Source organism: Episyrphus balteatus, chromosome 3, assembly GCF_945859705.1.
Source record: "Episyrphus balteatus chromosome 3, idEpiBalt1.1, whole genome shotgun sequence".
NCBI lineage: Eukaryota > Metazoa > Arthropoda > Insecta > Diptera > Syrphidae > Episyrphus > Episyrphus balteatus.
The window spans coordinates 75,450,680-75,558,584 of NC_079136.1; the positions used below are offsets into that span (position 1 = coordinate 75,450,680).

At 32.4% G+C, this 107,905-nt stretch overlaps 2 protein-coding genes and 1 long non-coding RNA gene across 6 annotated transcripts; all 3 read left to right on the forward strand.

The window, feature by feature from the left end:
- Nucleotides 1-7,352: 7,352 nt before the first annotated feature.
- LOC129917220 (protein doublesex-like) lies at nt 7,353-88,334 on the forward strand. 3 transcript variants are annotated; one of them, XR_008772612.1, is made up of 5 exons: nt 7,353-10,044; nt 41,725-41,868; nt 46,207-46,780; nt 46,845-46,872; nt 87,564-88,334. XR_008772612.1 is itself a non-coding variant. In XM_055997622.1 (4 exons), exons 1-3 carry the CDS (start codon nt 9,447-9,449, stop codon nt 85,698-85,700), a joined length of 978 nt encoding a protein of 325 aa, XP_055853597.1. In that variant the 5' UTR covers nt 7,354-9,446; the 3' UTR covers nt 85,701-85,726; nt 87,564-88,334. The 3 variants fall into 3 exon arrangements, 1 of the variants encoding a protein (XP_055853597.1); XR_008772611.1 differs by having other exon boundaries at nt 46,207-46,872; XM_055997622.1 differs by lacking the exons at nt 46,207-46,780; nt 46,845-46,872 and adding an exon at nt 85,465-85,726 and having other exon boundaries at nt 7,354-10,044.
- On the forward strand, nt 22,218-35,119 carry LOC129917221 (uncharacterized). 2 transcript variants are annotated; one of them, XR_008772614.1, is made up of 5 exons: nt 22,218-23,669; nt 23,731-24,143; nt 32,300-32,468; nt 34,842-34,936; nt 35,006-35,119. It is a non-coding gene; the product is annotated as an uncharacterized LOC129917221 (long non-coding RNA). The 2 variants fall into 2 exon arrangements; XR_008772613.1 differs by having other exon boundaries at nt 23,376-24,143.
- A 17,404-nt stretch (nt 88,335-105,738) lies between the features above and the next one.
- On the forward strand, nt 105,739-106,967 carry LOC129915089 (uncharacterized). Its single transcript, XM_055994550.1, has 3 exons — nt 105,739-105,756; nt 105,813-105,993; nt 106,060-106,967. Exons 1-3 carry the CDS (start codon nt 105,739-105,741, stop codon nt 106,965-106,967), a joined length of 1,107 nt encoding a protein of 368 aa, XP_055850525.1.
- Nucleotides 106,968-107,905: the final 938 nt, after the last annotated feature.

Sequence of the window (107,905 nt, forward strand, 5' to 3'; positions counted from 1 at the left end):
TTAAAAAATGACCCACGTGGGGCATTTCAAAATGACCCACGTGGGGCATTTCAAAATGACCCACATAGGGCATTACAAAATGACCCACGTGGAGCATTACAAAATGACCCACGTGGGGCATTACAAAATGACCCTCGTGGGGCATTACAAAATGACCCATGTCGGGCATTTCAAAATGACCCACATGGGGCATTTCAAAATGACCCACATAGGGCATTACAAAATGACCCACGTGGGGCATTTCAAAATGACCCACATGGGATATTACAAAATGACATACGTGGGGCATTTCAAAATGACATACGTGGGGCATTTCAAAAAGACCCACATAGGGCATCACAAAATGACCCACGTGGGGCATTTCAAAATGGCCCACGTTTGTCATTTTGTAATGCCTCATGTGGGTCATTTTGAAATGCCCCACGTGGGTCATTTTGTAATGCCCTATGTGGGTCATTTTGAAATGCCCCACGTGGGTCATTTTGAAATGCCCCACGTGGGTCATTTTTTAATGCCCCACGTGGGTCATTTTTTAATGCCCCATGTGGGTCATTTTGAAATGCCCCACGTGGGTCATTTTGTAATGCCCCATGTGGGTCATTTTGAAATGCCTCATATGGGTCATTTTGAATTGCTCCACGTGGGTCATTTTGTAATGCCCTATGTGGATCATTTTGAAATGCCTCACGTGGATCATTTTGTAATGCCCCATGTGAGTCATTTTGAAATGCCCCACGTGGGTCATTTCTAATTGCCCCACGTGGGTTATTTCTAAATGCCCCGCGTGGGACAATTTGAAATGCCCACGCGTACATAGACAGATTCACGAAATTCACCATTCCTCGAACTCGCACACATAGATAGATGCACGCCCATAAACAAAAAATACCAAAATTGGAAACTTTCGTACGTCTTTCCCCCCAAAACCCTTTTGTGTACAGTGTTGTCTGAATATATGTGAAAGCCACCACGTTGGTAAATGACGTTAACACGCACACATTTATAGATTCACGACATTCACCACACATCGGACACGAACACAACAATAGGTTCACGACATTCACCACACCTCGCAGCTTGTAGGCAAACGTCAGTTGACCGCCGAGTTTCCAGTCTTGGTATTTTTTGTTTATGGTTCATACCTTAAGAAAACTGTTTTACAGTTATATAAACACAAAACACTAGATATTGCTACTTGTTGATCCTTTAACATTTCTTTTAAAAAAGTAAACAAATACCCCAACAATGTAAAACAATTGTTTTTTTAATAATACCTTTCGAAATTTAATTGGAAATGTAAGTGATTTTATTCTTTTGTGCCAAAAGCTGAATGTGCCATAATCCATTATTTAATTTTTTTAATAAATTGTTTTTTACTAGCTCTATACGGAATTTTGTCCGATTTCATACAAATCGGAGAGTCTTTCACCCCTATTAGTACAGGTAAAATAAGCATTTAAAAAATAAAATATTGTCACACTCATGAAACTTTGGTAAAAAGTTTGCTTTTTTTTTAAATTTAGGTGAAAGGAAAAGACAGTAGTAATTGGTCCCAAAAAGCCAATGATTCGTGTAAAACGTCTAAGAACTTAAGTATAAAGCCTAGTACGCTGCTGAAGCGAAACGAAAAATTTTGAAGTCTACCAACGGGTATTATAGCAAAATAAAAATTAGGAAAATGCAAATAAAAAAATTCAAGAATAAACATCAAAAAATAAGTTTAAAAGCAAAAACAAGATTTCGTAAACGAAATTTTGTATGGAAAATTTCGTTCCACATCAGCAACATACGAGGCTTAAACGTTTAATTTGTCATCAAAACCAAAAATAAAATGAATCATTGGCTTTTTGGGACCAATTACAGATTTTTACTGTCTCTTCGAAAAAAAACACCCTTTCACCAAAATTTTGTTTATGAAAACTGTTTATTCGTACTTTCTATCCCAAATTCAATATTTTTACCAAATTTTATTAGGGTGACCCATCATTTTTGTTTTCACTAAAAAAAAAACCCTTTTAACCATGACATCTTTCAAGACACTTTAGATTATTGTTTCTTATCTTAAAAGTAATATAATTGCTGAATTTCAATAGGGTACCACTAATATTACTCTAGTATTACACACTTTTTCAAATATACCCATATTTTCTCTACACCTAAAAAAAAACACCCTTTCGCATGAAAACAATTTATAGATTCTCTTATTCTTAATTCCCATGGGAAAGAGAACATATATGAATTTCGTAAGGGTACCTTTTATACCATTGATTTAAAAAAAAAAAACACCCTCTAACCTAAAATATTTGTATAGACTGTTTGGGTTCTTGGTTTCTGTTATAAATGAAACATTTTTACCAATTTTCATTAGTGTAACAATTTTTTCCCAGTTTTTCTGTTACTAATTCCGAATTCCATCATTTCTTAAAAAAAAAAACACCCTTTCACTCAAGATAATTTTGTACACTTTATAGATTTTTAATTCTTATACCAACCAAAACTTTTTCACCAAGTTTTAAAATTTAATAAAATATAAGTCAGCTGTTATGATACCTTTCTCACACATAACTCAATCCATCAAAAAAACAACCTTTCACCAAAAACATTTTTAAGATCTTTTTGAATCCTTTGTCCCTGCTTTATCTAAAACCTTCATCCCGAATTTCATCAGTGTAGCATGTTTTTCACAAGGGTTTCGGACGTTTCGGTTATGTTTTACCTGTTGAGGTAAAAAAACAATCACCCTTGTTTTTAATCGGCAATAACTTTTCTTAGAGCAATGGTATTGTTTTATGTCTTAAAAACATTTCTGATATGATTATATATTCCACAAACAATATTGTTCACTATATTTTTGACCTTCATCACCTCCCTCTTACCCTTACACCCAACTTTTTTGTATAGACTTTTTATCCTTGATTCTTATCCCAAAAGCAAACTTTTTGCCAAGTTTCATGAGTGAAACAATTTATTTTTATTTGTTGATTTTATGTACTATCTTACCTTAACTATATTGCGATTGCCAACTATCAATTGGTACGTATTGAAATTTAGTATATTTAGATCTAATTTGTTTCTAAATCATTTTCTATAATGTTTATCAATTCTAGATGGTAAGCATTAATAGAAATTATCAAAACATTAAATTAAGTTACAACACATCGAATTTCAGTGTTTACAATCATCAATTGATAGTTGACAATAGCAATAAAGGTGCACACCTCGAAGCAAGATTCGTATGAAATCGAAGAATTTTCTACTCTGACAGATACCTCGTGAGGGCCGAATATCTCACTTAAAAAGTGTACGTCCGATACCAACTTTTTTAGTTATTGCAGTTTTCTTGAAAATGGGAATAACGATTTCGATTAAACTTGGTATACAATAACGCTGCTACCACAATCAATAACCGCTAACTTAAGACAAAATGATATGAATGGTCTTATGATGCTTTTTTTATTAAACAAAAAAATAACAAAAAATTCGTTACTCAAAGGTTAAAAAAACAACATCTGGAAACAAATTGAGCTGCAAAACAAGTATGAAACTTGATCTTTTATTAAGATGCTTTTTTAGCAAAAAAAAATCAAAATCGTTTTTTTAATAATTTTTTGAAAAAAAAAACAACAAAAAATCAACATCTAAAACTAAAAAATAAAAAAAATTCAATGTCCCGTTTTAATTTTGTTTTAAAACCCAAAAATTGTGTTTTTCAAAATTTTATTTCTGATTTATATTAAAAATCAGAATTGAAAATAAAAAGGTTCTATGGCAAGTACGGTTAAAATTAAAAAACTTTTCATCTTACTAAAAATTATTAAAACAATTTAATACATATACAAAAGTTAAACTTAAACCTGCAAAATTGTGAAAAAAAAAAATGCACGACTAGGTCGCACGTACTTGCTCTTATGCTCTATAAGTTGCTTATTTAAACTCCGTAAAAAAATAATTTTAATTTAATTTTATCAATAATCTTATAAGAAATGTAAAAAAAGTTGAATTTAAAATTACGAAAACACCTTTTTAAATTATTTTAATCTCGAAATGAAGTATGCCATATGATTTTTTATATAACAAAATATTTTTGGAATTTTTTTTTTGAAAATTGTTGGAGCCGTTTTTTGAAAAAATAATTTTTGTATACAAATTTTCGAAAGTTGTATAAAAAAAATTATTGGTATGCCATTTTCAAGAAATTATTTTTCCACCTATTCAAACTAAATTTCAAGTAAATTCATTGATCCATTTTGAAAAAGTGGTTTTTCAAAAAAATTGGAATGTTAAAAAAAAATCAAAATTTACATTTTTGAAAATTTTTCTAAATTTTTAAATAAGGCTTTTAAAACGCGTTTGCACAAGTGTTGAAAGCAGTTTATTGATTTACGAGAAATTCAGAAATCAAGAAAACGGTTTTATGGCAGGTACCGTTAATAACGGTCCAAAAATTATTTTTTCTAAATCGAAGTTAGCACCTTATGTACCACAGTACATGTATTTTTTTTTAATCAAAATCGTTAGACAGGTTTTTGAAAAAAAAAACAACCTTTCTTTTTCGTCATATGGCAAGTACTATTATTTTTGGTGCTAAAAATAAAATTTTTGTTTCGCTCCTAGGAAATCTTATAAAACTCATAACTACAAAGTTTGAAGAAAATCGCTCCAGTAGTTTAGGATGTACATCAAGATAAAATCAGACAGAGACGGAACTGCGGGACCCGATTTTTTCGCATTCTCTATCATCGTAATGTCATGTCTGATTGTTATCTCGAGTTTCTTTTACGAATCCTAGACTTGCCCTATAGTACCCGTATCGCAAGTTAATATTAATTGAAACAAAAATGTTTAATTTGGATTTTCAAAATATTAAAATTGAGTTTGAAAACTTATTTTTCAAAATATAAAAAAAAATAATTTATTAAAAAAAAATAAATATTGGATTTTTGGCTTCAAAAAAATTTATAGGTACCACGATATTTTGAGTATTACCATTTTTTTAACCAACTCCAAAAAGGTTCTAAATTTGTTTATATTTTTTTTTTTTAATGTTTTCTTATGTACTTCAAAAGTTTCGGCTGTGTGAACCGATTTTTGTATTTGAGAGCAGGCTTCCTACGGTTTTTTAATTTTTTTTTTTAGAAAATTGACCATCCCACCTTAATGATTACAAATAGAACTCACTCTCATTTATAATGTTTTTCTTGTATTGACATAAAATGTAACCTTTTTTTTTTTGTATCTTTTATACAAATTGATCTCGACTAAGTTCCGTAGCTTTGGCTTGAAAAATCGCATAATCTTCAATAGTATACCAAACCATCAGAAATTTGACGCTCTGCACCTTGCAAAATTTAAGTATTTTTCATAGGGAAATATTGTCCTCACAAAAAAAAATATGAACAAAAAAAGATACCTATCAATATTATTTACAAGCTATAACTTTGATCAAATTAAATTACTTATTTGGTCAGACCAACATTTGGGACATTTCCCCCATTGATCAAAGCACTGAAACGTCAAATATCAATATTTTCGAATAATTATTCCAGTAAAGTAGTACTTCATTTATTTCTTTCTCAATGGTCAGACCAACATTTGGAACAGCTCCCCATTGATCGATTCGAGTTTGCCACAATGGCGCACTGATTTTTTCCCAATATTTGGGACATTTCCCTATTGAACAAAGCACAAAAACGTCAAATATCAATATTTTCGAATAATTATTTCAGTAAAGTAGTACTTTATTTAAAACGTTCTCGATGAAATTAAAAAAAGTTTATAATTTTCCCAAAATCAATTTATTTAAGTTTTTGTAAAAAAAAGTCCGTTTTTCCTTTGTTTCCTATTTTCGGCCATCTATTGTCCATCTTCGGACATCCGTAAAGCTTAAATAAATTTAATGTTTTTTTATTTTAATTTATGTTTTTTTAAGAATTTAAAAATAATTTTGAACATGAATATTGATAAGTAATAACATCAAATGATTCAAAAATGTATTTATTTTTTTTTTTTATTTTTTAAACTTGTATCAATAAAAGGGGACCGAATATAGGAAACCCTTGAATTTCAAAGCTTATTTTTTTACTATCTTCGGCCCCGTCAAAATTAACAAAATTCACTTTTTTTCATATTTAAAAACTATTTAAATTGAAGTATAATATATTAGTGGAGTAAAACAAAAATTTCATTGTATTTTTCTGTAACACTTTGGAAAGTAACACCTTCAAACTTTCTATTTAAATGTTCAACTTTGAAAAAAAAATAAGCTAAATTTTTTTTCAAAAACTTCTACAAAAAAAGTTTTCGAAAATGAAATACATTCTTTTTAATTTTTTTTTTATAAACTGTAATACATATTACCATTTTTACTTGCTCTATAGGGCAAGTATTGGTTTCGTGCCGAAAAAAAAAATTGAGGTTTTAATCAAAACCAGCATTACGATGATGGAGAATTCCGAAAAAGTGGGTCCCGCAATTCCGTCCGTTCGTCTGTGCGTCTGTGCGTCCATCTGTACACATTTCCACAGCCTAAACGGGTGGACGGATTTTCTTCAAATTTGGTACAGATGATTTTTATGGAATTCTGAAAGTTGATTTTTTTTTGTTTTTTTTTATATCTCGTTTAGAACGTATACTTCCCATACAAAAAAATACGATATTGCGAATTTCTCGAAAACGGCTCTAACGATTTTGATTAAACTTTGTATACGTAATATTTAAAGCAGTGGCAATAAAACTACATTATTATTTTCAAAAACGTCAAATAACAAAAAAAATTTTTCATTTAAAAAAATTTTACCCTAAATGTCGGCTCTTCCCCAATATCAATTTTTTTTTAAATTTAGAGCCAGCTTTTAAAATCTATAAGTAGACTAACATAAAAGTGCTTTGAACTGCAAGAGCAAGTACGTGCGACCCCAGTCGTGCATTTTATTTTTTCTGAATTCAAATAACAATAAATATGGCCACACATTTTGAAAAATAAATCCATACCACAAAGTTTTTGAAAAGACATGTTAAAATTTTTTTAATAATTATTTTTTTTTTTCAAAATTTTGAGTTTGAGGACCAGTTCCTACAAAACACTTCATTCAATTTACTTAATTTTAATTTTAAAAATAGGAATAAGTTTCTAGTTGTGTTGAAATATTTTTTCTTGTATATTTGAATCCAATTTGTGACAAAATTGCATCTATCGGTTAAGCGATGGAAGATTGTCTCCCATATATTTTTTTTCCTAGGCAATCTTTTGGCATAAATTAATTTATGAAATTTAAAAAAAATTTGTTCACAAAAATCTTCAATTTTTTTTTTTAAAACCGGAGTTGTTCGGCCGGGTTCCCTAATATTGCTATGTTCTTAGCTTAGTTACTCCACTATATAAAAATATATAAATAAGAAATCCTGCGATAGCAGGATTCGGCAGTAAAATTATACAAAAACCTTACCCGACTGGATCACGGCACAAATTTACTTTTTTTTTACAGAAGACTGACTTACAAGAATAACAAGGACATTTTAACTTTAAGAGAGAAATGTTAGGGAACAGCATTATTGAATTTTGAATAAAGAAAAACTAAACTACGAAATCACTAGTTATAACGATTTTTCCGAAAGGTCACTGGACACTGGCCCTTCCTTCAGATTTGAAAAAATCAGACTTTCTATATTTCGTTCCACGAAAAACTTGTATCTTTGCTGTACCTACTAATTTTAATTTTTCATTTAAATATATACCTTATTGGATATAAAATAAATATATTTTTAAAATATCAGTAACACGTGTTATTGAAGCAGGCATTTTTGAAGTGAAGCTGTTTTAAAGAATTCAGCGAAGTAAAAAGACGATTTCGATGAATTCAAAAGAAAGGAAGAAAAAGATCTACTCCAAAGAGGTAAAGTTGATTGGCACAACAGCCTTAATAAATACAGGTTTTTAATGTTATCGATACCTACCTATTTCCAAAACAAACCAATACATATCTAAAAAAAATTATATTGAATTCAATTTGTATGAACAGCTTTTTGATTTTCTTGAACAAGAATCTTCAATTACTCTAGTCAAAGGTAATTCTTTTGCCTAAAAAACATGTTTACCCATTCAAATGCGTCATATTCTTATTAGACTAATAGGAATATCACTATATTAATAAGAACCTATTGGATACTATCCCCCTAAAATAATCCACTGCGACAGCACTGGTTCGCCAAAATGGGGAGAGAGAATATGGCATTAGCAAAAGAAACATCACAACAATTTCACACAACGATGGCGAAAATAACGTCAACATCACGGATTCGCTACATTCTACATTTAAAACATAGAGGTGGTGGATTCGTGTATTCGTAATTGTATCGTGGTGCAAGTCGGTTCGTTGGCAGAGGTTCCAATATTATACACTTTATACTTTACTTTTAACTTTACCTATATCCGTGACGTTTGGCCGCTGTTAAATTGCGCTCATTCGATTTCTTTTCCACATTGATGTTCGTGTTTCTTATAAAATTTCTGCACTATGCAACTGCACCGTAAAAATTCTCGTTTTTCCTTTCTCTGTGCGGAAGAGCTAGTAGAGCAGAGTGCTTTGCTTCTTTTTTAATTGTGTATTAAATTCAAAAATAATTTTATAGTTCATTTTTTGCAAGTGCAATTGAATAAATATAGAAGGGAATATAAATAAATAATTTATAAAAAAAAAACCAGTGAATTTTAAGTATGTTTTTCTCTGAGAGAGTAGTTTCATTTTGAAAAAAATTTGTATGTGCTTTTTGAGAAATTTGAAAAAAAAGAGTCTGAACGATTTTCGCTAAGAAAATCATTTTGAAATTTCAAATAGCTTACCTACTATAAAAAATATCAACCAGTGTCATAAAAAAAAAAGTTTTGTTTAATTTTTTTAAATGCATTTTAAGTACTTTTCGGACGACGACGATTTTGTTGGGAGAATTTAACGCATACATGATATTATTGTTGTTATCTAAAAATTTGTGCAATGAAAGCTTTTATAAGCAAAGAGAGCTTGTATGAATTCAGTAGATAGCATCGTTTGAGTAAATTTTTTTTTTTTATATATTTATTATTAACACGGCGGAGAAAATAAATGCACACATTAAAAAAAAAACAACAAAAAAGCACACGATAACTGAGAGAAACATGTGCGATCTAGTCTCTTATCGTTAAACTACTCTATTCTATAGGCATTTTTATATTAGCAATATACTTGCCTCTGCTGGATTTGTTGTTCGTTTTCGTTTCGTTTTTGCCGATCAATATGTATGTGTGTGTAAATTTAAAGAAAAATCTTGAACGATATTTTAACAAATTTTAGATACCACAACTTACCTATACACTTATCTTCTTAATACTTGCTAAAATATAAAATATACTTTTTTTTATTTGTATATCTTTTTTGGATGGTTTATAATTTAACTGAGCTGACATAAAAAAAATGTCAGATTCAGACTTTATTGATACGAAAGCAGATATTTGTGGTGGAGCATCAAGCTCAAGTGGAAGTTCATTGTCACCGCGAACTCCTCCAAATTGTGCTCGTTGCAAGAATCATGGCTTGAAAATAACATTAAAGGGACACAAGCGATATTGCAAATATCGATGTTGTAATTGTGAAAAATGTCGTTTAACATCGGATCGCCAAAAAATAATGGCATTACAAACTTCATGGCGTCGGGCTCAAGCACAGGATGAAGCTAGAGCATTATTAATGGGTGAGGTACCGCCTACTGCACCCGTGACTTCGTTTCTACATCATCATCATCATCTTCATCATCATCATAGCAGCAGCAGTAGTAGTCACAGTCACACAACAAAAATTATAACCACAGCAGCAGATGAATATAGTAGTAGTAAAGATCATCATCCAGAACCTGCTTCTGCTGCTGCTGCTGCTGGTCCTGCAATACAACAAACATCGTTAGAAGGATCATGTGATTCTTCATCATCACCTTCGTCAACTTCAGGTGTAGCATCCTCGCCATTAGCTAGAAAGCTAACACCTATCCACCCAAATGGTGCTCATATGCCGTTCGGTAAGTTTTTTTTTTTTTTTTTTTTTGTTTTGATTAGTGTTAATAGTCTGCAATTTTTGTAATCTTTGTATTTAATCAGTAAATAAAAATGGAAAATGGGTAAGAATTTGTGGGGAATATATATTTTTTTGTAATCTGTGAAATCAAGTTTAATTGAATTTATTTTTTTTAATTTATCGTTGTTTTATTCGGTCCACATTCAATCAGATTGATGTTAATTTGTAAAAATGTAAATAACTAAGGTACATAGTTTTGATTTTTGTCAATTAAAAAAAAAAAAAAAAACAATGTGGCATTTATTTTTATTATTGTGTACCTACATACTTTGAAGTGATTGATGTCAATCGATTGAAAGTGTAAGGAACGTATTATACGTTTTTTTAAGATCAGAAATAGGTTTGCCAAGTATACCTTAACGAGAACATAAGCTATGTTTTTGTTTTTATTTGTGTGGATCTGGATCAGGATCAATTTAATGTAATTTAAATTATAATGTAGGTTCATTATTATAAACATAGCAATGTTTATGTGTTAACTCAGTATTTACAATGAGTAAACAACAAACGATTACTCTAATTTTTATTAAATAATAATCGATTGTTGCCGCTGGGAAATTTGAAAAGTTCGCAAAAAATCGGATTACAGCGAAAAAAAGTTGCATTTAAAAAAAAATCGAACTCGAGATAACAATTTTACATGACATCACGATGATGGAGAAAGGAGAATGCCAGAAAATTGAAAAAACAAAATGCAATTCTGTCCGTCAGTCTGTCTGTTTGTACCTCGAGCTACGGCCTTAACTACTGGAGCGATTTGCTTTAAACGTGATAGTAAATAGTTTTGGATAATTCCCTAGAGGACAAATTGAAATTTTTTTTTCAGGACCAAAACTAACGGTAACAAAACGCTTTTTTTATGAATTTCTCGTAAATGACAGAGCCGATTTCAGCCAAAATTTTTATACAGAAACGTTAAATATTTTTGTTGTTTAGTTTTCAAAAAAAAAACACATTTTTTGGATTTTTTCAAAATTTTGTTTTGAAAAATCAATTTTTTGAAAACGGGTTGATGAATTTTATCGAAATTTCGCTTTTATGTGTGGAATAATGTTTTCTTAAAAATCGCATATTAATTTTTTTTGAAAAATATTAGAACATTTTTATATATGTATACAAAATAATTGTTTTTAAAAACGACTCTATATTGGAGTAACTAAAGCTCAAGAATTGGCAATATTAGGGAACCCGGTCGAACAACTTAGATTTTGATGATCTTTTTGTTCAAATGCCGGTAATTTAAAATACTTTAAAGTCTATAGGTTAAAAATTGCCGTGTTGCCGTTTTGATTTTTTAAATTTAATTAAAGATTTTTGTGAACAAAAACAAATTTTTTTCAAAAGTTTTTCTTAAATTTCATAAATTTATTGATGCCAAAAGATTGTCTAAGAAATTCAAGGAAAAAAATATATGGGAGTGAGGGACAATCTGCCATCGTTCAAGCGATAGATGCAATTTTCTTCTTAGTTGACTTCAAACACAAAAAAAAAAAATATTTGAACACAACGGCAACTCCTACAATACTCAAAAATACATTTTTAAAAAGCTAAAAGCTTAGTCACATTTGTAAAATTAAAATTAAGTAAATTGCATGAAGGGCTTTTGAAAGAAACTTTTTTAAAATGCATTTATTTTCAAATTTTTTTTGGCCACATTTATTATGATTTGAAATTATAAAAGGAAATGTCAATATGTATTACGGTTTAGAAATAAATTAAAAAGTATTTCATTTTCGAAGAACTTTTTTTTATGGAAGTTTTGAAAAAAATTTAACTTATTTTTTTTTAAAGTTCAACATTTAAATTTGAAGTTATTTTTTATTCATTCAATAGCCCTTATTGTTAAAAGTTAAATAGCAAAAGTTTAAAGTTCTTATTTGCCAAAGTCTTTAACATTATAACATTTTTTAAAATAAATTCATATTTTATTAGAAAAAGTTTGGAAAAAAGTCATTTTAACTTTTTTTTATAACATTTTTGTTTTTTTAATTCTGAGTTTGAAGACCATTTTTTCAAAAACTCTTGATTAAATTTAGTGGATTAAAATTTAGGAGATAAGAATGAGCTTCTGGCTTTTTAAAAATGTATTTTAATATTGTAGGTGTTACCGTTGTTTTCAAAATATTGTTTTTGTGTTTGAAGTCAGATTATGAGAAAATTGCATTTATCGCTTAAACAATGGAAGATTGTCCCTCACTCCCTCAAATTTTTTTTCCTTAAATTATACCTAGAGAACCTTTTGCTATTATATGTTTTATGGAATTTAAGCAAAAAAAAAATGGTTTTGTTAAAAAAAAATTTATTTTAATTTTAAAAAACAATACAAAAATATCGACAATTTTTAATCTATAGACTTTAAAGTATTTTTAATTACCTATGTACGTTTGAAAAAAAAAAAATCATCAAAATCAGAGCTGTTCGGCCGGGTTACCTAATAATTTGCTTTAGTTACTCTACTACTAAAGATTTTCGAATTTTTTTTCCAAACATTTTGTTTAATAAAAGAAATCCAATGGCATGCTTGGTTTTGTGTAAAAGCGGTTGTGTGTTTAAAAATAAAAAAAATTAAAATTATTGGACTGTCTTGGAATTTGAAAAAAATCGTTCAACAGTTTTACACTGTGGGCTTCTGACTATATACATACATACATACATTACTTATGGCTGTCTTAGGGCTCAGTTATACCTATCCATCACTATTATAAGCACTTTAAGCTTATATTGAAAACATATTTCTAATGATTTTTTCAAAAACAATCAATGCATTTGATGTTGAATTTTATTCACACATTATTTTATAAATTGTATTGATGAAATTTCATTTTTTCTGAACAACTGACGGTCAAATCCATTTCGTTTTACTTACCGCCATCCTAGTTTCGTTTACTGTTCCGGTTTATAATTACTGATGCAATCAACAGAAAAAAAATAGCTTGAGGCGCGAATGTCAAATAACCATTTCATTTAATGAGCTATATTTACTGTGCTAAAAACGCTCACTGATCTCTATTCATAGAGATCAGTATTATAGAGATTAGTCTTAACGCTGATCAGTAAAACATTTCAGATTCCTGATGTTTCAATTTTGAATGATGAATTTCACTTATAGCTATAAATGAGCCCGAAGCCAGTACAAAATGTCGGAAGTACTTTTAGAAAAGTCCGACCACGCCCACTTTTCTTATATACAAATTTTTTTCGGTAACGACCTTAAAGATTTCGATGAAATTTTCAGGGTTTCTTTCTCTAGGCGAGTAAAATATTTTGGAAGTACATAAATGTTTGTTCTTTTAGCCACGAGCAAATAAAAATTAGTTAATAGATCTTTCATTAATGTTTGTTATGGTCGAGTTTCAAAACTTTTAAATTAAAGATAATTAGCCATATCGTTTCAAGTGAACAAGTTTCCATCCGAAAAAAATAGAATTTCGCTATTCCCCTAACCGGGCGTATTTTGAAAATTTTTCCAGTAATATGCGAGGTATTCGAAAACTCTTTTCTCACTAAAATTTTTGTGGCAATCACGAAACTAGTTTAGCGGTAAATGTAAATTCCCTTCGCGTGAAACTCATAATATCTTTTAAAATTTCGGGCGAACAAAATTATTTCGGGTGAAAAAATTTCTGCTTAAAACTCAGGATAAGGCTGAATATTCGTGTTGATGTAGAGTAGCGGTATTTCGCAAAATATGACCTTAAGTTGAGCAACGGTATATATTGCCATTGAACACAATGGATGTGAAATGTCTGTATTCCTTTCAAAAGTGAAAGAATTTTTTTGTAAGGACCAAAACAAACGGTACCTGTGCCATATGACCAAAATGGAAAAAATTGTTTTTCTCAATAACTGCTCTAACGATTTTGATTTTTAAAAAATACATGTAATGCGGCAAAGAAAGTCATTCTTTTGAAATAAAAAAATGTTTTTTTAAAACCATTTTATTAACGGTACTTGACATGGAACCGTTTTCTTAATGTCTGCTTTTCTCCTAATACGTCCATGATTGTATGTATGTATATAAAAAAAAATAAAATAAATACAAATAATTTTTTGGAAAAAAAGTTTTAAAATAAAATTGGTATGCCATTTTGTAGAAATCGCTAATCAACTTCTAAAACAAAAATTTCAAAAAAATCAAATTCAGTTCGGTTTTCGAAAATTTGATTCTTCAAAAAAAAATTTCAAAATTATTTTGAAAAATCAAAAAATTAATTTTTTCAAAATTTTTTTTTGGCTTTCGAGTATATTGAAATTAAATACATAAATGCTTTTTTACAAAAAAAAAATCGTTGAAATCGAATAAGTAGCTTCGGAGAAAATAAAAAAATACGGTTTTATGGCAGGTACCAATAATAATGATTTTCAAAAAAAAGTTTTTTTTCATCAAATGATAGACCTTGTCTTAAAACTTGCATTTAATTTTTTTAACAAAATTGTTAGAGATTTTTGGGCCAAAAAAATTAATTCCAAAAACCAATCTGGAGAATCGCCAACTACATACCAAGTTTCATATTAATCGGCCCATCCGTTTGGACTGTAGTTAATAAAAATATAAATTTAACTTTTAAAAATGTTTGCCCATATTTGTTTTATGTTGAATTCAAATCCTATGTATTACACTTTATAAAAAATTATAAAGTATTCCATTTTCAAAAAACTTTTTTTAAAGAAGTTTTTGAAAAAAATTTTAACTTGTTTTTTTCTCAAGTTTATTTTTTTTTTTGGTTCAATAGTTTTTATTGTTGAAAGTCAAATACAACAAGTTTGAATGTTTAATTTGTCAAAGTTTAAGAGAAACTCAAATATTTCGATACAAAAATTCCTTTTAATTCAAGAAAATTCAATGGAAATGAAGTATTTTTTTTTTAATTAAAAAAAATTTTTTTTTTGTAACTTTAATTCATACGACCTTATCTCCTTCTGAATTCAATTAACAATAAATATGACCAGGCATTTTTGAAAGATAAATTGTAATTTTATTACGAAAAATTTTTAAAATAAGATGGAATTTTTTTTAATTAATTTTTTTTTTTTTCAAAGTTCCGAGTTTGATGACCATTTTTTTTTCAAAAACACTTCATTGAATTAACTTGATTTAAGTTTAACAGATAGATATTAATTTCTGATTTTCAAGAAATGTATATTTAAATATTGTAGGTGTTGCCGTAGTATTCAAATATTGGTTTTATGTTTGAGGTCAATTTGTGAAAAAATCGCTACTATCGCTTAAACGATGGAAACAAAATTTTTGTCCCATATAATTTTTTTTTCTTTAATAATCTTGAAAATCTTTTGATATCATTTAATTTATAAAGTTCAAACAAAGTTTTTAAAAAAGTAATCGTTTTAGTTAAAAAAAAAAAAAAACAGAACGGCAATAGCGGTTTAGGTATTGTTTACTACCTACATTTAAAATTAAAAAAAGAGATCATCAAAATCCGATCTGTGCGCCCGGTTTGCTTAAGTTACTCCACTATAATAATCCTTTGTTGTTGATGTGGCAAAAATGTACAAGTTAAGAAAAAAATGTCTGTAAATCAGAAAAATCGAATTTTTTGTTTAGCCTTAGTGATAATTTGTTGTTTCATACTGAGCTTAGTACTGTAATACCACAAAAACACGTTTATTGTTGCAAATTACTGTACATAGCTAAACTTTACTTGATTGGTGTATTTATATTTAGAGTAGAATTCATAGTCGTAACTCGTAACTGAAGTCAACATTTTCCTATGGTGAACATTTGATTTTCCGTTTGGACGCGAAGAAAACCAAAACGTGCCTTTAGTTTTAGCTTATGAGCAATCACACAGGAAATTCTTCTAAGACGTGTGCTCGAGAAAATTTTTTACTTGAGCGAAGACAATTAATTCCACCCTTAAAGTAATAAAAATTAACATTTTGTTTCGCTTTGAGATTGATTATTTTGTTATTTATTTTTCAACAAATATTAAACAGACTGACAAAGCTGTAGATTGTAGTAATGTCAAAATTTTAAAGTGCAGACATTTTATGATAGTGCTAGAAGTGCATCCTGTAGTATGTCTATGTAGTAGATGTAAAACTAACTCTGTTAGAGCGTATTTCCTTCTTATAGATACATTACATAGGGAATTATTATTCTAGGTATGCTTTACACTTTTAATTTTTTCGATACCACAGGCTACATCAGATTTATTCATTGAAGCCAAAATATTAGTATTAAATAGAGTATTTCGAACAACAACATTGTCTCATGTTCATGGAATATACTTATGATATACATGTGTTCATTTATTGCTGAAGGGGGTTGGTAAAAGTGATTACCTTGAAATGCGGGTGGTTTTGTTATTATTTAATAATTCGTTTGCAATATTATATTTTGATTCAAAAATAAACTAAGAAAGAAATTAAAATTAGTTATTTTTGCATGGAAAATAAAATTTGTATTGCAAATAAAAATATTTTGAATTGAAAAAAAAAAATGTATTACAAATAAAAAATTTTCTGCATTGAAAAAAAAAAAAAAAATACAATGCAAAGTGAGTGCATTAAATATTTTTTTTTAAATATTTGTCGAATTTCTTACAATTTTGTAAATTTGACCATACATTAGCTATTTCAACTATAATATTGAACGTAGTGTATAATCAAATAGCCAAAATTGTAAGAAATTCGACGAATATTAAGAAAAAAACATTTAATGCACACAATTAGCATACAATTTTTTTTTTCAATGCAGAAAGTTTTTATTTGCAATCAAAATTTTTATTCCAATGCAAATATTTTTCAGTTGCAATAACATTTTTTCTAATGCGAAATTTTTGTATTTGCAATAAATTCTTTTTTAATGCAATTTTTTTTTCAGTTGCAATAAATTTTTTTTTAATGAAAAAAAAAATGAATCTGCAATTTTTTTTTAATTTGTAAAAGATAGGTTAGGTTAGGTTATATGGGCTGACAGTTGATTTTGTTACCGTCACACTTAGATCAATGTAGATCCCTTGTGATACCCTGAAGTATTGTAACTTCATGAAAAAGTGTTAACCTATGAATGCTATGGTTGTTCAAGCCATTTAGAGGACTTGACAAATTTCAGTAGGCTATTGCCTGAGAGTTCCGATAGTTCTTCTAATTCATTAAAGAAGTAACTTCCTAAGAATTTTTTCCTAGTACGACAGAGTGCTGGGCAGTGACAGAGGAAGTGAACAGTGTTTTCCTGTTCGTCCTCATTACCGCAGCCTCTGCATAGATCAACCGTACTAAGCCCCATTTTCTTTTTGTGGTATCCTAGTAGGTTATGACCCGTTAAGACGCCTATTAGGGATCTTAAGGAAGGCTTACTAAGTAGTAAGATCTTATTTGATTTTTTCTTGTCGAAGTTCGGCCATAGTTTCCTGGTGTGACCGCAGGTTTCTAGGAGGTTCAATCTATCATTGGTTTGTTGAGAAATCTTGTTGAAATCTGTGAGAGAGGAATCAAGAACTGAGCCCTCCCTTGCAAGCTCATCCGCTTTTTCGTTGCCGAACACATCACTGTGGCCGGAAACCCAGCAGAGTCTTACATTATGCTGCATACCAAGAACTCTAAGTTCTTCGCGACATCAAGAAACAAGCTTTGACTTGATTAAGGTGGCAGAAATCGCTTTTATTGCCGCTTGGCTATCAATGAAAAAGGTGATGTCAGCAGGTGATATCGCCATCATGGATATTTGTTTAGCAGCATTTTTCACTGCCAATATCTCGGCTTGGAAGACACTGCTGTGATCGGGGAGCCTGAAGGAACTGGCAAAGTTAAGGTTTTCTGAGTAAAAACCTGCACCAACCCCAGTGTTCATTTTCGAACCATCAGTAAAGATGGCGATAGTCGACTCATTTGAGAAAGGTACACTGTTTTCCCAATCTTGTCTGTTAGGGAAACTGACATTAAAAGACTTGTTGAAGTCTAAGTAAGGGGTCATGTAATCTGTACTTACGTTGTTGCCAACGTAGTTAGAAAGGATCGTAGTATGGCCTTTTTGACTAGTATTCCAAATGTTGGTTTGACTGAGTCGTAGGGCGCTGTTTGCTGCTAATTCTTGTACAAATAGATCTAAGGGAGTGAGATTAAGGATTGCTTCCAGACCTGCGGTTGGAGTGGACCTCATCACCCCCGTAGTGCTAATGCATGCTGCTCTTTGTACTTTGGTTAGGGTCTTCAAGTTCGTGGATTTCTCCAGAGCTTGCCACCAGACTAAGCTGCCATAAGTCAGAATGGGTCTGACAATGGCGATATACATCCACATGATTATTTTGGGATTTGGTCCCCAGTTTCTGCCAAGAATTCTATTACATGAGTAAAGTGCAAACGTGGCTTTCTTATATCTTTCTTGAATGTTTGGACCCCAGTTAAGTTTCTTATCCAAGATCACTCCTAGATATTTCGCTTTATCCGAAATCTTAAGTGGGGTGCCATCAATTTTTGGTACTGCAAAAGGAGGAATTTTCCTTCTGTTTGTGAAAAGTACCAGTTCTGTTTTAAGTTGGTTTACTTTAAGACCGCATCTCCTGGTCCAGTTACTGACCATGGATAATGCGCTTTCTAATTGTTCGCTTACAGTGGTTAGGTATTTACCTGTCGCTAGAAGAGCTAGATCGTCTGCGTAGGCTATAACCTTGACACCGCTGTTATTCAGTTTGATGAAAATCTCATTCATCACCAAAATCCAAAGAAGAGGTGATAGAATGCCGCCTTGTGGGGTTCCTCTAGATGCGTACATTTTTATATGTGACCCACCTAATTCACTATTTATTTGTCTGTTTTTCAACATGCACACGATCCATTTTATGACCGTGTCTTCTATTTTAAGATCAGTGAGTGCTTTTTCAATTGCACTGTTATGAACATTATTGAATGCTCCTTCTATGTCTAGAAATGCTGCGAGGGTATATTCTTTAACCACAAGTGACTTTTCTATTGTTCTGACTGCACAGTGTAAAGCTGTCTCTACACTTCTACCTTTTGTGTATGCATGCTAAAAGGGTGATATAGTCTCCGGTCTTAAATAACTGCGGATATGTATATCGATTAACCTTTCAAGTGTCTTGAGTGTAAAAGAAGTTAGACTGATAGGTCTGAAATCTTTGGGTTCTGTGTAACTGGATTTACCAGCTTTTGGTATAAAGACAACTTTGACTTCACGCCATGTTTTAGGGACATATCCCATTTGTAGGCTATTTTGGAATATTGTGATCAGGTATGGAATAATGAATTCACTACTTTTTTGCAGCATCAAGGGGAAGACGCCATCTAGGCCTGGAGATTTATAAGGAGAGAAGGAGTTGATGGCCCAGATCAACTTTTCTTTCGTAATAATTTCTCTAGGAATTTCACATATTGAGTGCAAAGAGTTTGTAGAATCATTTTCTAATTCAGAGTTACAACCTGGGAAATGGGCTTCCACCAGGAGTTTTAGACTGTCTTGACAGGATTCTGTCCATCGATTATCAGGCCCTTTTAGGGACCCTATAGAAGTATTCGTTTTGGAGAGTATTCTCCTTAGTCTCGCCGAATGGTTAGTACATTCGATAGTGCTACAGAAGTTTCTCCAAGAGCTACGTTTGGCTCGTTGAGTTTCTGTCTTGAACTTTCTCTGACTGGTTTTGTAAAAGAAAACAAATGCATTAAAAAAAAATTATTTTTTACAACCCTGCGCAGAAGATCAATAAAAGATCCATTCACGAATTTCATAAAAATCCGCATATTAATTTAGGTACACATTTAATATTTAGTTTGTTCCTAAATTTTGCAATAAAGATTGGAAGAACACTAAGAGCGGAATTCAGAGTCGTAACTCAAGTAAAAATTTTACTCAAGTGAACATTTGCTCTTGCCCACTTCAGATACTGGCTACGTTAAGAAAACCTAAGGGTTTCTTTACTGTAGCTTATGAAGAATTCCAACTATTGAAATTTTGAAGTAATTGCTTGGGCAAACACTCACAAAATTCATCTCAGACTTGTACCTACTTGAGAAAAAATTTTACTTCAGTAACGACTCTGAATTCCGCTCTAAAAGTGAGTTCCTCAGTGACTTGAGTTGAGTGTACTGCAAAAACTGTCTGGTATATTTTTCTAAGAAGGCTTCTTTTCTACTTTAAGTTTTCCAGTGCTCTAAAACATTTGTAGTAACCGATAAAAAAATTAGCATCTGAAAAACTTAATTTCTGATGATAGTGCATCCAAAAAACTAGAATCTCTTTAATTTTCTGGTAATACAGGTAGCAGCGCAGTTGCAATAAAAAAACAGTTCTAAGAAAAATATTTGTATTTACTACATGCGACATAAAATCTTATTATATTTTGTTCACTCTGCTCTCTTCCGACATAGAAATGATAGATGTGTGTGTGTACCTATGTCATTATGTATATTTAATAGTGAAATTGTTAATATAACGAGCCCTTCCCGCCAAATTATCGTAAGCCACATGACGCTTACGATGTTTTTGTTTACAGAAAAATCCTTATATTCTTTTGTTTTAAGACTTATTGGACACAATTTTGATGTGATTGCTGATGATTACATCATCTTAGTGTTGAAAAAATACAATTAAATGTTGCCCATAATTCAAAATTTAATTTGGCGTTTACGATTTTATCTGGCGGGAAGGGGTCGATATTTTGGATATTTTTCTCAAAATACTTTTTTCTCAAAATACTTTTTTCCATTCTGGTGATAACATCTAACATCGTTTTCCTTCACGCAACTGAGATTACCCTTTAAGTACTTATTTTTTTAACTTTTGAACGTTTTGTGCCTTTTAACACGATTCTTTTTGTGATACGACTGACTCATTTAAATGCAAATGGGTATTTAAAAATTATTAACATTTATTGTTGTATCCTGATCAGAATCTAAAAAATTAAACAGAATAATCATTTTTATTAAAAAACAAAACCGACTTCCATGGTTTTTTAATACTTCCTATGGTCACAACTGAACGAAATTGAAATGGGACCACATCGCACCAGCTTTGACTAGTTATGACGTAACAAACATAAAAAAAAAAATCCTTTTTGGAAGTCGGTAAAAAGCAAATTCCTGTTTAAAATTTATAATTAGTTTTTCTCGATCTTAGCTTTGTGTTGTATCTGGGCTAAGAGCCTTTGATAAATTACTATCATTACTTTTATTTTCCATTACATTTTCTGTATAAGTTTGTCTTAAAGTCTGTCAGTTTGTTAGTCTGTCAGTCTGTCAGTCTGTCAGTCTGTCAGTCTGTCAGTCTGTCAGTCTGTCAGTCTGTCAGTCTGTCAGTCTGTCAGTCTGTCAGTCTGTCAGTCTGTCAGTCTGTCAGTCTGTCAGTCTGTCAGTCTGTCAGTCTGTCAGTCTGTCAATCTGTCAATCTGTCAATCTGTCAATCTGTCAGTCTGGCTGTCTCTCAGTTTGTCGGTCTGTCAGTCTGTTTGAAAATTTTATCTTAATAAAACAAATCAAATTGCTCAAATTCAACATTAGCTAAATTTGTATATACATTTTTTTAAAGTGTGAGTTACTTGAACTCTTAGAGTAAGATTACGCAATCCAGCCTTGCCTGAAAAGCTCTAGATTATTCACCAAACTAATTTCTTGTGTGTACCCTTTATATTTTCCTTTAAAATATAATATAATTTTGCCATGTGAAAGCTTATAGCAACAAATAAAATCCATCAAAACCTTTGTTTTTTCAACAGATAGCTATTAAAAAAAATAAGTATTAAGACCAGGATCGGTGGGAGTTTTTTCCATTTGTATGAAATAAAAAACCTTTAGACCAGTGTTTCAGACTTTTTAGTTCCACCCAAACCTTGAAAAAATCCTCAAATCCACCTTCCGTTGCATGCCTAAAATACTTTAACACATCTTAATTGTTTAAACAATTTAATGTTTGTTATTTGGAAAATATTCGACGAGAATTATTAAATCCAATAAGTCTGTTCCACACTATTGGTGGACTTAGAAGTAAAATTCTCTCAGAAGAAAAAAACTGCATGGGGTTTTCCATTGTTAATTTGATTTGATTTTATTGAGCACGTTAAAATCCTAACGTTACAGGAAATTATAAATATAAACAACTATAATAATAAAAATAATATTATATATATAAAAAAAAGATAATGGGGTTTTCCAAGGTTAAATCAATTTATTTTTGATCTAATGTCGAATTCCTTTCAATTTTTTGAATCGCCGCAAAAAAATCGAATTTTTTGTGTTAAAAAAGAACATGAAAACAGAGCGAATTCTTTTTGCGATTGTATGTGTGTCATTTGACAACAATTTTTACACGAACGGCAAGCTGAAACCAAAACAATTTCTGCAAAATAAAACCAGAGATTCCTTTGATCAATAATTTTGTTGATTTTCTTGGGTAATATAAATTTATTTTAATCAGAATCAAACGGAAATTGCAGTTATTATTAAGATCTGAGTGAAGATGAAGTAGAAGGTTATTATTTTGGCCGTATGCTGTGGTTTTACGAGAAGAAGTCACAGTAATTTGACTTTTTCACAAGAACTATACCAGAAAAAAATATATTTTGATCGCACATTGTTCTTTTTTATTTATTTCATATTTTTCCGCAATAAAAATACGATATTCAATTAAAATGTACTCTTTATTTGAAGTTGGTGTTCTCAAATAAACAAACAACACGAAGAAAACTTTCAGCTTTACGTTTGAGAAATGTCAAATGTTCCAAGCGTGTGTGCAAATCCTTGTGAACCTCTCAAAAAAGAAGAATTAAAAAAAAATTCGAATTCTGCTTCGTTTGAGGCGAATTTTTTTTCTATGGAACATGATTTTCAGAAAAAATTCGCATCGAGATCGTCGAAAATTCGATTTTTCAATTGAAAAGAATTCAACATGAGTCTGTCGTCTATTTTTGCATTCCATGGAGCAAAATAAATTGATTTATTTTTGATTTAAGATCAAATCTGCAGATAAACCCCTTTTTGCACTATCACTTATACAACTTCCAGCTGCAGTTTCATAGAAACAAGTTTTTCTTTTAGTTTTTAATTTATTTTGGTCGAAAAGAGTTTCCTTTTATCTATGCTATTAAACAAATAAATTTAGAATTTGCTTTTATTTATGCTAGTAAACAAATAAATTTTACAAAAATGGAAGCATTTTTAAACGAATTGGAAGATTCATAATGAAATGGAATTCATTTCTAGGAGCTCTTTTTTTTTAAATATTTACGTTTTCCACATTTTGGGGGTAATTTCGTACTAATCTTAAAGCTATGGTTATTTTACCTGTTTGTTAGCTTTTTATAGAAAAATTTTTTTGTCGAACCTAATGCATTTGGGTTCAGTAAGCCTAAAAATCATACTGGTTGCTTTCTAGGAACTCTAGTTTTTTAGATATTTTCATTTTTCATATAAATCATTCTCTACGCCTGTTATCACTGTTTTCTTCAAGGAAATGAGCCATATTTGTCGTTACACGCACACAATTACCAAACAAAATTACTCTCATTTATGTTCCTTCACTCCAAAAAAAGGTGTAAATCCGGAGTAGACTCCCAAGTGGAGTGAAAGAAAACGGCATATGTGAAAAAAATATAACTGAAGGTAAGTTCGGGAATTAAAAAAAAAAAAAACATAAATTAAATAACAATCATTTTTGTTTAAGGCTACATTTACATTTCTCACAAAATTTTAATTTTTTTTAAACAAATTTGTTTGTTGAGTTTAGTTTATTTCGCCATATCTTGTTACGAGTGAGTATAAAACTAAATCAACGTGGGAGTCGTATCCTTGCCTAGGCACCGTCTCTAAATTTGTTCAGATAAGTTTTTATAAATTGAATATTTATATTGGACTTGATATTTTGTGGCTTTTTTTTTCTTTTTATATTTTCAGCTAACTCTGATGTATTTCTTTGCAATTGAAAACACCAAAAGATTACACCATCGCGAAATCCGACTTCACATATAGAAGTAACGGACGAAAATTCCTTGCAAAATAACGATGAAACGTTTGTCCTATTCTGGCAACGATGAAACACTTCTTGTCCTATTGCTTCAACTGGCTTCGACGAAAATTGTAAGTTTTTTTAAGCTTTTATGTGCTTTATTTTAAATTATTTGATTGTTCTTTTCGGCGTTTCGTGTGCCTTTATTAAATATTGTTTTGTTCTTCGGAAATCATAACTCTCATATCGATATCTATTTGAAACAGGGATTATTTTTTATGGCAAATTAATATTACCAATAGCTTAAAAAAAAACTATTTCGAGAATTTACAAAATCAAATGAAAACAAATATGTCAAATGCATCGATATAAAAAAGCGTCTGAAAGTGTGAAGCTATAAGTCTAGCTAAAAATCGAGACTTCAAATATTTGATCGGATAAAAAATTATCACTTTTTGCAAATAAAATGTCAGATACCAGTATTTTTCCTACGGATCAAAAATAATAATTGATTAATGGTGGCAAATGGAAATCGACATTGAATTACTTAACATTTTTTTGGTTTAAGCGCTGGAAGTTGCTGGCCTTGGGGGAATATAAAACTATTCATACATGATTTAAAGATCAATGATTTTAGACTTCCTACCAAAATGCCGAAAATTTTTCAAATTTAATTTTTAATTTTCTATTTTGAATGAGCTTAACACCTATTGTAATTTATCATTTTCATTACATTACATACTACCTTTCCTCCTAAAATACTCTACGTACGACGATATCGTGGGCACAAAGCCAAAACCACGAATCTTCTAAATTGTAGTTTTGAGAAAAACGGCTTCAAAGTTTTGGAAACACATGCAATCTTATGGAAACTCATGCAACAAAAATTGATATTTTAGACTTCTAGGCAACAGATGGAGGATTATGATCGACGCAGTGAATAGAGATTCGCGGTTTTGGCGTTGTGCCGACGATATACTACTAGTTGTATCACTACTTTCTGTACTACGAGTACCTTTCCTTATAAGTAGTGTACCTAAAAGTAAGACTTGAATCATCAACTATATTCTACCAAAAATGGGTGACGTAGATAATAATGTAAAATACACATAGTAATATAAGTAAAACAGTTATTATCGACAAAAAATCAGTCTAGTGGTCGACTTTTGAACGAGTGCGAGTCAAGTCACGTTCAGTATAATACTTACCATAAAGCTTTCCCCACCAGTGGTAAGGGGTCTTATTGAAACTAACCGTGGCCGGATTCATCCGTTGATTTGCCAAGTTTGCCTGTTTATATTCCGGATTCGTCCATCAATTTACGAATTCGTCGTTCGATTTGCCGGTCCGCCTATTAATTTTCCAGATTCTTCCGTTGATTTGCCAAACTCGTCTGTTGATTTGTCGACGGGACGGTCGATTTGCCGGATTTCGCCCGTTGATTTTCCGGATTCGTCCGTCGATTTTCTCCAGCCAACTCGGTCAGTGGGTACGAAAACTCGACGGGCTGGTGTGTCGGTGTTCATTCGCTGACCCAACATCTTAACGGCTGAATATTCAGCTTACTAACCAGGTCGATGTCGCTGTAAAGCCCGTTTAGTTTGTGTTTGTATCTTGCCCTCCACTCTACGCCGAAGCACACTGGACCAAACATAACTCCAAAAATCTTTCTTTCAAAGCAAAACCAGAAGATTTTCGTCCGCTCTTGTCAATGTTTATGCCATCGCCCCATACAGCACGACTGGAATGATTAAGTTCTTGTATAGGGCTTCCTTGGTTACTTGAGAGAGCTTAAAATCGAAGCTAAACTAATTTAAATTTTTTTTACCCAAACCCATATTTTATTCATGTATTTGTAATAAATTGTATAGACGTATTACAATTACAATATACAAACATGCGGGTTAGTAGTAAGGGCCCAGTTATAGCTATCATTGTAATCAATCCGGGAAAACGTTTGAATGGATATTTGACTGTGTTTCCTTTTGATTAGAAATGCAAATTATGTATGTGTTGATCGATTTGAACACACGGTGGGCAGGAAGCATCGATAGGTTACACAAAAATGTCGACAAAAACTGCAAGTTGGGTTGTATTTGTTGATAATTATACGTGCAAAATCCGTTGGAATTGAAATCCTAGCTGCTCCTTTTCAAAAGTTATTCATATTTTTGCATTTCTAATCGGGACGATTTAGAATAAAAATCTTGGGGAGAGTACGATAACTTAGGCGACAAGAATTAATAACGGTATTTTGTAGAGGAGTTTAATACAATCATTTTTTACTATGGGAAGGGGGGTCCATCTCCCCCCGTTTAGGCGGGAGGGGCAATTTTCTAAAATATCACGTTAAATACAAAAAATATTATATAATAATATAATTAAAAAACAATGGCAACACAGTTATAAATGATACCTTTCTCAAAATCCAAAATTGTACACTTGACTCTTATTTTTAAATAAAATTATTGCAATTAATTGTTCTCGAAATAATCAACTTCAAAGTCAAAATTTGTGAAAAAAGTTGAAAAAAAAACACATTTTAGGATTTCAATTCCAACGGATTTTGCACGTATAATTATCAACAAATACAACCCAACTTGCAGTTTTTGTCGACATTTTTGTGAAACCTATCGATGCTTCCTGCCCACCGTGAACAACCTTCCAAAAAAATTCCAATGGGTTAGAATGATGAAAGCCAATGATAGCTATAACTGGCCCCTAACTGTTGTAAAAGTTGTTCAAAAGTAACTGCTGAGGCCATCATTAGGAAAAGGAAGTATTTTAAAGTATGGCAAATAGGATGAGAAGTGTTTCATAAAAAAGAGCTATCGGCCCTAGCGAGGTATTCCGTCGGAGCGGATTTTTTCCGATTTTCTACGAATCGGAGACTTTTTGCTTCGAGGTATTTCTCCGATCCGCTGATCGGAGATTTTCTCCGACAAATTTCAACGCATGCCATTTCATGCGATGAAGTACTTCTAATGGTTGTATTCTTGACAGATACAAATCATTTTTTTTCCGAAGCCCTCCGACAAGTTTTTGTTGCAGAATAAATACTTAAAATGTAAGTAATAAAGAAAACAAAGTATTTTAGTAAAATTTATTTATTTGTTATGGATTTTTGTGTTTAGGCAAAACGAAAAAACATAAGTATAAACAAAAAGATCACCAAAAATTGTGGATAAATTGGGAATTGAATTGGACCACGACAAAGGGATGTTGGTGAATGGAAAAAAGGATGTTCTTGACTATACATAAGTCCAACATAAAATAAAAGGGTGTAATTTACCGTACATTGACATTTTTACTTATGAGAAACTATGCAATGAAACTCTCTATATAGTTATATGACAATTTAAATGTATTTAGGTGTTTTTATATAAAAATATCGAAAGATATACCAACTTATCGATATATCGGTATATTTTGCACATCACTATTAAAATCTTGAATCTGACGCATGTCAAATTATTGCGATGCGGTGCGCCGTAGAATTTGTCTAGTATTTTTTCCGATGAAAGATACCTCGAATGCAATTTGAACCTCCGACGGAGTATGCGTTGCGGAAAATCTCCGCTCCGATGGAATACCTCGCTAGGGCAGTATATGTGCAAAATTGAGTACATCACTGCTTCCGCAAACTTATTTTTTTTTTTAATTGTTAAAGTTTTTTTTTAATTAGTTAAAAAATTCTATAGTTTTAATATAATAATGTTTTTGTCTTGATATTAAACATAATAAGAAAACTAAATTATTAGCCTTATTTTTATTTTTTTTAATTACGTGCTCATTTTTGCTCCACTTACTTACACACTTAGGGAACGGCCACGTATTGAGCGGAGAATCCTGAGCGGCAATTTCGAGTGACGAGGTGGCAATACACTGAGCGGCAATTTCTAAAACCCTAAAAATGTCAAAAATTCGATGAGTATTCGACTCACACGCTGGAGATCATCGAATCCTATCTGGTTCGAATCCTATCGGTACCAATTTTTATTTGTAGGTTCTATAGGGCAAGTTTGGGATTCGGAAGGATCATTACGATGGTGGAGAATGCCAAAAAAGTGGGTCCGGCAATTCTGTTTGTCTGTATGTACCTCGAGCACATTTTGTATGGGAAGTGACTGTTGATAAGGGGCTTCAAGAGAAGTACATACTAAAATTTCAGGCAATTTCACCGAGGGCCACTTCCCATTCAAAATGTGCGGGTCCTTTTCTGTCAAGTGAGGATTTTTAAAAAACTTTAAAAATTATTTTTGGATAAAATTCTAACCTAAAATAAATGAAAAAAAAGTTAAAAAATTGAGGATTTTATTTTTTTTTTATTAAATCAAGGGGCATTTCGTGTACGAAGCCGGTTCGTCCAAACTTTTTACTAAAAAAATAAATCAGAAGTAAAATCATTTGATAATATGTAATTTTTAATTTTTGTTGTCAAGAAACGATTGAAATGTACCCTTTCAAAAACTAGCACTTTTTCTATATTTTTGACATTTTTAGTTGAAAGCAAGTTTTTAAAATTCGATAAACTCGTAATAAACGGTTAGTTTTAATGGTCGATTTCTCGAAGGATTTTTAAACATTTAACTAGCTTTTAAACCCTAAAGCGGGTTTTTTTATTTCACCAAAGACTTTTAAATTAAAGAAGCTTTTAAATACCCTTATAAACTAAATGTCTATTTTTGGCTCATTAAATTTTAAAAGTGTCATTGAAATGTCATCAGCTGATGCTTTTGTTTTGTAACATTTTTTCGATTTTACATCTAATGTTTTTAATAATATTTCAATGGTTTGCGTACGATGAAGAGAAGCACAGTTATTTGACGTGAAGTATATTCCAGGTTATATGAATCCTCTGATGATGTTGCTGAAAAAAAATAATGTTCCGATTTTTTAAAAGCATCTGTGTTGTTGAGTTTGTTTGGCCATCCCTTCTCTTATTTTTGTTAGTATTCATTTTTGAAAAAAAGAAATAGAAACCCACTTTGCTAAAAATATTTTCTTATTTTTGTTTTGTTTTTTTTTTATTTTGCATTTTTTCATTTCTTCTCACATATTTCACTTATAAAAAGAAAAAACCAATTTATTTTTCCAGGGATGTGAGGGAAACTCAATTTTAACAAAAAATTCCCTAAAATTTACCTTTTACAGTTTGGTGAAACCAAAAAAAAAAAATTTAAAAAGGTTCTTGATAAAAGTGCTTTTAGTGTTTGTTTATGAAATTGGACATTAGACTTTTTAAGTAAACAGACTTCGAGGGATTAATTTAATGTAATGTAAATGGTGCATATTATAAATGTTTATAAAAACCAGTTAAAGATGATAATTTTTGGTACAATTTGAGCGTAACCAGAGCTCTGTAGGTACAAAGCTTCTTAAAATGAATCACTCCAAAAGTTGAATAATTTCCTCACAAAGTAGTTTTGGTAAGATTATATGGGACTTGGGCCAAAGGCCCAAGTGTCAAATCAAACCTGAAGGCTTCTGCATATAAATTGTGAATTTTTTTTTGAAAATCGTATCAGTGGTTATAGAGATATTGCCGTGTTAAGTTCATATTAAGAATGCATTTTCCAGGAGAAGCATACGACCTATGTTTGATTATTTGAGCTTAACTTTTTTCATAAATTGTTTAGAATTTGTTTACAAACGTGAAAACTGACGTTTGGAATAACAAAATGTATTTAACTTGTTTTGCAAGCACACATTTTTGTATCGCTTTGTAAAATATACATGAAAAATACAAGAAAAACACGAAAGCGAAAAATATGACAACTTTAAATTTTTGTTGTGTCTGCTGTTTTCGGAACATTCAATATACAGTGCTGCCAAAATTTCAGGTTAAGCCCGGAGGCTTTTTTTTGTCCAGTTAAGACCAAAACGGCTCTAGCGATTTTGATTAAAATTTTTGTGTGTAGTACTGTAGTACGCATTAAAGCCAACTTAAAATTTTTTTGTACCGTTATTAACGGTACCTGCCATAGAAAAGTTTTGTTGATTTATGAATTTCTCATAAACAACCTAGCCGATTTCAACCAGTATTTTTATGATAACACGTTAAGGTAATCGTTATATAAAAATTTTTGGATTTAAAAAAAATTTCATTTTTTTTTTTGAAAAATCAATTTTTTGGTAAATACTATCAAAATTTTGTTTGCTGGCTCTAACGATACAAGAAATCAAATGGCAGGTTTTGTGTATAAGATCATTTAAAACTGTGTTAAATTATTTATTAAAATAGATTTTATTTTTTTTTACATTATGTACTTATGAAATCGCACTAGTATTACAAGACTAACTCGAAATTTATTTTGCTTGAGGTGACATCATATTTTACAAAATAACTTTATATTTATATATTTAATATTTTAAATAATTGGGGAATAGTTAATTGCATTATTTTTGTAAAGGAACTTGATAAAAAAATTATTTTTATATAATTTGGAACATTTTGTAAATATATAACAACACCTAAACCAAAGTTTCCAAAAAGTGCCATGACCTGTTCTCGAAAATTTGATTTTTCAAAAAAAAAAAAAATTACAACTTTATTTCAAAAATCCAAAAATGTATTTCTTCATAATTTTATTTTTGATTTATATATAAATTGAAATATTTGTTTATGAGAAATTCAGAATAAAAAAAAAAAAATATTAAAAAAAAATTGTTTTTAACGGTTTCAAAATTCTGGTTTTTTTTTCATGAAAATTCTGTATTTCAAAATTCTGCCAGCATTTTTTTGAAAAAAAAAATTCTGCCAATTCTTTTCTTTTTGTCATAGCATATGCGTTTACTTAACAAAAATACACCTCATTAATGTAATTTAAGTTTGGTACTTTTCTAACTGCCTAGAAAACTTTTATAAGTCAAATCTATATATACCGTTGAAAATTAATTAGAAACGGTGAAGAATATTCCTTTCCTTTTTAAATTTCTGAATATTAACTTTTATTTGATCAATTAAAAAAATATCAATTATCATTTTTCGAGGATATTTATCATTAGATATAGACATTTTTTCATTATTTTAAAATTTATTGATTTATCAAAACAAAAAAAAAATTTCAAAAAGTGACATAGTACCTACTCGTAAGTAAGTGATCTTAAGTAATTTGATAAGCGCGCGTTTTTTAACATTTTCCAAACCCTTTAATGAATTATGAAAAGCATAATTTTGAAAAACAGAATTTTAAAAAGCAGAATTTTAAAAGCAGATTGCTGAAAAGCAGAATATTGAAAGCAGAATTTTGGTTCCGCAGAATTTTGACCCCAACCTGTTTTTAAACCTTTTGTTTCTTTTGGTGGTATTTTCTTGTTGTCAATTGATTGCAACGACCAACGATTGTGAATGGATATTTTCATTCGACATTTCAAATTCAGTAGGGATGGATTTTTCATAGAAATACTTATCTACCAGGAATCTTAAATTGATAGAATATTTAATAAATACCATTTTTTTACAACCATAATACCAAGACTTTCAATAGTACTGTTTATTATTCACAATAGTTATCATATTCCCAGATTTATCAAAAATATTCATGATTGACAAACCAGTCCATTAAAATTGTTGATGTATGATTAATATGTTGATAATTGACAACCATAATAAAGCCCTTAATACCTTTTCATAAATTTTATGTATTTGTGAGGATATTCTAAATATTTTATTAAGCCCTTGAGTTCAGGGTTTAAAGGGTATATTGCTTTTTCCGCAGAAAATAAATAAAAATAAATTATTACCGGTGTTCATACGTTTCATATAACCTGAATTTTCTGCTTTCTGACCAGGTGGGTGTTGCTGTAAAGCCCGTATGTTTACTGACAGTTCACTTCGTTCTTACGATAATGACAATGTCATCTGCATAAGCCAGAACCGACTTTTGAAAAATTATGCCATTGGTGTTGACTTCTTATTTGCGCACAATTGCTTCAAGCACGATGTTAACAAGGTTTAATGATAGCGCATCGCCTTGTCGTAAACCTTTCTCGACACCAAAGACTTCGGTGATGTTCTGGCCTTGACAGAGCAGCTAGAATCTCCATCGCACGAGTGTCATAGTATAATTAAATTATACTTGTTTGTAACTCCAAAATTTCTTTCAAATTATTTTTTCCACTTTTTGCTAGTTGTATTGTACCCTATCATCAAAATAAAATTGTTATTCAGCTTCTTCAAAATAATTGTTTTTACGATATGCTTTAAATGTTTTGATTCCTTCACATACGCCTGCAATTTTGTACCTACTAATAACTGATTTTTTGTTTGTTTCCATTATTTTAGTACGAGCCTATTCATATTTCATTTTTTGATCGTGGGAAAACTGGAAATATGAAATGGATAATTGCCAGGCTTGAAGAATTTGAATGGATTCGTTTGTGGTTTGACAATTCTTCAATGGCTCTACCCCTGAGATGTTTTTCCATGGTGTTGGCTACAGAGTACCAGTGAGGTAAGTTCTTGGCTCTTTTAAATATTATTTTTGGTTGACAAAAGCCCGAACTGTTTTTGCCTTAACAGTCGTCTAAAAGGCATAATTTTTTAATTTTACACAAGGAGAATTTTTATTTAATTTCACTTTTTAAAAGATTCTGACAAAATCGTTAAGGGATGAAATTCTCTCAAAACATATACATATACAGCTCTATTCTGCTATTCGATTCACTTGAATCGAAATATTTCATGGCTTTATTACGTCAAACTGGCTTTGTAAAGTATCTTACTTTGGAAATCAAAGCGTTGTGTCCGTCTGTGTTCGCAAAGAAAAAAATTGGTTAAATTTAATTGTATCCTATATTTATAGACTTCTTATTTTAGACTTTCACGTAAATCGAATACCAGAATAGGGCCGATAGTAGAAAATAAGCGAACGCTCTAAAAAATACTGTCTGCCACTTTTTGTTTCATTTTCTAAACAACCGTTTTGATTATAGCTGGATCTGGATCAATATGGATGCAGATTTATATATTCCTTTCTTTTTCACTCATGTTTGTTAATTATCCATCTTCATATTTTAATGCTCCATCTCACACAAAAGCTATCTATATACTCATAAAAATAGGAACTAATTTTTGGTTCAATGAAAATGATCCCAATAGAAAACAGGATATGTTGTTTTTTGTTTGTTTTTCATGTTAAATTGATCCTAATCCAAATCTACATGAATAATAAAACACGTCTTATATTCATGTTTTTTCTTGTTCTATAGGGCAAGTATTGATTTTTTGTAAAAAAAAATGTCCCGGTTTTAATCAGAGACTAAAAATGGTTATCGTAATACCGTCCATCGCGTCTGTCTACTATCTGTTCCATTTTCTAGAACGGATTTTCTTCAAATACATGATTTTAATGGAATTTTGAGAGTTTTTTTTATGTAGGTCAGAAAGCTTAGAAATTATAGCTCCCATACAAAGTTTTTAAGTTATCGCAGTTTTTCGAAAACGATTCAAACGATTTTGATAAAACGTGTGCAATTTAATAATAGAACAAGTACGATAACTTTGGAGCCGAGAATTGATAAGGATTTCTTGTAGAGGGGTTCAATACAAACACTTTTTACTGTGGGGTCGTGGTGGGAGGGGAAATATCGAATTATTAACTTTAATTTTTATATCAATTTATTTCAATCAATTTTATTGTTTTTGACTGTTTTCAGTACGAAATTGGCTGATAAAGTAAACTGCTTCAATTGATTCTTCCTTATCACACACCACTGAAAATTATGTGTTCCTATCTTCTTATTTTTGAGAAAATGAAAAATAGAAAAAATACTTTTTTATTAGGCCCGCTCCAACACCAAGAAATTTAGTTTTTTGAAAACTATCCATGTGCATATTTTGAAATAAGGCCCTTTGCATGTATGGATATAAATCTTATGAGCGCCGCACAATTTATGCGTATAACATCCCTTTTCTGGTGAGTTAAAATTAAATGGAAATAAAAACAATTAATAGCCCCAATGCGGGCCATGCAAAGTACTTTTAAACTAAAAAGCTTGCCACTGGCGCCTGTCGGCGACTCTACATACCCTAAGTGGAACAACGACATTAGGTGAGGCAGACATAAGACCCAAGAAGGGATTTAAAATCCTGAGAACCCACGAAGTGGGCCAGGCAAGGCCTTTTTCTGTTATACACACCCTAAACGTGCCCAGAATTTGCTTGAGCGAAACAGAAGATAAGAAAAGGGAGTCAAAGTCTGGAAAACTGAGTTAGGACTTATTACCTTTGCGGACTTCGTTCGTGGAGACTTGTTTGATGGTGGCCCTGTTAATGTCAAAGTTATTGAAAACAGCCAAAAAAATAAAAATCGGATAAAAAGTAGTTTTTCTATTTTTCAATTTTTCAAAAACTAGAAGGCATAGAAAATCGTCGATAGAAAGCAAAAAGTCCTTAAAAAATCCTATGGAATTAGAACAGTTTTAATTTCCGCAGGCTGTTATCTGGTTTTCAATTTTTGATAAAGAATTAATTGAGGTCCATAGTTACTTTATCAGTCAATATTTTTTTTAAATCTACAAAATTGACTGTTTTTTTTACTTTTTTTCCAAAATCGATAATTTCGAAAACTATTGATTGAAAAACTTGATTTAAATATTAGAATTAAATTTAAAGTTCTGGTTTTTGAAAAAGCTATCATTTGTATTGCCATTGCTTTAAAATATTTTTTTGTTTTTGATTTTAAGTACATAATTGTTTTAGATGTTTTTTTAGAAAAATGATTTTCTGAACTGCAATAGAAAACCAGAAAAACTTTAAAATTCTTTCCAACAAATTAAAATCAATTTTAAATCAAACTAAATTAAAAAAATTAATTAACTTTCAGTCAGCTTTCATAAACTATCAATGAAATGAGGAAGAATCTATTTTATATGATTGAAGGCCGAAGAATGATCCACACACAAAAAAATTTAAATAGTGGTATGTATCTGAAACTACTTTTCAAATTATTAAACTAATTTCAATTACCTTAATTGTTTTTTTTTTTAGGCCACCAAGAGACGGTTTTCCATTTGGTTCCTTGAGTTATAAATCAAATGAATTGGAAGGCCATCGAGATCGGGAACGATCAACGAGCACTCAGCAAACTTCATCCCCACACTTGGGCTAATTTTTCTCCAGCTTCGTGAATACCTGAACCGTTATTAATTGAGCTTCATTATCCCTGTGGCCACGCCCATGCTTAGCTCATCAATCGTCCGGATAAACATGCAGAATCTACCAAATAATATTTAATTTAACCAAATTAAAATAAAATTAAAAAAAATATAAAAACAACTAGATTATTTTTAAAACACTTGAAATGTCGCACATAAATCTGAATTTCGCAAGTTTGCAAAAATGGACTCAAATTATATTTAAAGGTTGACACTCCTCTCAACTCCTCTCATTTTTGGCATATGTTAGTGCAAAACACGAGTCTTCGAAGATCGGGTTTTTCGTTTTAAAATCATCTTGTTGGTAATAAAACATGCAAAAATAGAGAAAGGTCATTTATTTCTGCGAATAGTACAATAGTGTTTTGCACAATGGAACACACTATAACTAAAAAGCTGTTTGGGTTCTAGAAGATCATGGCTGTAATGCTCGTAACCAAAATATTTCGTGAACCAATGAGTCAAACAATTTTAAAAAATCGATTTTTAGGAAAATTTTTAACAAAAAAATTTCTTCTTCTTGAAAAAGATTTTCGAAATAAAATGAAGAAGTTGGTATGTCATTTGATTTCTTGGAATTCAAGAAATTTTAGAACAAAAAATTTGTATAAAGCGGTTTTTTTTAAATAACGTTTTTATAAAACAATTTTCTAACATTTTTCAAAAAAAAAGTTGGTATGCCATTTATAAATAATAATAGTCAACTCTTTAAAAATAAAAAAACAAAAATGTTTTTTTTGAAAATTTTCAAAAATTTTATACTACAGTTTGTTTAACGTTTTGTATAAAAACTTTCGTTGAAATAAACGTTTTCGTTTAAGAGAAATTATGATCAACATTTTTTTAAAACTAAATAGCTGTCTACGACCAACGACAGATCCAATTTTTGGTTTTTCGCAAATCGACTTTTTACTACAAAGCTTGAAAACAAGCGCTGAGGTAGTTTAGGCTGTAGCTCGAGGTATATACAAACAGGATTGTGGGGCCCAATTTTTTGACATTCTCCATCATCGCCTGATCGTTCTTTGATTTTTTCGAATCCTTAACTTGTTAAAAAGTTAAAATTTGTGTGAAAAGTTACCAACAAAAGGTAAAAAAAATAGTAAAATTTGAAAATCCATATTTCATCCAACTTAGGTCGTATTCGTTTTTTTTTTTTCTTAAGAAATTTTATCGATAGAAAATAAAATTTTTACAAAAATTTTCTTGAGTAATTTATACTTGCGATATAGGTGTTTATAAAGGTATGCATTTGGACAAAAAAATTGAGATAACAATCAAACATGACATTACGATGATAGAGAATCCCCGCGTTCAACGTTGGCCACCTGAACTTAAGATCTGAATTTTCAGAGGCTCTGGTTGGTCAGATGTCATACAAAGTTAGGTGGCATTTAGTTACGTTTTTTTAGTTACGATTTTCAAGTGGAAATTTTTATCTAAAAAATTCAGATGGGTGTGTTTGTGTTGGTGAAGTTGGTAAACGTACCAAATGTGCTACACATTTAAGTGTTGATTAAACCTCTGTTGGCACACGGGTGCGAATTTGGCAGGACAAAAATGAAAAGTGGTCACAAAAAAGTGTCTTTAAAAGGGTGAAAATACATTTTTTTGAATTGTGAATACAGTATTCGAATTCCTCGGAAAGTTCTACATCAATTTCATATGATTCTCCATAAATTAGTGAGACCGAAAAAAGTTCTATCGCCATGAAAAAGTATAAACCAAATTCGCAAAAAAGAGGTGTGCTTACAGAGGGTTAAGAGTAGCTACAAAATGGAATACCAATTTCATTTTAAATATTTTTTTTTTTTCAAAAAAAAACTCTTTACTAAAAATTAGTTTTTTAAAAAAACGACTGAATATTTTAAAAATATTTGTTCCAAAAATGCATCTCAATTTCTACATAAAAAGTCTAAAAAAAATCTTGAACTCGGCAAGTTCGTGCGGCCCAGTCGTGCATTTTACCTTTTTTTTTAATTCGGCTTGCTTTTCAATTTTATAGGCAAAAACCGCAAAAAAAATCAAAAAGAGTAGAAATTGCTTATGTATACGAAAATGGTCGTATCTTTATAACTTATGCATATTTCTAGAAAATTGTTTTGCTTTTTTAGTGCCTGGCTGCAGTGATTTTCCAATCGCCTAACCAGTGAGGTTGTATGCAAGAGGTGATGGTTCCTGTTTTTGACGTTGTCCCTAGAAATGGTCCTAGCAGGATTTTTTTTTACAAAATTTTCCTTTAAAATCAAATACAAAAAATGCTTGACTCATTCGATTTAAACTTCTGAGGTAACCGAGAAAAGTTGTTCTAGTATTTTGTGATTATTATATTCAACATTTAATTGTAAGTTCTTCTGCTCAGATTGGTCATTTATTACTGAAGATAAAGCCTGAATATGTATACTAAGTACGCTTAAAAAAAACACACAAAAACTTAAAAAAAAATCATATCAGCCACGAGTTTTAAGAGCCCGACAGTATGAAGTTTTTTCTGTGAAATTTGAAAATATTTAGTTGGGCTCTTTTTTCCGTCTTCTGTAGTTGACAAGTGTATGCTTAAAAAATGCTTTTACATTATTTATAATCCTTGAATTTATTTTCTAGCCATAAGGGAATATAACATTATATATTCTTGCAACTTGCATCAAGAGTTGCCGTTTCTAAATAGTAATTTGCTATTGGAAAAACTTAAAAAGTCAGTATAATTTGTTAAAAATTCTTGTCCACTTTTTCATGGAATTACCCATCAGATATTTTCATATGCCGAATAAGATCAGCTGCTGTTCCACCCAACACTGGTTTTAGATAGTGTAATTCTTGAGTTGAAGATAAATTCGATTTAATGTCGAAAAACATATCGCGAAAGTATGGCCAGATTGTAATCGAAGGCAATCTAATTTTCTTCGTATCTCTAGCAGAAGATGCTAGATTTTTAAAAATGGCACTTCTAATTCGAAGATTAATCTTACGGACTAGATAAACTGCAGCTCTAGAAACTAGGTCAATTGGCTGATACAAGAGAAGAGAAGAGAAGAGAAAGAACAACAGAATAACATATAACCAGCTTTATTGTGAATTACAACTATCAATCGATAGTTGATAACACTGGTCAACAAAATTAAATTTTTTTTTGTTAAGAAACCAAGGTACACTTTTCTATAGGATTTTGGTGTGCTCGAATCTGAAGTTAAAAATATTCTATCATCACGTTGTTGAGATAATCCTGTTAGAAAATCGAAAATGCCACTTACCAGTTTTCGAGGTTATTTCTTAGCGTTTGGTTATTTGTTATAAATAAATTTGTAACGGTTTGTAAAAGAACAATCTTGTCTTGTCTTTCTAAATCCGATGAAATCTTTTAAATATCTTTTTTCTTCTTTGAGGAATCTAAAGTTGAAATCAACGTGTTTGGTATATGGTATATCTCATGTTTATTTGCTTTTAATAGAAAATCTCGTTCTCTCTTCTTTGCCAATCGCTTTCAAATTTTGACACAACGTTTCATTTACATTCCTGTAAGTTCTTATATTGTTTTTAACAAGAAAAAAGTTATATTTTTCTCACTAGTAATTATTTAGTATAACTATCTGACACGGTCACGCTTTGATGTATCTCACCGCGATTCACCACCTTCGCAAATATAAAAACTTGTGAGATTCTAAATGGAACGTTGTGTCAAAATTTGAAAGCGATATACCAAACACGTTGATTTCAACTTAGGATTTCTCGAAGAAGAAAAGAGATATTTAAGAGACTTAAACAGATTTAGAAAGACCAGATTTAGTTCTTTTAGAAACCGTTACAAATTTATGTAAAACAAATAATCAAAAGCTAAGAAATAATCTCGAAAACTGGTAAAAAGCGGCATTTTCAATTTTCTAACGAGATTATCTCAAAAACGTGATGTGATAGAATTATTCTGACTTCGGATTCGAGCTCAGCACCCAAAAAACCTATAGAAAAGCATATCTTGGTGTCTGTAACAAAAACCTTGTTGACCAGTGTAATTACTGAAATTTATAGGAAAACAGATGACTTCAGTTAAGCTGGCGATTTAGAAACATTTAGAGCCGACTCTTGGGTTCGAACCCACGATGTTGGCTCTGCAGTCAAGTATCTATTCCTCTGTGCCATTAACTATTGTCTAGTTTCTAGAACATTTCTTAGACCACAAAATTTATGTCGGATTGAACTCTTAATTTTGTTTTTACCACATGCAGAAACCAGCTTGTTCGCGAATTTTAGAAAAATAAAAAAATACCAATATCATCGGTGATTGATTCTTCTTTTTAGAAGAAAAACCAAACAGCAAAATAAAAAAGCACTTTGATGCTGTGTACGCTGACTCTTGATATAACGAGTTTCAACGTCGTCACACATCGTCGTCACTAAAAAGTGACTCCCGACCAGTTACTCAGAAAATGGCTACCACGGAGTATAAAGTGTCAAAAATCCACGAAATCGTTTTGCCAGATTGCCGATTGAAGGTGCGCGAGATAGTTGATACACTAGGCATATTAAATGATCGCCTCCGTCGTATCTTCCATGAAATTTTAGACATTAGAAAGCTGTCAGCGCGTTGGGTACCGCGTTTGCTCCGTCCGGACACTAAGCGCAACCGCAACTTCAAAGCAAAGTTTTAAGTTGTTTAAACGTATCTATCTACTGATAGACACCAGAGACCAGGGAATAGCCTTATCCGGCAAAAGTCTCCAAGGAAGGCGAGTAAATATTTAAACTCTGTTAAATTTTTGACACTATTGAGGTGAATAAAAAATTTCCAGCTGTTAAAAATGTAAATTTTTTTGGCAGATGGTTTTGTTTTGTTTTTTATTCAAAAGCAGTGTCATGGCAGAAAAGAGCAGAGAAAAATATTAAACAATAAGCCATACAGCTGAAAATTTTTGTATTCACCTCAATAGTGTCAAAAATTTAACAGAGGTTAATTATTTAACCCAATCACACGGACGTTCCGTCCGATGTGGGCTCAAGTGTAAACTGATGGGTATTCTTTGAAGTACGAGTATTACGCTTGACTAGCCTAAGGGGATGAATGCAGCAAGCTATTAAATTCGAATTTTTTTTAAATACTTATAAAATAAAGACAGACATGATAATAAATAAATAAATAAAATAAATAGATACATTCCAGCGGTGCTCAAAAAATGGGATTGTATCTGTAATGGGCCCATAACCTATCATTTTGAAAGCTCTATTTTGGATTCTGTCCAAGTGCTCAAGTGGGTCTAAGAAGTACCTGTCTATATATGGGAATTTTACTCAAGCTTTACACGAATGAAAATGAATGCTTTATAAATTGTAACTAAATGAAAAGGGGTGAAAAATAGTTAACAATTTACCTAACAATTTCGCAGAATTTTTGGCGTCATCGAATTTGTGCTCATTCCACCTAGAATCGAAAACTGTTTAGACTTGAATCCATCCAATACAACTTGAATGGAAAGATTCGAAATGTAATTTCTAATCCAACGAAGATGAGATTCATCAATACTGAATGCAAGCATTTTTGATAAGAGAGCTTGATGCAAAACTCTATCAAATGCTTTTGAAATGTTAATTCTAATAAACTTAATTTCTCCGAAACGATGTACAGCTTCGTTCCACTGATCGGTGAGATAAACGATCAAATCACCAGGTGTGTTCTTCAAGATACTTCTTTAGCTGGAAATTAATCAGCTTTTCATGACCTTGCAAAGAAAGGACGTGAGTGCTATCGGACGATAGTTAAAGGGTGAGGAAGATTTGCCTGAACAGGCTGTACAAATGCTGTTTTCCATCCACGAACGGAACGAGACCAGTAGAGTAGGACAGATGAAAAAGCTTACGCAGTGGTTTTGCCATCGTGGAAGATCACCTCTTCAAAACCTTGTTAGGGATACTTACCCGACCAGCGGATTGGTGTATGTCAAGATCTTTAAGGACTCTTGCCACTCCACGAAAAAAGATGGGTTCTATACAGGTATTAGGGGGAGTTTACTCTATAAGATGGACGGAATATTTAATAAATAGGGCCGTTTCTACCGTTTTTTTTTTATCAATAAGCGTGTCGTTTGAGCGAGCTAGAAAGTGAGTCTTTTTCTGTCGCAAACGTTTCTCCCGGGCAATGTTTTTTTAATTTTCTTAGATGTTTTTGGATGTTTCGAGTGAATTTGAGTAGATTGAAAAAATTTCTAAAAGCTTTCTTGTGCGGTCGCTCAAATAAGGTAGTAAATATATATGTACATTAGTGTTATTTATTGCTAATATATAGGATATTGGATACCATTTGTTCGATGGGGGTAATTTCAAACTTATTTAAAAAATTTTTCTTATCTCATGCGTGTTTAAAGTTTTACTCAAAAAATTAAAAAAAAAATGTGGTATAAATAGCCATGTGTTAGGCAGTGTAATCAATTGAACTTTATTATTTGAATATGAGCTAATTTTAGTACTTAGACTTAAAATAAATATAAATATTAAATATCATACAACAACATGTTACAAATACCTCGTAAGGTCTAATGGTTTTTTTAAATATTCTTTTAATTTTAGGTCAAAGCGCAGAAGTTTTTTTGGAATATTGCCAAAAACTTTTAGAAAAATTTCGGTATCCTTGGGAAATGATGCCACTTATGTATGTGATACTCAAAGATGCAAAGGCTGATATAGAAGAAGCTTCCAGGCGAATAGACGAAGGTAAATAATATAAAAAGTAATTTTTTTTAAGGAAGAACTATAATAGTCGAAAGTGGTTGAAAGCTTATGCCCAAGAAGAGATCGAAGAGTGTTCAACTCGTCTATATAGAGATAATTTTTTGGACTATCTCTGAATGCGGGAAAAATTCAATGCCTCTCGAAATGCGATAAATGTTTTTGGATCTGTAAGTGTGTCTTTAATATTTTTTATAGTGTGGAATGTTATAAAAGTGTGGCTATAAACTGCTTGCTAACAAGCGGGGAACTTTCGACTGTTATAGTTCTATACTTTAAAAGCTTGAACACAATGGAATGTAGCTGAAGCTAAGAAAACTCGTTGAATGTGAAACCGCCATCAAAATCGCTCACATTACAACCAATAACTTCTAAATTTGAAGTTTTGTATGGAAATCAGGAGATTTTCCTATAAACAAACAAAGATCCTGCTCCGCTTTTGTAAAAAATTTGAAGATATGGTGCATAGAAGATAACGGTAAGAATTGCCAGACTGATGTTTTCGACTTACCAATCAAATGTCAAGATGGCATTTCCAAAAAGTGCCCCAGCTCCCAGACTAGACGAAATAGCAAAGCTGTGTAATATTCGCACCGGACTGAAAATTGTTATAAACCTTTGACTCGTCACTAAAATCAGATATGCAAAAAGCTTGTCTGCGTTTAATGTTATTCTAGCATAAATTAAAAAAATATTGGGTTTTTGTATAAAACTCTTTAGCGGTAAAAGTTATCAAAAGTTTAAGTAGGGTTTAAAGATTACATGACCCTCTCCAAAAGAGAGATAAATTTTTAATGGAACATATTCCTATTAAATATTAAAATGCGCGACAAAATTGCTCTTAGGTTTTCAAGTTGCTAAAATTTTCAAAAAAATTTCATATAGAAATTTATAAAATGTATATTAGAAAAACATACAATTCTTTTTTCAAAAGAAAAAAAGCAAATCAAATTAAGATGTACCTATTTTTATTAAAAATGTTCGCTTTTTTTTAAACTAATTTTTAATAGGTAAATAATTTTAAATCAAAAAAATAAATAAAATTTGTTTGCCATTTTGTAGAAATTACTGGTCAACACCTCAAACCAAAATCTCAAAAAAATTCAATGTCCAATGCTTGAAATTTAAAAAAAAAAAAAATTAAAATAAAAATTTTTAAAAAATCAAAAAACCCTTTTTTTTTTTAAAATTTTATTTCTGGTTTATATTAAAATTATATAAAAAATTTCGTTGAAATTGTATTAGCAGTTTGGCAGAAAAAGAGGCAGATTAAAAAAATACAGATCTATGGCAGGTACCGTAAATATTGATTTTCGAAAAAGAATTTTCATTAAAAGATAAATCTTCTTTAAAAACTAACATTTCAGTTTTTCAATGAAAAATTAGAAAATAACTATTTTTGGTATATTACGCGTGGATTTCATTTATTTTTAAATATATTGAAAAGAAAATACAAACACTTAATTTAAATTAAAAATCTCTATTTAAGATGATATAGTCCAGTAGAAAAAACACAATATAAAACTAAATTGCTAAAAGTCCAGAAACTCTGTGTAAAATATTTTATATTTTCCCTTTGCAGTAATTTCACACAATACATTCATATCGTCATTTTTGATGACGATTCAATTGGATCGTTATCGATCTTTGTTTAAATGGATTTTTTATAGTCAAGAATTTATGCTTGGTGTATTTTAATTACTATTTTTGGTTTTGGAAGTTGATCTTCGCTTACAATGGCTTTTATATTTAGGCAATATATGATGCTTGGTATGGTTTTATAACCATTTCTATTAAAACATTATTCTTTGTTTAGATTTGGTATATTTGTATGGTGAAATAGTTCTTTGTATGTATATACTTAGGCAAAAATGCTTGGTATGGTTTAAATATCATTTGAGTCGGGAAGTTATTCAATACCTCGTGTAGATTTTGTGGTTCTCCAATAAATGGTTCCTCGAGTTTTTGATATTATTCCAATCTGATGTTCTTTTTTCCAATTTTTTTTTAACAACTATTGATTGTTTAAAACATAAAATGCACGACTGGGTCGCACGAACTTGCTCTTAGAGTTCAAGTTGCTTAAATTTTTAAGACTTTGTACTTGCAATATATGTAGGAACTATATATCAAGTTATGCATGCGTAAAAAAAAAGTTGAGATAACATTTTTGCATGACATTACGATGATAGAGATTGGCAAAAAAGCAAAAAAGTTGGTCCCGATCCGAAGATATTTTAAAAGAATTCTCAAACGGTATCCGGTTTTTAAACAAACATAAACTTCTTCAAGTGTCTATGGATGGGCCAAATGTCAATTTGACATTTTTGAAAAAAAAAAAAAACTCAAGTGAGACCATGCAGTTGCAACTCGTTGATATTATGTCGAATTCCTTTCAATTTTTTGAATCGCCTCAAAAAAATCGAATTTTTGGTGTTAAAAAGGAACATGAAAACTGACCGAATTCTTTTTGCGATTGTATGTGTGTCATTTGACAACAATTTTTACACGAACGTCAAGCTGAAACTAAAACAATTTCTGCAAAATAAAACCAGAGATTCCTTTGGTCAATAATTTTGTTTATTTTCTTCGGTAATATAGATTTATTTTAATCAGAATCAAAGGGAAATTGCAGTTATTATTAAGATCTGAGTGAAGATGAAGTAGAAGGTTATTATTTTGGCCGTATGCTGTGGTTTTACAGAGAAAAATTTTTCTGACGATAATTACGAGAAGAAAAGTTACAGTAATTTGACTTTTTCACAAGAACTATGCCAGGAAAAAATATATTTTGATCGCACATTGTTTTTTTTTTTATTTATTTCATATTTTTCCGCAATAAAAATACGATATTTAATTAAAATTTTCTCTTTATTTGAAGTTGGTGTTCTCAAATAAACAAACAACACGAAGAAAACTTTCAGCTTGACGTTTGAGAAATGTCAAATGTTCCAAGTGTGTGTGCAAATCCGTGTAAATCTCTCAAAAAAGAAGGATTAAAAAAAATTCGAATTCTGCTTCGTTTGAGGCGATTTTTTTTTCTATGGAACATGATTTTCAGAAAAAATTCGCTTCGAGATCGCCGAAAATTCGATTTTTCAATTGAAAGGAATTCGACATTAGGGTGTATTCCATGGTCATGTTGTTCATGGAGCAATGAAGAGTGGAGTGGAGTGGAGTCTTTTTTGGGAACACTTCATATTTTCTTAAGACAAGTTTATCACGTTTTCAAAGACACTCCTGCAAGGAGAAGTTTGTTTACATCCAAAACGGGGTGTACTAAATTTCCTTTAAAATATTGCTGGGTTGCAAAACAAAAAATGTGTTTGGCGAGAGGTCAGGGAAAATTTTGAAATTCGTCGGGAAGTCAAAAAATTTTTTTTTATTTATTATGAAAATATTTTACAAAACCAAATTTTTACTTGCGTTTTGGAGATTCCCTAGGGGTGGGGGGGTGTGTTAGTTGAATTTTTTTTTTGCAACAAAACTAACGGTACCTATCTGCCATATGACCAACATGAAAAAGGTTGTTTTTCTCAAAAATGGCTCTAAAAATTTTGATTTTATAATAAAAGTACTGTGGCGAATTAGCTCCTACTTTTGAAATAAAGAAAATATTTGTTGCACTGTTACTAAAGGTACCTGCCATTGCAACATCTTGTTGAGTTCTGAATTCATAGTAAACCATTTAACCGATTTCAATTACATTTTTTGCACAAAAACGTTAAAGTAATTTTAATTTAGAAATTGAGAAGAATTTTCAAAATTACCAATTTTGGATTTTTTTAAATATCTCAAAATTTTTGTTTTTAAAAATCAATTTTTTTTTTGAATGGACGAACGAATTTTCTTAAAATTTTTTTTGAGTATGCGAAAAAATATTTTTGTCAAAACGACATACCTACAAAAGGTTTGAAAAATGTTTGAAAATGCAAATAAAAAATTATTTTTTTAAGAACGGATAAGAATGTTTAAAAAAAATTCCAAAACCGATGCGAATGATTTCTCAGGTCCGACATAGGGGGGAACAGTCAACAGCGCACTTGTCTCAAAATTTTTGTTGAAAAAACTTGCACATTGTAACTTTTAATACATGCATGGGATTGATGTAGACTGATTTTAGTGACAAATCAAGCCACTGTACCAATTTTCAGCCTGGTGCAATTTTTTTCTACGAAGAACACTTTTTTGAATGGATCAATAACCACAACTACTGCCAACGGACCTCTCAACTTTAACTGCGCTACAAACTACAGCTTCAGCTTCACCATTGTGATTTAGCAGTTAAGATTTTAAAAAAACTCAAAGTGTCAATTAATATAGGTCAACTTGTAGTCAACAATTACTCCCGGCAACATAATTTAAATATATATGATGGGGGAGAGTTGCGTGGCACAACTCGTCAATGTGGATGATAATTTATGTAAAGAACTTTTGTTTTACAAGTATATTATAAGCAATAGTAAACGTTTGGTTGTGTCGTCAATCAATATAGTTACTAAGTAGATAACATCAACATGCTTATTTTTTTTTTATAATTATTCAATTTTTTGTGTCTAGCTAAATTGCAGGCTAAGTAATCATATAGAAATTTATAGTTTTTAATAATATTCTTTGAATTTCTTATATACCTAAAAAATTCGTAGCAAAAAATTCAAGGCTATTTTTATGAGCCTAAAATACAAATAAGGAGCTATTCGACTTTTTAATATTTTAAACTTCAATCAACAACCAATAAACAACCAATCAACTCAAACCGACAAAAATTCATATCAACTTCAACATAAAATATTCTTGTGCAGTTTCTTCAATCAACATATCTTCAATATCTTCATACAACATGGATTTCGAATGGATAACTTAATTTAATTCAATACAATTTTTGCAATATATAAAAGTATTAAATTTAAAATGATATTTAAAAATGTTTTAATAATTTGATGAAATGCTTTTTTAACAAGAAACATTCAACTAACTAAACAGTAATCGGTAAGTTTCAAATAATTATTTGAATTTTATAAAATATATAATAATTATTATAATTATACATCTTCCATCTTGTCTGTGGAAACAAAAAAAATTAAACAATTTATTGGAGTCAATTCAGCAAATAACTTTAGGCTTCTTTACCTCCGGAACCTGTGGTCCAATTTTATTGATTTGTTTTTTTTTTTTTACACTATAATTATTACTATTATTATTTTAAGCTTTATTACTTAAAACAAAATCATATAAATGTATATTAGGGTGTGTCAAAGTGTTCAACCATGGAATTTTCAAGTGTAATAGCTTTAAAAAGTTGCATTGCTCATCAAAATTGAATTCTGTGTGTACAATTTTCATTTTTATTAATATCTTTGACTCGCTCAAAAGATAGCAAGAAATCCAAGAAATTTTGATTTTTAGAGAGTTTTGAAATGTAAGTTGTTGTACAACAAAAAAAAATATATTAAATATTTTAAGGTTTAAAAAAATAATTCCAAGAAAAACTTTTCAGCTTATATTTTTTTTTAAATTGAACACTTAATAAAGAAGCTATGAAATAATAAATGAAGGAAAAAAAAATAATTTTTTGTATATCGTTTTTTTTAGCAAAAAAATTCAAAAAAAAAAAAACTAACGGAATCACTTACAATATCATGAAAATCATGATTTATATCTTTTTGTAAAGCCAAACAAATTTTCTGTATTTTATCTTGAAAATCAAGTTATTTCACGACCAAGTTTTGGAGATTTGGAGAGAATTTTTCAAAATTCTTTTTTTTAGACAAGGGGTACCCCTTGGATAATTTTGGAAAATCTTAAAAACATAAATTTGTAATTTTTTAAGCAGAATTCATAGGCCTGTTCACTGTGATCTCATATCTGCAAACCAAAACTGGTTTCGGCACTTTGATCCGAAAACATCTATCAAGGAGGGAAAAATTATTTCGATTGCAAATAACCCAGCAACCCGAACTCCTAAAAACTTTTGGTTTTCAGTTATGAATAGAGTCTTAAGAGTCCTTTCTTTTAATGTCTTATTCGATAGATTTGGAGAAAATTGTTTAAAATTCTTTTTTTTTAGACAAGGGGTACCCATTGGCTAATTTTGGAAAATCTTATAAAATACATTTCTAGTTTTTATAGCGGAATGCATAGGCCTGTTTACTGTGATCTCATATCTGCAAACCAAAACTGGTTTCGTCACTTTGATCCGAAAACATCTATGAAGGAGGAAAAAATTATTTCGATTGCAAATAATCCAGCAACCCGAACTCCTACAAACTTTTGGTTTTCAGTTATGAATAGATCCTAAAGAGTCGTTTCTTTTGATGTCTCATTCGATGGATTTGGATAAAATTTTTGAAAATTCGATTTTTTTAGACAAGGGGTACCCCTTGGATAATTTTGGAAAATCTTAAAACAATAAATTTCTAGTTTTTATAGCGGAATGCATAGGCCTGTTTACTGTGATCTCATATCTGCAAACCAAAACTGGTTTCGACACTGTGATCTGTAAACATCTATGAGGAAGGGAAAAATTATTTCGATTGCAAATAACCCAGCAACCCGAACTCCTAAAAACTTTTGGTTTTCAGTTATGAATAGATCCTTAAGAGTCGTTTCTTTTGATGTCTCATTCGATGGATTTGGATAAAATTTTTTGAAATTTCTTTTTTTTTAGAAACGGGGTAGGTACCCCTTGGATAATTTTGGAAAATCTTAAAAATATAAATTTCTAGTTTTTATAGCGGAATGCATAGGCCTGTTCACTGTGATCTCATATCTGCAAACCAAAACTGGTTTCGTCACTTTGATCCGAAAACATCTATGAAGGAGGAAAAAATTATTTCGATTGCAAATAATCCAGCAACCCGAACTCCTACAAACTTTTGGTTTTCAGTTATGAATAGATCCTTAAGAGTCGTTTCTTTTGATGTCTCATTCGATGGATTTGGATAAAATTTTTGAAATTTCTTTTTTTTTAGACAAGGGGTACTTGGATAATTTTGGAAAATCTAAAAAAATAAATTTCTAGTTTTTTTTTAGCGGCATGCATAGGCCTGTTCACTGTGATCTCATATCTGCAAACCAAAACTGGTGTCGTCACTTTGATCCGAAAACATCTATGAAGGAGGAAAAAATTATCTCGATTGCAAATAATCCAGCAACCCGAACTCCTACAAACTTTTGGTTTTCAGTTATGAATAGATCCTTAAGAGTCGTTTCTTTTGATGTCTCATTCGATGGATTTGGATAAAATTTTTTAAAATTTTTTTTTTTTAGAAACGGGGTAGGTACCCCTTGGATAATTTTGGAAAATCTTAAAAATATAAATTTCTAGTTTTTATAGCGGAATGCATAGGCCTGTTCACTGTGATCTCATATCTGCAAACCAAAACTGGTTTCGTCACTTTGATCCGAAAACATCTATGAAGGAGGAAAAAATTATTTCGATTGCAAATAATCCAGCAACCCGAACTCCTACAAACTTTTGGTTTTCAGTTATGAATAGATCCTTAAGAGTCGTTTCTTTTGATGTCTCATTCGATGGATTTGGATAAAATTTTTGAAAATTCCCTTTTTTTTAGACAAGGGGTACCCCTTGGATAATTTTGGAAAATCTTAAAACAATAAGTTTCTAGTTTTAATAGCGGAATGCATAGGCCCGTTCACTGTGATCTCATATCTGCAAACCAAAACTGGTGTCGTCACTTTGATCCCAAAACATCTATGAAGGAGGGAAAAATTATTTCGATTCAAATAATACAGCAACGCTAACTCCTAAAAACTTTTGGTTTTCAGTTATGAATAGATCCTAAAGAGTTGTTTCTTTTGATGTCTCATTCGATGGATTTGGATACAATTTTTGAAAATTCCCTTTTTTTAGACAAGGGGTACCCCTTGGATAATTTTGGAAAATCTTAAAAAATAAATTTCTAGTTTTTTTTTTTAACGGCATGAATAGGCCTGTTCACTGTGATCTCATATCTGCAAACCAAAACTGGTTTCGTCACTTTGATCCGAAAACATCTATCAAGGAGGAAAAAATTATTTCGATTGCAAATAATCCAGCAACCCGAACTCCTACAAACTTCTGGTTTTCAGTTATGAATAGAGTTTTAAGTGGCGTTTCTTTAGATGTTGTTTTAGCGCAAGCCTGAAAACCGGCCCTAAATGAAACCCTAAATGAAACACAACTGATTTTTTAACGTGGAAAAGCCTTAGCAAAAACCACGGTTTATTCTTTCCACTTTTCATAACTCTTTCTTTATACAAAACTTTCCAATTATAAATAACAATTCTTTCCGAGTTGATAATTCTTTTGATTAAAACAATTTAAACAATTCCTTCGATTTAAACAATTAAAACAATTCTTTCGATTTACAATTTAAACAATTCCTTCGACTTAAACAATTAAAACAATTCTCTCGATTCCTTCGCTCCTTTTCGTATTAATCTTTCCGAGTCCGCGACAAGACCAAAGACAAAAAGGTTTCTCTCCGATAAGAAAGAGAGAAAAAACATAGAAACATAGAACGAGAGCACAAAGTATAAAGTAGCTCTGTTCAGAAAAAAAAACATCGAACGAGAGTTAATCAACTCTCCGTTCGATACAGATGTCTCATTCGATGGATGTGGATAAAAATTTTTTTTTTAAACGTACTTCTTGGATTATTTTGGAAAATATTAAAAAAATAAATTTCTAGTTTTTTTTTAGCGGCATGAATAGGCCTGTTCACTGTGATCTCATATCTGCAAACCAAAACTGGTGTCGTCACTTTGATCCGAAAACATCTATGAAGGAGGAAAAAATTATTTCGATTGAAAATAATCCAGCAACCCGAACTCCTACAAAATTTGGGTTTTCAGTTATGAATAGATCCTTAAGAGTCGTTTCTTTTGATGTCTCATTCGATGGATTTGGATAAAATTTTTGAAAATTCCCTTTTTTTAGACAAGGGGGGCCCCTTGAATAATTTTGAAAAATCGTAAAAAAAAAATTTGTAATTTTTATAGCGGATTGCATAGGCCTGTTCACTGTGATCTCATATCTGCAAACCAAAACTGGTTTCGTCACTTTGATCCGAAAACATCTACATATGAAGGAGGAAAAAATTATTTCGATTGCAAATAATCCAGCAACCCGAACTCCTATAAACTTTTGGTTTTCAGTTATGAATAGATCCTAAAGAGTCGTTTCTTTTGATGTCTCAGTCGATGGATTTGGATAAAATTTTTGAAAATTCCCTTTTTTTAGACAAGGGGGACCCCTTGAATAATTTTGGAAAATCGTAAAAAAAAAATTTGTAATTTTTATAGCGGATTGCATAGGCCTGTTCACTGTGATCTCATATCTGCAAACCAAAACTGGTTTCGTCACTTTGATCCGAAAACATCTACATATGAAGGAGGAAAAAATTATTTCGATTGCAAATAATCCAGCAACCCGAACTCCTATAAACTTTTGGTTTTCAGTTATGAATAGATCCTAAAGAGTCGTTTCTTTTGATGTCTCATTCGATGGATTTGGATAAAATTTTTGAAAATTCCCTTTTTTTAGACAAGGGGGACCCCTTGAATAATTTTGGAAAATCGTAAAAAAAAAATTTGTAATTTTTATAGCGGATTGCATAGGCCTGTTCACTGTGATCTCATATCTGCAAACCAAAACTGGTTTCGTCACTTTGATCCGAAAACATCTACATATGAAGGAGGAAAAAATTATTTCGATTGCAAATAATCCAGCAACCCGAACTCCTAAAAACTTTTGGTTTTCAGTTATGAATAGATCCTAAAGAGTCGTTTCTTTTGATGTCTCATTCGATGGATTTGGATAAAATTTTTAAAAATTCCCTTTTTTTAGACAAGGGGTACACCTAAAATAATTTTGGAAAATCGTAAAAAATACATTTCTAGTTTTTATAGCGAATTGCATAGGCCTGTTCACTGTGATCTCATATCTGCAAACCAAAACTGGTTTCGTCACTTTGATCCGAAAACATCTACATATGAAGGAGGAAGAAATTATTTCGATTACAAATAATCCAGCAACCCGAACTCCTATAAACTTTTGGTTTTCAGTTATGAATAGATCCTAAAGAGTCGTTTCTTTTGATGTCTCATTCGATGGATTTGGATAAAATTTTTTAAAATTCCCTTTTTTTAGACAAGGGGGACCCCTTGAATAATTTTGGGAAATCGTAAAAAAAAAATTTGTAATTTTTATAGCGGATTGCATAGGCCTGTTCACTGTGATCTCATATCTGCAAACCAAAACTGGTTTCGTCACTTTGATCCGAAAACATCTACATATGAAGGAGGAAAAAATTATTTCGATTGCAAATAATCCAGCAACCCGAACTCCTAAAAACTTTTGGTTTTCAGTTATGAATAGATCCTAAAGAGTCGTTTCTTTTGATGTCTCATTCGATGGATTTGGATAAAATTTTTAAAAATTCCCTTTTTTTAGACAAGGGGTACACCTAAAATAATTTTGGAAAATCGTAAAAAATACATTTCTAGTTTTTATAGCGAATTGCATAGGCCTGTTCACTGTGATCTCATATCTGCAAACCAAAACTGGTTTCGTCACTTTGATCCGCAAACATCTACATATGAAGGAGGAAAAAATTATTTCGATTGCAAATAATCCAGCAACCCGAACTCCTATAAACTTTTGGTTTTCAGTTATGAATAGATCCTTAAGAGTCGTTTGTTTTGAATGTCTCATTCGATGGATTTGGATAAAATTTTTGAAAATTCCCTTTATTTAGACAAGGGGTACCCCTTGAATAATTTTGGAAAATCGTAAAAAATAAATTTCTAGTTTTTATAGCGGAATAAATAGGCCCGTTCACTGTGATCTCATATCTGCAGACCAAAACCGGTTTCGGCACTTTGATCCGAAAATATCTATGAAGGAGGAAAAAAATATTTAGATTTCAAATAATCCAGGAACCCGAACTCCTACAAAATTTGGGTTTTCAGTTATGAATAGATCCTTAAGAGTCGTTTGTTTTGAATGTCTCATTCGATGGATTTGGATAAAATTTTTGAAAATTCCCTTTTTTTTAGACAAGGGGTACACCTTAAATAATTTTGGAAAATCGTAAAAAATACATTTCTAGTTTTTATAGCGAATTGCATAGGCCTGTTCACTGTGATCTCATATCTGCAAACCAAAACTGGTTTCGTCACTTTGATCCGAGAACATCTACATATGAAGGAGGAAAAAATTATTTCGATTGCAAATAATCCAGCAACCCGAACTCCTACAAACTTTTGGTTTTCAGTTATAAATAGATCCTTAAGAGTCCTTTCTTTTGAAGTCTCATTCGATGGTTGGAGAAAATTTTTGAAAATTCCTTTTTTTAGACAAGGGATAATTTTGGAAAATCTTAAAAAAATAAATTTCTAGTTTTTTTTAAGCGGCATGAATAGGCCTGTTCACTGTGATCTCATATCTGCAAACCAAAACTGGTGTCGTCACTTTGATCCGAAAACATCTATGAAGGAGGAAAAAATTATTTCGATTGCAAATAATCCAGCAACCCGAACTCCTACAAACTTTTGGTTTTCAGTTATAAATAGATCCTTAAGAGTCCTTTCTTTTGAAGTCTCATTCGATGGTTGGAGAAAATTTTTGAAAATTCCTTTTTTTAGACAAGGGATAATTTTGGAAAATCTTAAAAAAATAAATTTCTAGTTTTTTTTAAGCGGCATGAATAGGCCTGTTCACTGTGATCTCATATCTGCAAACCAAAACTGGTTTCGGCACTTTGATCCGAAAACATCTATGAAGGAGGAAAAAATTATTTCGATTGCAAATAATCCAGCAACCCGAACTCCTACAAACTTCTGGTTTTCAGTTATGAATAGAGTTTTAAGTGTCGTTTCTTTAGATGTTGTTTTAGCGCAAGCCTGAAAACCGGCCCTAAATGAAACCCTAAATAAAACCCGATATAAATGAAACACAACTGATTTTTTAACGTGGAAAAGCCTTAGCAAAAACCACGGTTTATTCTTTCCACTTTTCATAACTCTTTCTTTATACAAAACTTTCCAATTATAAATAACAATTCTTTCCGAGTTGATAATTCTTTTGATTAAAACAATTTAAACAATTCCTTCGATTTAAACAATTAAAACAATTCTTTGGATTTACAATTTAAACAATTCCTTCGACTTAAACAATTAAAACAATTCTCTCGATTCCTTCGCTCCTTTTCGTATTAATCTTTCCGAGTCCGCGACAAGACCAAAGACAAAAAGGTTTCTCTCCGATAAGAAAGAGAGAAAAAACATAGAAACATAGAACGAGAGCACAAAGTATAAAGTAGCTCTGTTCAGAAAAAAAAACATCGAACGAGAGTTAATCAACTCTCCGTTCGATACAGATGTCTCATTCGATGGATGTGGATAAAAATTTTTTTTTTAAACGTACTTCTTGGATTATTTTGGAAAATATTAAAAAAATAAATTTCTAGTTTTTTTTTAGCGGCATGAATAGGCCTGTTCACTGTGATCTCATATCTGCAAACCAAAACTGGTGTCGTCACTTTGATCCGAAAACATCTATGAAGGAGGAAAAAATTATTTCGATTGCAAATAATCCAGCAACCCGAACTCCTACAAAATTTGGGTTTTCAGTTATGAATAGATCCTTAAGAGTCGTTTCTTTTGATGTCTCATTCGATGGATTTGGATAAAATTTTTGAAAATTCCCTTTTTTTAGATAAGTTGTACCCCTTGGATAATTTTGGAAAATCTTAAAAAAAATAAATTTGTAATTTTTATAGCGGATTGCATAGGCCTGTTCACTGTGATCTCATATCTGCAAACCAAAACTGGTTTCGTCACTTTGATCCGCAAACATCTACATATGAAGGAGGAAAAAATTATTTCGATTGCAAATAATCCAGCAACCCGAACTCCTATAAACTTTTGGTTTTCAGTTATGAATAGATCCTTAAGAGTCGTTTGTTTTGAATGTCTCATTCGATGGATTTGGATAAAATTTTTGAAAATTCCCTTTTTTTAGACAAGGGGTACACCTAAAATAATTTTGGAAAATCGTAAAAAATACATTTCTAGTTTTTATAGCGAATTGCATAGGCCTGTTCACTGTGATCTCATATCTGCAAACCAAAACTGGTTTCGTCACTTTGATCCGCAAACATCTACATATGAAGGAGGAAAAAATTATTTCGATTGCAAATAATCCAGCAACCCGAACTCCTATAAACTTTTGGTTTTCAGTTATGAATAGATCCTTAAGAGTCGTTTGTTTTGAATGTCTCATTCGATGGATTTGGATAAAATTTTTGAAAATTCCTTTTATTTAGACAAGGGGTACCCCTTGAATAATTTTGGAAAATCGTAAAAAATAAATTTCTAGTTTTTATAGCGGAATAAATAGGCCCGTTCACTGTGATCTCATATCTGCAGACCAAAACCGGTTTCGGCACTTTGATCCGAAAATATCTATGAAGGAGGAAAAAAATATTTAGATTTCAAATAATCCAGGAACCCGAACTCCTACAAAATTTGGGTTTTCAGTTATGAATAGATCCTTAAGAGTCGTTTGTTTTGAATGTCTCATTCGATGGATTTGGATAAAATTTTTGAAAATTCCCTTTTTTTAGACAAGGGGTACACCTTTAATAATTTTGGAAAATCGTAAAAAATACATTTCTAGTTTTTATAGCGAATTGCATAGGCCTGTTCACTGTGATCTCATATCTGCAAACCAAAACTGGTTTCGTCACTTTGATCCGAGAACATCTACATATGAAGGAGGAAAAAATTATTTCGATTGCAAATAATCCAGCAACCCGAACTCCTACAAACTTTTGGTTTTCAGTTATAAATAGATCCTTAAGAGTCCTTTCTTTTGAAGTCTCATTCGATGGTTGGAGAAAATTTTTGAAAATTCCTTTTTTTAGACAAGGGATAATTTTGGAAAATCTTAAAAAAATAAATTTCTAGTTTTTTTTAAGCGGCATGAATAGGCCTGTTCACTGTGATCTCATATCTGCAAACCAAAACTGGTGTCGTCACTTTGATCCGAAAACATCTATGAAGGAGGAAAAAATTATTTCGATTGCAAATAATCCAGCAACCCGAACTCCTATAAACTTTTGGATTTCAGTTATGATTAGATCCTAAAGAGTCGTTTCTTTTGATGTCTCATTCGATGGATTTGGATAAAATTTTTGAAAATTCCCTTTTTTTAGACAAGGGATACCCCTTGAATAATTTTGGAAAATCTTAAAAAAATAAATTTGTAATTTTTATAGCGGATTGCATAGGCCTGTTCACTGTGATCTCATATCTGCAAACCAAAACTGGTTTCGTCACTTTGATCCGAAAACATCTATGAAGGAGGAAAAAATTATTTCGATTGCAAATTATCCAGCAACCCGAGCTCCTACAAACTTCTGGTTTTCAGTTATGAATAGACCCTAAAGAGTCGTTTCTTTTGATGTCTCATTCGATGGATTTGGATAAAATTTTTGAAAATTCCCCTTTTTTAGACAAGGGGTACACCTTAAATAATTTTGGAAAATCGTAAAAATAAATTTGTAATTTTTATAGCGGATCGCATAGGCATGTTCACTGTGATCTCATATCTGCAAACCAAAACTGGTTTCGTCACTTTGATCCGAAAACATCTATGAAGGAGGAAAAAATTATTTCGATTGCAAATAATCCAGCAACCCGAACTCCTACAAAATTTGGGTTTTCAGTTATGAATAGATCCTTAAGAGTCGTTTCTTTTGATGTCTCATTCGATGGATTTGGATAAAATTTTTGAAAATTCCCTTTTTTTAGATAAGTTGTACCCCTTGGATAATTTTGGAAAATCTTAAAAAAAATAAATTTGTAATTTTTATAGCGGATTGCATAGGCCTGTTCACTGTGATCTCATATCTGCAAACCAAAACTGGTTTCGTCACTTTGATCCGAAAACATCTACATATGAAGGAGGAAAAAATTATTTCGATTGCAAATAATCCAGCAACCCGAACTCCTATAAACTATTGGTTTTCAGTTATGAATAGATCCTAAAGAGTCGTTTCTTTTGATGTCTCATTCGATGGATTTGGATAAAATTTTTGAAAATTCCCTTTTTTTAGACAAGGGGGACCCCTTGAATAATTTTGGAAAATCGTAAAAAAAAAATTTGTAATTTTTATAGCGGAATGCATAGGCCTGTTCACTGTGTTCTCATATCTGCAAACCAAAACTGGTTTCGTCACTTTGATCCGAGAACATCTACATATGAAGGAGGAAAAAATTATTTCGATTGCAAATAATCCAGCAACCCGAACTCCTAAAAACTTTTGGTTTTCAGTTATGAATAGATCCTAAAGAGTCGTTTTTTTTTATGTCTCATTCGATGGATTTGGATAAAATTTTTAAAAATTCCCTTTTTTTAGACAAGGGGTACACCTAAAATAATTTTGGAAAATCGTAAAAAATACATTTCTAGTTTTTATAGCGAATTGCATAGGCCTGTTCACTGTGATCTCATATCTGCAAACCAAAACTGGTTTCGTCACTTTGATCCGAAAACATCTACATATGAAGGAGGAAGAAATTATTTCGATTACAAATAATCCAGCAACCCGAACTCCTATAAACTTTTGGTTTTCAGTTATGAATAGATCCTAAAGAGTCGTTTCTTTTGATGTCTCATTCGATGGATTTGGATAAAATTTTTGAAAATTCCCTTTTTTTAGACAAGGGGGACCCCTTGAATAATTTTGGAAAATCGTAAAAAAAAAATTTGTAATTTTTATAGCGGAATGCATAGGCCTGTTCACTGTGATCTCATATCTGCAAACCAAAACTGGTTTCGTCACTTTGATCCGAAAACATCTACATATGAAGGAGGAAGAAATTATTTCGATTACAAATAATCCAGCAACCCGAACTCCTATAAACTTTTGGTTTTCAGTTATGAATAGATCCTAAAGAGTCGTTTTTTTTGATGTCTCATTCGATGGATTTGGATAAAATTTTTAAAAATTCCCTTTTTTTAGACAAGGGGTACACCTAAAATAATTTTGGAAAATCGTAAAAAATACATTTCTAGTTTTTATAGCGAATTGCATAGGCCTGTTCACTGTGATCTCATATCTGCAAACCAAAACTGGTTTCGTCACTTTGATCCGAAAACATCTACATATGAAGGAGGAAGAAATTATTTCGATTACAAATAATCCAGCAACCCGAACTCCTATAAACTTTTGGTTTTCAGTTATGAATAGATCCTTAAGAGTCGTTTTTTTGATGTCTCATTCGATGGATTTGGATAAAATTTTTAAAAATTCCCTTTTTTTAGACAAGGGGTACACCTAAAATAATTTTGGAAAATCGTAAAAAATACATTTCTAGTTTTTATAGCGAATTGCATAGGCCTGTTCACTGTGATCTCATATCTGCAAACCAAAACTGGTTTCGTCACTTTGATCCGAAAACATCTACATATGAAGGAGGAAGAAATTATTTCGATTACAAATAATCCAGCAACCCGAACTCCTAAAAACTTTTGGTTTTCAGTTATGAATAGATCCTAAAGAGTCGTTTCTTTTGATGTCTCATTCGATGGATTTGGATAAAATTTTTAAAAATTCCCTTTTTTTAGACAAGGGGTACACCTAAAATAATTTTGGAAAATCGTAAAAAATACATTTCTAGTTTTTATAGCGAATTGCATAGGCCTGTTCACTGTGATCTCATATCTGCAAACCAAAACTGGTGTCGTCACTTTGATCCGAAAACATCTATGAAGGAGGAAAAAATTATTTCGATTGCAAATAATCCAGCAACCCGAACTCCTACAAACTTTTGGTTTTCAGTTATAAATAGATCCTTAAGAGTCCTTTCTTTTGAAGTCTCATTCGATGGTTGGAGAAAATTTTTGAAAATTCCTTTTTTTAGACAAGGGATAATTTTGGAAAATCTTAAAAAAAATAAATTTCTAGTTTTTTTTAAGCGGCATGAATAGGCCTGTTCACTGTGATCTCATATCTGCAAACCAAAACTGGTTTCGGCACTTTGATCCGAAAACATCTATGAAGGAGGAAAAAATTATTTCGATTGCAAATAATCCAGCAACCCGAACTCCTACAAACTTCTGGTTTTCAGTTATGAATAGAGTTTTAAGTGTCGTTTCTTTAGATGTTGTTTTAGCGCAAGCCTGAAAACCGGCCCTAAATGAAACCCTAAATAAAACCCGATATAAATGAAACACAACTGATTTTTTAACGTGGAAAAGCCTTAGCAAAAACCACGGTTTATTCTTTCCACTTTTCATAACTCTTTCTTTATACAAAACTTTCCAATTATAAATAACAATTCTTTCCGAGTTGATAATTCTTTTGATTAAAACAATTTAAACAATTCCTTCGATTTAAACAATTAAAACAATTCTTTGGATTTACAATTTAAACAATTCCTTCGACTTAAACAATTAAAACAATTCTCTCGATTCCTTCGCTCCTTTTCGTATTAATCTTTCCGAGTCCGCGACAAGACCAAAGACAAAAAGGTTTCTCTCCGATAAGAAAGAGAGAAAAAACATAGAAACATAGAACGAGAGCACAAAGTATAAAGTAGCTCTGTTCAGAAAAAAAAACATCGAACGAGAGTTAATCAACTCTCCGTTCGATACAGATGTCTCATTCGATGGATGTGGATAAAAATTTTTTTTTTAAACGTACTTCTTGGATTATTTTGGAAAATATTAAAAAAATAAATTTCTAGTTTTTTTTTAGCGGCATGAATAGGCCTGTTCACTGTGATCTCATATCTGCAAACCAAAACTGGTGTCGTCACTTTGATCCGAAAACATCTATGAAGGAGGAAAAAATTATTTCGATTGCAAATAATCCAGCAACCCGAACTCCTACAAAATTTGGGTTTTCAGTTATGAATAGATCCTTAAGAGTCGTTTCTTTTGATGTCTCATTCGATGGATTTGGATAAAATTTTTGAAAATTCCCTTTTTTTAGATAAGTTGTACCCCTTGGATAATTTTGGAAAATCTTAAAAAAAATAAATTTGTAATTTTTATAGCGGATTGCATAGGCCTGTTCACTGTGATCTCATATCTGCAAACCAAAACTGGTTTCGTCACTTTGATCCGCAAACATCTACATATGAAGGAGGAAAAAATTATTTCGATTGCAAATAATCCAGCAACCCGAACTCCTATAAACTTTTGGTTTTCAGTTATGAATAGATCCTTAAGAGTCGTTTGTTTTGAATGTCTCATTCGATGGATTTGGATAAAATTTTTGAAAATTCCCTTTTTTTAGACAAGGGGTACACCTAAAATAATTTTGGAAAATCGTAAAAAATACATTTCTAGTTTTTATAGCGAATTGCATAGGCCTGTTCACTGTGATCTCATATCTGCAAACCAAAACTGGTTTCGTCACTTTGATCCGCAAACATCTACATATGAAGGAGGAAAAAATTATTTCGATTGCAAATAATCCAGCAACCCGAACTCCTATAAACTTTTGGTTTTCAGTTATGAATAGATCCTTAAGAGTCGTTTGTTTTGAATGTCTCATTCGATGGATTTGGATAAAATTTTTGAAAATTCCTTTTATTTAGACAAGGGGTACCCCTTGAATAATTTTGGAAAATCGTAAAAAATAAATTTCTAGTTTTTATAGCGGAATAAATAGGCCCGTTCACTGTGATCTCATATCTGCAGACCAAAACCGGTTTCGGCACTTTGATCCGAAAATATCTATGAAGGAGGAAAAAAATATTTAGATTTCAAATAATCCAGGAACCCGAACTCCTACAAAATTTGGGTTTTCAGTTATGAATAGATCCTTAAGAGTCGTTTGTTTTGAATGTCTCATTCGATGGATTTGGATAAAATTTTTGAAAATTCCCTTTTTTTAGACAAGGGGTACACCTTTAATAATTTTGGAAAATCGTAAAAAATACATTTCTAGTTTTTATAGCGAATTGCATAGGCCTGTTCACTGTGATCTCATATCTGCAAACCAAAACTGGTTTCGTCACTTTGATCCGAGAACATCTACATATGAAGGAGGAAAAAATTATTTCGATTGCAAATAATATAGCAACCCGAACTCCTACAAACTTTTGGTTTTCAGTTATAAATAGATCATTAAGAGTCCTTTCTTTTGAAGTCTCATTCGATGGTTGGAGAAAATTTTTGAAAATTCCTTTTTTTAGACAAGGGATAATTTTGGAAAATCTTAAAAAAATAAATTTCTAGTTTTTTTTAAGCGGCATGAATAGGCCTGTTCACTGTGATCTCATATCTGCAAACCAAAACTGGTGTCGTCACTTTGATCCGAAAACATCTATGAAGGAGGAAAAAATTATTTCGATTGCAAATAATCCAGCAACCCGAACTCCTACAAGCTTTTGGTTTTCAGTTATAAATAGATCCTTAAGAGTCCTTTCTTTTGAAGTCTCATTCGATGGTTGGAGAAAATTTTTGAAAATTCCTTTTTTTAGACAAGGGATAATTTTGGAAAATCTTAAAAAAATAAATTTCTAGTTTTTTTTAAGCGGCATGAATAGGCCTGTTCACTGTGATCTCATATCTGCAAACCAAAACTGGTGTCGTCACTTTGATCCGAAAACATCTATGAAGGAGGAAAAAATTATTTCGATTGCAAATAATCCAGCAACCCGAACTCCTATAAACTTTTGGATTTCAGTTATGATTAGATCCTAAAGAGTCGTTTCTTTTGATGTCTCATTCGATGGATTTGGATAAAATTTTTGAAAATTCCCTTTTTTTAGACAAGGGATACCCCTTGAATAATTTTGGAAAATCTTAAAAAAATAAATTTGTAATTTTTATAGCGGATTGCATAGGCCTGTTCACTGTGATCTCATATCTGCAAACCAAAACTGGTTTCGTCACTTTGATCCGAAAACATCTATGAAGGAGGAAAAAATTATTTCGATTGCAAATTATCCAGCAACCCGAGCTCCTACAAACTTCTGGTTTTCAGTTATGAATAGACCCTAAAGAGTCGTTTCTTTTGATGTCTCATTCGATGGATTTGGATAAAATTTTTGAAAATTCCCCTTTTTTAGACAAGGGGTACACCTTAAATAATTTTGGAAAATCGTAAAAATAAATTTGTAATTTTTATAGCGGATCGCATAGGCATGTTCACTGTGATCTCATATCTGCAAACCAAAACTGGTTTCGTCACTTTGATCCGAAAACATCTATGAAGGAGGAAAAAATTATTTCGATTGCAAATAATCCAGCAACCCGAACTCCTACAAAATTTGGGTTTTCAGTTATGAATAGATCCTTAAGAGTCGTTTCTTTTGATGTCTCATTCGATGGATTTGGATAAAATTTTTGAAAATTCCCTTTTTTTAGATAAGTTGTACCCCTTGGATAATTTTGGAAAATCTTAAAAAAAATAAATTTGTAATTTTTATAGCGGATTGCATAGGCCTGTTCACTGTGATCTCATATCTGCAAACCAAAACTGGTTTCGTCACTTTGATCCGCAAACATCTACATATGAAGGAGGAAAAAATTATTTCGATTGCAAATAATCCAGCAACCCGAACTCCTATAAACTATTGGTTTTCAGTTATGAATAGATCCTAAAGAGTCGTTTCTTTTGATGTCTCATTCGATGGATTTGGATAAAATTTTTGAAAATTCCCTTTTTTTAGACAAGGGGTACACCTAAAATAATTTTGGAAAATCGTAAAAAATACATTTCTAGTTTTTATAGCGAATTGCATAGGCCTGTTCACTGTGATCTCATATCTGCAAACCAAAACTGGTTTCGTCACTTTGATCCGAAAACATCTACATATGAAGGAGGAAGAAATTATTTCGATTACAAATAATCCAGCAACCCGAACTCCTATAAACTTTTGGTTTTCAGTTATGAATAGATCCTAAAGAGTCGTTTCTTTTGATGTCTCATTCGATGGATTTGGATAAAATTTTTGAAAATTCCCTTTTTTTAGACAAGGGGGACCCCTTGAATAATTTTGGAAAATCGTAAAAAAAAAATTTGTAATTTTTATAGCGGAATGCATAGGCCTGTTCACTGTGTTCTCATATCTGCAAACCAAAACTGGTTTCGTCACTTTGATCCGAGAACATCTACATATGAAGGAGGAAAAAATTATTTCGATTGCAAATAATCCAGCAACCCGAACTCCTAAAAACTTTTGGTTTTCAGTTATGAATAGATCCTAAAGAGTCGTTTTTTTTTATGTCTCATTCGATGGATTTGGATAAAATTTTTAAAAATTCCCTTTTTTTAGACAAGGGGTACACCTAAAATAATTTTGGAAAATCGTAAAAAATACATTTCTAGTTTTTATAGCGAATTGCATAGGCCTGTTCACTGTGATCTCATATCTGCAAACCAAAACTGGTTTCGTCACTTTGATCCGAAAACATCTACATATGAAGGAGGAAGAAATTATTTCGATTACAAATAATCCAGCAACCCGAACTCCTATAAACTTTTGGTTTTCAGTTATGAATAGATCCTAAAGAGTCGTTTCTTTTGATGTCTCATTCGATGGATTTGGATAAAATTTTTGAAAATTCCCTTTTTTTAGACAAGGGGGACCCCTTGAATAATTTTGGAAAATCGTAAAAAAAAAATTTGTAATTTTTATAGCGGAATGCATAGGCCTGTTCACTGTGATCTCATATCTGCAAACCAAAACTGGTTTCGTCACTTTGATCCGAAAACATCTACATATGAAGGAGGAAGAAATTATTTCGATTACAAATAATCCAGCAACCCGAACTCCTATAAACTTTTGGTTTTCAGTTATGAATAGATCCTAAAGAGTCGTTTTTTTTGATGTCTCATTCGATGGATTTGGATAAAATTTTTAAAAATTCCCTTTTTTTAGACAAGGGGTACACCTAAAATAATTTTGGAAAATCGTAAAAAATACATTTCTAGTTTTTATAGCGAATTGCATAGGCCTGTTCACTGTGATCTCATATCTGCAAACCAAAACTGGTTTCGTCACTTTGATCCGAAAACATCTACATATGAAGGAGGAAGAAATTATTTCGATTACAAATAATCCAGCAACCCGAACTCCTAAAAACTTTTGGTTTTCAGTTATGAATAGATCCTAAAGAGTCGTTTCTTTTGATGTCTCATTCGATGGATTTGGATAAAATTTTTAAAAATTCCCTTTTTTTAGACAAGGGGTACACCTAAAATAATTTTGGAAAATCGTAAAAAATACATTTCTAGTTTTTATAGCGAATTGCATAGGCCTGTTCACTGTGATCTCATATCTGCAAACCAAAACTGGTTTCGTCACTTTGATCCGAAAACATCTACATATGAAGGAGGAAGAAATTATTTCGATTACAAATAATCCAGCAACCCGAACTCCTATAAACTTTTGGTTTTCAGTTATGAATAGATCCTAAAGAGTCGTTTTTTTTGATGTCTCATTCGATGGATTTGGATAAAATTTTTAAAAATTCCCTTTTTTTAGACAAGGGGTACACCTAAAATAATTTTGGAAAATCGTAAAAAATACATTTCTAGTTTTTATAGCGAATTGCATAGGCCTGTTCACTGTGATCTCATATCTGCAAACCAAAACTGGTTTCGTCACTTTGATCCGAAAACATCTACATATGAAGGAGGAAGAAATTATTTCGATTACAAATAATCCAGCAACCCGAACTCCTAAAAACTTTTGGTTTTCAGTTATGAATAGATCCTAAAGAGTCGTTTCTTTTGATGTCTCATTCGATGGATTTGGATAAAATTTTTAAAAATTCCCTTTTTTTAGACAAGGGGTACACCTAAAATAATTTTGGAAAATCGTAAAAAATACATTTCTAGTTTTTATAGCGAATTGCATAGGCCTGTTCACTGTGATCTCATATCTGCAAACCAAAACTGGTTTCGTCACTTTGATCCGAGAACATCTACATATGAAGGAGGAAAATATTATTTCGATTGCAAATAATCCAGCAACCCGAACTCCTAAAAACTTTTGGTTTTCAGTTATGAATAGATCCTAAAGAGTCGTTTCTTTTGATGTCTCATTCGATGGATTTGGATAAAATTTTTAAAAATTCCCTTTTTTTAGACAAGGGGTACACCTAAAATAATTTTGGAAAATCGTAAAAAATACATTTCTAGTTTTTATAGCGAATTGCATAGGCCTGTTCACTGTGATCTCATATCTGCAAACCAAAACTGGTTTCGTCACTTTGATCCGCAAACATCTACATATGAAGGAGGAAAAAATTATTTCGATTACAAATAATCCAGCAACCCGAACTCCTAAAAACTTTTGGTTTTCAGTTATGAATAGATCCTAAAGAGTCGTTTCTTTTGATGTCTCATTCGATGGATTTGGATAAAATTTTTAAAAATTCCCTTTTTTTAGACAAGGGGTACACCTAAAATAATTTTGGAAAATCGTAAAAAATACATTTCTAGTTTTTATAGCGAATTGCATAGGCCTGTTCACTGTGATCTCATATCTGCAAACCAAAACTGGTTTCGTCACTTTGATCCGCAAACATCTACATATGAAGGAGGAAAAAATTATTTCGATTGCAAATAATCCAGCAACCCGAACTCCTATAAACTTTTGGTTTTCAGTTATGAATAGATCCTTAAGAGTCGTTTCTTTTGATGTCTCATTCGATGGATTTGGATAAAATTTTTGAAAATTCCCTTTATTTAGACAAGGGGTACCCCTTGAATAATTTTGGAAAATCGTAAAAAATAAATTTCTAGTTTTTATAGCGGAATGCATAGGCCCGTTCACTGTGATCTCATATCTGCAGACCAAAACCGGTTTCGGCACTTTGATCCGAAAATATCTATGAAGGAGGAAAAAAATATTTAGATTTCAAATAATCCAGGAACCCGAACTCCTACAAAATTTGGGTTTTCAGTTATGAATAGATCCTTAAGAGTCGTTTGTTTTGAATGTCTCATTCAGCAGAATATAATTTTTTTCTTGTAATTTTTTTCTAATAATTAAAGAATAAATGAATATAATTAATCATTATGAACTATATTAATTTCTGATTAATGAAAAAAAAAAAAAAAAAAAAATATTTTTGTAGGTATCTTAAAAATTTGAATTTCAAATAAATTAACTTTGAAGCTTTTTCACCGTATTATATTTCCAATTGTATATTTACTATGAATAATTAACAAATAAATGCTTGTATTAGCTTATAAGATATTGTATCTTAAAATGCATGCATAACAAATAAATAAATAAATAAAAAATAAATAAAATTCGATGGATTTGGATAAAATTTTTGAAAATTCCCTTTATTTAGACAAGGGGTACCCCTTGAATAATTTTGGAAAATCGTAAAAAATAAATTTCTAGTTTTTATAGCGGAATAAATAGGCCCGTTCACTGTGATCTCATATCTGCAGACCAAAACCGGTTTCGGCACTTTGATCCGAAAATATCTATGAAGGAAAAAAAAAATATTTAGATTTCAAATAATCCAGGAACCCGAACTCCTACAAAATTTGGGTTTTCAGTTATGAATAGATCCTTAAGAGTCGTTTGTTTTGAATGTCTCATTCGATGGATTTGGATAACATTTTTGAAAATTCCCTTTATTTAGACAAGGGGTACCCCTTGAATAATTTTGGAAAATCGTAAAAAATAAATTTCTAGTTTTTATAGCGGAATAAATAGGCATGTTCACTGTGATCTCATATCTGCAGACCAAAACCGGTTTCGGCACTTTGATCCGAAAATATCTATGAAGGAGGAAAAAAATATTTAGATTTCAAATAATCCAGGAACCCGAACTCCTACAAAATTTGGGTTTTCAGTTATGAATAGATCCTTAAGAGTCGTTTGTTTTGAATGTCTCATTCGATGGATTTGGATAAAATTTTTGAAAATTCCCTTTTTTTAGACAAGGGGTACACCTTAAATAATTTTGGAAAATCGTAAAAAATACATTTCTAGTTTTTAAAGCGAATTGCATAGGCCTGTTCACTGTGATCTCATATCTGCAAACCAAAACTGGTTTCGTCACTTTGATCCGAGAACATCTACATATGAAGGAGGAAAAAATTATTTCGATTGCAAATAATCCAGCAACCCGAACTCCTACAAACTTTTGGTTTTCAGTTATAAATAGATCCTTAAGAGTCCTTTCTTTTGAAGTCTCATTCGATGGTTGGAGAAAATTTTTGAAAATTCCTTTTTTTAGACAAGGGATAATTTTCGAAAATCTTAAAAAAATAAATTTCTAGTTTTTTTTAAGCGGCATGAATAGGCCTGTTCACTGTGATCTCATATCTGCAAACCAAAACTGGTGTCGTCACTTTGATCCGAAAACATCTATGAAGGAGGAAAAAATTATTTCGATTGCAAATAATCCAGCAACCCGAACTCCTACAAACTTTTAGTTTTCAGTTATAAATAGATCCTTAAGAGTCCTTTCTTTTGAAGTCTCATTCGATGGTTGGAGAAAATTTTTGAAAATTCCTTTTTTTAGACAAGGGATAATTTTGGAAAATCTTAAAAAAATAAATTTCTAGTTTTTTTTAAGCGGCATGAATAGGCCTGTTCACTGTGATCTCATATCTGCAAACCAAAACTGGTGTCGTCACTTTGATCCGAAAACATCTATGAAGGAGAAAAAAATTATTTCGATTGCAAATAATCCAGCAACCCGAACTCCTATAAACTTTTGGATTTCAGTTATGATTAGATCCTAAAGAGTCGTTTCTTTTGATGTCTCATTCGATGGATTTGGATAAAATTTTTGAAAATTCCCTTTTTTTAGACAATAATTTTAGAAAATCTTAAAAAAATAAATTTGTAATTTTTATAGCGGATTGCATAGGCCTGTTCACTGTGATCTCATATCTGCAAACCAAAACTGGTTTCGTCACTTTGATCCGAAAACATCTATGAAGGAGGAAAAAATTATTTCGATTGCAAATTATCCAGCAACCTGAACTCCTACAAACTTTTGGTTTTCAGTTATGAATAGACCCTAAAGAGTCGTTTCTTTTGATGTCTCATTCGATGGATTTGGATAAAATTTTTGAAAATTCCCCTTTTTTAGACAAGGGGTACACCTTAAATAATTTTGGAAAATCATAAAAATAAATTTGTAATTTTTATAGCGGATCGCATAGGCATGTTCACTGTGATCTCATATCTGCAAACCAAAACTGGTTTCGGCACTTTGATCCAAAAACATCTATGAAGGAGGAAAAAATTATTTCGATTGCAAATAATCCAGCAACCCGAACTCCTACAAACTTTTGGTTTTCAGTTATGAATAGATCCTTAAGAGTCGTTTCTTTTGATGTCTCATTCGATGGATTTGGATAAAATTTTTTAAAATTCTTTTTTTTTAGAAACGGGGTAGGTACCCCTTGGATAATTTTGGAAAATCTTAAAAATATAAATTTCTAGTTTTTATAGCGGAATGCATAGGCCTGTTCACTGTGATCTCATATCTGCAAACCAAAACTGGTTTCGTCACTTTGATCCGAAAACATCTATGAAGGAGGAAAAAATTATTTCGATTGCAAATAATCCAGCAACCCGAACTCCTACAAACTTTTGGTTTTCAGTTATGAATAGATCCTTAATAGTCGTTTCTTTTGATGTCTCATTCGATGGATTTGGATAAAATTTTTGAAAATTCCCTTTTTTTTAGACAAGGGGTACCCCTTGGATAATTTTGGAAAATCTTAAAACAATAAGTTTCTAGTTTTTATAGCTGATTGCATAGGCCCGTTCACTGTGATCTCATATCTGCAAACCAAAACTGGTGTCGTCACTTTGATCCCAAAACATCTATGAAGGAGGGAAAAATTATTTCGATTCAAATAATACAGCAACGCTAACTCCTAAAAACTTTTGGTTTTCAGTTATGAATAGATCCTAAAGAGTTGTTTCTTTTGATGTCTCATTCGATGGATTTGGATAAAATTTTTATAAATTCCCTTTTTTTAGACAAGGAGTACCCCTTGGATAATTTTGGAAAATCTTAAAAAAAATAAATTTGTTATTTTTATAGCGGATTGCATAGGCCTGTTCACTGTGATCTCATATCTGCAAACCAAAACTGGTGTCGTCACTTTGATCCGAAAACATCTATGAAGGAGGAAAAAATTATTTCGATTGCAAATAATCCAGCAACCCGAACTTTTACAAACTTTTGGTTATCAGTTATAAATAGATCCTTAAGAGTCCTTTCTTTTGAAGACTCATTCGATGGTTGGAGAAAATTTTTGAAAATTCCTTTTTTTAGACAAGGGATAATTTTGGAAAATCTTAAAAAAATAAATGTCTAGTTTTTTTTTTAGCGGCATGAATAGGCCTGTTCACTGTGATCTCATATCTGCAAACCAAAACTGGTGTCGTCACTTTGATCCGAAAACATCTATGAAAGAGGAAAAAATTATTTCGATTGCAAATAATCCAGCAACCCGAACTCCTACAAACTTTTGGTTTTCAGTTATAAATAGATCCTTAAGAGTCCTTTCTTTTGAAGTCTCATTCGATGGTTGGAGAAAATTTTTGAAAATTCCTTTTTTTAGACAAGGGATAATTTTGGAAAATCTTAAAAAAATAAATTTCTAGTTTTTTTTAAGCGGCATGAATAGGCCTGTTCACTGTGATCTCATATCTGCAAACCAAAACTGGTGTCGTCACTTTGATCCGAAAACATCTATGAAGGAGGAAAAAATTATTTCGATTGCAAATAATCCAGCAACCCGAACTCCTACAAACTTTTGGTTTTCAGTTATAAATAGATCCTTAAGAGTCCTTTCTTTTGAAGTCTCATTCGATGGTTGGAGAAAATTTTTGAAAATTCCTTTTTTTAGACAAGGGATAATTTTGGAAAATCTTAAAAAAATAAATTTCTAGTTTTTTTTAAGCGGCATGAATAGGCCTGTTCACTGTGATCTCATATCTGCAAACCAAAACTGGTGTCGTCACTTTGATCCGAAAACATCTATGAAGGAGGAAAAAATTATTTCGATTGCAAATAATCCAGCAACCCGAACTCCTACAAACCTTTGGTTTTCAGTTATAAATAGATCCTTAAGAGTCCTTTCTTTTGAAGTCTCATTCGATGGTTGGAGAAAATTTTTGAAAATTCCTTTTTTTAGACAAGGGATAATTTTGGAAAATCTTAAAAAAATAAATTTCTAGTTTTTTTTAAGCGGCATGAATAGGCCTGTTCACTGTGATCTCATATCTGCAAACCAAAACTGGTGTCGTCACTTTGATCCGAAAACATCTATGAAGGAGGAAAAAATTATTTCGATTGCAAATAATCCAGCAACCCGAACTCCTATAAACTTTTGGATTTCAGTTATGATTAGATCCTAAAGAGTCGTTTCTTTTGATGTCTCATTCGATGGATTTGGATAAAATTTTTGAAAATTCCCTTTTTTTAGACAAGGGGTACCCCTTGAATAATTTTGGAAAATCTTAAAAAAAATAAATTTGTAATTTTTATAGCGGATTGCATAGGCCTGTTCACTGTGATCTCATATCTGCAAACCAAAACTGGTTTCGTCACTTTGATCCGAAAACATCTATGAAGGAGGAAAAAATTATTTCGATTGCAAATAATCCAGCAACCCGAACTCCTACAAACTTTTGGTTTTCAGTTATGAATAGACCCTAAAGAGTCGTTTCTTTTGATGTCTCATTCGATGGATTTGGATAAAATTTTTGAAAAATCCCCTTTTTTAGACAAGGGGTACACCTTAAATAATTTTGGAAAATCGTAAAAATAAATTTGTAATTTTTATAGCGGATCGCATAGGCCTGTTCACTGTGATCTCATATCTGCAAACCAAAACTGGTTTCGGCACTTTGATCCGAAAAAATCTATGAAGGAGGAAAAAATTATTTCGATTGCAAATAATCCAGCAACCCGAACTCCTACAAACTTTTGGTTTTCAGTTATGAATAGATCCTTAACAGTCGTTTGTTTTGAATTACCATTCGATGGATTTGGATAAAATTTTTGAAAATTCCCTTTTTTTAGACAAGGTACACCTTAAATAATTTTGGAAAATCGTAAAAATAAATTTGTAATTTTTATAGCGGATTGCATAGGCATGTTCACTGTGATCTCATATCTGCAAACCAAAACTGGTTTCGTCACTTTGATCCGAAAACATCTATGAAGGAGGAAAAACTTATTTCGATTGCAAATAATCCAGCAACCCGAACTCCTACAAACTTTTGGTTTTCAGTTATAAATAGATCCTTAAGAGTCCTTTCTTTTGAAGTCTCATTCGATGGTTGGAGAAAATTTTTGAAAATTCCTTTTTTTAGACAAGGGATAATTTTGCAAAATCTTAAAAAAATAAATTTCTAGTTTTTTTTTAGCGGCATGCATAGGCATGAATCCAAAACTGGTTTCATCACTTTGATCCGAAAACATCTATGAAGGAGGAAAAAATTATTTCGATTGCAAATAACCCAGCAACCCGAACTCCTACAAAATTTGGGTTTCAGTTATGATTAGATCCTAAAGAGTCGTTTCTTTTGATGTCTCATTCGATGGATTTGGATAAAATTTTTGAAAATTCCCTTTTTTTAGATAAGTTGTACCCCTTGGATAATTTTGGAAAATCTTAAAAAAAATAAACTTGTAATTTTTATAGCGGATTGCATAGGCCTGTTCACTGTGATCTCATATCTGCAAACCAAAACTGGTTTCGTCACTTTGATCCGAAAACATCTATGAAGGAGGAAAAAATTATTTCGATTTTAAATAAATTTGTAATTTTTATAGCGGATTGCATAGGCCTGTTTACTGTGATCTCATATCTGCAAACCAAAACTGGTTTCGTCACTTTGATCCGAAAACATCTACATATGAAGGAGGAAAAAATTATTTCGATTGCAAATAATCCAGCAACCCGAACTCCTACAAGCATCTGGTTTTCAGTTATGAATAGATCCTTAAGAGTCGTTTCTTTTGATGTCTCATTCGATGGATTTGGATAAAATTTTTTAAAATTCCCTTTTTTTAGACAAGAGGTACCCCTTGAATAATTTTGGAAAATCTTAAAACAATAAATTTCTAGTTTTTATAGCGGAATGCATAGGCCCGTTCACTGTGATCTCATATCTGCAAACCAAAACTGGTGTCGTCACTTTGATCCGAAAACATCTATGAAGGAGGAAAAAATTATTTCGATTGCAAATAATCCAGCAACCCGAACTCCTATAAACTTTTGGATTTCAGTTATGATTAGATCCTAAAGAGTCGTTTCTTTTGATGTCTCATTCGATGGATTTGGATAAAATTTTTGAAAATTCCCTTTTTTTAGACAAGGGGTACCCCTTGAATAATTTTGGAAAATCGTAAAAAATAAATTTGTAATTTTTATAGCGGATAGCATAGGCCTGTTCACTGTGATCTCATATCTGCAAACCAAAACTGGTTTCGTCACTTTGATCCGAAAACATCTATGAAGGAGGAAAAAATTATTTCGATTTTAAATAAATTTGTAATTTTTATAGCGGATTGCATAGGCCTGTTTACTGTGATCTCATATCTGCAAACCAAAACTGGTTTCGTCACTTTGATCCGAAAACATCTACATATGAAGGAGGAAAAAATTATTTCGATTGCAAATAATCCAGCAACCCGAACTCCTACAAAATTTGGGTTTTCAGTTATGAATAGATCCTTAAGAGTCGTTTCTTTTGATGTCTCATTCGATGGATTTGGATAAAATTTTTGAAAATTCCCTTTTTTTAGACAAGGGGTACCCCTTGGATAATTTTGGAAAATCTTAAAAAAAATAAATTTGTAATTTTTATAGCTGATTGCATAGGCCTGTTTACTGTGATCTCATATCTGCAAACCAAAACTGGTGTCGTCACTTTGATCCGAAAACATCTATGAAGGAGGAAAAAATTATTTCGATTGCAAATAATCCAGCAACCCGAACTCCTATAAACTTTTGGATTTCAGTTATGATTAGATCCTAAAGAGTCGTTTCTTTTGATGTCTCATTCGATGGATTTGGATAAAATTTTTGAAAATTCCCTTAAATTATTCAAGGGGTACCCCTTGAATAATTTTGGAAAATCGTAAAAAATAAATTTGTAATTTTTATAGCGGATTGCATAGGCCTGTTCACTGTGATCTCATATCTGCAAACCAAAACTGGTTTCGTCACTTTGATCCGAAAACATCTATGAAGGAGGAAAAAATTATTTCGATTGCAAATAATCCAGCAACCCGAACTCCTACAAACTTTTGGTTTTCAGTTATAAATAGATCCTTAAGAGTCCTTTCTTTTGATGTCTCATTCGATGGTTGGAGAAAATTTTTGAAAATTCCTTTTTTTAGACAAGGGATAATTTTGGAAAATCTTAAAAAAAATAAATTTGTAATTTTTATAGCTGATTGCATAGGCCTGTTTACTGTGATCTCATATCTGCAAACCAAAACTGGTTTCGTCACTTTGATCCGAAAACATCTACATATGAAGGAGGAAAAAATTATTTCGATTGCAAATAATCCAGCAACCCGAACTCCTACAAACTTTTGGTTTTCAGTTATAAATAGATCCTTAAGAGTCCTTTCTTTTGAAGTCTCATTCGATGGTTGGAGAAAATTTTTGAAAATTCCTTTTTTTAGACAAGGGATAATTTTGGAAAATCTTAAAAAAATAAATGTCTAGTTTTTTTTAAGCGGCATGAATAGGCCTGTTCACTGTGATCTCATATCTGCAAACCAGAACTGGTGTCGTCACTTTGATCCGAAAACATCTATGAAGGAGGAAAAAATTATTTCGATTGCAAATAATCCAGCAACCCGAACTCCTACAAACTTTTGATTTTCAGTTATAAATAGATCCTTAAGAGTCCTTTCTTCTGAAGTCTCATTCGATGGTTGGAGAAAATTTTTGAAAATTCCTTTTTTTTAGACAAGGGATAATTTTGGAAAATCTTAAAAAAATAAATTTCTAGTTTTTTTTTAGCGGCATGCATAGGCATGCATCCAAAACTGGTTTCGTCACTTTGATCCGAAAACATCTACATATCAAGGAGGAAAAAATTATTTCGATTGCAAATAATCCAGCAACCCGAACTCCTACAAAATTTGGGTTTTCAGTTATGAATAGATCCTTAAGAGTCGTTTCTTTTGATGTCTCATTCGATGAATTTGGATAAAATTTTTGAAAATTCCCTTTTTTTAGACAAGGGGTACCCCTTGGATAATTTTGGAAAATCTTAAAACAATAAATTTCTAGTTTTTATAGCGGAATGCATTGGCCTTTACACTGTGATCTCATATCTGCAAACCAAAACTGGTGTCGTCACTTTGATCCGAAAACATCTATGAAGGAGGAAAAAATTATTTCGATTGCAAATAATCCAGCAACCCGAACTCCTACAAACCTTTGGTTTTCAGTTATAAATAGATCCTTAAGAGTCCTTTCTTTTGATGTCGCATTCGATGGTTGGAGAAAATTTTTGAAAATTCCTTTTTTTAGACAATGGATAATTTTGGAAAATCTTAAAAAAAATAAATTTGTAATTTTTATAGCTGATTGCATAGGCCTGTTTACTGTGATCTCATATCTGCAAACTAAAACTGGTTTCGTCACTTTGATCCGAAAACATCTACATATGAAGGAGGAAAAAATTATTTCGATTTTAAATAATCCAGCAACCCGAACTCCTACAAAATTTGGGTTTTCAGTTATGAATAGATCCTTAAGAGTCGTTTCTTTTGATGTCTCATTCGATGGATTTGGATAAAATTTTTGAAAATTCCCTTTTTTTAGATAAGTTGTACCCCTTGGATAATTTTGGAAAATCTTAAAAAAAATAAATTTGTAATTTTTATAGCGGATTGCATAGGCCTGTTCACTGTGATCTCATATCTGCAAACCAAAACTGGTTTCGTCACTTTGATCCGAAAACATCTACATATGAAGGAGGAAAATATTATTTCGATTGCAAATAATCCAGCAACCCGAACTCCTACAAAATTTGGGTTTTCAGTTATGAATAGATCCTTAAGAGTCGTTTCTTTTGATGTCTCATTCGATGGATTTGGATAAAATTTTTTAAAATTCCCTTTTTTTAGACAAGAGGTACCCCTTGAATAATTTTGGAAAATCTTAAAACAATAAATTTCTAGTTTTTATAGCGGAATGCATAGGCCCGTTCACTGTGATCTCATATCTGCAAACCAAAACTGGTGTCGTCACTTTGATCCGAAAACATCTATGAAGGAGGAAAAAATTATTTCGATTGCAAATAATCCAGCAACCCGAACTCCTATAAACTTTTGGATTTCAGTTATGATTAGATCCTAAAGAGTCGTTTCTTTTGATGTCTCATTCGATGGATTTGGATAAAATTTTTGAAAATTCCCTTTTTTTAGACAAGGGGTACCCCTTGAATAATTTTGGAAAATCGTAAAAAATAAATTTGTAATTTTTATAGGGGATAGCATAGGCCTGTTCACTGTGATCTCATATCTGCAAACCAAAACTGGTCACTTTGATCCGAAAACATCTATGAAGGAGGAAAAAATTATTTCGATTTTAAATAAATTTGTAATTTTTATAGCGGATTGCATAGGCCTGTTTACTGTGATCTCATATCTGCAAACCAAAACTGGTTTCGTCACTTTGATCCGAAAACATCTACATATCAAGGAGGAAAAAATTATTTCGATTGCAAATAATCCAGCAACCCGAACTCCTACAAACTTTTGGTTTTCAGTTATAAATAGATCCTTAAGAGTCCTTTCTTTTGATGTCTCATTCGATGGTTGGAGAAAATTTTTGAAAATTCCTTTTTTTAGACAAGGGATAATTTTGGAAAATCTTAAAAAAAATAAATTTGTAATTTTTATAGCTGATTGCATAGGCCTGTTTACTGTGATCTCATATCTGCAAACCAAAACTGGTTTCGTCACTTTGATCCGAAAACATCTACATATGAAGGAGGAAAAAATTATTTCGATTGAAAATAATCCAGCAACCCGAACTCCTACAAACTTTTGGTTTTCAGTTATAAATAGATCCTTAAGAGTCCTTTCTTTTGAAGTCTCATTCGATGGTTGGAGAAAATTTTTGCAAATTCCTTTTTTTAGACAAGGGATAATTTTGGAAAATCTTAAAAAAATAAATTTCTAGTTTTTTTTAAGCGGCATGAATAGGCCTGTTCACTGTGATCTCATATCTGCAAACCAAAACTGGTGTCGTCACTTTGATCCGAAAACATCTATGAAGGAGGAAAAAATTATTTCGATTGCAAATAATCCAGCAACCCGAACTCCTATAAACTTTTGGTTTTCAGTTATGATTAGATCCTAAAGAGTCGTTTCTTTTGATGTCTCATTCGATGGATTTGGATAAAATTTTTGAAAATTCCCTTTTTTAGACAAGGGGTACCCCTTGAATAATTTTGGAAAATCGTAAAAAATAAATTTGTAATTTTTATAGCGGATAGCATAGGCCTGTTCACTGTGATCTCATATCTGCAAACCAAAACTGGTTTCGTCACTTTGATCCGAAAACATCTATGAAGGAGGAAAAAATTATTTCGATTGCAAATAATCCAGCAACCCGAACTAATACAAACTTTTGGTTTTCAGTTATAAATAGATCCTTAAGAGTCCTTTCTTCTGAAGTCTCATTCGATGGTTGGAGAAAATTTTTGAAAATTCCTTTTTTTAGACAAGGGATAATTTTGGAAAATCTTAAAAAAATAAATTTCTAGTTTTTTTAAGCGGCATGAATAGGCCTGTTCACTGTGATCTCATATCTGCAAACCAAAACTGGTGTCGTCACTTTGATCCGAAAACATCTATGAAGGAGGAAAAAATTATTTCGATTGCAAATAATCCAGCAACCCGAACTCCTACAAACTTTTGGTTTTCAGTTATAAATAGATCCTTAAGAGTCCTTTCCTTTGATGTCTCATTCGATGGTTATAGAAAATTTTTGAAAATTCCTTTTTTTTAGACAAGGGATAATTTTGGAAAATCTTAAAAAAATAAATTTCTAGTTTTTTTTTAGCGGCATGCATAGGCATGCATCCAAAACTGGTTTCGTCACTTTGATTCGAAAACATCTACATATCAAGGAGGAACAAATTATTTCGATTGCAAATAATCCAGCAACCCGAACTCCTACAAGCATCTGGTTTTCAGTTATGAATAGATCCTTAAGAGTCGTTTCTTTTGATGTCTCATTCGATGGATTTGGATAAAATTTTTTAAAATTCCCTTTTTTTAGACAAGGGGTACCCCTTGGATAATTTTGGAAAATCTTAAAACAATAAATTTCTAGTTTTTATAGCGGAATGCATAGGCCTTTACACTGTGATCTCATATCTGCAAACCAAAACTGGTGTCGTCACTTTGATCCGAAAACATCTATGAAGGAGGAAAAAAATATTTCGATTGCAAATAATCCAGCAACCCGAACTCCTATAAACTTTTGGTTTTCAGTTATGAATAGATCCTAAAGAGTCGTTTCTTTTGATGTCTCAATCGATGGATTTGGATAAAATTTTTGAAAATTCCTTTTTTTAGACAAGGGATAATTTTGGAAAATCTTAAAAAAAATAAATTTGTAATTTTTATAGCGGATTGCATAGGCCTGTTTACTGTGATCTCATATCTGCAAACCAAAACTGGTTTCGTCACTTTGATCCGAAAACATCTACATATGAAGGAGGAAAATATTATTTCGATTGCAAATAATCCAGCAACCCGAACTCCTACAAAATTTGGGTTTTCAGTTATGAATAGATCCTTAAGAGTCGTTTCTTTTGATGTCTCATTCGATGGATTTGGATAAAATTTTTGAAAATTCCCTTTTTTTAGATAAGTTGTACCCCTTGGATAATTTTGGAAAATCTTAAAAAAAATAAATTTGTAATTTTTATAGCGGATTGCATAGGCCTGTTTACTGTGATCTCATATCTGCAAACCAAAACTGGTTTCGTCACTTTGATCCGAAAACATCTACATATGAAGGAGGAAAATATTATTTCGATTGCAAATAATCCAGCAACCCGAACTCCTACAAAATTTGGGTTTTCAGTTATGAATAGATCCTTAAGAGTCGTTTCTTTTGATGTCTCATTCGATGGATTTGGATAAAATTTTTGAAAATTCCCTTTTTTTAGATAAGTTGTACCCCTTGGATAATTTTGGAAAATCTTAAAAAAAATAAATTTGTAATTTTTATAGCGGATTGCATAGGCCTGTTCACTGTGATCTCATATCTGCAAACCAAAACTGGTTTCGTCACTTTGATCCGAAAACATCTACATATGAAGGAGGAAAATATTATTTCGATTGCAAATAATCCAGCAACCCGAACTCCTACAAAATTTGGGTTTTCAGTTATGAATAGATCCTTAAGAGTCGTTTCTTTTGAAGTCTCATTCGATGGTTGGAGAAAATTTTTGAAAATTCCTTTTTTTAGACAAGGGATAATTTTGGAAAATCTTAAAAAAATAAATGTCTAGTTTTTTTTAAGCGGCATGAATAGGCCTGTTCACTGTGATCTCATATCTGCAAACCAAAACTGGTGTCGTCACTTTGATCCGAAAACATCTATGAAGGAGGAAAAAATTATTTCGATTGCAAATAATCCAGCAACCCGAACTCCTATAAACTTTTGGATTTCAGTTATGATTAGATCCTAAAGAGTCGTTTCTTTTGATGTCTCATTCGATGGATTTGGATAAAATTTTTGAAAATTCCCTTTTTTTAGACAAGGGGTACCCGTTGGATAATTTTGGAAAATCTTAAAACAATAAATTTCTAGTTTCTATAGCGGAATGCATAGGCCCGTTCACTGTGATCTCATATCTGCAAACCAAAACTGGTGTCGTCACTTTGATCCGAAAACATCTATGAAGGAGGAAAAAATTATTTCGATTGCAAATAATCCAGCAACCCGAACTCCTACAAACTTCTGGGTTGGAATCGGCTTAAATGATATTTGACTATCATATTTTTTACTATCAAATTTGATAGTCAACTATTTTTTATCTGTGTAAGGTGATCGTCTTTAGATCATTTTTAATTTTGGTTTAGTTGGTATCACTTCGGTTTGACATCTGTCAAACGTCATTAAATTAAAAAAAAAACAATGCAGAGTTTCAGTTTTTCACTTCCATAGCTACAATAATTGAGAAGACAATTATTAAAAACGTAAGTTAATATTTTTTAAAACGCTTAAAATAATAATTTATAAAGGATCGCTTACAAAAAATCCCACAAAATATTGTATAAACTTTGAATTCAGATGGCAGATCCAAAATGTGTATTATACTCATAAAAAGTATCTTATGTTATTCGAAAATTTTGTACGAGTCTATAAAAAGCACTAAATATTATTTCAAATTATTTTTTTTTTGTGTACAAAGGTGTGATTGCACATTACTTTGAGTCGGGGATGTAAAATATAATTTAATTTGTTCCTCAAGTCTGACTCTTCTATTTTCTATTTCATATTCAGTTACTTTATTTTAATTTTGTAGTCTTAAAATAATTGCACAGGCACAAAAATATTAATTTTTCCCAAACAAAGTAAAAGCACCACGAAAACCATGAAAAAAATATGCCACAAATGTTAAATTGTATCAAATTGACACCTAAATAGGTGTCAGCTGAAAAAGTCAAAAAAATATGATAGTCACTTTTGACTATCATCTTACACAGACGAATTTTCTTGAATTTGACAGTCAACTATCAAAAATAATCTTACACGATTCCACCCCTGGTTTTCAGTTATGAATAGATCCTTAAGAGTCGTTTGTTTTGAATGTCTCATTCGATGGATTTGGATAACATTTTTGAAAATTCCCTTTATGTAGACAAGGGGTACCCCTTGAATAATTTTGGAAAACCGTAAAAAATAAATTTCTAGTTTTCATAGCGGAATGCATAGGCATGTTCACTGTGATCTCATATCTGCAGACCAAACCCGGTTTCGGCACTTTGATCCGAAAATATCTATGTATGAAGGAGGAAAAAAATATTTAGATTTCAAATAATCCAGGAACCCGAACTCCTACAAAATTTGGGTTTTCAGTTATGAATAGATCCTTAAGAGTCGTTTCTTTTGATGTCTCATTCGATGGATTTGGATAAAATTTTTGAAAATTCCCTTTTTTTAGACAAGGGGTACCCCTTGGATAATTTTTGAAAATCTTAAAACAGTAAATTTCTAGTTTTTATAGCGGATTGCATAGGCATGTTCACTGTGATCTCATATCTGCAAACCAAAACTGGTTTCGGCACTGTGATCTGTAAACATCTATGAGGAAGGAAAAAATTATTTCGATTGCAAATAACCCAGCAACCCGAACTCCTACAAACTTTTGGTTTTCAGTCATGAATAGAGTCTTAGGCTACGGCCACGTCCTGAGTGGCTGAGCGGCAATCCTGAGCGACGAGATGGCCACGTCCTGAGCGGCGCGGCGACCCTGAGCAGCAATTTCAAAACCCTTAAAGTGCAAAAATATCGATGAGTATTCATCTCACACGCGGAAGTCCCAGGTTCGATTCCTAGAAGTGCCTATTTTTTTTTTTATTTTATAATTCTAAGCCCTAATTTTTCAATCGTCAGTTAGGCTATCACAAGAATAAATGTCAATATAAAAAAAAACTTTTATTCCTAGGAATAAGCTCTAACTGAGGTTTATCTGACTGTTGAAAAACTGGCCCTAAATAAAATAAAGTTGGTATGCCATATTGTAGTTAATATGGATCTATACCTGAAACCAAAATTTCAAAAGAATCCAATGAACTGTTTTGGAAAATTTGATTGAAGAAAAAAAATATCCAACATTTTTTCAAAAATCCAAAAATGCATTTCTTCAAAATTTTATTTTTGATTTATACTAAGACTATATAAATGCTTTTTTATAAAAAATTTTGATAAAACAAATAAGTCGTTTGAGAGAAATTCAAAGCATAAAAAAGGGTTATATGACAGGTACCATTAATAATGACTTTCGAAAAAATCTTTTTTTGTTAAAAGATATGCCTTGTCCCAGAACCCACACTAAATTTTTTTTATTTTAATGGTTAAATCAGTTTTTGAGAAAATTATACTTTTCTAGGATTGGTGCATCACAGGTGTCATTAGATAAGGTTCTAAAAAAATGAATTCCATAGAATCATCTGCACAATCGCCAAAAACTGCTACATACCAAGTTTGAATAGAATTGTTCCATCCGTTTAAGCTATAGCTTCTTAAATAGACAAAGATTCGAGTCCCAGGTTCGATTCCTGTCGGGGCCTATTTAATTTTTTTTTATTTTAACGAAAAAAATTTATATTTTTGAATTTTCTTTTTTCACAAGAAACCATAATTTTCACCATTTACTAAAATGTTCGTGTTAATTAAGAATATAATGTAGTTCGCCGCTCAGGATTTCAAAAAAAAAAAAAAAATACAACAGAGCTGAGCGACGTCGGTCGCTCAGCCGCTCAGGATTGACGCTCAGCCGCTCAGGATTGCCGCTCAGGGTGTATGTGGTCACCCCCATACATTTTCACACGTTCTAATTTAGTTTTTCCGCTCATTATTAACGCTCAGCCGCTCAGGACGTGGCCGTAGCCTTAAGTGTCCTTTCTTTTGATGTCTCATTCGATAGATTTGGAAAACTTTTTTGAAAATTCCCTTTTTTTAGACAAAAAAAATCTTAAAACAATAAATTTATAATTTTTTTAGCTGAATGCATAGGCCTGTTCACTGGTTTCGGGACTTTGATCCGAAAATATCAGCTTCCGAATGAAGGAGGAAAAAAAATATGAAGATTGCAAATAATCCAGCAACCCGAACTCCTACAAACTTTTGGTTTTCAGTAAAGAGTCTTAAGAGTATTTTCTTTTAATGTGTTATTCGATGGATTTGGATAAAATTTTTGAAAATTCCCTTATTTTAGACAAGGGGTACCCGTTCAATAATTTTGGAAAATCGTAAAAATAATTTTCTAGTTTTTTTTTTGCGGAATGCATAGGCCTGTTCGTTTATTTGAATGTTACATTTTCGTTGTTCCCCACTCAAAAACTTGTGACATATGTATTTCTTATTACATACGTGAAATATCAGCTTTTTGCTGAAGTGGAACTAAGCGCTCACCAAGCTCAAAGTTTTTGATTTGATGCTGTTCTAGGCAGGAGCCCGTACTAAAAAAATTATCTTTTTTAATTTTATCTGGTGAAGTTATTTTGGGTTTAGTATAATTTAATAATTTTTTATGATATGCCTTTCTTTTTTATAAAAACCGTTAGTTTCTTGATATTTTTGACAATTAAATTTTGTTTATTTAAATCTTCTGTTAATGTACATTTTTTTCCCAAAAATAAAAAAAAATTAAAATAAAAATAAAAAATGATTAACTTGACACGAAAAAAATGAGGAATTTGTTTACTTGGTTGTCGCGAACTTGTGGGCTAATCATTTCCAAAACAATTGCAATTAGATATCATCTGATAGTAATTGCCACAAAATCTGATATTTCAAAGCTGATGAGCGCCCTCTTCCCATGACTTAAAAGGGCTGAAACTTTCAGCATATTATGTTGGTATTGATGTGTCTAAAATAAAAGATGGGGATCTAATGATTTATATGGTTTATTTTTTTTGCCTTGTAACGTGGACCACACTAGGGTACTCCTTGCCTAAAAAAAAGGAATTTGCAAAAATTCTCTCCAAATACATCGAATGGGACATCAAAAGAAAAGAAGAAGACTCTTTAGACACTATTCATAACTGAAAACCAAAAGTTTGTAGGAGTTCGGGTTGCTGGATTATTTGCAATCTTTCTTTTGAAAAAGAAAATTCTATAAACGCTTATTCTCTCCGCCATTTTGGAACAACCATTTTTAATAAATAAAAGTTGGGATATTTTTCGTAATTCTCATACTTCAGTGTCCTAAATTTCATGAATTTTCGTCAAGAAATGACCGTGTAAACGATTTGAAAAGCACCACTGTGCGGCGAGGAGAATGATAAAAAGTCAAACCCCTCTTGATTGACACATTTTTAAATCTTTAACGAGTTCTTAGCATTCACTGATTGTGTCAACTTCATTTTTACTTCAAATTTGGTAAAAATAGGTATTTTTCCATATTTCGAAAAAATTCAAAACACATGTGCGACAGGAAGTCCTTATCTAATTTGAAAAATTTTTTTTCCTTCTTATAATTCAGCTCATATAAGAGCTGCCCAAAGCTATTTTATTAAAAAAAAAAAAGGTGCTAGGGTGATTAATTTATTTTTTGTAAAAATACAATTTCTTTAAATTTTTTTCAAGCTTTAGAGAGGCGATGCGCGAAAACATTTTATATTTATTCATTTACTTTGACAAACAATAACCTCAAAAATCATAAAAAAAAATACAACTTTGCTCTCTGAACTCTGAACAGAAAGAGTGGCGAAGCCTAATATAGGAAATTAAATTTTTTCTTCTTACATCTAACAGCCAGTAGTGATCGACAAAATGGTGCCGACTTTCAACGAGATAAGTCACGATCGCGTTCACATGGTTGATTTGCCGAATTTCTCCGTTGTTTTGCCGGATGCACCTGTTAATTTGCCGGATGCACCTGTTAATTTGCCAGGTTCGCCTGCTGATATGCCGGATTCGTCCATTGATTTGCCAGGTTCACCCATTAATTTGCCAGATTCTCCTGTTGACTTACCGGGTTTGCCCATTGATTTGTCAGGTTCGCCTGTTGATTTGATGGATTCGTCCGCTGATTTGCTGGAATTGCGCGTTAATTTGCCAGATTCGCTTGTTGATTTTCGAGATTTGTCCGTTGATTTACCGGGTTTGTCCATTGATTCGTGTGCCCGACAGAGGGCACACGGGTGCGAATTTGGCAGTACAAAAATTAAAGGTTGTCACAAAAAAGTGTCTGTATAAGGGTGAAAATACATATTTTTGGAATTGTGAACACAATATTCGAATTCCTGGGAAAATGCTACACCAATTTCATATATGCTTCTCTATAAAATAGTGAGACCGAAAAAAGTTCAAGCGACATGAAAAAGTATAAACCAAATTCGCAATAAAGAGGTGTGTGCCTACAGAGGGTTAATATGCTGGGTTCTTGCGTTGATTCGCTGTGTTCGTCCGTTTATTTGCCATGTTCGCCTGCTGCTTTACCGCAATCGTCCTTTGATTTGGCGCATACTTCTGTTGATTTGCCGGGTTTGCACATTAATTTGCCAGGTTAGCCTGCTGAGTTGCCGGATTCGTCCGTTGATTTGCGGGGTTCGTCCGTCGAATTGCCAGGTCATCTGTTGATTTGTCGGATTCGCCCGTTGATTTCCCTGATTCGCCTGTTGATTTGCCGCATACTTCTGTTGATTTGCAGGGTTTGTCCACTGTTTCGTCAGGTTTTCCTGTTAATTTGCTAGATTCGTGCGTTGATTTACCGGAAACGACCGTTGATTTGGCGCATACTTCTGTTGATTCACCGGGTATGCACAATAATTTGCCAGGTTCGCCTGCTGAGCTGCCAGATTCGTCCGTTGATTTGCGGGGTTCGTCCGTCGAATTGCCAGGTCATCTGTTGATTTGTCGGATTCGCCCGTTGATTTCCCTGATTCGCCTGTTGATTTGCCGCATACTTCTGTTGATTTGCAGGGTTTGTCCACTGTTTCGTCAGGTTTTCCTGTTAATTTGCTAGATTCGTGCGTTGATTTATCGGATTCGTTCGTTTATTTGCCAGGTTCACCTGTTGATTTGCCGGATTCGTCCGTCAATTTTTCAGTTTCGAATTTTGATTTGCTTAAAAAAAAAACAGAGGACTTCCAATTTAGGAACCAATACTTATCATCTCCTCCCATTCAGCCATATTGACTTGACAGAGCATCCAAATTGAAAAGCATTATGGGTTGGCCATAACTTTATAGAAGAAGCGAAAAGTTTGCTGTACGGATTATAATTTAGCAAGTTGAACAACTATTTGAAAGAGTTTACTTTTAAACTAAACATTTAAACGCAATCTTTCGTTTAAGAAGAGAATTGAATTTTATACCCAAACGACCAGACTAATTGTCTATTCCGTGTACATTATACAAACCTTAAGAAAGAGAAGATGTTTTTCATTACTATTTGATGCGCTAAAAAATTTAAATTGATCACACCAAAAACATTAAAATATCGAAATTGCATTGTAAACGAAAATTTTTAAAAACAAAATGTATACATTATTAAAATTTACAATAAAAATACAATCAAAATTAAGATCTGTATAAAATATGTACTTAAATATATTATTTTTAATAAAACTACTTGTATTGTAATCTAAAAAAAAACTCATTATGATTGTTATTTTGATTTATTATGTTATTTTTTTTATCATAATAATGTTATGATTGTGATCATAACTTTACCTTTGTTTTTAGGTTTTACTGACTAAACACTGGAATTATCTCTTGGTTGGTACTTGCTCATATTATAACCTTTTGCCGCAGTATTTCTGAACTTTAATGCAAATGTATTTGTATTATTTTTTTTTTTTTTTTTTTTGCAGCGAAGCAGTTTGTAAGGCTTTATTTGCATTGGAAAGCAATGGCTTTCCCGCCAACGAACTTGATACATATTTCTCCGATGTATTTAGAAGCAAATGGATTATATCCTTCACAAATATGCAGTACAGCAACAACACGACCTCCAACACCGGAACCGCCACCCCGGCCTAGGAGTAGATCTCTCCCTATAGTTAAACCAAAACCTGAAAATCTAACAGTAGAAACTTCCTCGACGTAGCGAAGTCTTCACCCTGTAGTATCAATGTAAGTTTTGGTTTTATTATTGCATTAAATAAAAAACCTAACACTCATTTAGTAAGTTCAAAAAAATTTGTGTTCAAAGTTTTGCTCTAAGTTATCTCCATCAAAGAGAAAGCTTTGAATCAGCTTTTGCTTTTGATGATGAAGTGCATGCGCTTTGAATTTTAAGTTGCATAATAGTCTGAAAGATAACGATAGATTTAAAGAAAATCGAAAATAAAAAAAACTACGTTTAGGTACCTATCTTTATTGAAGTATGTATTAGGGTGGATCAAATAATTATTTTTTGTAAACTTTCCGTTCTCAAAGCAATTTCCCGAAATACTCGGAATAACCGGTTACCCGGGTAGCTATAGCCTATTCCCCTAACTGTTGAGATCCACACCTGCTTGGCAATTTCACGTTCCCTAAGCGGAGCAACTAAGATGCGTGACTGGTACAGAGGATGAAAAGGGAGTTAAACTCCTGAGAACCACCAGTGCTCCCCTACATTGATCGTGCAAGGAGTATCTAGTGTCTTTTTTTAAGTCACACGAAGCTCCCAACTAACTCTATTTATTATACATCGTAGATTTTGTTTAAATGGCGGCACTGTTAAAGCCAAGGTTATTTAGGTCGTGTGTGAATTGCGTTAAATAGTTAACCCCGTGTAAAATTGTTGACGCTATTGAGGTGAATAAAAAAATTTCAGCTGTATGGCTTATTGTTTAATATTTTTCTCTGCCTCTTTCCGCCATGATACTCCTTTTTAATAAATAAAAAAAAAATACAAAACCATCTGCAAAAAAAATTTAACCAGGTCCCAGAGCCCATTAAATTTTTAACAGCTGAAAATTTTTTATTCACCTCAGTAGTGTCAAATATTTTACACAGGGTTAACTATTTAACGCAATTCACACACCGCCTTAAAGCAGTAAAAAAATTAAAATCTGATAAAAAAATAGTTTTTCAATTTTCTCAAAAACAACTTTTGATTTTCATTATGCAATAAGAATTAAACTTAAGCATTTTAGTTTATCAGTCAATTTTGTATTGAAATTCTTGGCAAAATTAGAATTCAATCACGGCTGTTCTGATTTCCGTTCGAATTATATTTTCTCGTGTTTTAAAATTTTAGCTGTTCCGAAGTCCGCATTCGAACACATTTAGCGAATTAATAGGTATTTCGAAATGAGAACGGACCTACAATCCAACACAACAAATTCAATCCGGCTAACAATTTTCTACCGGAAAACAATATTCTCCAACAAAAAAGTCGAAGGAAATCAGGACAACCGTTTTCAATCCGTACGGATTCATTTTTCGTTTCTGTTTTTAATTTCGAACGAATATTAGAACAGCCGTGAATATGTTTTTAACTTTTCTTTCCCAAAACTCGAATTTGAAATCGGTGGCCCTCCCACCTAAACGAGGAGTATTTAACCCCTCTACAAAAATTTGTTATCAATTCTTGGCACCAAAGTTATCGTATTCGTGCCTAGAATTGAACTCTTTACATCTGTCGAAATCTTATTTTAAACTATATCGAGCCATTTCCGCCATATTATTTTAAGCGACATAGTGCATACTATAATCAAGCGTACAAACATTTATTAACTTTTGTTCTTAGACTTATTGGAGACGATTTTGACATGAATATTTTCTTGAGCAATTGTGTTAAGATTGAGACAAAAATTACACTAATATGTTGTCCACAATTTATAATTTTACTTGGCGCTCACGGTAATTTGGCGGAAAGGGCTCCATATTTTACCTAAAATTTGTATATACCTGTATGTCAATATTTCATAATTTCTAGAAAATTAAAACTTTTTATTGTTCTTATTTATTTTCATTTCAGATATAAATCAAAGTTGTGGAGTCGAATTTATAAACGAAACTTTCAGTTGAACTCTGTGGCTGTGAGCGAGGCATAATGCTTATTATCTGTAGCAATAAAAATTTAATTAGAACAATCTTAACTTACTTAACAAAAAATATGAATGCAGCATCAAAATTGGGGCAGTTTGTACTCTGCTGGGAATAAAAATATATGAATTTGAGCTCACATTAAAGTGTATCCCGTAAAAAAATATTTTATAAAAATAATTTTTTTCAGGAATCAATAGCGAATCAAAAGCTTCATAACATTAATAGAGGTAGCTCACTTTTGAGTGAACTACCTACACATAATATACATATAATCAGAAATGGATGGCTATGAAATATAATCAAGTTTGCAATCGATTTTGAACAATTTTTTTTTTTTTTGCAAATCAACATTGTATATATAAACTTAATTATAGTTTAAATAGTTATTGAGGGTGAGTTTGTATATAACTAACGACCATATAATTCACTCGTATAATTTATATTTTAAAATTATAACTGGTTGCAATTTTTAAGGAAACTTAAAGCCAAATAAATAATTAAAATTCATATTATTCATTACTCAACCCCAATTTTTAAATCCAATCTCATTAACTCCAAATGAAATTTGACTGCTCCCTGCAGCACAAATCTAGATACAAAATTCATTTTTGCATTAAATTTAGTTCCTGTTCTTAAAACGAATTAAAAAATATGTTAGAATCACACAAAATAAAAACGGAAAAATGACAAACATTTTATAGTCGGAGAGGCGACCGTCGAGTTACTTAGCTCATAAGGTTAGAGGTTAAAATTGGTGTCAAATGAAAGATAAATTGATACTGAAAATAAAAAAATAGGGTTGCCACTTCTAAAATGGGAACTTCCATGTGGCAACCCTATTTGAAAGGAAAAATTGTCACATAACTAATACATTCATATCTTTGTTATTTGGCCAGATAAAAGTTTTTTTTTAAATGCCAAACGAAAGTCAAAATATTAAAAAAAAATAATAAAATAATATAAAGAACGTAACCCTACAAATGTGGCAACCCCATTCAAATGAATACAACACTGACAAAAATCTTCTTTGCAGAAAACAGTATAACTTTTTATGCACTAGAAAGCTAAACTATACGCCATATTTTAGATAATACTCCCTTCTATCTAAAAAATGTCGGGTGCCACCTCGCAAATGCAGACAAGTACTCGGCAACCCTACTCAAATGCTAAAAAACGCAAAAATCACTTGTTTTTTGGCCAAAGTGTATAATATTTGACCGAGTTAAAGGCTGTAAAATACATCATGTTTAGCTAAGACTCTCTTCTATCTAAAAAATGTCGGGTGCCACCCCGCAAATGTAGACAAGTACTCGGCAACCCTACTCAAATGCTAAAAAACCCAAAAATCACTTGTTTTTTGGCCAAAGTGTATAATATTTGACCGAGTTAAAGGCTGTAAAATACATCATGTTTAGCTAAGACTCTCTTCTATCTAAAAAATGTCGGGTGCCACCCCGCAAATGTAGACAAGTACTCGGCAACCCTACTCAAATGCTAAAAAACCCAAAAATCACTTGTTTTTTTGGCCAAAGTGTATAATATTGGCTAGAGTTAAAGGCTATAAAATACATCCTGTATAGCTTAGACTCTCTTCTATCTAAAAAATGTCGGGTGCCACCCCGCAAATGTAGACAAGTACTCGGCAACCCTACTCAAATGCTAAAAAACCCAAAAATCACTTGTTTTTTGGGCAAAGTGTATAATATTTGATCGAGTTAAAGGCTGTAAAATACATTATGTTTAGCTAAGACTCTCTTCTATCTAAAAAATGTCGGGTGCCACCTCGCAAATGCAGACAAGTACTCGGCAACCCTACTCAAATGCTAAAAAACGCAGAAACCACTTGTTTTTTGGGCAAAGTGTATAATATTTGATCGAGTTAAAGGCTGTAAAATACATCATGTTTAGCTAAGACTCCCTTCTATCTAAAAAATGTCGGGTGCCACCTCGCAAATGCAGACAAGTACTCGGCAACCCTACTCAAATGCTAAAAAACGCAGAAACCACTTGTTTTTTGGGCAAAGTGTATAATATTTGATCGAGTTAAAGACTATAAAATACATCATGTTTAGCTAAGACTCCCTTCTATCTAAAAAATGTCGGGTGCCACCTCGCAAATGCAGACAAGTACTCGGCAACCCTACTCAAATGCTAAAAAACCCAAAAATCACTTGTTTTTTGGGCAAAGTGTATAATATTTGATCGAGTTAAAGGCTGTAAAATACATTATGTTTAGCTTAGACTCTCTTCTATCTAAAAAATGTCGGGTGCCATCCCGCAAATGTAGACAAGTACTCGGCAACCCTACTCAAATGCTAAAAAACCCAAAAATCACTTGTTTTTTGGGCAAAGTGTATAATATTTGATCGAGTTAAAGACTATAAAATACATCATGTTTAGCTAAGACTCCCTTCTATCTAAAAAATGTCGGGTGCCACCTCGCAAATGCAGACAAGTACTCGGCAACCCTACTCAAATGCTAAAAAAACCCAAAAATCACTTGTTTTTTGGGCAAAGTGTATAATATTTGATCGAGTTAAAGGCTGTAAAATACATTATGTTTAGCTTAGACTCTCTTCTATCTAAAAAATGTCGGGTGCCATCCCGCAAATGTAGACAAGTACTCGGCAACCCTACTCAAATGCTAAAAAACCCAAAAATCACTTGTTTTTTGGGCAAAGTGTATAATATTTGATCGAGTTAAAGGCTGTAAAATACATTATGTTTAGCTTAGACTCTCTTCTATCTAAAACATGTCGGGTGCCATCCCGCAAATGTAGACAAGTACTCGGCAACCCTACTCAAATGCTAAAAAACCCAAAAATCACTTGTTTTTTGGGCAAAGTGTATAATATTTGATCGAGTTAAAGACTATAAAATACATCATGTTTAGCTAAGACTCCCTTCTATCTAAAAAATGTCGGGTGCCACCTCGCAAATGCAGACAAGTACTCGGCAACCCTACTCAAATGCTAAAAAACCCAGAAACCACTTGTTTTTTGGGCAAAGTGTATAATATTTGATCGAGTTAAAGGCTGTAAAATACATTATGTTTAGCTTAGACTCTCTTCTATCTAAAAAATGTCGGGTGCCACCCCACAAATGCAGACAAGTACTCGGCAACCCGAGTACTTGTCTGCATTTGCGGGGAGGCACCCGACATTTTTTAGATAGAAGAGAGTCTTAGCTAAACATGATGTATTTTACAGCCTTTAACTCGATCAAATATTATACACTTTGCCCAAAAAACAAGTGGTTTCTGCGTTTTTTAGCATTTGAGTAGGGTTGCCGAGTACTTGTCTGCATTTGCGAGGTGGCACCCGACATTTTTTAGATAGAAGGGAGTCTTAGCTAAACATGATGTATTTTATAGTCTTTAACTCGATCAAATATTATACACTTTGCCCAAAAAACAAGTGATTTTTGGGTTTTTTAGCATTTGAGTAGGGTTGCCGAGTACTTGTCTACATTTGCGGGATGGCACCCGACATTTTTTAGATAGAAGAGAGTCTAAGCTAAACATAATGTATTTTACAGCCTTTAACTCGATCAAATATTATACACTTTGCCCAAAAAACAAGTGATTTTTGGGTTTTTTAGCATTTGAGTAGGGTTGCCGAGTACTTGTCTGCATTTGCGAGGTGGCACCCGACATTTTTTAGATAGAAGGGAGTCTTAGCTAAACATGATGTATTTTATAGTCTTTAACTCGATCAAATATTATACACTTTGCCCAAAAAACAAGTGATTTTTGGGTTTTTTAGCATTTGAGTAGGGTTGCCGAGTACTTGTCTACATTTGCGGGATGGCACCCGACATTTTTTAGATAGAAGAGAGTCTAAGCTAAACATAATGTATTTTACAGCCTTTAACTCGATCAAATATTATACACTTTGCCCAAAAAACAAGTGATTTTTGGGTTTTTTAGCATTTGAGTAGGGTTGCCGAGTACTTGTCTGCATTTGCGAGGTGGCACCCGACATTTTTTAGATAGAAGGGAGTCTTAGCTAAACATGATGTATTTTATAGTCTTTAACTCGATCAAATATTATACACTTTGCCCAAAAAACAAGTGGTTTCTGCGTTTTTTAGCATTTGAGTAGGGTTGCCGAGTACTTGTCTGCATTTGCGAGGTGGCACCCGACATTTTTTAGATAGAAGGGAGTCTTAGCTAAACATAATGTATTTTACAGCCTTTAACTCGATCAAATATTATACACTTTGCCCAAAAAACAAGTGGTTTCTGCGTTTTTTAGCATTTGAGTAGGGTTGCCGAGTACTTGTCTGCATTTGCGAGGTGGCACCCGACATTTTTTAGATAGAAGAGAGTCTTAGCTAAACATAATGTATTTTACAGCCTTTAACTCGATCAAATATTATACACTTTGCCCAAAAAACAAGTGATTTTTGGGTTTTTTAGCATTTGAGTAGGGTTGCCGAGTACTTGTCTACATTTGCGGGGTGGCACCCGACATTTTTTTAGATAGAAGAGAGTCTAAGCTATACAGGATGTATTTTATAGCCTTTAACTCTAGCCAATATTATACACTTTGGCCAAAAAACAAGTGATTTTTGGGTTTTTTTAGCATTTGAGTAGGGTTGCCGAGTACTTGTCTACATTTGCGGGGTGGCACCCGACATTTTTTAGATAGAAGAGAGTCTTAGCTAAACATGATGTATTTTACAGCCTTTAACTCGGTCAAATATTATACACTTTGGCCAAAAAACAAGTGATTTTTGGGTTTTTTAGCATTTGAGTAGGGTTGCCGAGTACTTGTCTACATTTGCGGGGTGGCACCCGACATTTTTTAGATAGAAGAGAGTCTTAGCTAAACATGATGTATTTTACAGCCTTTAACTCGGTCAAATATTATACACTTTGGCCAAAAAACAAGTGATTTTTGCGTTTTTTAGCATTTGAGTAGGGTTGCCGAGTACTTGTCTGCATTTGCGAGGTGGCACCCGACATTTTTTAGATAGAAGGGAGTATTATCTAAAATATGGCGTATAGTTTAGCTTTCTAGTGCATAAAAAGTTATACTGTTTTCTGCAAAGAAGATTTTTGTCAGTGTTGTATTCATTTGAATGGGGTTGCCACATTTGTAGGGTTACGTTCTTTATATTATTTTATTATTTTTTTTTAATATTTTGACTTTCGTTTGGCATTTAAAAAAAAAACTTTTATCTGGCCAAATAACAAAGATATGAATGTATTAGTTATGTGACAATTTTTCCTTTCAAATAGGGTTGCCACATGGAAGTTCCCATTTTAGAAGTGGCAACCCTATTTTTTTATTTTCAGTATCAATTTATCTTTCATTTGACACTAATTTTAACCTCTAACCTTATAAGCTAAGTAACTCGACGGTCGCCGCTTGGACTATTATAAAACAATAATAAAAATTCACTGGATTTAATTTTTGGTCTGACATAGTGAATAATATGGAAAAAATGCGGATTTAAAATCCTTGAGTTTATAATTCACATAAATCCTAACTTAGTCCAGAGTGAATATTATGGCCGCAAATGTTAAAAATAATCATCGAACACATATAAATAAGTTTAAAACTGAAGATAAAATTTGTATCGAATAAAAATTATATGATAAAAAAATTCAAACTTAGAACCGATAAATTTTATGTTTACTGTTTCAAATCTCTAGGGTTTTCCTTCGAATTTTGTACTAGGTTTTTAGATGCATATAAATGAATTTAATACCTTCTCAGTCGGACGCAGTGGCGTATTAGAAGAATCCTAGTCGACTTTAGCCGTGCGACATATCGTGCGGCTAAAATCGACTCGTGAAAAGTCGACGTTAGTAGCTCGAAAGAGGGCTTTGCTGGTCAATTTCCTTTCAAGCCGAAGTTATGGCTAACCATGGTGACATTTTGTCCAATTCGTCGTTGTTGAGTGTCCTTTTTTTGATGACAACAGCTGGTGTAAAGGCACAAAGATAAGGACCTTTCACATTGTTGATGCAAAGCTTCAGATTGTCACTAATGCCGACTTTTCACGAGTCGATTTTTGCCGTGCGGTGAAGCTCTTCGGCGTAAGTCGACTCGTGTGAACGTAAGCCGCAGGTGACAATAAAGTGACAATCCCCATAGAAGAATCCTCGTCGACTTCAGCCGTGCGAAAGATCGTGCGACTAAAATCAACTCGTGAAATGTCGGCATAGTTTGCGATTTTTTAAGAAATTAATTCCTCTTTAGCTTGCGCAGTTCAAAAGGCCTCCTTTCTTATGATCGGGCATATAATGCGAAGGTTCCATTCTGAGGGCATGCGTTTATCCTACCATATTTGATAGATGAATTTGTGCATTATCCCAACTAGGTCATAAGCAGCAGGGCTTTAAAAAGCTCTATTCCATCGATAGCTACTTTCTCGTGGTGCATCTTTTTTCTCCTGCACATGGGCATGTGCATCCATTCTTTTTCGTTTGTACAGCTCACTGGCAGCTCTGGTTATTCTTTATAGTTCCGCTTTGTAGGCTTTCGTCATCATACCGTCATCATTCAGCTTCCTCACAGTATGTTTTTCCTTGCGATGGCGATGGTCCGGATAACCACATCCGTACATTGACTACACCCAGTTAGTAATGGTGTTCAGGCTTAAAGGCTTGACCACACCGAAAATGTATGCGGTAGCGGTATGGGTAATTGTATGAAAAAAATTCCAAACTGGAACATAATTCGGTGTTTTTTATTACAATCGGGATTAACTGGAAAGAAAAACGCAGTTAAGGGTTAAGCAATTTACATGTTAAATGCAACATCACTTTAGACCCTTAGTTGTTTAGCTGTCTCCATTTGCGCACATCATGTTGGTTGAGGTTGTTATCCAATTGAGCTCGCCACCTAAGATGAGGTCTTCCACGTTGCCCTCGACGGGCTAGTATTCATACGCTCCACAAGACCCAGTCATCTCAACTGCTGAATTTTCAGCTTTCTAACCGATATCGTTGTAAAGCCCTTATAGCTCGTGGTTGTATCTTCTCCAGCAAAAGGACATTTTTAGAAAGCAAAGACTTGAACCTTGACAAATCTTGACGAAACGAATTCCCGGAGGTTCGACTAGAGACATTTTAATACAAAACTGCCAGAGTGGATTCAAGGCACATCACTCAATGATTCATCTTCTTGGATTTCACAGCAACATCACCATGCAAAAAAAAAAATAAAACCACCGCACCATGCCTGATAAATTTCAAAACCCGTTTAGATCTGTTTACGTTGCACACAAACACTAACTGACCTAGCGCAACTAAAACACTACAAAATATAATACTAAATAACTTTTAATTCGTAAGTACCACATTTAACTCATCTAACTGATACTGCACTGCATTTTCGCAATTTTTTGCTTACTATGCACATTTTTCATAATCATTGCGCTGGGTTTAATGACACATTTATTCATTTTTATATTTCTATTTTATAATTTGTTGTTTAAATTTTCTTACAAATCGAACTACGACACATCAAGACAGGGGTACCACAAGAATAAAACCTAGGACCTTTTCTATTTAACATCAACATGGATGACCAACCAAAAACCTCGTCAGACACAAGGACTAAAGGTATATGCAGATGACTTCGTCGAACAAGTCAAGTGCAACTACTCTCTAAAATGTTGACTGAAGATCAACGCCAGCAAGACCGAACTAATTTACTTTAGACGACGAAAGACAAAGACAAGGAAGAAGAATGGTAAAAAGTAATCAGAATATTACAATGACAGTGCCAAACATCTGGGTATAAACTTCACTCATCGGATTACTTTCAACAACCACGCAGCAATTTTTAAACGAGATAGTTTCCCCTTTCATCTGATGCATCCTTTAATAAGAAACTGCTCGTTTTAAATAAACTCATCAGGCCCATCATCACAATATGCCTGCCCGGCCTCTACAAGAATCCGTTATTATTTTTCCCTTCAGAAGCAAAAGTTATTCTACTAACTTTGACCTAGCGAACTAAAAAAAACAATCTTCTTGATAACTCTAACTTAAGAGGAAAAGATAGATTATGCTTGTATTAGAGGCCTCTACAAGAATTCCTTAAAAGTATCTTTCAACACAGAAGCAAAAATTATTGTACTTATTGTACTTTCCACATTACATTATTTTGTATACAAATAAAATCATTAACCAAACACCGTTCGCTATTTGCCAATTTATTTCCCTAAGGATAAGCAATGTATGAGTATTTCTGAATACAATAAGTTCTGACATATTCTTCAGAATTTGTTTCTTAATAAAAAATAAAACTAATTCGAATGATCGATTTGTTCTGACGAACTCGTGTGGCTTCTAACAAACAAAACTGTAACAGGTTTGAAACCAATGTCTAGTATTGTTTATTTTACGAGTATATAAAAAATACACAACAGATGCGTTTTGTTCGTAATAGTTACAAAAGTACGTCAGAATGAATGGATCATTCATATTAATTCGTTCGTCAGAATTACAATGCGCATTAAAACTCATTAAGTCTGCGTCTGGTCTATTAAAAGATGTGTTTATGATGAGATTTGAATGATCAATATAACTTTATTTTTCTTAGGAAGAAGTATATAATATTCGTGAGATTAAGGTAAACATAAAAAGCATAAAAAAAAATATGAAGAAATATAAATGTTTAAATTTTATATTATCTTAACACCCTCTACTGCTATCGTTGACATGAGCAATTTTTAGAGTAGAAAAAGGCTCCCTTTCAAAATCATGAAAGTTCTGAAGAAGAAGGCCCTCGTCAACGTTTTAAACAACTTGAAGGATGTTTGGCAAAATAGCGGTCTGCAAACATAGTACAGAGTTTTCGAACACGTATTGGAAGATCCACCCCATTGCCTTTCTTCCGCACCAAGCGGTCATTAGGAAGCAGTACATCTTGTGATTTTTAAGTGGTGCCTGTAACGCCAAATTTGGATCGATGATTTTGATTCGTATAATTAGTTTATATTGTAGCGAAAAGATCTATATCTGAACCTATCAAAAAACCATCCTCTCCAAACGGTTACTCTCCTGCTGCATACTAGCCAACAGAACTCCTAACTGATTGGCAGCGAAAGCTCGACCTGTATTTCCACGGGCAGCAAAAATGATTGAAAAAGAAATGTATGTGGATGACCTCATTTTTGAAGTGGGTACCATTTAGGAAGCTGAAAGAAAAATAATAGAAGCCGCGTTATATTACTGCAAGTGGTTTTTTGATAGTTTTTTGAAGAAAGTTTCGTTTGAAGAGTGAAGGACAACCTTCCCATTTTTATCAGTTGAGTCAAGACAAATGAAAATTCAAGCGATATATTGAAACCCCAACATTAAACAGTTTCGTTTACAGCAATATTCCAACCTACTTATCCGTACATAACATATCGTGAGCACAAAGCGAAAATTACAAATCTGCAAAATTGTTTTGTAAAAACGGCTTCAAAGTTTTGGAAGCTCATGCAAACTGTGATGTGCTTTGTTGTCAAAGGCTGAGGTTCCACTCGCCGGATTCCAAGGTACAAATTAAAGTAAGCACGTAACTTTAATCAAAAGGTTTTACTTTTATTTGACTCTAAAATCTTATTTAACTATCAAACAATTCTCTTAACAATTATGGTCTGGTAATACTTCGTTGACTGTTCTTCCTCGCTCTAGTATTCCCTGATGATTTCTTCAGGTCGGCTTCTTTCGATTTCTTTGGCAGGGCAGGGTTTTGGTTGGTAAATAAATCTCGGATTACCCCGGTAAAAATCACGGAGTTGCTCCCGGTAAAAATCACGGAGTTGCCCCCGGTAAAAATCACTTTCGTTGCTTACTTAACTGCGAGTCCAACTCCTTGAGTTGCTTCTGGTCGAGATGATCACGATTGAATGATCTACTGGAATGATCACCATCGAATGATGATTTTGTCGTTTGTATGGCGGCTTCTTATATTACTATTGAACTTAACTCAGTGTGAATTATTAAGTACAAAGAGTTATTTTCAATAGTTTTTTTGTGGATCGAAAACACTTTACAAAATTTTCGTATTTTTCTTACATAATTGTAGTTACGCTTCAGCTTATGCATAATAATATAACATAGCGAAACATATTCTATCGTTATTCACCACACCTCTCCTCATGTATCATTATATTTTCGTGAAACATTTTCACCACCGAGCTCTGTTGTTCGTTTTCAAATCGATGCCATCAGCGTAGATCTTACTGATTGATAAGGAAATTTTATCAATTTTCCTTTGTTATCGAAATTCTTCTTAATCAGTTTGTCATCTATAGATGATGGTTAGATGGGATTTGCTCTTCATACGGAGTATATCGTGGGAACATTATTATCATTTCCAATACCACACTCAAGGCTAGGTCACATAAATCAGGCAAAGGGCAGCAATGTTCAAGCAAATTGTAATGCTTCATTACAAAATTCATTAAAAGTTGTTTAACGGACATTCATATTTTAGGCTTCTACACGGAGAAAAAGACCACATAAAACTAAGCGGATCACATTTTAATAAAAAAAAAAGAATTGGCATTCACTGGGGATCGAACCTACAACTGTAATGCCGACTTTTCACGAGTCGGTTTTAGCCGCACGATATGTCGGTCGACTAGGATTTTTCTATGGGAATTACACTTTAGTCGCCTGAGACTTACGTTCACACGAGTCGAAAAGCTTCGCCGCACGGCAAAAATCGACTCGTGAAAAGTCCCCATTAGGTTACTAGGCGAGTGCCTTACCATCAACAGACAAATAAATAGTGAATTAGGTGGGTCACATATAAAAATGTACGCATCTAGAGGAACCCCACAAGGCGGTATTCTATCACCTCTTCTTTGGATTTTGGTGATCATTCATCATGATGAATGAGATTCTCATAAAACTGAATAACAGCGGTGTCAAGGTTACAGCCTACGCAGACGATCTAGCTCTTCTAGCGACAGGTAAATACCTAACCACTGTAAGCGAGCAATTAGAAAGCGCATTATCCAAGGTCAGTAACTGGACCAGGAGATGCGGTCTTAAAGTAAACCCCCTTAAAACAGAACTGGTACTGTTCACAAACAGAAGGAAAATTCCTCCTTTTGTAGTGCCAAAAATTGATTGCACCCCACTTAAGATTTCGGATAAAGCGAAATATCTCTGAGTGATCTTGGATAAGAAACTTAACTGGGGTCCAAACATTCAAGAAAGATATAAGAAAGCCACGTTTGCACTTTACTCATGTAATAGAATTCTTGGCAGAAACTGGGGACCAAATCCCAAAATAATCATGTGGATGTATACCGCCATTGTCAGACCCATTCTGACTTATGGCAGCTTAGTCTGGTGGCAAGCTCTGGAGAAATCCACGAACTTGAAGACCCTAACCAAAGTACAAAGAGCAGCATGCATTAGCACTACGGGGGTGATGAGGTCCACTCCTACCGCAGGTCTGGAAGCAATCCTTAATCTCACTCCCTTAGATCTATTTGTACGAGAATTAGCAGCAAACAGCGCCCTACGACTCAGTCAAACCAACATTTGGAATACTAGTCAAAACGGCCATACTACGATCCTTTCTAACTACGTTGGCAACAACGTAAGTACAGATTACATGACCCCTTACTTAGACTTCAACAAGTCTTTTAATGTCAGTTTACCTAACAGACAAGATTGGGAAAACAGTGTACCTTTCTCAAATGAGTCGACTATCGCCATCTTTACTGATGGTTCAAAAATGAACACTGGGGTTGGTGCAGGTTTTTACTCAGAAAACCTTAACCTTGCCAGTTCTTTCAGGCTCCCCGATCACAGCAGTGTCTTCCAAGCCGAGATATTGGCAGTGAAAAATGCTGCTAAACAAATATCCATGATGGCGATATCACCTGCTGACATCACCTTTTTCATTGATAGCCAAGCGGTAAAAAAAGCGATTTCTGCCACCTTAATCAAGTCAAAGCTTGTTTCTTGCTGTCGCGAAGAGCTTAGGGTTCTTGGTATGCAGCATAATGTAAGACTCTGCTGGGTTCCCGGCCACAGTGATGTGTTCGGCAACGAAAAAGCGGATGAGCTTGCAAGGGAGAGCTCAGTTCTTGATCCCTCTCTCATAGACCATAACATCAGAATCCCACAATGTGAAATAAAGCGAAATATCATCAACAAGATTTCTCAAAAAACCAATGAAAGATGGAACCTCCTAGAAACTATGGCCGAACTTCGACGAGAAAAAATCAAATAAGATCTTACTACTTAGTAAGCCTTCCTTAAGATCCCTAATAGGCGTCTTAACGGGACATAACCTACTAGGATACCACAAAAAGAAAATGGGGCTTAGTACGGATGATCTATGCAGAGGCTGCGGTAATGAGGACGAACAGGAAAACACTGTTCACTTCCTCTGTCACTGCCCAGCACTCTGTCGCACTAGAAAAAAAATTCTTAGGAAACTACTTCTTTAATTAATTAGAAGAACTATCGGAACTCTCAGGCAATAGCCTACTGAAATTTGTCAAGTCCTCTAAATGGCTTGAACAACCATAGCATTCATAGGTTAACACTTTTTCATGAAGTTACAATACTTCAGGGTCTCACAAGGGATCTACATTGATCTAAGTGTGACGGTAACAAAATCAACTGTCAGCCCATATAACCTAACCTAACCTAACATCGTGCTATCTCACTGTTGGAAATTAATAATGATAAACTGCAAGTAAAGCTAAAGTGTGACTATAATTTTAATATTGTAATTTTTTGTCGGTTTTTTTAAGATGAAAATACACATTAAAATAAGATAAGCTTCACATTAAATTTAACTGAGTTTAAGTGGAATCACCTTATTTTAAGCGGATATCACCTTATTTTAAGCGGATATCACCTTATTTTAAGATGGGGAAATTTTATGTGCGCATCATTTTATTTTAATTTGCGCTTTTTTCTCCGTGTAGGTAACAGGAGGATTTGGGTTGACACATTGAAAAGAGGCCCCTCGCCACAAGTTAAATGACGGATTAAGCCCTAACTACATTGGCTCAAAAAGTGAAAAAGTACAAAAGTGAAAATTTTCAAACGCATTTTTGTATAGTTTTTCGCCCTGGAAATTAAAACAAATTATGCAGAAAGCTTATTTTATGGTCTAAAAAACAATTTGTATACCTACTCTTTTTCACAAAGCAATTGCGCTAGCAAGAAAAAAAATATTTTCACTTTTGTACTTTTTCAAAAAGTGGTGTAGGTATGTAGTTAAGCCTTTAAAGTGAAAACTTCCCAAAATGCAGACTCGCGGTTTTGGCTTTGTGCCGATAACATTATCCACAAAAACCAGACTAGACTCTCAATATCTGTGCATCTGCATGGTTATTAGTGTTTTATTTTCATTCTTATGAAGAAAGCAATGATCAAAGGAAAAAGCCAAGTTTCAAAAAAAAAAAAACATACATTTCATGAAGCTTGGGAAAAACCTGCACCAGGTAAAAGCTAAAAAAAATAGTTTTTTAAGTTTTAAGTCTAGTATGCAGCTGCAAAGAAACGAAATTGTCCATTCAAAAATAGAATAACGAAATTTGAACGAAATTTTATTTTTGTTTTTGCTATAAAACTTTACATCAGAAAATGTTCTTTCCTGAATTTTTCCTTTGTATTTTTACCAATCTGCGTACTAGGCCTTAACATCAAAAGGTTTGTATAAAAATGTATTTTTTTGGAGATTTTGAGAGTTGGCAAAACCAGAGCCGGTTTTAGGGGGGGGGGCAGCCTGGGCCGTCGCCCAGGGGCGCAAGAATTGAGGGGCGCCGCAGGCGCCCCGAACTTTACAAAAGTTATATAAATAACGAAGTCTTTCCAATCGATGTTTTATTTTTTTTTACATTCACAAAGGCGCCCCAATTTTTTTCTATTTTACATTTTCAACGGCGCTCGTATTGTTTGTCCTAAACTTTTTGAAGAATGAAGGCGCCCCCCAATTTTGGGTTAATTTATTTGGCTTCCGGAAGGCCAATGGTGTCCAAAATCTTCGTTCATCTTTGAAGAACAAGGCGCCCCAATTTCTTTTGAAAGACTAAAGCAATCCTTATATTCCTCCTACCAATTTAATTTTTGCAAAGGTGTCCCTATAATAATGAATAAGGAAAGAGAAGAAAGAGAAGGGAGACGGACAGAATCCCGAAATTAAAAATCCAGAAACCCCCAAATTCCGAAAACCCAAAAACACAAAATCCCGAAAACCCACAATCCCAAAATCCCGAAAACCCAAAATCCAGAAATGCCAAAAACTGACAGCTTCTCCATTTCTCATAAAAACTACGTTTGTGTGTGAGAATAAAAAAATAGGTCTGTTCGTTGTCCCCCCCCCCAGGGCACTCTAAGTCATTTCAATTAACTGTGAAAAAAATCAGAGTTTCTCGGGTTTTCATTTTACATCGAACACCTCAGAGCTTTAGTTTCATCAGCGAACATCGAAAACAGAGGAAATTACTCTGGTTGAAAAAGGAGCTACAAAAAACGCTTGACAACGAATTCGGAGCGACCCAGAGTGCCCTAGAGCTCACAACGAACAAACCAAATACATCTAAATACAGATATTAAATTTTAGAATTGGGTGGAAGCGAGTTTTTTATTGGATTTCAGAATGAGTGAATCATTGAGTAATTCCAATCGAAAACGACATTAATGTACCTAGTTGAAAAAGTTTTTGAAAAAATATTGTTCAAATAAAACCAACTGTACCTAATCTTTAAATGTGTTTAAACAAAAAACTCAGAGATAAAGGTAGTCTTGTCAATTGAGCCTAAATGACATGAATAATTAATTTTTTTTTTAAGGGGTAATAACACCTTGTAAACTACGAAATCGAGCGTCATTTTCATTATCGTATAAAACAAAGAAGAAATATTATTTTCTTTTGGTGTTTGTTTAGTTTAGTTAAGTATATTAATAGGTAACAGAATAGGGTAATGTTAAATTTTTTAATGTTGTGAAATTTTTTAAATGGCGGTGTAGTTCAGGATGATAGAAAAATCCTGTGCTTCCATCCGGCGACCATCTTCTTTGTTTTATACGCTAATGAAAATGACGCTCGATTTCGTGGTTTACAAGGTGTTATTACCCCTTAAGTTAACCTTTTTAAGTTAATACACTGCACATTTTTAATAAATGCATTAACAAGTATATGAGAGGTAAGACATAATCTGCTATTGCTTTTTTTCGTGATTTTAAAAAATTGTTTTTGGATGAATTTTTTTTTAGAGGCGCCACTTGCAATCTTGCCCAGGGGCGCCGGTAGTGCTTAAACCGGCACTGGGCAAAACCTATATGTTTTGGCTGTTTTGGTCATTGTTGCTTTCATCATAAGAAAAATGGTAAAGGATTGAGTAAAATGCTGAAGCCATTTTGGTTATGGGGACTTTTCACGAGTCGATTTTAGCCGCACGATATTTCGGTCGACTAGGATTTTTCTATGGGGATTGTCACTTTAGTCGCCTGCGACTTACGTTCACACGAGTCGAAAAGCTTCGCCGCACGGCAAAAATCGACTCGTGAAAAGTCCCCATAAGTTACTAACAGGCCGCCTCCTCTGGGCATGAACGATGCTTGATGCGCGGTTCATGAACATGTCTTGAAAAAATCCAATGGAGGCAGAAAAATCCATGCCCACACAGATATCTTGTCGAAGAATCTTGTTTTTTGAACGTGACATGAGCGTTGTTCAAATCATGAGCATAAAATAAATTTTAACTTTTCGTGTTCGTATGTATAAGGTTTTCTCTTGAATGTAGAGGTAAAATGAGTCGTTTTACCTCTACATACAAGAAAATATCTTATAAGTACACGAAAGAAAAAAACTGTGCTGTTTGAGGAATGGATTGCAGTTGTGGCAGTGGAGACGCTGTGTAATGGGGACTTTTCACGAGTCGTTTTTTGCCGTGCGGCGAAGCTTTTCGACTCGTGTGAACGTAAGTCGCAAGCGACTAAAGTGACATTCCCCATAGAAAAATCCTAGTGGACCGACTAAAATCGACTTGTGAAAAGTCGGCATAAGTTAAAAGGCCGTCTGATTTTTAACTTAATAACTTACTTTCATTTCTTAAGCACTTTACTGGGTAAATCCACAGTACACATAAAAAGGTAATATATTCCGAACTGACATTGGTCGCCAGATTGTCAAAACATGACACTTTGGAGACCAATGTCAGCTACCGAATTCTTAATTGTATAAAATACCGACGAAAAACGCACAAAAACCGATAAACCACGCACACCACTAATTTTTAAACAATTATTTACCATTTTCCGCGATGAAACACGAAGAAAATTTGTTATTTTTCAATTTATAATATTTTTAAATGACATTTTTTATAAATTAAAACAAAAACAAATTTCCTGTTTACTGCGATTGAAATATAAAAATTAAAGGATGACTTGAGAGATTGGTGCCCATTTTTGACAAACAAATTTTGACAACGTTCGGAATATATTAGCTGCGTTCCTTTGGAAATATTTATCTACTTTTTAGTACTTAAAGCTGCTTTGAACTACTTTTTCAGTATAGCGAAGTAGTTTTAAGTAATAAAAAGTAGATAAATATTTCCAAAGGAACGCAGCTATTACCTTATTATGTGTACTGTGGGGTAAATCGTTTAAAACGTCAGATTTTAAGGAAGGGTTTACCTTATATTTACAAGAAAAATAATGGAACGACAGAAAATAATTCGTATAACAATATCGTAGCACAGATGAAGCAGGTATTCATCGGGTCCTAGATAATTGATCCACACAGGAAAAAGACACTCAGCCCTATCGGGAGTTTACCGTGGAATGTTTTCCGGTCGGAATATTTCTGTTGGCTCAGAATTTTCAAATCCATCGTGAGTTTCACCTGGAGGGAACATACATTTTCCGCTAAACTAGTTTCTTGTTCGGCACCAAAATTTAAGTGAGAGGAGAACTGTCGACTACCTCGCATATTACCTGAAAAAAAGGTAAAAATACCGATAGATGTCCGAGCGTGAACAACTTTTCATCCGGGATTTACAAAAAGAGAAAAGTTAAATTAAATTTTTCCGGGTGGAATCTTGTCCACATGAAACTCAAGATAGGGCTGATCAAGAACTTAAGTCATGTCCAATAATGCAGGAATTGAATTGGTAAAAGAAAAACACGCCAAAACCTTATGTGTCTTAATCATAAAAGGAAAATTTCTTTAATGATTTAATTTCCCCTGATTTATCTGCGGTTTTTGTCTAAATTAGTCCTCACATGTTGTGAGGATTGGATTCTATCTCACCATTTTAGAAGGTAAATGGTTCCCCATATTGGTGATCAATCACCAATGCATGGGATCACGTGCGATGGCTACCTCTATAATTGGGTGCTTTCAGCCAATAAGCGAGATTTTGCTGAATGTCCGAAAAAGAACACAGCCACGCATTAGGATCCGAGTAGTATGGATATATGCTAAAGTAGTGATCATGAATGGGCTTAACACATCCATAATATTACGAAAGGCCTACGAAAGGATAAAGAACAAGAAGTTAGCTAAAAACTATTTTCCGGTTTTTCTTTTCATGATTTGTGTTTGTTTTAAGTTCATTTTGAAAAGCCCAGTTATGACGTCACCTGTGTATAAAATATAATTACATTTTTTTAATGAAGTTTTCATGGAAGACCTTCATATGTGCCGTATTTTTTGCTTTCCATAGATAAACATTGTTTTTATATGAAGTTTCCATAGAATAAACATACATGTTTTATATTTTTCGATTTCCATAGATAAAACATTCAAGGGTGACTGACTTACTACGCAAGTCTAAGGCCCATTTGTACAAACATTTGATTCCCGGATCAGCAACTTTTATAGTCGTAAATCGGTAATAAAGCTTAGTACTGTGCCTACGTTCTGTAACTTAGTCGAGAACTTCTCGCATCGAAAAATTTTAAAACAAAAATTCCATACGTTTCTCTATTTGGAAAAAAAAACCTGTGTCTGTAGCCGTTTTTTATTTTGACCAATGATCTGTATAGATCAGCGAACAATAATAAAACAATCTGGATCATTACAAAATTTGTTTTCTCTGTTGTGGTAGTTGATATGCAGTTACTGTCAAAAAAAAAATAAAAAAAAAAAACAAAACAAAAAAACATGGAGATGATTGCAGATGTGAGTTTATTTAACAAATACATTAGCCAATTGTCTTTTATTATTTTATATTTTAGTTTTTTTTTGAAAGCGATGAGGAATCCTATCAAAGTTCATCAGAATTTTCAATATTTGAAGAGAGCAGAGATTTCAAGCATACAACCATCATAGATTTTGAAGACACAATTGCTGGCTACAGTGATTGTGATTTCAAAAGGCACTTCCGACTCCAGCGAACAACAGCCCAAGTACTTATAGGTATTCAATTATAGATATAAAAGATCCTGTAGAAGTTTGATTTAATATGTATGTACAATTTTCTAGACCGCTATGTACTGTCTGAAAGGTTTAATACAACAATCCGGAGAGGACTGCCAAAAACTTCAGCCGAAAAAGAAATTTACATCTTTTTATGGTACATGGCTAATACCAATACATTTAGGGAAATATCGAATTTGTTTGGTATGTCAATATCTACGGCATGGAGTGTGATTAACAGAGTGTCTGAATGGCTGATTTCCATCGGCCATGAATATGTTAGTTGGCCAAATACATATGAGGCATTACAGAACGCAAGGTTAATGGAAGAAAAAACAAGGATTCCCGGAATCCTTGGATGCATCGATGGCTCTCACATTAAGATCCGAGCTCCAGTTGCCGATAAGGAGAGCTATTTCAACAGAAAGCGCTACTACAGCATTTCTCTACAGGGCGTAGTCGATGCTAAAAAAAAATTTATTAACATCTTCTGTGGGGAACCCGGAAGCCTGCATGACGGTCGTGTTTTGAGAAAATCCGATCTATTCAGAGATGCCTTCGATGATGTAAATTCACTTTTTCCAAACAAAATGTTTTTACTCGGAGACTCTGCGTATCCCTCACTCGAATGGTTAGTTCCTCCGTTTAGGGACAATGGAGCAATGACAAATGTACAAAGGAGATTCAACGATCTCCATTCTTCTGGACGTGTCATTATTGAACACGCATTTGGTCTCCTCAAAACACGCTTTAGACGATTGCTGCATTTTACGGAGCAAAGAAAAATCAATATTGTGGTTAACTTGGTTGTCTGTGGATGTATTCTGCACAACATGTGTACCGATTTTAATGATGAAATTGAATTTGAGCCTGAGAATGTTCCACCAGCTGAAATCGAAGACGCGGTTCAGGGCAGGAGCAACAGACGAGAGCAAATACTACAGGACCTGATTTCTAGAAACATAATACATTAATCATTCATCCATAATCCGAATATGTACTTTCTAGAAAGTATTTCGTGAAATATTTCTATATCTCATTCTTCTCATTTAAAAAGATAAGAAATAAAAAAGTTCAAAACAAAATTGTTTATAATTTTTTTATTTCAACCATTTTAAGTTTGGAACAAGAAGATATCAAAAAACCCAGCATTGACTAAAAAACAGATATATGTATGTCTTGAAAGGGCATCAATAAACAAAAAAAAAACATGCATGTTATCACTGAAACCCTGGTCCTAAAAAGATTTTTTATAGGTTTTTGTGACCTTCATTAATAGGTTTCAAATCATCTTAATAGGAATCAGGGTTCAGTCAGGACGTGCATGCTCTTATAAGTTTTATTAAAAAAATACAAGAGCCCAAAAAAAGAAAAACATCCTTATTTTGACTGAACCTCGAGTCCTGGAAAAATGTTATTTAGTTTTTTGTAAACTGCATTAAAAACAGCTTTCAAAAAGGTATAAAACATCTTTCTAGGACACGGGGTTCAGCCAGGACGTGCATGCGTTTTTGGTTTTATTTATTTTTCGTGCATTTTCTTGTATTTTTTATTTAATAAAACCCAATGGGCCCTACTAATAATCAAATTTACCGCTCACATTTATCTGAATTCTACATATTTCACCATACCAAAAACCAATTTAATATTCAGTTTAAAGGTTAACGCTCGGTTAAATTTTATAGTCGAGTTTCCAAACAATAAAATTTAACCGAGCGCTTGCCTTTAAACTGGCTGTTAAATTGGTTTTTGATACGGTGAAATATGTAGAATTCAGACAAATGTGAGCGTTAAATTTGATTATTGATTAATTTATTGGAAATGGTTGGCATATAGAATCCACACAACGTGATATACCCCAATGTGTTTTGACCACATTTCTTTAATGAAAGCTGTGTTTTTAGTCCATGAT

Excerpts from the sequence above, each read along its gene's own strand:
- LOC129917220 (XM_055997622.1), top strand. The coding sequence starts at position 9,447 with ATGTCAGATTCAGACTTTATTGATACGAAAGCAGATATTTGTGGTGGA. Across the intron at positions 10,045-41,724 it reads TGGTGCTCATATGCCGTTCG|GTCAAAGCGCAGAAGTTTTT; the intron begins GTAAGTTTTTTT and ends TTTTAATTTTAG. Across the intron at positions 41,869-85,464 it reads TTCCAGGCGAATAGACGAAG|CGAAGCAGTTTGTAAGGCTT; the intron begins GTAAATAATATA and ends TTTTTTTTGCAG.
- LOC129915089 (XM_055994550.1), top strand. Across the intron at positions 105,994-106,059 it reads AACAGCCCAAGTACTTATAG|ACCGCTATGTACTGTCTGAA; the intron begins GTATTCAATTAT and ends ACAATTTTCTAG.